The sequence below is a fragment of the Rousettus aegyptiacus genome, unplaced genomic scaffold, assembly GCF_014176215.1.
Source record: "Rousettus aegyptiacus isolate mRouAeg1 unplaced genomic scaffold, mRouAeg1.p scaffold_m13_p_9, whole genome shotgun sequence".
Classification (NCBI taxonomy): Eukaryota; Metazoa; Chordata; class Mammalia; order Chiroptera; family Pteropodidae; genus Rousettus; species Rousettus aegyptiacus.
The window spans coordinates 89,960,180-90,063,000 of record NW_023416312.1 but is presented as its reverse complement, the minus strand read 5'-3'; the positions used below and the strand labels follow the sequence as shown (position 1 = coordinate 90,063,000).

Below are 102,821 nucleotides of genomic sequence, written 5' to 3'. Positions count from 1 at the left end.
ACCTCAAACATTTACTAATCATTGCCAGCCTGTTCATATTTAAAAATAAGGCCCAGAACAGCTGATTGACGAGTTTGTAGGTGGAGCTGACAAAGGAAAAGCCTTTGCTTTAGTGTGAGAAAGACGAGGAGTAGAATTATATGATGGAGCCCCCTAAATAGCAGAATTTGGAATATTGTAAGGCCTTTCAAGTTCTCCAGAGAAGTCTCCGCTCTTGTGCAAGACTAAGGAGTGCTCTACGTGAATGGAGTAGAAGGTATAAGAGGCAGAGCTGGGGAGGCAGTAGAACGTTTTCCCACACAGAGTCTTTTAATGAATCTTTGTGTTTTTCACCCAAGTCCCTCTCTTGCCTTTTACAGTACATGGTATCTCCAAGACTCCAAACTCCAAGACTTTCCAGGGTTCTTCCAAGCAAATCAGCTCCCTGCGATCCATATTTTTCTGTGAGTCCCCCCCCACCCCACCTAAGCTACAGCTGTAACATTTAATCATGCCTTTATTCACTTTCAACTTTCCAAATTGTGTTGAAATCTCTTCTTTCAGAGGCCCCTTCCCATTCCCCTCATCTTTGTGGATTTATAAAATAAAAAACAAAAATCGTGTGGCCTTAGAACAGAAAAGCAATAAATAGTGCATTCCATCTGCAATGATAAACTACTCAGGCTAATTTTTGCATGGAATAGCTTTGGTTAAACATTGGGAATCAGGTGTGGAAAAGACTGTCCTTTTTTTCATCCTAAAATTCACAGTGGCCCAGAGGGGTCTGCAATAGAAACAGCTAGAAACAGAGACAGAACTGGTTGTTGAGATCCAGCTCAATGCTACAGACTGTCTAGATCTTAATTGCCATCCCAGGCCTCGGGCTCCATGGCTTGGTAGAGGTGGTGGAATTCTCCTCCATCTGCAAGGGTATTGCTAGTCAACCAAAATATCAGTATTTTATTAAAAATTGAAATCTGTTCTCCCCCACCCCCAACCAAGCCTTTTTATTTTGATACTCATACCCCATCCTAAGGTTATTTCACCAGAGACTCCTGGAAACAGACCAAGGTTACGAATAGACTTTGAGAGAACAGCTAAATGACTAGGAAACAGAAAAAGATGCTCAATCTCACAAGTAACCCAGAATCAGTCATTTCAACAACAGTAAGAGACCTAGGAAGGGTTTTAGACATAGGGAGGTCCTCAGAACACTTTGAAAATGTGTGTATCTCGGGTTTGAAATTTTAATGTAGGGTATACTTCTCACATCTCAAGATCTGACTTTTAAAATAACAGTGTTCTAAAGAGAACAAATTTTTTTTTGGTTCAAAAATATCAAGGTTTCAATATTTATGTATTAAAAAAGCATAGTTTCCCTCAACTGAGAGGTAGATAAAATTCGGCATATCCATACAATGAAATGTTATTTAGCCATAAAAAAGAAATGAAGTACTGACACATGCTACAACATGGATAAACCTTGAAAACATTATTCTAAGTGAAAGAAGTCAGACACAAAAGGCCACATATTGTATGATTCCACTTATATAATATTCAGAATAGGAAAATTCATAGAGACAGAAGGTCGATTAGTCATTGGCTAGGGCTGGTGGTGATGGGGTGCTTGGGAGGTGACAGTGATGAAATGTTCTAAAATTAGATTATTGCACAGTTTGCACATCTCTGACTATACTAAAAACCATTGAATTGTATACTTTAAGTGGGAGAACTGTATTATATGTGAGTTATATCTCAATAAAGCTGTTACCAAAAGAAAAAGCATGGTATAATAGAATACTAGAATACCTCAAAGCTGAAAAAAAAGAAAGGCTTTCAGAATAGAGCAAACTTTGTAACAGTCACTTCCTCTAATAAACAACAGAAATTAAAATATTTGCCTTTGAAACAATGTTTTCCTTGGAAAGAAGCGTTGTGCCCGTTAAGATGGCAACAAATGGAAATCTTAAAAAGTGGTAACAAATGAAATAAGTTTCCTGTGGAATGTCCTGAGAAGGGGTAAACTTTAAGTGAATGTCACGGTCTGGTGTCACATTAATTAATTCATTAATTTCTTTGTTCTTACTCAGTCCAGTGTGTCCCAGAGGCTCCCTAGTATTTAATATGCTTTTCTAGGTTTATATATTCATCTCGAAGTTTCCATAATGCCAATACACAGTTAAATGTTGCAGTAATCATAATGCATTAGTTGAGATTCTTTTGGCTGTAAATGATAGAACCTCAACAGCAAACTGGTTTAAGCATAGGAGGAAATTTATTGATCTATGTAACTGAAACATCCAGGGGATGGATATTTCTTCAGGTATGGCTGGATCCAGATGTTCAAATAATCATTTTCACTGCATTGATTTTATTCTCAGGCAGGCTCTATTTGCAGCTCCGGTTTACCTCCCTCATAAATAACGATCTCAGAGAAGGGAACCAGTTTCTTTTACTGGTTTCTGAAAGCCTTGGGATGGTGTATTCATTAGTTTAAACCTATCACAGTGGCCAAGGGAACAGAATACACTAATTTACTATACCTGGGTCATCTTCCCACCCTGGAGTGTGGGTGTGTGTTGGTTGAGGGGTGGGAGTTGGGTGGGGAGTGGATTACTGGTATCTTGTCTGCACCACATGGATTTAGAGTGGGGCAGGGAAGATTTTCCACAGGAATACTGAACTACAGTATTCTGGGCAGGCAAAAACAGATACCCCCTACATATATGGAAACAAGCTAGCATGGTGTGAAACTCAATACAGCCCTTTCTATAATCTAATCATATTTAATCTATACAAATTGTGAGGTTGCTATTATTCCTATTTTACAAATGAGTTTTTGTTTGGTAATCCTCTTGTATGTCAATAAACATCCCGAATCCTGCAGAACCTCTCAAAATCAAGTGTAATAAGTACTAAATAAAGATACCTTTATTTTTGTTGTCACCTTCCACTACTGGCATTTCAGAAATTGTAATTTCTCAAAACCTATACCTAATTTACTACAACAAAATAATATTCCATATTACTCAAATTCCCTCTGCTCTACCTAGGGGAGATAAGATTTATGGATACAGGCAAATGAGATGAAACCTTATATCACTGTTCTAGAGAGAGGAATTTGTTATAAGGCTAGTTCATCCTTAGACTTCATCAAAGAACATTAGTAAAATCCCAAAGGACCTTATTTCTGAAGATGTTAGTTTCCATGGTAAGGCCTGTGGCAAGGGCTCTGAAGACTGCACTATAGAGCAACTTGGTATAAATGAATTTCAATGTACTGTACAAATTGGGGAATATTGAGTCATAGCTCTGCATTTTCTTCAGCCCTGGGAAACCATGACTTCATTTAGTTTTCTTTCAAATAAGTGTCCACAGTAAAATTAAAAGACTGTTGTCGATCCATTATTACTTTATTCACCCATTTGGTTAACGTACATTTCGAGTGCCTACTATATGCCAGGCCCTGGAAGACAGCACTTATTAAGGCAATGCTCCTATCCTTAAGGACCTCAGAACCTATCTAAAACATTGACCTGCGAGCAATTAGAACACATGATGAGAATCAGTATGAAGGAGATAAGAGAAAGGGACATGAGAGAGGATACCTGGCTCAGAGAATGTGGCAAAGCTTCACAGACAGAAGAGGTAATAATTTTGAATGACTGTGTGATTAACCATCCTATGGATGACACAGAAGCAGCCCAGTCTCTCCTATCAATTTGTCTGTCGATCTATCTCTATCTATCATCTCTCTCTCTCTCTCATCATCTATATCTATCTATCTATCTATCTATCATCTATCTATCTATCTATCTATCTATCTATCTATCTATCATCTATCTAACCATCTATCCACTCAATATTTTTTCCAATATTTTTTTCAGAGCTCATAGATGGCAGGTAGTCGAGATTATACTGCATATTTATCTTGCATACAGATGATCCAATTAACAAAAGATCACAAATGCTTTCTTGTGTTCTTAAAGATTCTCCAAGAATCCAATTTTTAAAATTGGACTTTTTATTTTAAGATAATTATAGATTTATAAATAGTTGTAAGAAATGATACAGAGAGATCTCACACACCTTTATCCAGTTTCCCCCAATGGCAATATCTTGCATAACTATAGTACAATATCATAACCAGTATACTGACATTGATATAATCAAGATACAGAACAGTTCCATCATTACAATATCATTTTTAATAATTGCTTTATAATCCATTTCATAGATGTACTATATAATATTTATTAATCTTGTTTGAAAGGCAGGTTGCTTGCTATTTGGGACTATAATAAATAATGCTGTAGAGAACATCCTTGTATATAAAACTTTGCCCAAATCTCTGATTTTTTCTGTAGGGGAAATTCCTTGAAGGAGTTGTCTTGAGTCAAAAGAGATGTACAGTTTAAGCTTCTCATACTGATTACCAAATTGCTTTCCAGAATGGTTGTACCAACCTATACTCCTGCAGTACACAAATGTGCTTGGCTCACCACATTAACCAATGCTGAGTATTTTAAAAATCTTTGCCAATTTGATGAGTGAAAAATTATATCCTGGGATTCTTTGGTTTATTTTATAATGATTGAATTACATGTATACATATGTACGTATATGTATATATTAGATTATTTTTTTCTCCCGAAAGTTATCTGTTCCTATCTTTTGACCATTTTCATTGAATTTTCTTATTAATTATAAATATTATTTATATGTTAAGGATTTTTAAAACATTTTTTGCATTTTATTTTATTATTAGTTTCAAATATACAGTACATTGGTTAGACGTTTATATAGTTTATGAAATGATCCCCCTGATTAGTCTATCTCCCCTCTGGGTCTACATATAACTATTATCTTACTGCTGACTATGTTCCCTATTTCCCTATGCGGTGCTCCCCATCCCTGTGGCCATCTATTGACTACCCATTTGTACTTTTTTTACCCTTTACCACTTTCTCCCAGCCTCTCCACTTCCCTTCCCTCTGGCCATCGCCAGATTGTCCTCTATATTTGGAGTTTGTTTTTGATTAGTTTGTTCTTTTTGTTCCTTAGATTCCACATATAAGTGAAATCACATGGTATTTATCTTTCTCCGTCTGACTTATTTCACTCAGCACAATAACCTCTGGGTCCATCCATGTGGTTGCAAATGATAGGATTTCATTTTCTATGGCTGAATAATATTCCTTTGTATACATGAACCATAATTTCTTTATCCAATCCTCTGTTGATGGGCATTTGGGATGCTTCCATATCTTGGCCATTGCGAATGGTGCTGTCATGAACATAGGGATGCATAGGGCTTTACAAATTATTGTTTTGATTTTCTTTGGATGAATACCTAGACGTGCAATTGCTGGGTCAAAAGGTAGATCCATTTCTAATTTTTTGAGGAACTTCCAGACTGCTTTCTATAGTGGCTGTACATGTTAAGGATATTTTAAAGTTTTATTGAAATATCATGCATTTTACTCATTTAAACTGTACAATTCAATACCTTTTAGTATAATCACAGAATTGAGCATCCATCAGCATGTTCAATTTTAGAACATTTCAATACCCTAAAAAAAAGAACTCTAGTCCACTTAGCTGTTACCTCCGATCCCTTAATTTTTCCCATTCCCTGGCAACTACTATTCTATCTCTATATTGCCTATTCTGGACAGTTCATATAAATGGCATTATAACATGTATGGTCTTTTGTGACTGGTACCTTTCCCTAAAGTACATTATTTTCAAGTTTCATCCTGGTTGTAGCATGTATCAGAATTTCATTCCTTATTAAAGCCAAATAATAATTCATCTCCATTCATCTGTTGTTAGATATTTAAGTTGTTTCAACCTTTTGGCTATTATGAATAATGTTGCTATGAACATTTGTGTACCAGTCTCTGTGTGGACACATTTTCATTCCTCTTGGGTAGATACCTGGAGTGGAATTGCTATAATAACTCTATACTGAACTTTTCTTAAGGAACCGCCAAACTTTTTCCCATGGTCACTGCAATATCTTACACTCACATCAATGAATGAGGGTTCTATTTTTGTTACATTCTTGCCAACATTTGTTATTGTCTGTCTTTTTTTATTATAACTATTCTAGCGTGTGTGAAGTGGTATTGCATTGTGGTTTTGACTTGCAGTTACTCGATGGCTAACGATGTTGAGCCATTTATTTCTTGACCATTGTACATCTTCTTTGGAGACATGTCTGTTTAAGTTCTTTTCCCATTTTTAAAGTCCATTTATTTGTCTTTTTATCTTAGAGTTGTAAGAGTTCTTTATACATTCTGGAGTAGACTCTTGTCAGATATATGATTTCCAAACATTTTTATCCCATTCTGTGAGTTATCTTCTCATTTTTCTGATAGTGTATTTTGGTGCACATGAATTTTTTAACAAATGAAATCTAACTTATCTTTTGTTGCCTCTGCCTTTGGTGTGATATCTAAGAAACCATTGCCCAATGCAAGATCATGGAGATTTATGCCTTTGTGTTCTTCTGATAGTTTTGTAATTTTAGCTCTTGCATTTAGGTCATTGATCTATTTTGAATAATTTTTGTATATGATGTAAGGTACAGGTCCAATTTCATTCTTTCGTGCATAGATATCCAGTTGTCCTAGCACCGTTTGTTGAAAATAATATTCTTTCTCCATTGATTTATCTTAATTGCTAATTTCACTCTCCAGACACCAGCACTGTTAGCATTTTATATCCTTCCCTACCATTTTCTATACATATACATATGTATAGGATTTTAAAAAGTGGGATCAAACTATACATACTGTTTTTCATCTTCCTTTTTTTCACTTGACAATATAGCAGGGCGTCTTTCCACATATGGATCAACTGCATACTTTCTTATTATGCTAAGTAAATCCTTCTCCATCCCATGATTATAAAAATATCCTCTGATATAGTCATCTAGTACTTTTATAGACCGCTATTCTTATTTATTTTTAACTTAAATTGTTGTAAAAGAACAATGACCATAGCATCAGTGGAATTCTTAACGTCATCTTGTCCACAAGAGAGCGGACACTTGAAAGCGGTTGCTCCTCTCCCCTCTACACATATTCAAGCGAGGGGCTGGCAAATATTCTGCCTTTTGACTTGACACATTCAGACAGAGCTTAAACTGGTGAGAGGAAGAAAGGGAGGGAGGGAGGGGGAGGAGGAGAGAGAGGGAGAGAGAGAGAGAGACAGAGAGAGATTGAGTTCCTTCCCTACTCATTCTTGCCTTTTGTACTTTGTTCAGGCCCATTCTCCTCAGGTATAAATAAGTGATTCCCCATAGAGTGTTTTAAAATATCCACTTGGAATGATTGGCCTATATAACATCAGACCACTCTCCTGACAGAGCATTCTGAAAAGGATAGGATTAAAGAAAGAAGTGGCACTTGAAATTTCCATAAAGACTTCTAGCACTGGAGTAAAACTGGGCAAATCCTTGTGGTACTGACTCGGTTTCAAACTTGCACAGTTTTAATGTTGACACTCCCTGGCCTCTTCTCAGCCGCTGCAGCTTCCTGGGCAATGCTCCCGCAGGCCCTGCTCACTCCTTTCCTTCCAGACCTGCGGAGTCCCATCTTTCCCTTGCCCCATCCCTGAGGGCTTTGGGGAATGTGTAGAGCTCTAACTCCTTTGGTTTCCTACTTGGCTTCTTTAAGGAGTTACCTCCCCTTGCCTTCCAGTTTTCTTGTGCCCCTTTCTAAGACGTGTGAGTGATGGCAGCCCGGGTGTCCATATAGGAGGCTTCCTAGGACTCCGGAGATTGAGAATCAGGGATCTGGAGGGCACAAAATTTAGCATCCCCAAGAGACCAGAATGAGAGTATGAGAGTGAGAGTGAGACTGAAAGTGAGTGAGAGAGAGAGAGAGCACGAAAGAGAGAGAGAGAGAGAGAGAGAGAGAGAGAGAGAGAGAGAGCGCGCGTGTGTGTGTGTGTGTGTGTGTGTCTGTGTGTGTCTGTGTGTGTTCGCATTGGGGGTGGGGTGGTCGTATTCCAGCTTCGGCACAGAACATTTTAGACTGTCCAGGGCTGGTCTCCTCTTGTCGCCAGCAGGGATAGCAGCAGTCCTGGAAGGCCACCTGCCTGTGCCCGCACTGAATAACTCCCCCGCGCGGCGAATCTTTGCCTGGCCAGTGAGAGCTGGGATGCTAAGGAACCGCCAAGACTTGCAAGAGTTGCCATGGGAGTGCGAGGCCGGGCCGGCTCCTCCCACCACGTGTGCTCGCCTAGCCCAGCCTTCCCTCCCTGACAATGGGCGACGCCACAGGGGTTCTCCCTTTTGGCTACTTGAGCCCCTCCTCCACATCCCCCGCCTCCTCTCATCCTCCTAGAAGCTAAGCGGGGGCGTGTATCCGCACCCTAGAGGAGTTGCCTTCGCGGTGGCGGCGGCCAGAAGCACTCCACCGAGGCCCCAAACTCTGAGCAAGTTACCAGGCTCCGGGCGCTCCACGTTCTCCGGGCTCCAGCGTCCCTGACCCCACTAGCGGGCTCAGGCAAGCAGGCAAGCAGGCAAGCAGGCAAGCAGGCAAGCTGGCTGCAGCGGGGCTGAGCGGGGCGGGCTGCAGGACCCTTCTGGCGGTCCGTGGACGCGCAGGGGCGGACGCGGGGCGGAGTTCGCCGGCCGACGGCTGGGGTGGCGGTCGGGGTTCGGACTCCCGCATGCGGACGGCGGCGGAAGACTCCCGGCCCTACCTGGGTTCGCCCACGCTAGTGCCGCAGCACGTGCTTCAGGCCCCCGTGCCACGGATCTCTGTGGTGGGCAGCAGGACCCTGGGCCTGCCCCTGAACCAGGACCGTTGCACGTTTGTGTCAACTGCCCAAGCGATTCCTCTGCAGGTGGACATGGGCATGGCTCTGCAGCGCCTGAGGATTGCGGAGAGGTACGGCAAGAACTACCTCTGCCTCCTGCAAGCGGTCTTCGTCGCAGGTAGGTGCCCTCCTGCGCGCGCCGCCCGGCGGCCCCGGCTCCTGACTAGCTCACTCGCGCGCTCCACTCCTCACCAGCTCCCTCCCCAGCCCGCCCAGCCGGCGTGCACACTTTGTCTTCCCTGGCCCCCCGCACACGCACACCGGACCCCACTGCGGTGGCGCTCCCAGCTCCCGTTGTTCCTCTGCGCGCCGCCGCCGCGCTGCAGGGTGCACCTCTCTCCCAGCTCGGTCTCGCAGGCGCACCGTGAGAAAGTGCGGGTGGCAGGGTGAGGATGTCTCCGCTGTGGTTGGTTCAGGTCCCCTCTCCACTCCTCACCCGCTTCTGTGTGTCACCGGAGCGATGGGGATAGACGGTATCTTCCAACTGCGCCTCCCGCAGTCCAGAAGCCGGCCTCCGAGGGTGCACTTGCCTTGTAATATTCCCCGAATGTTGGAAAAGCAAGGGGCGGGGGTTGAAAAATACGTGCGGGGGAACGGAGTCCGTAAAAGCTCTGGGATTTTGAGACGGCTGCACTGCAGTTGGAGGGGGAGTTTGCAGAGAAGCGGTGCTGCCGCCGACTCGGGCTTTCACCCTACTAGTCTATCTTTTCAGCTTGGTCCATGAGCTTCCTGCCTCGTGGGGTCCTCGCTACAAAGGCAGAAGTTTTTGTTTGTCTGAAAACGCCAACTCACCAAACCTTTAGTGCCATTGTCGTGCTTCGGGTCAGGGGTGTGAGTGATGTAACGTGGGCTCGGTCACTTACCAGCCGGGATGCACTCCGTTTACCCAGCCGGAGGTGCTAAGCTTTGGGGTTGGGTCTCCAGGCTTTGCAGCACCGAGGACATCAGTTCTTTTGGGACCTTGCAGAATGGGGTGCGGGAGCAACCCTAGAACAGAGTGCAACTCTGGGACCTTAAGTTCAACCACAGCTTTTCAGACAAGGCTGCGAGGCACTGCAATTAATGTCTTCCTCTACTCCCATTGTCGTTTTGGTTTAGCAGGTGCTAAGCCTTGAAATAGAAGTTTTTGGCATCCGAAAAATGAATTGGTGACAATTTTCCTCAAATGAGGGAGCCACCACACGTGGTTCAGCTATTCTTCATTATTCAGGGCTATCCACCAATCCAAAAAAATTGGCAGGCCCTCGTTTTCTGGGCATTAGGACACATCACAGCACCTAAAGGACACTAGTTGCTGTGCCGTGTTATCACGCAGGCTTGCAGTGCTTTTCTGCCTTTCAGCGTTTTTAGCAGCGACTTCTACCTCCGTATGGACCAACAGAGTGTCCTGGTAGTGTTTTTCACCTATGCTGTTAGAACATACACAGTAACTTGAGAATAGAATTTCTCGTATTTAAAATATATATATGTATATATATATACACACATATATATATTCATATATTTAAAAATAGGTTTACAAAGCTTTTCATTATGGTACAGAACTTTCTGAAAGATCATTTCAATAATGACTAGAGACCGCTCACTCCCAGAAACACGCTACAGTGTGATAAGCTAATTACACGTGCTCATGCAGGATCTGTTGGGGAGCAGCAGGAAGAGGAAAGGATTGACTCCACTTAGGGAGTTAAGGGAAGGCTTCATGGAAGGGGTGATGCCTGAATTGAATCTTCAGGTATGCATGCCAATTCCCAGGAGGACTGAGATGGCGATAGACTGTGGTAAGGATAGGTAGAGAGATATTCTAGGCAAATAAAATAAGATGTGCAAAAACAAGGAGAAAGGCCACAGCATAGTAGGTTTGGTGAACTGTTTTTTTTTTTTTAATGGTTAGAGTGTAAATTTCGGAGAGTACAAGTGAGAGAAATTTGGAGAGGTAGGCAGGAGCTGGATTAGGCAGAGCCTTGTAAGTAGCATATTAAACGGCTTTCTTTGTAAGGCAATGGGGAGCCATCGGAGTGTTTTAAGTGGGAGAATAGAGCAAGGCTGCTGCATATGGTTGTGCAGGTTGTGCAGTGCAAACCCTTAGGGGCTCCATTCACACAAACTGGCCCCGTGAATGATGGCCTTGCTAGGGTTGTACGGTGCACAATGCTCATGGTGATCAGCAGTAGCAATGCATGATGGGGCTTCTAGCTTTTTACAAATATCGCTCTGGTAGTTGTGTAGAGGACAAACACAGTGTGTTGAGTATGCAGCAGAGAGGAAGAGGACCAGAAGTAGAGTGGCCAGTTAAAAAGCTTTTGTAGAAAGCAGGGCAAGAGTGGGTGAAGGCATGGATTAAAGTCAGTTTTCCAAATGAGGTAAAGGAGGGATATGTGAGAAATTGAGAGGGTAAAATTGATTTGATTTGGTGGCTAAGTGTGAGGCTTGGGAGACATGGAAGTAGACTAGGTTAATTCCAGTTTTTTGATTAGGGCTACTGGGCAGAGAGAGATATCATTAAGGCAGGAAATGGAAGAGGAAGAGAAAATTTTAGGTTCAATTTTGGGTATGTGGTTTCTGTGGAACATTCAGAGGGAGCTGACCAATAGGTCAGGAGCTGGGGGAAAACAATCTTATTTGTTACTCTCACCTGTGGCATCCATTAAACAACTGGTACTGAAGTTCTTTCCTTAAATCTACTTATATGGGTTATTTTGATAACTCAGAAAGTCTAGCATGGAAGTAGCCACATTTACTATAAAATTACACTTTGAATATGCCCTTAAATAATGTTTTTTTCCACACTGTCTTTACCTGATGATGGAAAAACAAGGAAAAAAAAGGAAGAAATGTTTTGCATTCCTTGCAGGACAAAAGAATGTAAACTATACTGATCTACCTAAGGTAACTGCAGATAACTCAGATAAGTAGTTGTGAAAACTACTGTTGACTGCAAATTTTATTTTATCAGAGCTTAGCTCAAGATGTATAAATCTCAGCAAAGTTAATTCTTCAGTATACATTGCAGTATGGCATAAAATGTACTTCAGTTATCATGGGTAATTTGCTGGGTAGCACTATGTGTAGAGTTGTTCCACATAACTGATTTTATGGATAACTGAGGTTGAGCACTTTTAATGCTTGATTCCCCCCCCCCAATTCTCTAGTCATTTTGGATTGAAAGCTATTAAAAAGATTATTGGCCTTCCTCACTCTCAAACCTGGGAATAATTGCATCTTTTCTTAATGACTCAAGATTATCCTTGTAATAGCATTAGTTATTTTAATGTGCTGTATATAGTGTTGCTTCAAGGTCTCCTAAACTGTGGAGAAATGTTTGTTGCTACATTATGTTGGACACAGATTGTTCTGCCTCTTGATTTGTAATGCCTGTTTTTCTAATCTCTATATATTCCTCTCTTTGTTAGCTGTCATTTCTTGCTGCTGCTATTTTAGTGGTTTCTACCAATCAGCATTTACTGTCTAATTCTATACGCTCCTTTTGATGTGCTGTTATAAAGTAGGAAATAATACAACCAAACTTGTTACAATTGTCTGCAAAATATGAGTAAAAAGACTATGAGTAGGTCTGTGGTAGTCTACTAGTTATGTTTATGAACTTTCGTATGGACTCTGTGATATCTATTTTGATGGCATGAAAGATTTTTATTTTCTTTATTTCTAGTTCTTAGTTGTGTTCTGGAGGATTGATAACTGTTAAATAAGTTATCAGTAAAACATGGATTCTCTTGTAAATGGAGGTCTTACAATATATGAAATCGTGATATTTTACTTTTGTGTAAAACAAACAAATATGTATTCAAAATCAATCAGAAAATCAAGATGCATTTATTCATTGCGTTTCTCAGGCATGCGTGTAAGTGCTTGGCACTAGGAAGCACTTCAGTCTTAGAAGTTGCCCCCAAGGGTTGAAAGCAAATGTCCCTGTACACTAACTTCTCAGGCAAGCATCCTCTGAAGGCATTATAAAAATCCTGTACCTCGCCTGCCCCAGGGCAAAAGCAGAGGTCAGTCCCCATAAGAGGAGATACCTCTTATCTGATTGCTACCAGGGTGAGTATCCCTTTCTATTGCTGCCAAGGTCTTGTCCCAGAGGCAGTTGGCTCCTGGCAAGAGACCAGTATCACTAACAGAATGTCCTCCCATTTATTTTTCACCCAAACCTTCCCCTCATTGTACATGTATGACAGATGTAAGTGTGTGACTGACTTCTAGTTACATTCAGCTCTGGAAAGGTGACATTGAGCAAAGACCTAAAGGAGGTGAGGAAGTCATCAGGGGTATATGAGTGGGGGATTGTTCCAGGCAGAGTGGGCAGTCGATGTCAAGGCCCTGAGATGAGAGAATACTGACAAGTTCAAGGAACAGGAAGGGAACCAATGTGATTGAAGCAGTGAATGCATTCAAGTATATGTGAGCACGTGTGCATGTGTGCTTGCATGTCTGTGTGCATGTTACATGTGTGTGCGCATGTCTGTAATGAAGCCAGAGAGGTGATGGGTCTGGATCATACAGAGCTTGGTAAGGACTTTGGCTTTTACCTTGAGTCAGATGGGGAGCTATAGAAAGGTTTTGAGAAGAGTGACTTACAACCTTCCCGATGTTGTATGGAGAATAGGCTAAATGTAGGACAAAGGCGAAAGGAGGAACACCAATTAAGAGGCTATTAGGATGAATGGTGGTGGCTTGAACGTGAGAAGTAATAATGGATGTGGCGAGCAGTGGTCAGATTTTGAAGGCAGAATCCAAAGGATTTGCTAATGGTTTGACCATGTGGTATGAGAGAAAAAGAGTGAAGGATGACCCTAAGAGTTTTGACTTAAGCAAGTGGATAATAGGAATTGTCATTAATGAAGATGGAGATGCCTGCAAGGGGAGTGGGTGTGTGGGGGAATTCAATGAAAATCTGAAGTTTGGTTTGGACCTGTTAACTTTTAGGTGTTTATTAGCTGTCCATGCAGAGATGTCGAGGAGGCATTTGGACATAGGAGTCTGGCATTAAAGAAGTTACTAGGCTGAAGACATAAATTTGGAAGTCTTCTGCCTTATAGTTGGTATTTAGGCCTTGATCAGTGAGTATAGAGATCAGTCAGAAGAGACAGTTGTTTGTGTCTCACCAATGAAGACTCGTGGATGACCTATGACTCTTCCCTAAAACAACATTTATTTGAGGAAGAAGGAAAGCACAAAGTGGAAGCAGTGCTCCCAATAGACAAATCATTTCTGTGGTTTGTTGTTCAAGTGTTTATGCTGTCAGATTTGCTTACAGGTCACTTTGACTCCTGTTCCTTTGCTCACAGTCTGGAACCAATGTAATCAGCCTGGGGATGAAGAAGATGTCTATGTTTAAAGCTGTCCAAAGAGAGAAGCTACAACTTCAGTGTTAAATGATCTTTCTTTATGTGTATAAGAAATCTGTAGTTTAGTCATTTATGGCTTAAATTCATGCTGCAGATGAATCACTTTCCATATTAGTCTTCTTCAGTAGAAATGCTAAGCAATCACTGTTATTTTCCAGTTAAACAGATCTTTATTCAGTTATTTCCTATAATTTTCAATATATATTATAGTTTCCTTTAAAAATTATATTTCAATGGAAAACTAAGGTCTGATTGCAAATTGGAAAGAAAGACTGTTTTACATTCACAGTAAAGTTTGGGGCTTATGAAATAGCTGAATTAGCAAATATAGTGACATTTTAATATATTGAAATTTAGTCTTAAAGGAAGGTTGTCTTCTTTCTGGCTTTCTTTGAAATATTTATTAATTATATTGTCACCTCTACCATGAAGAAATTAAGTCGACTGTTAGCCCTGCTAATGCTGGGAAAGTAGACTTTTTAGCAGCACTTATAATTTACATTTGTGTATTTGTCTCTGGAAATTTATGAGCCAGAAACTTTATGGAGATTATGTCTGCTCTGTTTTCAGATAATTTTTTTTGCATTAATATGGAAAGGAAGATGAGCCACTCCTAACAAGGGGGAGCAGAAAAGAGTTTTGTTAACAAGAGTGCAAATGGGAGAAACAAGATCTCATTTTCATTTTAAAAACAGCTTTATTGAGATATAATTCAAATATCATACAATCAGCCCGTTTAAAGTATACATTTCAGTGGTTTTTAGTGTAATCACAGAGTCGTGCAATCATTACAAGTTTAGAACATTCCCATCATCCCCACAAGAATCCCCTGCACCCCATTAGCCTTACCCATTAGCTTTCACTCCCCATTTCCTCCCAGCAGCCCTTCCCACTAGCCCCTAGTGGCAAATAATATACTTTCTATAGATGTGCCTATTCCGGATATTTCAGATAAATAGAGTCATGTAATATGTGATCTCTCGTGACTGGCTTCTTTCACTTAGTTGAACGTTTTCAACTTACATTCCTATTGTAGCACTTGTCAGTACTTCATTCTTTTATATGGCTGAATATTACTGCATTGTAGAGATGTAGACCACATTGTAATTACCCATTCTTCAGAAGATGAACATTTGAGTTGTTACCACCTTTTAGCTATTATGAGTAATGTTGTTATAAACATGCTTACATAAGTTTTTGTGTGGGTATATGTTTTCATTTCTCTTTATATACCTGAGAGTGGAAGTGCCAGGTTATAGAGAAACTGTATGTTTAATCTATTGGGGAACTCCAAGACTATTTTCCAAAGCAGCTGTACCATCTTATATTCCTACCATTATTGTATGAGGATTCCAATTTCTCCATATCCTTTCCAGGATCTGTAAATCTCTGTCTTTTTGATTCCAGACATCCAAGTAGGTATGAAGTGGTTGCTCATTGTGGTTTTGACTTGCATTTCCCAGAAGTACTAGTGATGTCTAAAATCTCTTCATGTGCTTATTGGTTATTTGTATACTTTTTTTGGATAAATGTCTATGCAGATTCTTTACACATTATTAAATAGGGTTATTCTTTTTACTGTTTAATTGTAAAAGTTTTTTTATATAGTCTGGATTCAAGGTCCTTGTCAGATATTTGATTTGCAAATATTTTATCCCATTTTGCGGGTTGTCTTTACTTATTTTTTATTTTGTTTAAGCCTTTGTTTTCAAATATTTTTTTAATTGAGGTACAATTGACAGTATAACATTTCAGGTGTACAATGTAATTATTTAATATTTGCATATATTGCAAAATGATTACAAGAAGTCTATTTAACATTCATCAGCATAGTTTAAAAAGTTCTTTTTTGTGTGATGAGAACTTTTAAAATCTGATCTTTTCTCTTAACTTTTAAATATGCGATGTGATATTGCTAACTATAGTAACCATGCTGTATGTTACATCCTTGTGACCTTTATTTTGTAACTGGAAGTTTGTACCATTTGACCCCCTTCATCCATTTCACCAACAGGCTCCAAACCAATAATCTGTTATCTTTTCTCTTTATCTATGAACTTGTTTTTGTTCATTTTAGATTCCGCGCATAAGTGAGATCATATGGTATTTGTCTTTATCTGATATTTCACTTAGCATAAAAACTTCAAGGTCCATCCGCGTTGTGACAAATGGCTACATTTCAATCTTTTCTTTGTGGCTGAATAATAGTCTGTGTGTGTGTGTGTGTGTGTGTGTGTGTGTGTGTATACATATCTTGCAACTTCTTTATCCATTCATCCATTGATGGACACTTAGGTTGTTTTCATATCTTGGCTATTTTAATTATGCTGAGATGGATATGGTGGAGAAGATATATCTTTTCTAGTTAGTGCTTTTGTTTTCTTCTGAGAAATACCCAGAAGAGAACTGCTGTTTCATATGGTAGTTCTATTTTAAAATTTTTGAAGAATCTCCTACTATTTCCATATTGGCTGCACCAATTTACTTTCCCATCAATAGTGCCAAGGGTTCTCTTTTCCCTATGTCCTCACCAACAACTTGTTATTTCTTGTCTTTTTGGTAAGAGTAGCCAGTCTAACAGGTTGTGAGGTGATACTGTGGTTTTGATTTGTATTTCCCTGATGATTAGCGATGTTGAGCATCTTTTCATGTACCTGTTGGTCTGTTTTTTTTTTTCCCTTGTCTCCTGTGCTTTTGGTGTTATATATAAAAAAATATTGCCTAATTCGAGATCACAAAAGAGTCAAACCTATATTTTTGTCTGAGTTTTGTAATTTTAGCTCTTACATTTAGGCTCTTGATCTACTTGCTGTCAATTTTTGTGTATGATGTGAGTTAGGGTCCAACTTCATTCTCTTGCATGAGAATATATCCAGGTGTTTCCAGAACCATTTGTTGAAAAGAATATTGTTTCCTCACTGAAATGTCTTGGTATCCTGGTTTAAAATCAATTGACCATAGATGTAAGTGTTTATTTTTAGACTCTCAATTCTCCCCACCCCTGACCTTTCTATAAATCTATTGTTATAGCTATATCACATTGTCTGGATTATTGTTGCTGTGTACTAAATTTCAAAATTGGGAAGTATGAATTTTCCAATTTTGTTCTTTCTCAAAATTATTTTTGGCTATTCTGGGACCCTTGCATTTCCATATTAATTTTAGGGTTAGCTTGTTGTCATTTTCTGCATAAAACACTAACTGGGATTTTGCTAGGGATTTCATTGACTCTGTAGTTCAATTTAGGGAATGTCCGAACCTCCTTTTTTATGGTTGTACAAATTGAGTTTCCCCACATGTGAGATATTTGCATTAAAGGTATTTGGGAATTATTTACTATAATGCAGTATGGCCCATCAGTGCTCATTTTAGATGGTTATTCATCTATAGTTTTTTCATGAGTTTTAAAGGATTATAGTATGTTAAATAATTCCTATCATGAGAATTTTCTAGAGACTCTCCTAAAAGCTTAAGAGGCAAAAAAGGAAATAGCCACAAGAGTTCTCCCAAGGAAAAACAAAAGCACAAATGAAGACAAAAACAACAAAATGTAATCACTAACTCATTTGCCTTAGTGGTTGTGATTCAACATTCGGCATACCAGTGTGTGTGGGGCTAAGGCAGGATAACAGGGAAAACGAGAGGCACGTGTTTTGATACCACATTGACCAGGAATCTGCAAAGACCTTTCCAGGCTGGACAAGACCGTTTGTCAATCAAGTGTGTAATCCCCTTTTCTATGGCAGGAGATGTCTTTTAGAAAAGGAGATTGCAGAGCTGAACAGATAAGCTTGGGCCAACTCTGCTGCGGATTTGCTGATGCTTTAAGCGGGAAAAAACATTTATTTATTCTTATTTTTACATTCAGTAAATTGCCACGTATGCATTTCTGTTTATGGAGTGATTCAGTTCCTCTCAAAATTTACTTACATGTGTTGGGTTTCTGAATAATGAATTCATTAGGCCACGATTGTTAGGGAGCTTCCTAAGACAATGGCGGCTCCCGCTGCTGTATAAGGAAAACCTGCTGTCTCCATTGAGTGGTTTTTAATCTGAAGGAGGGAGGAAGGAAAAACTTTCCATAGCTTTGCTCTCAATTAAGCACCTCCCAGAGAAAGAGAGGCCCAGCAACCTGGGACACCAGGCTCTTGGGTGGAGGTCACTTCCCTGTCATTTCCCACCTGCTGCACCTCAATTTTCTCATGTACTTTTTGGCCCTCCTTTCATCTCTCTCTCCTTGGTTTCTCCTCTTTATTTCTTTTTTGCCTAATGCGTTACATATTTGTTTTTTTCTGTGTGTGGCTTTTTTAATTGGTAAGGAAGTATCTTTTATTTCCTCATTTTCTTACGTTTTAAGATTAAATTATTTATATGTGATCTTTGCAAAACATGTAAACAATACACATGTCCATAAACTAATAGGTGAAAATCACCCTTGTGCCTAGCCTGTTCTTACTCTCTGCAGGAAAGCACTGCTAACAGCTTGAGTTAGTGCCATTGGAACTTTTCTGTGGATGTAGATATAGTTGTTCCACTCAAAAACATGGATTGATCACCTCCTATGTGCTAGACACTGTTGGAATATTTCAATGAGCAAAAGAGACAAAAATCTGTGCCTTCAGGGAGCTTATTTCTAACTCATGAGAGCAACAATAAAGAATCCATGTGTATCTAGGTATTTTACCAGACTGGGATCGTGCCCCATGTATTGACCTATGACTTGCATTTGAATACGTTTATTTTAAAAAATATTTTATTATGAAATTTTTGGTACAAGAATACAGGAAACAAAGTATATAATATAAAATCATTTTGTTATGTTGTTTAAAACTTTTTCTTTCATAGAGTACAAAGAGGTTACTGTATCTTTTCAGCACAAAGAAAGCATTTGCCCAGTTTTATCTTAGTGAGCTTATAGTTTAAATAAACTCATGGAGAAGCTGGTGTATTTAAGAATGGTGCATTCTTTACACAATTGTTCACACTGCTTATGCCTGAATAAGTAGAAAATTTTATTTAATCTTTCCTTACTGTACTTCCTTGATATAGAGACCACCTCAGCTACTTAGGAAATTAGTTAACATTAAAGTCAGATTCTAATTCATATATTATTTAAGAAATGAATCAGGATTTATCTGAAGTATATTTATGGGTGTAAAGAGATAATGTCTTTAAAATAAAAATACCAGTGTCACCATTATTAGTTTAATTTATTGATATTCAAGTAATCGCTTGCTCAATTAACAAGAAGTGGAAGTTTGAACTTAAAAAATCTAATTATCATTTCCCAATCCCCCCAAACAGTTTCATGAAAACATTTTCTTCACTGGAAATCAAGTTTTAAAATCAAGCTATATATATACTTTAAATGTGTATGTATATATACATATATATTATATACATATTTCATATATTACATGCAATTACATACTGACTTCATTTTTAATAAATTGCTGATGACTCTCTTTATAAAGCTTCTAGGCAAAATAGAAAGCTTGAAGATGCTACTGGAATATTACTTTTGAATAACCTTGTGGATAATCTTGTGCCTGAGTTGTCTGTTAGTGGTTGGGCTGGCCTTTCAAATGTACTTTGGCCAGGTTAGCATCAGCAGCTACTGTCAGCCAGGAGTATTCTTCACATTCAGGGGCACTGTGGGTTTGCAGCTCATCAAGCTTCCATTTGTATTCTCGTGTCACTGATAGTGAAGTCAAAGCATTAGCTGTTTAATATACAGACTGACGACAAGAAAAAACATAGGAAATTATTTTAAATATTTCCTCTGTTTAAACTGAAATGGTATCCTTAGACTCTTTGATGACACTTAAAAGTAATATGTGTATGTAAAGGGACGTCTTTGAGTTTGCAATTACAAGCCAGATCATGTGATTAGTCACAGAGCAAAAAGCAGGAACCTTGTTTTTATTTGCCATTTTTCACTTGTTGATTTACAACAAGAGGGTCAGTTTTGCTTCTTTAGTTGACACATTCCAAGGACCACTAACGGATACACGTTTTTCTGCATGCCTTATAAACTAAAGTACATAATTTTAATTGGATTTACCTTTGCAAATGCTGTGTATTTCAAAATTACATTTTCTGAATCCAAGAAGAGATAAATAGGCATAGAATAGGAGATCTGACATTTAGTCATATGTCTACACGAATATTGTGAGTTCTGACATTAGTGGGTCATCTTGTCTATTTTTATAGCTTGTGCTTTAGATAGCTGCTCTCCAAAGGCTTGATGTTATAATAAAAACTTAAAAAGAGGCTAATGTTAATATTTACCTGTTGCCAAGCTAGTATATTTAGAATTGTCTAGTGGTGGCTGTGGCTATAGTGGTTAGGAGCTGTCATTTTGTCTTTAAGCTCATGTTCAAACTTGTCCCCCACTATTTGCACTGTGGCTACTGCATGAGGGTGATTTGGATGAATAAAGTAATGCCCTTTGATTTATATGCGTTTTCCCCAAATTTCTTTTGGTAAGGAATAATCTGGAACATTCAAAATTGTGTGATGAAGGGCTTTTTTTTTTTTTTAAAAAAACTGTGCTTTCAGAAGGACCCCAAAAAAGCTAATTCTCAAAGACATTTATTTTCATAACAGATAATGTAGAGTTTTAAAGATGATGCCGATACATCTTAAAAGCCTGTTTACCATAGTTCTGGCATTGAGCAAAAATTTTGTGAATTATTATGGACTTCAAATTTTAAAAGACACATGATCAGATCACCAAAAAGAGCTTTAGCACTGGAAGAGTGGCTCCACATTGCAGTTTTTACCTTTTCTTGTCAGTGTGAGCTTCTTTATAATTGCTTATTGACTAGCATGAGATTGTAAAGGTGGAAGAGTGAACTTTCAAGACCAGCCATTTTAGGTACAATACTTCATATGTCTATATTTGTGCACTATGTGCATGCACATAAACATATAAACATCGACGTTTGCAAAAGTTACAGAAATGAATCATTCCACTTCGTTTGCAGCACACACGAATGTCTGCTCCAAGAAAAGATGAGGGAGCTCGCTTCTGTATTGCTCCCCTCCCTCCCTGGAAGCAGGTCAGAGCCCATCAACCTTAGTATAACACTGAGTTGTGATCTGTAACTTATATGCTGAAAGCGGGACCCAGGAGGTATTCGGCATAGGTTAAATCATAAAACATTTTTTGTCTTCATTTTTTATACATCATCTGTTTTATCAGTTTAGTGCTAGGTGTCATTCCTTTGTGTGCTCATGGCATTCTGGGCTCAACAATCTTATAACACTTAGTAGCCCTCTGAATTGTAACTGCCTCTTGTTCCTTAACAAAGAGCCCCGTGAGGTCCAGGCCAGTATTCCCAGCACCACGTAGGGCCTGGCATAAGATGAGAGTCTTAACAGAATTTTGTTCAAAGAAGAAATATGTGAGTAATGAGAGGGCTGATAAATGACAAAGATACTTAAAGTTCTGTTGATCTGTGGATTCCTGTTTAGTATTCCTATTCTTTCCTTCCATCCTCTCATTCCTCCCTTCCATTTCTCATCTTCTCCTAGGATTCCACTGTGCTTTACTGGGGGTAAAAATCATCCCACAGTTCCTTCAAAGCACAGCTTAAAAGTTGAGCACCTGAGGACAGTGGAATCTATGGATGTGATTCTCTGAGTTAGAACCTATTCATTGTTATATGCTGTGTAAGCCAGTGCAAAAATGACATTAAATTGGTAGTAGATACTCAGGCAACACTTCCAAATGTTGGATTTAACATTATACATGTCTTTAACGCAATGTCAGAGTTACTGTGATCTCTTTTGCAGCATCTAACTGATTTTTTTTTTCCGATTTAGACTGTAAAGTCACTGCATTTACTTTTCAGCTCAGTCAGGGTAAAACTCTACCTGGTATGTTTTCTTTTAGCACTAAAACACTTTAGGTGGTCTTTCAAAATGGTTGCTTTAAGGAAAAGGAAATGTGTGGTTAAGAGCCAAGGCCAAAACCAAAACAAATCTATAGTGATTCTATTGTTGTACATCTAGGTCTTTGCTAATGTTGATTCTTTAAATTGATGCTTAACTAGTGAGTATAAGAGATTATCTTACTGTCCTTGAAATGTACATTTCACACATTACAGATGCAGTGGAAGATCTCTTCAAATGCTTATTGGTCACTTCTGTTTCTTCTGTGAAATGCCCGTTAGTGTTATCCTTTTTTTTTTTCATTTTTCTATTCGGTGGTTTCGGTGGTTTGTCTTTTTTTTTAATTAACTTACAATCTTTTATATATCTTTAATAGTATTTGTCACGTATATGTGTTTCAAATGTCTGCACCTCCTTCGTGGCTTGTCTCATTTTTTATGATGTCTTTTGATGAAAGAAAAAATTAAATTTAAGGTTGCATAAATTATCAGTCTTTTCCTGTATGCTCTGTGCTCCTTATATCCTGTTTAAAAAAATTCTATCCTACCCACAGTTTATATGGATATTCTTCTATATTTTCTCTGATCTGATTCCCAGTGCTTTAGACTTTGAATCTTCACCAATGCATGACCACTAAAACCAAGTTTTAAGTCACCTGGGAATTGGCAGATGCCCGAGGGCAACTACTGTTCTCAGTTGGCTTCCCTCTCAGGACATTTGCCCTAGTAATGGTTTTGGCCTCTGAGGATTTCCTTGTCTTTCCTGCCTACTCAGCCATGCAGTGGAAAGGCTTTAATTTTATTTTTTCCCACCATGTTTTCGTGTTTTGTAGCAGGAATGTTTTTTAGGAATTTCAATCCCTTACGTAACCAATAACGAAGCTCCTTCATGTTTTTCAAACTTGAAAGTTAAATTTTCGTATTCAAATATGATATCATCTAAGAGTTTTCCTTGTATATAAGACCTGAGATATGGATAAGAAACCATGACCTATTCCCCTATTTGCAGATGAACTGAAAAATGGGAGTGGTATTCTGGCCCCAGAAGTAGTTGTGACTGGGGAAGGCGAGAACTAAAACCTTTGCAGAAACATAATGCTAACCAAGTCCTCTGCCACTGTCTGAATGCTTGCTTGTACACTAAACCTTTTAAATGACGATGTTATTTTTTTCTTTTTTTCTATAACAGTGGCCAAGATTTATTGAGAATTTTACCATATAGTAAGTAGGCACTGTTCCAAATCTTTGCATGTATTAACGACTTTAACATTACAGTAAGCCCATGAAATAGGTCCTGTAATTTTCCCCCATTTTACCAGTAAAGGAAACTGAGGCACAGAGTTTAAGCAACTTGTCCATTGTCATACAACTTGCAAGTGGAAAGGCTGGAATTGGAATCCAGGCAATCTGGCTATGGAACATGCACTCACAAATACTATGCTGTATTACTTCTATAAGAAATACATATGTGAAAAATAATCAAAAATTTATGTATGTACATCATCACTTAAGATAACATACAAATATAATCACCCTGTTACCTTACCGGTTCTGTGATTTCATTGTGATTAACTTTTATGTACAACTTTTGTCTTTTTTTCTTTAACATATGTTTCTAAAAGTTGAGCCCAAGTCTGTTTTTCATGATTAAATTCCTTTGGAAGGAGAAGTGGAAAAGTGCATCCTTTGCTCAAATGGACTTTTTTTGTTAACACCAGGTTTTTCTTTCTTTTCTTTTTTCTTTTTCTTTTTGGTACTAGCTTTATTGAGCTATAATTCACATACCATACAATTTATCAATTTAAAATATAAATTTCAGTGTTTTTATTAGCACATTTACAGAGTCGTGTAACCATCACTGCAATCAATTTTAGGACATTTCATCATTATTAAAAGAAACCCTTCAGCTATCATCTCCCCAATCCTCCCATTCCCTTAGCCCTAAGCAAACACTAACCTACTTTCTATCTCTTTATGTATGTCTATTTTGGATATTTCATATAAACAGAATCATATAATTTGTGACTTCTTACACTTAGCAATATCTTTTCAAGATTAATCCATGTTGTAGTATGTATCAATCCTTCATTATTTTTATTGCCAAATAATCTTCCATTATATGGATATACCCTACTTTGTTTATAATTCTTTAGTTGATGGACATTTGTCTTGTTTCTGCCTTTTGGTTATTATGAATAATGCTATTAATATTCCCGTGCATGTTTTTGTGTAGATGTATGTTTTCATTTCTTTTGGATATATAACTAGAAATAGAATTGCTGGGTCATATGGTAAATCCATTTAACTTTTTGAGGAATTGCACAGCTGTTTTGCACAGGGGCTGAACCGTTTTACATTCCTATGTACAGTATATAAGGGTTCTTATTTGTCCATATACTTGCTAACACTTGTTACTGTCCATCTCTTGGTTATAGCCAGCTCTATGAGTGTGAAGTACGTATCTCATTGTGTTCTTGATGTGCATTTCATAATGACTAGATGATGTTGAGCATCTTTGCATGTGCTTATTGGCCATTTTTATATCTTCTTTGGAGATGGATATTCAAATCCTTTGCCTATTTTTAATCATGTTATTTGCCCTTTTATTATTGATTAGTAAGTGTTCTCTATGTATTCTAGATACATATTTCTTAGCAGATAAATAATTAACAAATATATTCTCCCTTTCTGTGGATTATCTTCATTTTCTTGTTCATGTCCTTTGAAACACACAAGTTTAAATTTTGACAAAGTCGAATTGTCTATTTTTTTCTACTGTTTGTGCTTTTGATGTCATGTACATGAAGGTTTTGCTTATTAACACAAGGTCACAAAGATTTACTTATACATTTTATTTTAAGAGGTTATGTTTTAGCTCTTATATTTCAGTGTTTGATCCACTTTGAATTAACCTTTTAATTCTTTTGAATGTGCATGTCCTGTTGTCCATCCCATCATCATTTGTTGAAGTCTCTTTCCTCATCGAATTGTATTTGTCAAAAATTAATTGAATCTAGGTATATGGACGAATTTTTGGACTCTCAATTCTATTCCATTGATCTTTATTTCTATCATTATGCCAGTACTGTACTGCGTTATTTATTATTGAAGCTTTACATAGTAAGTTTTGAAATCAGGAAGTGCGAGCACTCAACTTTGTTCATTTTTTCAAGATCGTTTTAGGTTATTCCGCCTCCCATGTATTTCCATATGAATTTTAGGATTGACTTGTGATTTTCTGGGGAAAAAAAACAGCTAGGATTTTGATAGGGGTTGCTTCGAATATATATCAGTTAAGGGAGTATTGCTACTGTAATAATAATAAGCGCAGTCCATGAATTTGGGATGGCTTTCCATTTATTTAGATCATCTTGAATTTCCTTGAATAATGTTTTGTAGTTTTCAGAGTATAAGTTTTACACATATACATTGCACAATAGAAATACAATTGATTTTTGTATGTTGATCTGATACACTATACCCTTGCTGAACATCTTCATTAGTACTAACAGATTTTATTATATATGTGTCTCTGTGTGTGAATTCCTTAATATTTTCTATATCCAGGATCATGTCATTTGCAAGTACAGATAGTTTATTTCTTCTTTTGGAGAAGTGGCTGTATATTGGACGTCCTCAAGACTACCCCAGATTTGATGACTTACTAGGTGGAGTCAGAGAACTCAGCATATAGTCATACTCAAAACTGGTATTTATTACAACAAACATATACAACACAAAATCTTAGAATAGTATTCAAGCCAAGTTTTTTGGGAGTTTATAACACACGAAACAGGGACTTTCCCTTTCCCCTTTCCTTCCCACACAGTGTTGTATAGGTGATTATAAACAACCTGAGCCATAGGAAACCTTCAGTGAATTGCCTGAAGCTACACCAAAAGTTGGTAGCTAATTGATTGTAGAATCCACCAGTTTCTTCATCCTAGCCTTTCTTTTGCAGGAATTGCTTGCTTGGAAAATACCTTTGTGCTAAGTCAGTGATCCTGGATCAAAGGCATTCCAGAAGCCTGCTCTCCTCCTCTAGAGGCCTGCAAAGTTCTCCACTTTTAGCTTTGTCTTACTTTCCAGCTTTAGCTAGACTAGCTCATGCTCTAAACTCAAACCATATCAGTCCATATACGGTTCCCCATTCTTTTACCTACTTCTTTGTTTGTACCTTTTTTTTTTTACATCTAGAAAGTCCTCTATTCCCCTGTCCATGCATTTGAATCCTAATAAATTGTCAAGGCCTGACTCAGATGTCACATCATCTGTGAAACCTTTTTTTTCTCACTCTCTCAATTTAGATGTAATAATCTCTTCCCTCCCTATACCCTTTGTTGAGTAATTCTGTTATAGTACATACCATACACTATATTATAGCCAGTTGTCATATCTCATAGCTTCTGTTAATTTTTTAAGCTTTTTAAGGGGAAAAATTATTCATACTCTAATGGGCCACAGCACCTAGCAGAGAGGAGCAAATAGAAACCCAGTGGATGTTCGGTAAATTGAATTACAATGGATTAGAAGGAGGCTCTGGTAGGCAGTTAACAGAAGAAGGATTTAGCAAGAATCTTGGTTTTCTTTTGTTAATACAGACTTATGTGAGTCTTTCATGCTGTACCTTTATTGCAAGACAAAGTACTGCATAGTTTGTTCTACTGTAGGTTAATGAGAATTTGTTTGTGATGGTTTCACAATTACCCTTTTATTTGTTCCACCTTTTAAAGCACAACACTCATTTAGACAGCACTTCAATTTGTTGCATTGCTAAATCATTACTGTTTACAGATGGTATAGTATATCTGACACTCATTTTGAAAGGGAAAAATGAGAATCCCATCTGCCTCACAACAGGATTTAGGACTCAGAACAAAACCTAATTTTATCTGAGTCCTGCACATCAGCAATAGGGAACTTTCAAAGAGCTGATTGCTAAAAGTAAGCAGCATTGTTAAGAATTTTAGGTTGTAAAAATAATGGAGTTTCTTGTAAAAGATTGTTTATGTACATTCTTGATATGGTTTGGGATGAAACTCTTGCTGGAAAAAAAGGGAGATGTTATGGAGCCATATCTAGTTAATAATTTGCATTAGAGCTAATTGAGTGTATTCTTTTTAGTGCAGATTTTAGATTTCCTATCTGAGGTTAGGGAACCAGAGGAGGATTTAAAAATTTTTTTAAGCTGAATTTATTGGGGTGACATTGGTTAATAAAATTATATAGTTTTCAAGTGTACAGTTCCATAATACATTATCTTTAATATTACTTTGTATGTTCACCACCCAAAGTCTAGTCTCCCTTTTCTACATCCTTCCATCCCCTTTCCCTCTGGTAATCACTAAACTGTTGTCTGTGTCTTTGAGTTTTTAATGTCCACTTTGGAGAATTATTGTTAAGACCAGAGAAAATGCATACAAAGTGCTTTATGCAGTACCTGGCAAATACTAGTTGCTTGGCAAATGACATCTATTGTTAATCATTTACTATGCTTTCCCCTCTGTTCTCATATTGGTGGTGGCAGTGTGTTGATTGCCATGGAAAAGACTGTATCTTTCCAATTGATGTTTCCTTTATTTTCCTTTCTATTTTAATTTGTGCTCCATCTTTGCTTCTTATTTTTAGGAAAACGTGAGTATAGAGGTATTTGCTCTTTTAGGCAGTTTATTTGCCATGGCTCTTCAGTGCTGGGATAAAATGGCATGTGTGTGCAGCATGGTTCAGAACTTGTATTCTATTGTATATGAACAGAAACCCCAGAGAAGGGATACATGTGCATGGGAGACAGTGTCACTGTGAAATAAAACTTAAGGGTTGGAATTGTTGCTGCTATACATCAGAATCTAGAACAAAAATGCTTTCTGTAGGATGAGAATGCTTGTAGATACCAATTTCCTTCATTTTCTAACCTATCATTATCCCTATATTAGTCATTAATAAACTTGGTAGAATTGATTTTTTTTGAAATAGTAATACATACTCAAATCATGGAGGCATAGACTCTTAGAGAATTAAGATATGAAAGATCATTTATTCCACCTTAACTACATGCTTGATTGTCCTCTCTAGCTTCCTTGCCACAGAGCTGCTCAGCCTTTGTTTGAATGCTATTAATGATAGGGAAGGGTTTGTCTACCGACCATGGCTGACATTTTGTCTACATTTAGAACAAAGTACTTCACATGGAGTCTCTATAGCTTTCTCTGTTGCTTCCTCTCTCTCTCTTTCTCCCCCTCCCCCTCCCTCCTTTTCTCCTCCCTCCCCCAAAGCCAACCAACCAATGAAACAAACAAACAAACAAAAGAGTACCTGATCAAATAGTTGGGAAGCACTACATACATAGCTCATACCCAAGGAGTCACAATGCATGTATGTGTATTTGCTGGAGAATGTTGCAGTGTGTCCTAACCTCAATATTTCACAAACTTATTTGACTGTGAACCTTTACTTTTATGCAGAACATCTATCCACAACTTAGAACAGTACCTGGCATATAGTAGGTGCTCAATAAATGCTTGTTTAAAAAAGTTAATGAATACAAAATAAATCTTTAAAAGCTATAAAGGGCACCTTGTATCAAGGTGACAAGTGTTCTCCCTGTCGCAAGTGACACAACCAATATCGAATGGGTATACCTCGTTCCTCTGTGAACCATCCTAAATACGTTATTTATTTTCACACCTTTTAGGACTTTTAAAATTTTTCATATTTGAAATCTGAGCCATTACTCTTATTTACACAACTACTTTTTATATTCTAAAAGAACTGTTAATGAAAATTTTACAATTGATAGTCAAGGCAGTGAAAGCTTGTCTCTTTTGCTTTCTGATCAAATGTATGGTTGAATGAATTGGCAAGCACTTTTCTTGTCTTTTGTTTCCAGTTTGTGCCTGATTGTGTTTGATGGTACACGCACATGGTTTTCAGCAGAGCTCTTAAGTAAAAAGCCACTGCATTTGGGTGTTTTTAAGAGTACTTGTCACATTGCCTGTTGAGTTAGTGCCACTTTTTTTTTTTTGGCTTCCCAACAAGCCCTTTTAGAGAGAGTGTAGCAACTAGTCCGAAGTAAGGAGAATGCATGCTTTTCATTTGCAAGTAATTGAGCTTTCCACCTGGGGACAGCTTGACAAGCCTCCTATCAGATGTGAATCTGGCCAACAAGGAACATGCTGTAATGTGGCTCTAGCATTGGTGATCCAGCCTTTTTATTTCTCATGCTCTGGAGTAAAAGAGTTCAGGTGTATTTCTGTTCAGGATGGCGGAGTAGGAAAATGCTGTGCTTACCTCCTCCCACGACCACCTCAAAATTATGACTAAACTACAGAACAGCCTTCATTGAGAATCACCTTAAGTCTAACTGAACAAAAGTCCTGTAAGTAAGGACATATGGAAGAAGCCACTTGGAGACTGAAACATATACTATATTGCATGAGATAAATTAAGTTTGAATAATTATATTTCTGCTTTACTTAACTTTTGTTGTTGTCTTTAGGTGTGGAACCTGTTATACAACTCTAATTCATAGTGTAATTTATTGTAATTACAAATGGGAAAGCAAGTGAAAATGTTGCCCAAATAAGCATACTAAGGAATTTCTAAATAAATGTATGCTGAAGTTTAAAAAGAAAATAAAAATAAGTCAGCAAATGGAACATTATAAATTGTATTTGTTCTAGCTTTGGTATCTCAGTAGGAATTCTGTGCAGAAATTCAAGAGAGTCAAGTACAAAGCTGGGTAGAACTCAGCGTCAGCTTTCTCCAAAGTCAGTACTCATATCTCTTTGTTCTCAGCAACAATCTAACCTTGTCTTTTTTGTAGCTGCTCAGTGATAACCCTGTATCTTCCGTTTCCTCTCCTGTGTTATCTTCTCTCCCTTCAGTCTGTTTCCAACTCAGAATTTGATAATTTTTAAAATAGTAACATCTTCTCTTTTAATCATTATTTCCTCTATTTTCATTGGTGTGGAAATGTTACTTTGTTGGCACAATAGTGGGAGACATTTTACAGTAGAAGGATCAGTCTGTTTTTCTTATATCTATGGATTTTACCTGTCAGATCTCATAGAATGTAAGGGGCCTTAGAAAGCACTTTGTTGTATGGCCCTCATTTCTAAGATGAGGGTGATGAGGTGAGGGATGGGGAGTAACTTGCTCAGGATCACAGAGCAGCTCACTGGCTGGGCCAGCACCAGGCCCATTCCCAGCCATTGGCCTTTTATTTTATGATCTGATACCTCTCTTAATACATGGGTGGATTTAAAAAAGGAGAGTAAGGGGACATCGTTTCTGTAGCTAGGCAGGAGCCTGAATGGTATTGAAGAAATCAAGTTGCAGATATTAGTACTTCTAGATCTGCTATCTGATACAAAATTCATCAGTTTATTTTGATAGATATTTCTACTGGTCAACGCAGGGAAGAATTTGAGTTTTATTATGTAGGAATATTTTACTGTCTAATGTTCTCATTTAAAAGGCAGAATACATTTGGGGCATTGCCGCTTTTGTAGGCTTTGAAGGGCAGGGATAGTTCTAGTTCTCTGAATTATCCCCATTCTCATTCTTCCTTCATCTCCATGCCTACAAATGTCAGAGTATAACACATGTTTGTGGCTGTCATAAACACATTCTTTATCTGAGGAAACATGTTAGCATTGAAAAAAATACGTGTATTGGGCAGCCTGGATATGAAGACACAGAGATGTGAGTGTGCACGCCTTGGCCTGGGTCATACTAAGAGCCTCCTTTGTAAAAGATTCTAAGACATAAAAATTGATTTTTATGTTCTGACAAATTGTAGAGTTTTAATGGCATGGATCTTATGAAAATAAATTTTTGTCAATTTCTTTATGTTTCAAATTGGGAGGTGAGGGCTGGGTTATTTTATAACAGATGCCCTATTCCAGTGTCTGGTGTGGACCCATTGAGAACCTGTTTTTGTCATGCTCTTGAGCAGGGTTGGTCTGGATAAACCACATCCATATAGTATGATTTGAGGAGCACTAAGGGTAATGTGTCATCAGCCTGACCTCACCAGAGACTAGCTCTTTGAAGGCCTTTTGTGTCAGAGAGTAAGTGGAAAAATATGGCTTCTAGAAGAGATGTGGAACCACAGGCATTAAAACCGGTAACCCAAAATAGCCTAGTTCGATGACCTGTTTTCTTTTAAAAAGTTATCCTTGCTCATGGACCAGAGGCAGGTAGTGGACTTTGATTTCTGGCCCCTGTAGAGTTCACTAGAATTGAACATTACAAATCAGCACTTACGATCTGGGACAACTAAAACATATTGAACAATGCATGAACATTGCTCCACTTGTAATGATCGAAGGTGAGTTAATGTGCTACCATTTATTGCATAGCTATTGTTATTCCACGTATTTTACATTTAGTTGGTGCAGCACACTGTGAGGTAGATATTATTATGCCCAGTTTACAAGTAAGGAAAACAGGCTCATAGAAGCTAAGTAACTTGCGTTCATTTGTACAGTCAGTAAATGCAAGAAACTGGGATTGGAATCCAGATCTCTCTGACTGAAAAACCACATGCTTAACCACTACACCATACTCACTCTCCAGCTCTTTTCCTTCTTCATAAGATGGGATAATAATACCTTACTCAGGGTTATTTTAAAGATTCAATAAGATAAGAGATCTGAGAAGTGCTTTGTAATCGCTAATAAAGCTTTGCAGAATGAAAGGCATTATTGGAAGTAGAAGACAATCTGCTTAGTGTCTCCTCATGGCTCTCTATCGACCCTTTAAATAAATCCGGGTATCCTGGAGTTTAGACCTTTGCCCCTGGCTTTCTAGCAAGTCAGCGTAATTTATGTTCTGAGCATAGATTCTGAGAACTAGGACACTGGTCCTACTTCCCTGGTGATATTTTCATCAGTGAGATTTCCTTGCCGTATAGCTGAGAGGAGTAAAGAAGAGATCAGCAATGTGTCTGTGGACACAGATCTGTAGGACCCCCAGGGTGCTTTTTAGCACAGCACAAAATCATGTGTATCATTCTAGCTGTACTTTGCCATGTACGTCATTTCTCTCCCTTTCTCATTTGTCATAGAATCCAAGCTGCACCTCCGTGTAAAGGATATCAGTCATTTCTTAATGCAAGACATTGCCTTTTTGTCTGGTAAGTAGACTTTTACATATATTTAGACCAGGTAAATGCATAATCAATTAGTAAAGTTAATTTGGTCCTTATTATAAAAGTAAATATACAGATTTTGAGAAACAATATGTTAATAAACATTTATACATTGTACACATAGTTGCTAAAAAACAAACAAGCAGTAATTGGAGATTTTAAATAAGTTTAGATATGTGATTAAAACCAATCTTACTACCCCTATATATATGTCTTTCAAACAAGTCTTTAGAAATCCTAGGTGAGTGCTGGCTGGGTGGGAGGGTGACAGCTGAGGTGGCTTCTCTGAGAGTTTCTCCTCTACCATATTCTGATTACTTAAATATTCATTACAAATACTGTCAAGTCATTCACCTAATCAAGCAGTGCATACTAAGTTAGTTTTTAAGAGTTTCATTTACACATGACAAAGTTTACTTTTCTAAAATATGTATATGTATTTGTACATGTATATGCATTTGTATCTAATTTTTAAAAAGTGTGATAAAATACGCATAACAAAATTTACCCTGTTTACCATTTTAAATGTACACTTCAGTGGCACTAAATACATTCACATTGTTATGTAACCATCACGACCATCAATCTCTAGAACTTTTCATCTTGCAAAATTGAAGCTCACGTCATTAAAAAATAATTTTTCATTCCTTCCTCTCCCAGCCCCTGGAAACCTCCATTCTATTTTCTGTCTCTATGAATTTTACTACTAAAGGTACCTCATATATGTGGAATCATACAATATTTTTCCTTTTGTGACCGGCTTATTTCACTTACCATATGTCTTCAGGGTCCACCCATGTTGTGGCATGTGTCAGGACTTTCTTTCTAAGGCTGAATAATCAATCGTATGTATATACTACATTTTGTTTGTCCATTCATCCATTGATGGACACTTGGGTTGCTTTGCTTCTGCTTTTTGGCTACTGTGAATAATGCTGCTCAGCACCATTACATATTTTTAGAGATAAAACCATGGTAAACCACCCCTTTCCTTTTGACTTGGTCTGATATCTAGCGACTGTTGCTTAAAGGCAAGCTAATTACTTTCACATATTAGAGTAATTTGAACTGTACCATTAAACATTATATTCATTACATTAAACATAAAAATGTACAAGTAAATGCATTGTTTGTATGAAAATGGATGCTTCTTAGGTGTCAAGAATACAAGAAATGACCTTATTCCTTTTAAGTAGTTTAAATATTTCTAAAATGATACTTGCATGCTCAGTTTACTAAACAAGCATTTACTTATACATGATCCTAATTGGGCACTTCAATCTAGCCTCTGCTTTAATGATTATAATTAGTGATAATTGTGAATTAGCGGTCACTTAAGGTGGTTTTATGTTTGATTTTATAAATAGTGTAAATATGTGACATCCTGTCACTCAAGTTTTGGAGATTTTACCTGTGTTCTGAATAGAATTGCCCTTAGGCCTTTTCTCCCCACCCAGACCCCTCTCCACAGTTCCTTCCTTATCTGCCTTTTGTAGTTGTTTCAAAATGTTTCTGCATATGTTTTTTTTTTTTTTTGGAAGAAAGGGACCCCAATGGGAAAAATAATTAAAATCTCCCAATTTAGATTTTATCTCTTTTGTTCTTACAAGTTTCCTAGCTAATTCAGCACTTGTAGGTGCTCAGTGGTAATAACACGTTACCGATTAGTCAATGATAATTTACCCTTATAAGAACCATACTTTCTTTCCTTTGGTAGTTATAGTTTGCCTAAGTGTTAGATGGTTCTGTCCTTAACTAGAGTATTTACAAGCTTACTTGGCAAGTCTATATTATATTCTGTATACAGCAGTTCCCAACCTTTTTGGCACGAGGGACCAGTGCTCCTATGAGAATCTAATGCCTGAGGATCTGAGGCAGAGCTGAGGCGGTGATGCTAGCGCTGGGGAGTGGCTGCAAATACAGATGAAACTTCACCTGCTCGCCTGCCACCCACCTCATGCTTTGTGGGCTGGTACTGGTCCATGGCCCGGGGATTGGGGACCGCTGGTATATAAGATATATATTACATTATAATGTTATCTATTATTTTATATTGCTAGTTCTATACTGTCCTACCTGTAGAGGCTATTTGTTTAATGATGCACCAAATTTGTTGGTTTAGAGTTGTGCAGTTTTTCCTTTTAACTCCTTTAAGACTTTAATTTGGATGCCATCGTTCTCACTGATGATCTTCCTTAAAGATCCTGCTCTTTAAGCCTAGAATATTATATAGTGAAGATTTATCATCATTTGATTTAATACTTTGGAGTAGTTTGATTCAAAGATAATTTGGGAATGGGGACTCTCCTTCTAGCTTCTTTTGGTAAAGATTAAAGCAAATAATAAATCTGATTTTTTTTCCAATTGCACTGGAGAACACTGTGTATACTAACACAGTGTAATATAAGTGGTCACTTATATCAAGGTTTCCACTTGCTGTGAAACTGTCAATTACCCATTTTGAATTTAGGCTTCATAGCATTGGTATAGAAAGAGCTATTTCCCAATAGTTTTGGTTGTCCAATTAGAGGTATCAGCTATATTTTCAGCTACATTTATTATGCATATTCCATGAAATTTTCTTCTAACTGTGTTTACTCATTTTGCTCTCTCGCCCTCTTGCGTGCTATCTCTTCCCTCCCCTTACTCTCCCCCTCCCTCTCCCCTCCTCTTCCCTCTCCCCTCTCCTCCCCCTCCCTTCTGCCTCCCCTCCCTTTTCCTCCCTTCCCTTCCCTTCCCTTCCCTTCCCTTCCCTTCCCTTCCCTTCCCTTCCCTTCCCTTCCCTTCCCTTCCCTTCCCTTTCCTTCCCACCACTCTGTCACTTTTAAAACTTAGTTAGGAGTATGGTACCATTTGGTTTATGTGGAGATGTCCTTCTTATAAAAGTTACATTGGCCAAGAATTGTCTTCTGACTGCCCCTCAAATCAAAAATTCTCTCTCTTGCATTGTTGTCACACAAATTATTATTTCACTTGATTTTTATTATTTTAGGTGGCCGGGGAAAGGACAATGCTTGGATCATTACATTTCCGGAAAATTGTAATTTCAGATGTATACCAGAAGATGTGATAGTAAAAGTGCTGACTTATTTGACATCTGTTGCGAGGTATAGCATTTCATAACTTTTTTTTTTCATTTTATATCAGATACCAATTTGAATATAATAATAACAGGAGAATGGCTTTTTAGTGTGACAGTTATTATTATTATAAATGATCATAAGACTCACCTTCAGATAAGAAATAGAAGGGGAAGATGTCAGCTACCTAAATTGTTATAAAAATTATACTGAGGATCTATGAATACAAAATTGGAGATCTAAAAGTATTTGTCCCCATGAAGAAGAACATAGAATGAAAATAATGATCATACATAAAGCTTTCAATTTGCATAAGAGGAAATCTTACTAGCCAAGAGGACAGCTATTCTTTATTTCTCCCAAGGATAAAATAAGAAGACTGAATGTTAAATAGACTCAAAAGTGATATTAGAATATATCAGGAGAGACTTCTTGATATTGGAGGTCATTCGAGACTTGAATGCTTAAGAGAGAATGTTTCAAACATTTTCTTAAAGATTTTATTTAGGTCGAAGACAAATTATTTAAAGGAAACATTTTCCGTTTACTAACCCCGAAGACTGCTGGGACAAATATAGGACGGCAAAATTGTAAAGCCTTGTGAACAAAAATAAAATCCGAGAAAACTAAATTTACAGGACATCCACTGAAGCTTGAAAGTGGTCTTTTGAGGGCAAATAAAATTTATATTATCCACTACACTACCTTCCCCAAAGGGGTAGTCAAGCGATAAAAACATATTTAATAGTGTTTTTATGAATGAGTGAATGAATGAATAAATGAGCATAGGCGTTGGCTTATGATGGATTGCTATGGAAAGCTAAAACTGATATCACGAAAGACAGCTATCTAAGGTTTACCCATACCCAAGATTGCAGTATTCAAATCCATTTTAGTGACCTATGTATATTATGGTATCACTTACCTATTTAAGAGACTGATATTAATGCTGAAAAATAAATTTTAAATAATGAATAGTGGAGTGTGGAATAAGGTTGGTTTTCCAAAGTAGCACTTTGTAATAGATTTCCAGTTCTAAGTCTGTCTTCAGTCAAGATATAAAATGTAAATGAAATAATCATAAGTAATAATGTATTTAACAAATTTGGATTATTACTAAGAAATAACATAATCTTTTATTGTAGGCAAAATGGATCTGACTCCCGGTTTACCATTATTCTTGATCGAAGATTGGATACATGGTCTTCTCTCAAAATCTCTCTCCAAAAAATTTCAGTAAGTACCAATGCATTCTTTAGTAACTTCATTTTTTGTTTGTTTTACATTATACTTTATGTATGTGGGGGTATAGATTATTTTGATATTGATGGAGACAATAAAAGAGATGGGATGGTGAGGTGGGAAAGTAGGAAGATTTGTAAAATCTTGGGCTAAACAGTTCAACCCAAAATAAAACCTAATGGGAAAGAATGAATAGTTAATGGTTCAAGTTATGAGTAGGAAGAGACTCATGGTTCCCTGTGCTTTTCAGAGCAAGGCAAGTTTTTAATGGAAACTTTTTAAAAATGGAAACAGCTGTGTTGTATATGCATTGTATATGGAAAAGTATAAAGAAAGTTTAAAATAACAGTCCGTAATCCCACCATCCAGAAATCAGCTTTTTATTTTTTTATCTTTTACTTATTTATTTTTTTTCATTTTAGTGTGTATCTTACTAGACTTTTTTCCTCCCCAGGATAGAGTAGGGAAGTGAGTCACTTGCAAAATGACATCTTTCCTAGTGGGATCTAGTTTCTAGCTTTCCAAGACCCAGGTAGAGAAAACAGTTTCCCTAAAGGAAACATTATGAGAGATGCAGTCCTACCCACAGCCAAGATGATCTTTTACATTATTAGGCTCACCTGGATATAGTGGCATTGTCTGGTACTTCTCTTTCATAGAAGAAGAGAGAGATCAGAAACTCATAGACTCCTGAGCAGGCTAGAGTGAGGCTGTCTGTGGAAGCACCATGGTATCAACTTTGTCTATCATACCAGAGTAGCTAGGAATTAATATACTTTTTCTTTGCGCGTCCATCATCAACCATCTGAAATTCTTACTTTGTCTCCTGACTGACACAGGAGTCCACACTCACCAGAGAAAGTTAACTTAGTTGTAAAGACAAGACAAAAATCTAGGTTGTTGGACTTCTGAGCCAGTGTTCTTTTTGCTATATTAAATTGCTAACAAGTATAAAAAATACAGTTGATACTTGAACAACATGGCTTTGATCTGCATGAGTTCACTTATGCACAGATTTTTTTCAATAAATACTGTAAATATATTTTCTCTTCCTTATGATATTCTCACTAACATTTTCTCTTCTCTAGCTTAGTTTGTTGTAGGAATGTAGTAAATAATACACATAGCATACAAAAGATGTGTTTATTAACTGTTTATGTTATCGATAAGACGTCCAGTTAACAGTTAGGCTAGTAAAGTTAAGTTTTTGGGAGTCAAAAGTCATACATGGATTTTTGACTATGTGGGTAATTGGCTTTAACAATCCCTGTGTTATCCAAGGGTCAGCTTTACTTTGTATCTGAAAAGTATATCAAAAGTCATTTAATCTTGGGTAAAACATGGTAAATCTGTAAACTTCTTGACAACTTTCAGTTAGTCACTGTACTTTTTGAACACTAGCTACAGTATATAATTTGTTAAATTTCATAAGTAACCTATTGCATTTTGTTACATCAGCCAGAACTCCTCGTCTTCATTACATGTGATTGTGGTTGGTGTGCTGGTCCCCAGTTTACATAGATTTTCGACTGTGGCGGGGTCAGTACTCATAACCTGGCATTGTTTAGGGGACAACTATATCTTGGAACTCATATGGTGAAATGAATGAGATCATTATTCTTTTCATACTCAGTATGAATTACTCCTCATCTTAGGCAAACTAGCAAAGTGGTTTTTTTTGTTTATCTTTTTTTAACAGAGGTGTTTAATCATAAGCAATGGAGAGAAGAGTTAACACCAGATTTACACCATTACTAAAATAAAATAAAGCCTCAACTTTGTATAATATGTTTGCCTTTTCGAAAGAAGTCACATTTATTAAGTAATATTGATTATCTTTATCTCCTGATTAAGTACTCCAGGCAGGTATCAATATTATTGTCTTATAGATGAGGGAATTACATTGAGATACACACTTTGGAAAGGGTATGTGATGAATCCAAGTTCAAATATCTAGGTAACAAAAAGAGCCAGAGCAGAAATTGAATTTTCATTAATCTCAGTTAGTGCCCCTTCTACCTGCTGCTTTCTATTATTTTCCAGATGACTCGTGAGTAGATAAATAAATCCATTGTTTTTCAGAAAAAGGTAAAATTCCTTTGGAGAGAGTAAATCTGCCTCCCAATAAGCCCTATCAGCAGAGCTAAATAAAGTAAAAGCTGTTTACCTTTTGCCCTGGCCTTTAAGGATCAGGCCTTTGGTTCATTGAGCAGTCCTCGGTTTATGACAATAATCAATTCTTTTATACTAAATATAACACTCGTTACAATAAAACTTTTTTCTTATATCACCAGGCCTAGTTTCTTTTTTTGTCCAAAATTACCTGCTTAATTAAAGTAATTTTCATTGAGTGATCATTTGGCACATGGCATCAGTTTTTTGGTAAAGTTTTATTTTTTATTAATCAAATAGGTTGCTTGGAACAGGTCTTGCTTTTCCTGAAGAAGGAATGTAAGATTCAGTCTTGATCCTATTGATTTGGGATCAACAGAGGAATACTGACTTGTTTCTTGGGAGGTGATGCTCCCCTATCTATTTTCCTTGGAATGTTCTCTTACTGGGGAAGTGTGTGCCATGTTCAGCAAAGAGATGGGCACTCGGGGTCCCTTTATTCTCTTAACTGCCAAATTGATGGTGCTGGGTAGGAAGGAGATGGGGGCACAGGTGATGATGACATGTAACTGGCTGTATATTATTTTAAATGTTTCTTTCTAACATTTTAAATGTTTCTGCTTGTGATAGTTTCTATACCCATACTGAAGAGCACATTAATTGATCTCAACCATTAATAGCTATTCTGCGCTTTTTGCAATAAAGGTAAGTATTAAATATAAGCTAACTTCAAGAGCAAAAGTTGGCATCCAGAAAGGATTTCTGGTGAAAATTGCCATTGCATAGATAAGTGTTGGTATATTATTTTAAATGAGTGTCTATGAAATATACAATTCAATGTGAAGACCTTGATTTTTAGATTCTAATATAAACTATGTAGTTTGGTTATACTTCATAATTCATGATAAGAGACAAGATTTTTACTTTAAGTTACACATTTTGGGGAAATGTTTTAGGAGAGAATCCTATCCCCTCCCCCGATTAGAAAATCTGCATATTATGTTTTTTTCTAGATTATCATCAGGAATAAAATTTCACACACTTTTAATCTTTCACAGGCTTAAACCCAGAATAGAATTTAATTAAAAAAAAAAAGGATCAAATTTTAAGTTACAGACCAGGGTGGGACAAGAATAAAGGTATCAGTTAATACTACCTTCACAAAGATTCTTAGCATTCCACCTTAAAAATCAAACTGCGCAGAGAAGAAAGCCAGTCCTATCAAGCCCCTACTAGGAGGTCGAGCTTTTTTTTTTTTTTCTTCCTCCACTCTTAGGACTTGCCTGAACGTCTTGAGCGGTCCTGCACTAGCTAATCCATGAGGTTCAATCAGGCTAAGTAATTGGAGGAATGTGTCAACTCTGAATTACAATGAGCAGCGGGGAAGGATCTGTCAGCTGACTAATCAGGGATAGTGGTTTTCTTGCAGTGCTGCCATGGTGGTAATGGAAGCAGCTACAGCTACGGTAGCTTTGTTTGATAGAGATTTTTGGCTGCCGCTTTTCAATACTACCCAAGAAGCGGCTCATATTTTATCAATGTTGCATTGACAATTGGAAAAGAAGAGTGTTATTGTATATAGGCAAGATGGCAGAAGCAACTCCCCCGAGAGGCAAGATGAGGTTCAGAAGGAATGCGGTAAGGGTTCTGCCTGCAGTCCTGGAAAGCCTATTCCCAAGTTCAAGTGCAGGGATGCTGCAGCATGCTCTGTAGCACAAACTGCTGAATGGGGCTTTTAAGGACAGATGGAGAGAATGGAGACTTGTATTTGCATGGATTGTACTGATGTGTCTACTGTGATGTTGACATAGGGAATGTAAAGGAGTCAAGGAAGTAGAATGTAATTTCAAAATCTAAATGTGATCAAGTTTTTACGAGGAAGCACCGTTAGTCTTATTATTTGTTTAAGACCGTATGACAATTTTGAATCACTTGGCAGAGTAGCTTTAAATCACTCATTAAAATAATATCTAACAAAAGAGTTCATTTTTTTTCTTTCACCATGGTTAAGTAGAGTATGATATCATGGTTAGGTCTGGAGACGACTTCATCAGCATTTTAAAATGCAGCCCTTCCTGGGTGTACAAGTGAAAATATTTTAAAGTCTAATGATTTGAAATCTTTTTGATTTTTAATTCTTCTCCTATTTTTAACTTAAAGATACAGAATTCTAGCCTGTTGATAACTTCTTATTTTTTAAGGAAAAAAAATGACTCACTTTTTATTATAGGCTAGAATTTAGAAATCTCTTCTCTCAGATATGTTCCAAACATTTTTCTACCTAAATTTTCCCTTAATTAGCCCACTTATATACTAAATTCCCAGCAAATTTCTAAAGTGATTTTAGGTGTATTTGTGGGAAATGTAAAATTATGCTCATTTAACAACTAACTAGTCATCAACAGGGTTTTAAATGCCACTCTTTTTCTTTCAAAACTTAATGTTATTGATATTATGATTTAAAATAAAATGTTTGCTCATTAAAATATTGAGACAGCACACAAAAAATAAAGTAAAAATCATCCATAGGAAAAGATGTCATTTGGAATCAAAAGCGAAATAAACAAGTAAGAATTTTATTGTTGTTGAATGACAGTGGCCATCAATGGGTGAGTAAATAAGTTATCTTCTAATAAAGCTCTCAGCACAGAATGCTGTTTTGAAAATTATAATTTAGAATGTGAATCTTTTTATTTTGACAATTGTATCTCCAGTTCTACATGTGATTTTGTATTATGGGAATAATAACTTCAAACTTGTGTTTAATACACAATTTATGATGCACAAGAAATGCTTTTCTATGTGCTTTGTAGTATTGGGTGCAACTGACATTAGTACTTTTGTTATCAAAAGTAACTGACTCAAGCTTTCAGGAAGTTTCTAATTCCATATATATATATATATATATATATATATATATATATATATATCAGGAAGTTTCTAATTCCATATATATATATATATCCTCAATGCTGAACTTAGATTCGTGTATATGCATATACATTAATATACACAGATACATACAGCACATGAGTACTCACTGAAGAGACATATCTACTATTGTGTCACACACAATATAGGTTGCAAAGGTAAATATGGAATGGCTACTAAGGTGAAGGAGCTCTCAATCTAGTAGAGAAGATAGGATGTGTTCATAAATAACTAATATGTAAGAACTTGTAAATGGTGGAGAAGGCCTCATTTGTTTGAACTCTTTGCAAAAGCATATGTTTCTGTTATTTTTTGTTACTTTCCTCCGTTGTTCTCTTAAGTGAATTACTTTAAGTGGTCCCTAGGAATGAAATTGATTGGATTAAGTCCAAAGCCCAGAACTATAGTGGAAGACAAATTCGTTCTGCTTATATGGTTAAGGCTTGACAAGAGTGACAAATTGGAAACTCAGCTGGTGACACAATGGTTTCACCTTGAAGGATCTCTGGTGTTGGCCTGATTTTGGAGGCTATGATAGGTGGTACCCGAAAGGATGGTACAGTGGGTTTAAAGTCCAAAGAGAGGATTAAACTGGATATAAATTGCAATGACTGTGGCCAACTGAAAAGGAGGAGATGAGAATAGATATGTGACAAGAAGGGCACATATCTATCCCTGAGGTCACTTGGCAAATTGCTTGGTGATCTGTGGAGTAACTCATACATTCCGTACTCTTTAAGGGTGGGGTGAGTGGGGTATGGTAGAGTGTGGGAGTAGCTCGTGGCATTGGAAACGCTTCTCCATAGCATGAGGTCATGAGATTTTTCCCACTGTATTCTAAAGAGATAGTTCAGACCTTATCAAGGTCAATCACATGCCAAAAGCTCAATATCATATTCTGTTATGCTATTAGATTATAACAGTTTCTGTTTCATGGGCTCCCTGATGTCGAATTGTTTCCAATAATTTGTTTTGACTGTTAGTATTTGACCCATTTTGTTTATGTCAATGTCAAGTCATTCCTAAATACTAGGCATCAAGTCTGCGTGTGCGTTCAGTCTATGTATTGTTAAGTATGTGTCCTGGAAAGGGTTACTTGTCCTGGAAAGAGCTCGCCCTTAGGATTCGGGTACGCCTGGGTGCCACTGCTCTCTAGCTGTAACTTTGGGCAAATTATTGCACAGTCTGCTTCAGTTTGTTTACCTGTAAAAAGGCCATATTACTTCATTGCAATGTTATAAAGGCTAAATAGAATAGTATATGTAACAAGTTTGGCATGTATGTAATAAGCTTTCTGTCAAGAGTTCCAACTTATTGTTACAGCATTTTTGGATTAAATATGAAAAAAGAAAAACTATAAGAATATCCATTGTTTTTATTGTAAAGTAACTAAACTCTTATGTTGTATAAGCCACTTTAAACATTTTTAAAGAAATAACTAGTGCAACTGAAAAGTGTGCATAGGGTATATGAATTGCCTCTTTTAGATACTGCACAAAAGACATTAAAAAAGATTAATTTGTAGACTTTAGTAGTGAAATAATGTATCAGGCTTATGCCTTTTGTTGTTATTGCTGTCCTCACTGCTATAACTGGGCAAGCTGGGGAAAGATGTGAGAAGGGAGTAAATCTCTTCTTTAAGAGGGAAAAGTGAGAGAAAGCTGATTCTGTGCCCATTAACTTGAAGAACCAGTAAGAGCTGTTGCAGAGGACTGGGGTGGGGGCATGCACAGTGATTGGAGAAATGGCTCTGAGCTCTATGAAGATGTGCAGTATATTCATTTTTACCAAAGCACCTTTGAGCAGTCACATGTAGAATTCCAAAAAAAATGCCTGCAAGAAGCTAAAACCAACACTCTTTCCTTTCTCATGCAGTCATTTTTTTAAGTAAAAAAAAATGACGATAAAACAAGGTTGACCCTTGCCACATCCCTTTGCTTTTTTGACAAGCTCTCAAAAACGATTTATATTTTTAAAATCTAGGGTTTGATTTTAGAGAAAATAAAAATTATACCTCTTCATGATTATACAACCATAAAGATTAGAGATCCTTAAAGTACCATATCAAAGAATTTAGGAATATTGTGTCTCCAAATGAAATAGGAAAGCTCAGTGATTTTGAGGTATATTTGCTGTGAGATTAGTGCATTGGATAGTTTATGTTATGTGATATGCTATTCGATGTTTCATTTCAATACTAGGTTTAAAATGGATAATCTTGAAAGTTTTACTTATACAAATATGTGTATATAGAGAAAAAGCATTTTCTCCCTATATCTATGTGCAAACATATCTTAAACCCCTATGGCCTTTCAGGTTAAAATTTCTCAAGAGTTCTCTGCCCCCTCTAGCTTCTCAGAGCCAGTGATCACAGAGAGAAAAGTGTACATATTACTGATATTAGCCCATGTTCAGAGATATGAAGCTTTAGTTCAGAGATTACAAGCTGGTAGTCCATAGATGTGTTTTGCTTAGACCATACAGTGTTTTGTGTTCATTAAAGGGTTTCCACCTCATTCTGGCTGTTTTAATCAAATCTGCCTAACTTCATGTGCTTACATTTTTTTTAGTGCCTGCAGCACCTGGTCTTCCTAGGTGGTCTCCCATCCAAGTACTAACCAGGCCCAACCCTGCTTAGCTTCCCAGATCTTATGAGAATGGGGCACATTCAGGGTGGTATGGCTATAGATATGTGTTTACATTATTACCCTAATACATGGTAGGCATTCAAGTTTGTTCCCATTGCTTTAGGTTTCATGTTTACACCCTCAAACTTGAACCTGATCTTTGTACCATCTTCGTGATGTTTCCCCCAATTCCTCCTGTTGATCTTTTTGCTATTGATTAGGAGTTTCTCCTGAGTAAGGAAAGCTGAAATGAAAAAAAAAAACATATTATTTTTATCTTTCAGTTAACACCTTGTGTAAGAGTTTTGCTCTGCAGTCTGGTGAATCTGGGTTACAATTCTGCCACTTACAAGCTGGAAGTTCTTAAAAAATAACATCCTTACAAAACCTCAGCCTATTAGTTAGTAGCTCAAAACAACACGAATGTGTTCTGTAAATGTTTTGGAGGTCAGAACTCCGAAATGAGTCTCGCTGGGCTAAAACCAAGGTGTTAGCAGGGCTTTGTTCTTTCTGGAGGGTCTAGGGGATAATTTGTTTCCTTAACTTTCTGGCTTCTAGAGACCACCCACATTCCTTGGCTTATGGCCCTGCATCAGTCTGCCCTGCATCATTCTAACCTCTGCTGCTGTTATCTGTCACATCTCTGAATCTCTTGCCTCCCCCTTTGCCTGTCTGTGAGGATCCTTATGATTACATTTTTCCTGCCCTGTTAATCCTGAGCCATTTCCCCATCTCAAGATCTTTAACTTGATCACATTTCAAAGTCCTTTTTGACTTGTAATTTTACATAGTCATAGTTTCCAGGGATTAGGATATGGATATGGACATCTTTGGGGAGTCATTATTTTACCCACCACACTCAGTTTCTTCAGTTGTGGAATGAGGGAAAAAATACAACCTAATGCATGTAGAGTATTTGGCACAATGTCATAATAATACTCATGATTTTTGTAATAGGCATTTAATAAAAAGTGACATTCCCATTCATTGGCCAGCTATCCAATTTCCTTGCCCTACCTTTAAGACTTTGAAAGGTCCTAAATATATATAGATATATGGTGGAGTTTTGTTGTTGTTGTTGTTGTTAGGAAGAAACTATGAACAGTAGTGATTCTTGTGAGAGTTGCTATAATTAGACAGTATGGCCAGCACTTATTTAAGTTTGAGATAAGTGAATGGGACTAGGACTGAAAAATCAAGTATGTCTGATACATGGGATTTAATGAGCATGAGGTATAAAAACAATATACCTGTATGCTTTAGTTTTCTAAAAAATAAAATCTCTGATATAAATTATTTGCATGCCACCCAATTGTTTAGCAGTTGTATAGCTATCTCCTACAAGTTATTTATTCCTTCAAATGGCTATTAAATTTGAGAGTAGCTACTGGGTTAAAAGAATCCATGTGTTCTGTGAAGGTTTGCGTGATAGCTCTATACAATCCTAAAATTATCCTATAATGAAAAACATTATAAATGTTATTATATAGACAATAAATGAAGTTTGCATCATTGATAGTGCATTTTATCCCAAAATACAACTTTTTGTGGGCTTTTTATCATAAGCAAGTCACTAAATATTTTGAAGGAATTAAGGAAGGAGAATGTGTAATAAAATTATCAGAAAGTTTTACCTAAGAATGATTGGATTAGAATACCGAATCATCTTTAGAAGCATCGTATATAGCTGCCAATGTTTGGGATTCCTACTTTATCAAATAACTACAATAACTGATTTAGAAAACAGCTAACATAAAATCTCTGATTTAGGAGTAGCTGAATACTTCCGAACCCTGCTGAGACTTCCCTATGGAGTCTGTGGACAGTGAGTCTACTACTTTCTCCTTTGTGCTTTGTTCCTTGCTGTGTATAATCCACTGTCCTCAGACCTGGCTGCTGCAACAGCCTTGTTCTCCTAGAAATGGCAGGGTAGAGACCAGGTAGGACCTCACCTCAGGCAGAGAGTTCCCACATGACCTTCTCTGCTTCCATAGTACCCACCACCAGCACCACCATCCCCAATTTGGGAGGTGGGTGAATATTCTAGGCTTTAAGTTGGTCATCTCTAGGGTCTTGCATCTAGAAATTTCCTACTCAGTATTGGAGAATATGCATTAAAAAAAGTCAGAGAGAAAAAGACTATGAGACCACATCAACCTGGAATCCATGAAAGAATAAAAGTAATTTTGCTTTAAGTGTTGGCAAAAGTAGGGTGCTTTCAATTGCATTGAAAAGTGGGGGGAGGAAGTTGGATCAAAGCAGACAAGCATAATAACAGTACTAGTAATTTACCCATGTGCAGGAGAAAAGGCTTAACTCCAAAAATGAATGGGATAGAAATAGAATCAGTGCTCCCAATCTAAAAATAGGTCCAGAATTCTCACAAGTCCCTGTCAGAGTCTCCACTTTAGCAAGCTTTTATCCATACCATATTCTGGTAGTTTTCTAACTAAGCCTGCTTGTCCAAGAATCCAAGGTAAATTACCTTATTAATTATTTTTTTAGAGTTTACAAAGTGCTTTTATATTCATTAATTCTTATAATAACTGGAAAGTGTGTACCATGCAGTGCATAAAATATGCATTATGTACATAATAGAGGATACGATATAGATTATCATTGTGATTTTCTGTCTCTGCTTCTATTTCTCTCTAAAAGGTGGCTTTGAACTTTGAAATAAGCTTTCTCCAGCAGCAGGAGTCATGACTACCAGTAGCTCTGAAACTGCACCCTCAAAGTTTCCTTCCCTCAGTTATAGTTTGAGAAATCTTAGCGCAGGACTTTGGTCCTGCTTGTGTCAGATTTTCATCCCACTACTAATCACTGTGTGTTGGAAGGGCAAGGTCATGAAGAAAGATAACAGTTGGCATTAGGAATATTAAGAATAATAGGCTTTTTTTTAGCTTATTTGGGGTGCTATTTCAGAATATCACAGACTGGGTGGCTTATCGACAGAAATCTATTTCTCAGAGTTCTAGAGGCTAGAAGTACATATTCAGGATGCCAGCAGATTTGGCGTCTGGTGACAGCCCACTTTCTGGTTCATAGAAGGTTGTGTTTTTTTCCGTGTCCTCACATGGCAGAAGGGGTGAAGGATCTCTTTGGGGCCCCTTTTCCACGAGTACTAATCCTATTCATGAGGGTTCCACCCTCCTGTCCTAAGCACCTCCCGAAGGCCTCACCTCCAAATATATCATCACAGTGGGTTTTTTTCAAGATACGAATTTTGGGGGCACAGAAACATTCAGCATATAGCAGAGGGGAAGAAATAATGAAGGGAGAGGGTAGCACAGACATGGCTATCTGGGGCACTTGAGTTGGACAGTCATCCTAATTAGTGCCTATTCATAATCATTGATTTCAGTTCGTGCTCTTTTACCTGTTTATATCACACTCAGTTCCTTTTCTCTCACTCTAGTTCTCATCGTCACTTAATTGTTTATTTTATCACCCTTTCAAATTGAATTTTTTAAATCCCTAGTTTTAAATGTAATTTCCCTAAGAGCTTAGGTCTTATACCTAAATGAAAGTTACTCTTTTAAAAAATAGACTTTATTTTTTTTTAAAGCAGATTTAGGTTCACAGCAAATTGAGCCAAAAGTACAGTTCCTATTACCCCTGCCCCACAATATCTCATTAATTTTTGTTTTATTGTACAGTCTTGTTCGATTACTAATATTACAGTATGCCTGAAATTATATTTGAAATGTTTTTGATATATTTTGCTTTATTATGCTTTAATCTGCTGTTTTGAGGTGACTCCTGACTCTGCATTCGCAGACTAGATGTCTTTCCTTCCTTCCTGTACATATGTTTGCCAAGGGACATCATCTGGAGGTCCTGCTGACCCTTCCAACCCCACATGTCTAGGAATTGGAATCAGTATCATATGCCCCTCCTTAAAACCTGTTTCTCTTGTGTTCCCCACATCAGTGAGGGTTGTACCTACCATTCACCCCGTTACTCAAGTCAGAAATTTGGATATTGATTGTCTTAGATTTTCCTTTCTCATCAGACACAATCATCACCACATCTTGCAGATTGTACCTCCCAAATTGTGCCCTCATCCCTGCTATTGTGTTCCAGGTCAGAAACTCCTCATCCCTGACTTGGATTATTGTACCAGCCTTCTAGCTCAGCTGTCTGCTTTTGCTGTAGTCCAATTCCAGTCCCCAGACCAGAGTGATCCTTCTAAAGTGCACATCTGATTGTGCTGCTCTGCTATTTAAAACCTCTTAGAGTTTTCCCATGCCTACAGGGAAAAACCCAAGGTCTTTCCTGAACTGGCTGGCTCCTGCCCATCTTTCTAGTACCATCTCCCAAGTCTAAATCCCCAGCATCATTTTCCTCTAGCTTTCCTCTTGGAACCTCTTGAAGAACTGGGGTAGTATAGTGATGAAGAGCACTGACTCAGGTGCAAATTAAGGCTTCAGCAGCTGAGTCAAGTTATACTTAAACTCTCTGAACCTCACTTTCTTTATTTGTGAAAATGATAGCCTGACTACTTCACAGGATTATTATCAAGAAGAATTATGATAATGTTGGCAAAATACTTGGCACAGAGTAAGCATTTGATATGTGGTGATATATTATTAATTTTTGGCTATAACAGTCCATCCCTCACTGAATTTGTATGGTTCCCTCTTTGTCTTTTGCACTCTTTTGCGTAGCAATTATTTCTTGACCAGCTACTATGTGCTAGTATTCTAGATGCTGGGGAAACATTGCTGCACCAGAATAACATTCCAATCCAAATAATTCCTCCTTATGCTTTGAGATCTTTCTTGACATTCTTAGGTCTAGGATGCTCTGTGTTACCACTTCCTGTTGTACATTCTAATTCCTTTGTGTTTCACTTATCAATTTATTATGCTGTAGAGCTAATGATTATTAATGGTCTACACTATTAGACTGTCATTTTCTTGCTAGCTGGGTAGAGACTATTTTATTAATTTGTGTACACTGAATGCTAACAGTGCTAAATAATCATTCACTTAAATACATGGAATGGACACAAGATATTCAGTGAATATTGCTCGGATGAAATTTGAGTTCATAACATAGTTTTCTTACATCGTTTACTACAGCTACACAGTATTTTAGCTCCGTTTGGCTTTTAGGGCTATTCTGGGAACCTGCCTCCTAATACTGTTTTACAGGGAATAAATGCAGTTTGAGTGCAAATAACTACTTCAAAATGAAGCTTGAGTGTAAGTCTTTGTAACTTGGGAATTACTTTAGTATGAGAAAATTCTGTACTGTGAGCATTGCAACGATCTTGACCTGATGACCTTACATTATTTTTATTTTTATTTTCATGTTTTTAGATTTTATCAATATCCATTTTTAAAGTTTGTCCTTTTAGTAGCTTTTATGGCTTTAAAATTTGTTTCCTTTCCTTGCGTGTTTTCTGATATATGCTCAGTTGAGTGCCTGGTTTAACATTTTTTTCTTCCTTTCCTGTGTTCTTTCTTCCTACAGGCTTCCTTCCCTGGGAACTTACACTTGGTATTGGTTCTACGTCCAACCAGTTTTCTTCAACGAACTTTCACAGACATTGGATTTCGTTTTAGCCATGAAGATTTTATGCTCAAACTGCCGGTAAGAGTATTTTAAAACATTTTTTGTCCCTTTAATTCTCCTGAAGGCTTTGTAACATGCTGTTGATGTTTTATATGTGCTCACAAAGCATTTAAAAGAAAAAAAAATAGAATTTGTCTTCCAAAAATGTAAATTTGAAATACCTAAGTTTTCTGCTTCTACTGTTAAAGGAATAGATTTCTCGACTTGTAACAAAGCAATTCTTTTTGAAAAAGATATTTGTCACATATGTTATATATGTGTGTGTATATACGTATGTGTACATGTGTGCATAAAATCTGGATTTTTTTTTTTAGGAAATAATGAGTGTGTGTTTTATGTATTTGAACTCCCATGAACTTACATCCTGAGCTAGTTCAGAGTACCATGTTCTTTTAAAAGATATTTTTATATGGATTTAGGGCTAGGAATAGAGTGCTCATAAATTTTGATACTTTTGCAAAGATCAGTCTCTCCTGATAAATTATAAGTACACAAACCCCTTTTATGTTGTGGTAGGCATAACATTCTTTCAGAAGGTCGACTATTAACAGTACAAATTTTTAGATCAAGGAGAATTAGGTGTTTGGATTTCTATGGAGATTAATTTTGCTTTACAGAGAAATGTTTGATAAATGAAAACCGTTATTACCTGAAGAAGGTAGTGTGTGTGTGTTGGGGGGATGTACAGGAAAGAATTGTTAGAACCATTTATAAAAGATAAATTTCTGCTGAATGAATGCTAAAGTCATTTTACAGTTGAAAGGAGGGGGGATGCCACGAAGGGCAGTTAACAGTATCTTTCTTGCTTATTTATATAGGTTGTTATGCTGAGCTCAGTTAGTGATTTGCTGGCATACATTGATGACAAGCAATTAACCCCTGAGTTAGGCGGCACCTTGCAGTACTGCCACAGTGAATGGATCATCTTCAGAAATGTATGTTTCTTTTGCCCTTACCGTAGAAACTATAGTTCATATTAGCCTTTAAATCGAGTTCTAGAATTCTTTTCCTCTTTGGGAAAACTGATTCCTGGGGCTCCTAGGTTTTAAAATCCATATGTAATTCAACATCTTGATTTTCTTCCGTAGGAAATATCTAGAAATGGTGAAGAGTCACTGAGGATGGCAATTGAAGGAGAGACCTAGGGAATAAGGAGATCTTCCTATGTCCATTCCCTCCTGTGGCCATGTAGTAACTTGAAGAAATAAAGGGTTGGGATTCAAATCCTAGCACTGCTGATCTTTAGCTATAGAACCTTGCATAAGTTATATAACCTCTCTGAGTCTCAGTTTTCCCAACTGTAAAATAGGAATAATAATACTTTGTCTCATAGGGATATTGAGAAAATTAAATGAGATAACGAATGTAAGATGTTTGGTCTCTGGCGTATGGCAGACTCCCAAAAGATGCAAGTCGTATTGTTAATCTCATCATCCTAGTGCTGCTCCCGAGGCAGTTAGATTTGTAGCAAAGATTCCTTCTGTTCTAGAAATTTACAATTAGGCAAGCGTCCTGTCACTCACAGGGGTGAGTTTGTAGTGTAAAAATCTCTACCCCAAACCCCAGAGATATGGGAACCATTCTGAAGGAAGTAATTAAATGATATTGAATTAAGTCAGGGCTCTGTTTTCCTTCCTCATGCTTATTCTTCATTCAGCAGGTCTGTTCATTTATATGAAGGTGTGTTGTCAAAATTAGCAGTATCTAGCCCTAAATAACTGATAAAGCTATAAGTAAAAGAGCATATACCTTGAGCTATGTGGTAAACAGAGGGTTTATATGTTGTCCTTCTTTCTCTGAGTAATTGATTTGGGAAACAAACAACAAAACCTTACTTGACATTTTAGGGCAACAGAACCTGAAATGAATTGTTGTCACTAGATGTTCCTTCATCACTCCAGTCCATCACCTCGCTCGGAATGCTAGTATTTGTTCATAAATGATAAATATAAAGTGGCTTCGATGCTCTCATTTGTTTTCATAAGTAAAGTTATTATAACTCTGTGTTTTTCGAGATCATAAAAGAAACTACTTAGTACGTGACATCTTTAAGAATAGTTTTCATCAATATCCAAGAAATAAGTACAGAAATTTAGATAAAAGACATTCAAGAATACTCTTCACCTGATTATAGTTTCTCAGAGGCTTAGATGCAAAGTTAGCGTTGACTGCCAAGCTCAATGCCAAGTTTCCTTAGAAGAGGGGAGTTCATAGTATATGTATTTGCTGTCATACCTAAATAAAAGTAAATATGATTACTGATCCAGGTTTTGACACACTGGCAGAGTTTCTATAGCATTAAAAGAATCACTGACTCTTTGCAGGCTATAGAAAATTTTGCCCTCACAGTGAAAGAAATGGCTCAGATGTTACAGTCCTTTGGAACTGAAGTGGCTGAGACAGAACTACCAGATGATATTCCTTCGATAGAAGAAATTCTTGCAGTTCGTGCTGAAAGGTATCACCTGTTAAAGGTATGTCTGATAGAATGGACAAAAGATTTTCATGGTCTTTTTTTTCTAGAGAGGTGTTCAGTGTGTCCATTTCACACTGATTGGTGGGTAGAAAGATGAAAACTATATTTATACATTATAAAGTACACTATTAAAAATAAGAATACTTTATAAGAGGATATGTTGAAGCTAAGTATCCCGTTTGTAAATGGTGCATTCACTTAAGAAGTTGTTTATTTTTAAATAGAACAGTTGATATAAATGCTCCAGAATAAGAAATCCACAATCACTTTTGTTAGCATGTATTCTTTACTTCATGGAAAGGCCTTCTGATTTGGAAAGTTAGAGTGAATCAAGAGGCACACAGCCATTCTATTTTAACATCCACCACAGGTAAAATGTGAAATGGAGAAGGAGAACTTGAGGAGGAGTTAGGAGGCCTGGTTTCTTGTTCAGGCTCTGCCTTATACTAGCATCGTGACCAAGTCATACATTACTGAATTGACTACTAGCATTCTTTTCCACAAAGTACTGGTTCTTGATGTTTTCTACAATAGACTGACTGTAAGTAGCAAATTGATTTTGCTCTCCTACCCAGTTGCCTGGAGTGTTGGATTGTGAAGGATTCTGAGTCACGATTCAGATAATCACCAAGTAGTTTTAGACTCGCTTTTCCTGAAAAATTTAAGAATGATCTGAGCAAGTGCTTCCCTGTATGACTCAAGTCGTTCCTGTGATAATAGGTTTGCTGTGGGCATTGACAGACACAAGCTCTATGCAGAGGCGACATTTTTAATTAAAAAGAGGAGAGAAAGTGAGAATTTCAATCATAACCTAAAAGCAAAACTATTCAAGGAAAGAAAACTCTGTCTCTCACAAGCTGTGTGATTGGATAATTTGCTTGCCCTCTCTGATTTTTAGCCTTTTTATATGTGCAATGAGGTTGATGATGATAATGGTGATGATGATGATACATGCATACCTTGTAGGGTTGTTCTGAGGATAAGATGAGTAAAATATGTGATCAATGTACAACAGTGTTTGACACATAGTCGGCATTAGCTCTTTAATGTTTATGTTCTTATTCATATTGGTGGTAGTGTCATGGAACCTGTTCCCAGAAAAATGTTTGGATCTCCTGAAGGAAGTCACACATCACTCTTACATGCCTGAAGAATCCATTATCCAAGGTTAAGGCCTTCTGAATAGAAGCATATGCTTCATGATGAATTAATATAAATGTGAAGTATCATAATACTTATGGCAGGAAGAAATGGGTAACAGTTAAGGATTAGTAGGAAAGGCATCTAACTATTTCTGAGTATGCATTTAATAGTATTTGTATGCTTTCTAGTGTGATAGTCTTTATTACGCTACTTCTGCCCTATTGGAGTGCATTAAAAATGTTAGCAGAATAGAATAGAATGAATTAGAACTTTCTACCAGTAAGAGGAGGAGACTACAAGTGGAACATGGGGTACTTCTGCCTGTAAAGATCTTATGGAAATAGTGACTGCAACATCCATCTCAACAGGCAGAGGCTTCTCGGAGATTCTCACAACTTTTGGATTCTGTGGTACGTACTGAGGTATTCCTTGATTTTTCAGTAATGAAAACGAAGGATATTCTTGAACTATTGTTTCTGTTCTGCATACTATAGGTATATGCTTCCTTCTCTTTAGGTCATTCAGATTAGGTTATTAGTAGGTTGATACATCCTATTGTGCCTTTGTACAGAATGATATAACAGCTGTAACCAAAGAAGGAAAGGTTTTGCTAACAAATTTGGAAGTGCCTGACACCGAAGAAGCTATCAGTTCAAGACTTGAACATCATCAAATAAGTGGTGACTGGCAAACTATTAATAAGTGAGTACTTACTTTTTGGTTTAGAGTTTCTTATTTTAGACTGTGGAAAGGGGATTACACATTCGTTTGCTGCAATCTGTTACATGTGAAAGAATTCTTAGACCTCTGGAAATCTGAGAACTCCTTTCTGAGTTGTCTTACAGAAATTAGTTGACTTGTGAAAGAGGTTCCGTGGACACCAGTGGTCTCTATCTACCTGGACCAAGTGTCATGGACCATGACTTTGCCTTTAATTCTTAACGTCCAGACCAGGTTTATGTACATGCTTACAAAACTGTTGTTTTTAAGGACTCTATGACTTTTCTTTGTTCAGATTGTTGACCCAAGTACATGACATGGAAAGTGCTTTTGATGGATTTTGGGAAAAACATCAAATGAAAATGGAGCAGTATCTGCAACTATGGAAGTTTGAGCAGGATTTTCAAGAGGTCAGTTCAAACATTCCTTTATACATTTATTTTCATTATGCCAGAGGTTCTTACTCCTTGATCATCAGAAATAGTCTCACAAGATGTCCATTTACACCCATAGAGAGATGAAGAGGAGGCAAATGTAAGTGAGTCTTGACGTTGAATGAAGAATACTACTAAATGCCAAGACTTCTACTTCTGTGGCTTACTTCCTATGAAAGTGCACTTATGTGCTAACATATATGACAAGGACAAAGTTGCTATCTACCCTGGTGTTTGTTATTCAAATTAATTTTAGATATAAAATGCTTTCAGACTATGAGACAGCATTCCAAGGAAATAATAACTTCTTTCTTGATATTTTTAAAATGCCATATATCTATGTTGCCCATATTTAATATGATCTTAAAAAAACATTTTTTTTCTGATCCAGCAATTTATACCTATGAAAACCCTGATGGATGAAATTAAATCATGTTTGGTTATATATTATTTAAAAGGTTATAAGTATGTTCTAGTTGTATCCTTCTGGAAAATCCATCATATGTGGTCAAGAGACATAAACCTAGTTTCTTCTTTTCTTTGCAGTCCAAGCTCCTCACAGTCTCTTTCATATACATTACTAGGAAATCCAAGGAAAACCCACTTTTTTTTCCTGTTGTCTGTGTGGCCAGCTTGTTTTCTACTCATGAGTAGTTTACTTCCTTGGCGTTTTATTTGTTCTAGCAGAATTAGATTTGGGAGGGGCACTGCATTCTAGACACAGGTCTCAATTACTACTAGCCCTTTCCCTACTGTGATTTAAACAGATTTTAAAATGCCATATGCTCCTCAAAATCCTCTTTAAAGTAAGACTAGGTCAGATTGCTTCTGGTCCTGCCAGATATTTTTGTCTCTCCCTCTTCCCCAGTTGAACACATGTAAAAACACACTTTTCCTGAACATACCTATTATTCCTCTATTTATATGTTAATGTGCATCCATAGTAAATTCTTATCCTGTAGTTATGTTCTATTGGCTCAAGTCATCGCTGCCTCTAATCAGTATTATTATTGTTTGTTTGAACTGTAATCTCACTAATGCAATCTGTATCTCATAGTGACATGCAGACAGAGTCTGTATATAGTTAGGAAGTTAATGTAAAGAAAATTTGTCTAGAAATTTCAAACTTACAGAAATTTTTGAATATTGCCAAACTTGCGATATTCTTGAATATACAGAATAGAAATATTCTGTTGCATAATCACAGTGCAGTTATCAAATTCAGCGCAGTCAACAATAGTGTAATACTTTTGTATTATCTATCATCAGGACTCCAGTTTTATCAGTTGATTCAATACTATCCTTTGTCATTTTCTCTCACCTTGTCCAGTATAGGATCTAGTCTAGTGGGCCACATGTTGCATATCTCTTTAGTTGCCTTTAATCTAGAACATTTCAGTAGCCTTTCTTTTTTCTTTGTCTTTTATAACACAGACATTTTTGAAGAATACAGATTTTTTAAAAATAAAATGTTCATTTTGAGTTCATCTGACATTTTCTCATGATTCAATTAATCTATGACCACCTAGAATACTACATAAGTGATGTGTCCTTCTGAGGGTATCACATGTGGAGGTAAATGAAGTCCACCTGCCTTTCATTGTTGATATGGATTTTGATCACCCAGTCAGGGTGCTATTGAATTTCTCCACTGTGTAGTTACTACCCCCTCCATCCGTATCTAGTAGTAAACATGTGGGGAGAAAATTTAAGGCCATGCAAATACCTTCCTCCTCATCAAAAGATTACCATAGGTTTAGTATCAATTGATGATTCTTGCTTCAATCAGTCTTTATTATGATGATTGTGAAATGCAAATTTTCCATCTCTAATATTCTCTCCCCACTTTCCAGTCCACATAGGCATGCTACCAGATGCAAGGGCCTTCCCTTCTCCCCATTTATTTATGTATCTATTTATTGGGTTCATGGCTTCCTAGTTTTTCAATGATTTATAATTTATTACTGTTAAATATTTTGGTGTACCAAGATCTGGGTGCTAGGTGTACTCATTGTTACCAAAGGGTCTTTGTTTCTAGAACCATTCACCATAAAGCTAGGGAATATATATGCAAGTATATACACATATACATACTTCCATACATGTCCACATTTACATATTCTCACATGTACATTGTGATGTTTTATAAATCAACAGTACACACTGATATTTAGGAGGTTAAAATGTAATAGATGATATCAATTTCTGTGAATAAAATAAAATATTTTCCATATGTATAATATTTCCATATCAATGGTCTTATTTAATAGAATTTTCCATAGAACTTGATTATTAAGGGAAAATGCTTAATAATTTCCATGCTTTTAAGACTATTTTTTATTTCTATTTTTAGCTTGTGAGTGAAGTTGAATTTCTATTAAACCAACAAGCAGAGTTGGCAGATGTCACAGGGAATATATCTCAAATAAAACAAAAATTAAAGAAGTTGGAAAACTTAGATGAAAATTCTCAGGTAAGATTATATTTCATATGTTCATTATATTTATGAAGTATAATAGTTACATTTTGATGGTTTTCAGTAGCATAAACCCTTATGATTAATTTCTCAGCAACAATCTGTATAATTCGTTCAGTAATACTGGTCTATATTATTTTTGTTCTGTTCAACATCCGTCTGGGTGACACTGCGTAAATCACGTAGTTATAACAGGAGGCCTCTGAGATAATGTTGTGAACTGTTTTAGGCCCACCAATAGGAACAAGTTCCTAAATCATTTTGAAGAAGCTAGAAGAAATGTCAAAAATGCTATTTGGTTTCTCCATTGTATGTTTTTGGCTCTTTTGTTGAAAATTATTTTCCCATATATACTGGGGTTTATTTCTGGGCTCTCAATTCTATTCCATTGGTCTGTGTGTTTGTTTTTCTGTCAATACTATGCTGTTTTTATTATTGTCGCTTTGTAGTATAATTTGAAGTCAGGCAAATTGTTCCTCTAACCTCATTCTTTTTTCTCAGGATTGCTTTCACTATTCGGGGTCTTTTGTGAGTCCATACAAATCTGATGGGGTTTTTTTTTTTGTTCTATCTCTTTAAAAAAATTCCATTGGAATTTTGATGGAGATTGCATTAAATCTCTATATTTCTTTGGGTAATATGGCCATTTTTATTATGTTGATTCTTCTAATCCTTGAACACAGAATATCTTTCCATTTCTTTGTGTCTTCTTCAACTTCTTTTAATAATGTCATAGTTTTCAGTGTGTAGGTCCTTCACATACTTCGTTAAGTTTATTCCTAGGTATTTTGTTCTTTTTGTTGCAATTGCAAAAGGAATGCATTTTTCATTTCTTTTTTCTGAAAATTCATTGTTAGTGTATAAGAATGCTATGGATTTTTGCACATTAATTTTGTATCCTGAAACTTTATTGTATTTGCTTATTGTTTCTAGTAGTGTTCCTCATGGAGTCTTTAGGGTTTTCTATATAGAGAATCATGTCATCTGTAAAAGGTGACAATTTGACTTCTTCATTCCCAAATTGGATGCCTTTTATTTCTTTCTTTTGTCTGATTGCTCTAGCTAGGACTTTATGGTAACAGAAGGATATTTAACTTTGAGTGGTGAACACACAATACAATATACATGTGATGTAATATTGAATTGTACACTTGAAACCTATATAATTTTATTAACTAATGTCACCCCAATAAATTTAATTAAAAAAAAGATAAACAAAATATACCACAATTTTTGTTAAAAAATGCTATTTGGTACTTGGAAATGATGGAAACATACAGAAACATCATTCTTTAAAATATTCATCATTTGATATTTGTGTTTGAACCAAATTAATACAGATAAATCTACTTAGTCTTACTAGCTGTGTAACCTTTGATAAATTGATTACATTTTCTAAGCCTCAAAGTCTATATATATATATATATATATATATATATATATATATATATATATATATATTAGGGTTGAAATGACCTACTTTGTGGAGTGATTGTAAAGATTCATTTAGGTATTGTAGGTAAAACAGCACAATACCTGGGATATATGGATATATAGTAAGTAATCAAAAGGGCTAGCTGCCATTATTCTCCTGGTCTTAAAGCTTAGACTCATGGCTTTAATACTTACCAAACTCTAGCTTTGCTTTCCTATCTCGTATGTGAGAACAAGGCCATAGTATTTAAGGTGTATTCTCAGCAAATTTATGGATGAACCACAAGCACCTTAAAACAAAAAAATGAGAAGCAGTGTGGCTACCGGTTCTGGAGTTATTTTTGTAGATTTTGTGATTGTGGGACAATTTACAAATCTCTAAGGTAGAAAGAGAAGGCAAACTGGCTTGGAAACTGGGGGGCTTTGTTTTTTGTTTTTGTTTTTGTTTTGCTTTTATTTGTTTTCATTTGTTTTGTTTTGGAGACATTTTAGTTTTAATTGTGATAAAAATGCATAAGACTTACCACCTTAATCATTTTAAGTCTGCAGTTCAGTAGTGTTATGTATATTCACATTGTCGTGCCACCAATCTCTAGGACTTTTTCATCTTTCAAAATTGAAAACTCTCTTCCCATTAAACACCTCCCTATTTTAACCCTGGTTTTCCTACTAGCTAACTAGGTTAGTCACTTTTTCATTCTGGGCTTCAGTATTTTTATTTATTTTATCTTGACAAACATTTCCTGAGCTCCTACTATATTTCAGTCACTGTACTGAAGTGGGGTCAGCAGTTGATAGAGTGGAGCAAGGCTTCTAAGATCCTTTTTCACATGGAAACCTTGTGACGTTCACATCAGGCCTGTAAAATGGTCAGGTAGATGACAACTCTAACGAGATTTGCAAGGCTGAGATATGTGAAATCCATTAGCTTTCTTTGGCTGTTGTATACTTCATTTGATATATGCAGTTCTAAATCTGTACATATCAAGAGAAGCAAATCTCATCCCCATTCTGGGCAGCTGGTTATTTTCTGTTTCTGTTACAGAAATGGGTGAGCTTCTGATGACATCAACTGTTCTAGCTAATTACCATAACTGTAAGCCTTTTTTGCAGCCTGTAGAAGTATGACATCAAATCATATTTTTGACAGTATATCTCCCTTGCTCAACCAATTTGCTTCTTAGTTACTTTATTTTTACCCCTGTATTCGGACAGAGATCATGCAGTTATTGTTTTACTTCTTTCTCCAAATCAGGATCTGTTAGCGAAGGCCCGGTTTGTGATTTTACATGGACACAGACTTGCAGCAAATCATCATTATGCACTTGATTTGATCTGTCAGAAGTGCAACGAGCTACGTTACCTTTCTGATATTTTGGTTAATGAGATCAAAACCAAACGGATACAGCTCACCAGGATCTTCAAAATGCATAAACTCCTACAGCAGGTAATAGCATGGGAACTGATGCATTTCTGAAAAAAGATGATAAATATTTTTTTCTTGGGTCCTTCTCAGAAGTTATAGGGTCAGGGTCTGGTATAGCTTTGGATTTAAATTTGTAAGAAGTCTGAGTTTGATTATGCTTATTTAATCAGTATTTCTTCTGCAGAATTCATGGCAGGTCAGTATTGTAAGAATTTTGGCCTCTGTTCTGAATATTGAGATCATGGTTGTGATGGCTTCCTTTCTGTTTTGGGTAGATTTCTGAAGCCTCTACTCAGGTGATATTAGGCAGTCAGAACATTTTTTAAAGCCCTGGGGGCATTTAGCTAAAGCCTAAAATTCCTTCCACATTTCATAGTTACAGCAATACGAAATTAAACAGTGACTGGAAAATATTCCTCCACAGCTTGTGGATCTGACTCCTTTCATGATTAAGCAATGGAGAGAAGATCTGGTCTTGGCAGTGGAATGTAGAATAGGGGTACCACTTATAGGCGTTATACCTGAATGTGAACATTTTAACCCGCACATCTTCTCTGGCAAGGAAACTTTTATCTTTGTCCTCGTCAATCATTACGCAATTATAGTACACTTTATATTTTACTAGGAGTTTCATATTTCAGCTATTGATTTGGGGAAAATAGCATGCAACTCAAGTGTTAGTGTTGAGAGAATGGTCAGACTCCTGCTGCAGAATGAATTCCTTATTATGAAATAAATGTTGCGCTTCCCGGCCTTGGCTCTGCATCAGAAATACCTGTGGAGCTTACGGCCCTGAGCTACTGAGTCAGAATTTCCGGGTGTACAACCCAGATATCTTTCTTTTTTAATAGCAACAAAAACAACTCTGATTGACAGAAACCAGGGCTGATAAATACTGTCTTAAGAAACAGACGTGTTTCTTCTTCACTCACTCATGGGGTATTTTGTGTGTGTGCGTGATTTGTTCACCAGGCTCTTCAGTGCTGTGATGAAGGAGAATGTCTTCTAGCTAATCAGGAAATAGATAAGTTTCAGTCTAAAGAAGATGCTCAGAAAGCCCTCCGAGATATCGAACATTTTCTTGAAATGACTCTGCCTTTTATAAATTATGATCCTGAAACCCTACAGTATGAATTTGATATAATTTTATCTCCTGAACTCAAGGTAAGAGGTTTATATTTTTTTCAAGTAAACAAAATTTTTAAAACTATAATTACACTAGTGTTGATAAGAGTTTTACTACTTCACAGCTAACTATATATCAAATTGTAATTGCACAGTTCTCTTAAGGATTAGATGTGATATCAGTGCTACTATTGAGCATCAAAAAATCCAAAGGCTTATGCTTGCTGTATAATGAAGAGTAATTTCCTTTTGAGCTCTGACTCTGTTATTTTTAAGCTCTTTTCACATATTTGGAGCTCTCGCATATATTTTTTCATGAATCCTTGGAGAAAGGTCCAAAGCTGTCCTAGGAGAATATTGGGCAACAGAACCCTATGCCAAACGTATTTTCTTTACACTGCAGTGACCTCCAACAGATGGTCTGTGGGCACAGATCTGGCTTTTCTATTCAGTTTGAGAAGGGAGGTTTGAAGAAAGGATCTGAGTCTTCTTGGGGAAGGGGGAGCAGGTGGAAGCTGTTTTTCACAAGAGTGCAGAGCTATAGGTTAGTTCAATATCACCTCATTGGAAATGTCATGAAGCACTCTCTTCACATTGTAGATAAATACATTTATGATGCTATTTGCTGCTAAAATATCTAATAGTCTAATTGAAGTTCGGAGGAGTATCTAAATCCATGCTTAGCTGAAGATCGTAAGGGATGCCCCAGAAAGTCAGAAATATGACCATGGCAATAACCAAGTCTCATTCTCTGGAAACAACTAAGCTTAGCTAACCACCTCAAATCATCTCAGAGGAGCTGAACGGGATATTATTCATCAGTGACTCTTTTTAAAACATGGAGAACTCAAGAATGTTCTTCAGGCTAAAATATAACAAATTATGATGACAGCACTTAACTTGGTGGCTCTCTCACGCTAAATTTGCCTTCTTTTCCAGCCATTATCCCTTGCAGCCTTTAAAGGGTAAATCACTTTATGCAGTGACCTATTTTATGACCGCTTGTTAAATTTCTTCTTTAAATTGTTTTGTTTGATATCTCATGGTTTTATAACCATATGAAGTTAGTACATTAATCTGTTTTCAATTTATTTCCTAAGTTTCTTCTAGTTATATTTTAAACTCTAAATTATTTTTTGACTGAATCTAAGAAATATAATAGGATTTGTAATGACCCCGTTTCAGAAAATATTTCATAGAGTTCTTATGCAACCTGTAGATTCAAATGCAGACTGTACAATTCAAGCTTGAAAACATTCGAAGTATATTTGAGAACCAACAAGCTGGTTTCAAGAAACTAAAAGATAAGCATGTGAGGCCAATCCAGTTCGTGGTACCTGCTTCCAACAGTATGGTCAGATCTCAAACACCATTTTTTTCTCCTAACCCTGGTAAAGTATTTTACATTCACCTTTTCTATCTCTTATTTTCCTGTGCTTATTTACTTTATTACTCTTGATGTAAAAACTGAATTTGTTTTTCAATCCTGATAAATTGGAATTTTATTTAAGCAACTTTGGTCGTGTTTGTGTTGCACAAGGCAGGAATCATGGTTGACATTATCGTACAATAGCACCAGTGTGATATTGGACAGTGCAGGATGATACAGGTCTGTATCAAATAGTCCAGCCTTGTCATGACTGTGAAAAGCATCAAACTCATGCTTTTCTGCAGCTGATGGAAGAAGATGTGAAACTGGAACACACATGATAAAAATATGCCTGCGTGCACTTGTGCATATTTTCTTCTTATCTCTGTAAACTGTGACTTGATTCTTATAAGCTTCCAGTGAGTGAATAGCTTAGATAATAGAACAGATTGTATTTTCTAAATAGGTGCAAGTAAACAGCACAATTTTTCTGGTAATTAACTGTCGGAGTCCATTTGCTCATTTTAATCTTTGTAAACTTGTTTTAACCATGTAATATACATTTCTGTGGTCTATGGGATAAAATAATTATCCTCACTATGATGTTGAACTACTCTGGAAATAAGATGACTCCATTGCTCCAAAGTTTCCCTTGAGTTGCCTCTGGAGCCTCGTAGGGAAGAGTGATTTGACCTTTGGGGCCTTAAGTTAGTTGAATGGGTGAGCATGGAACTAAATTCAGTCTCTCTGATCTGAGAGAATCAGACAATCCATTAATATATGGGAACTACTTTGAAATTCAGAGAAGGGTTGAACCAGGCATGATGAATATAAAAATTCAGCTCAGGCTCAGCACGTGTCACATTAAAAACAGGTGAGGAAAGCAGGTAACTAGGCTAAGATGATCAAACTTATATAGTTAATAGTTATTAAATATAAAAATATACTCATAATTAAAACTATGAACAATTCCATAAATAGTGTTGACTAAGATGATACCAAGAAAAAGAGTAAAAACAAAAAAGAAACCAGTAACGGGCTAAAAACCAACAGCTAGGAGAATAAAAATAGAACGGGTTGATTTTCCTAAGACCTCAGGTTCCAGGTTTCTGGCTTCAGTTATTTACTGGCTGTGGGTAGTTTACTTAACCTCTTTTAGCCTCAGTTTCTTTGTCTGTAAAATAGGGACATTAACACCCACTGACTTCAAAGGGTTCTTGTGAAGATGAAATGAAAAAAAATTGTAGTTCTCAATTAACTAGACTATTCTTTCCTTCTAAGGCTTCTTGCTCTCTATAGTCCTTTAAAATCTGAGCTCCTTCAAAGGGGTTGAAGAACATAGTTCTGAAGAAACCATCCAAGAACCATGCACTGCCTTAGTCACTAAAAGTACATTTATTTTGTGTTATTTCATTTTTTTCTTTCCGATTTTCTTATTTAATGGTGTTACGATTTCTTTCTGCAGTGGGAGCTGGATACTCTTTCTTTCAAGCATGTAAACTTTTTTTCACAAGGTATCCATCTTTACTACTTTTCATCAGTACATTTCTCTGAGTTTGTGTACATGTGAAAAACCTGTTTGGCAGCTAAAACCAGCAGCATTAATTCTTGCATTCTGTCTACAGTTAACTTTCTCTCTTTTTCAAAATAACCATCCATTATTGTCTCGGTAGTAAACTGAGCCTTGGAAAATGACTATATAAAAATTAGATTATGCTCTTCATCAAATGACCTCTCATGAAAAGAAAATAAGAAAAACAATTGACGATTTTAAAATAAATCAAGCTTTCTTTCATTTTAGAGATGCTTGTGTCATCCACAATAAAACTGTTTGTTGGGAGTAGTGTGGATTTGCTGCAATTTAGGACTGCCTAATGTATTTATGAGGAAGAAGGAAGCTTACTGAATAAATGATATGGGTGGATAAATGATGTTATTCATTATTCATCATGCTTTATAAATTAAATCAAAGCATTACTTATGCCACAAACTTTGTTAATTTTTACTTAATTGCTCTGTGAGTAATTGGAATTATTACAAGCAGTTCTAAATAATTCTTCGAGATGTTTAATTGTTAAGCAGATATATAAGATTTGGTCACATCTAAGTGTGTTAATTTTTCATAAAATAAATCAAATTTTTTGTGTTCTGTGTTTTTGTTTATTTGCGTTAATTTACATCAAATAGAATCCTGTACCTAGCATAGTTTCTGCTGGCACCTAGCAGGATGTAATAAATATTTGTTGAATTAATATTTGCTATAGAGGTAAGTCATGGAAGAACGTTGTCAGTGAGGATTAAAATGTGGTTTGAACTCCTAAATCTGTAAATCTAGTCTAGATCACTCTCCTGATCTTCAAACCTGCGTTTGCACTCTGCTGCCTCAAATTTTCTATTGGTACCTCAGACTCAGCGTACCCCAAACTGATTGCATCTCTCCTGCAAACCTGCTCTTTCTATGTTCCTCGTCTCAGTGAATAGCTCTGTGCTTCCCGGGCGCTTAGCTCCCACCTCTTACTCATGTCCCACCTCTAATCAGTCAAAAAAATCCACTTCTTTCTATCCCCAGTGCTATCCCTCACTGCCACTTTCCTAATCCAAGCTAATATCATCTGTTGCCTTGACAACTGCAGCCTCTTTGTCTCCCCACTTTTCTTTCTCAAATGCCCCTAGTTGTCCTGCCTTTTGGACTTTACACATATTGTTCTCTCTCTGGAGCACTATTCCCTCCCCTCTCCCTTTTCCCTGTGCTAGCTTTTACTCTTCCATCAGATTTCCCATCCCTAGGCCACTTTTTGCCTCTCTACCCCTGCACTCAGTTTTGTTGGATGTTCAAGCTATGTGATAACAAGTGCCCCTTCGTTTCTTCTCAGTTCTAGTGTAATTCCCTGCTTTGTGTTTCTCTTACTAGACTTTGAGCCCTGTAAGGGTAGTGACTGTGTGCAATTCATGTTTGTATCTCTAGCAGTAAACACGGAGTTTAGCATATAGTATAGGTATTCAATAATTTTATATACATATTTATATTGTTAAAAGAATGAATTCATCTGCCTTGCTTTTCAGAAAAAGATGCATTCCTCACAAGTTGCGTATGTTCCATTTTCATCTCTTAATGTATTTGCAAAGAATTCATTAATACTGCTAATTAGTGAAGCTTCCTAAGTTACCTTTATAAATAAATTCAGAGCTCTGTGTATCAGGTGTCTTTAAAGCGGTGACATCACTGTTAATTGAGAAATCAATTTTATATGGTAATTGCCAATAGTCTAATTTATATTTATATGTATGATTATGTAAATATAAAATTTATATATAAAATGTTTTTAAATGAAAGTGAAGTATAAAATTTAGAGAACATAAAAGCGTAGCCTTCCCTGAATGTGCCTTGCAATGGCTCCTGCCAAGGAGGAAAAGACAAAAATTATGTTCCCTTCATGGAGCAGAGAGATCCACACAGCCTGTGTGGGTGGCAGCCTTTTCAGCAGCCCTGAGAATTAGGAACTTAAATGACCTAGTCTTTGACTGGACCATGCCCTGGGCTTTGTAGGAACATCTGGACTCTTTGCTTAACAATATAGGGGCTCAGCCTCTGTCAACAGAAGAAAAAGATTAAACAGAAAGAAAAAGAGAGATTAAACAGGAAGAACAGAAAGATTAAAGCTTGGAATTTTGATGAAGTTGTTTTTTGTTTTGTTTCGTTTTGTTTTAGCATTTTAACATGCTTTAGAAATGTTTTATATAGTGGTTAGAAACACGTATCTGACAGTAGATGATTCGGATTTGAATACCGCCTGTGCTTCTTGGACAAGATATTAACCTTACTTACTTATCTATAAAATGGGGTTAGAAGTAATACTTATCTCTTAGGGTTGATTTGAGGATTAAAAAAGAAAATGCATGTGTAGAGCTTAAAATTGTGCCCAGCATGTAGTAAGTGCCAAATCAATGCTATAATTGTTAAATTATTTTTTTAAAACTCTTTTTAACCTCGTTACTCAGTGAGCTACTATCTGACTAAATGCTTATGCAAATAAATTATGAGCACTAACACCTAGCTACATACTTGCTCGGCAATGAAGCAAATGTTTGGTGAGTGAGAGAATGGGTGAATACATAGCAAAATCATACTCAGAAAGTAAAAATCATATAGCTAAGCCTAACCATTCAACTGTTTCTGCATAACGTGATTTAAAAATACTAATATGAACACATTAGAATATTACTATCTATTTAATAAACGTGAATGTATTTTTATTTAAAGTGTTGATTTTAATTTGGTTTGAAATTCTTCTTTTATATTTCTCTTCCAGTGAAGAAGACCTGGAGACAAAGTCAGAGCAGCGTAAAAGTAAATATCATTAATTATTTCAAAGTTGGCTTTATTGCTGTAGTTGCAGAATCAGTATGGGGGCTTAAACCATATTTTAAATTCACTCAACCAGTATTATGTGTTTGAAAGCCTATTTAATCTAAAAGAAAAAGCTGCTGCTGCATTGTGTCTAATTGCAGCACTGGCATATACCCAGATGTATGAGCAGTTTCTCAAGTCTTGGCTCAAGTTCCGAATAATTTCTATAGAATATCTCATATAAGTTCCAGCTTCTCTTCCCTCCTCCCCACCTCAATAAAACTAAATAAATGTTGCATCTTTTTTAAAAAAGAAGATTTCTTTCATAAGTGATTCCAGTCCTACAAGTATAAAGCATGGACAAAGGACAGGTTCTAATGGATCATACTCTGGGCTCAAAAAAAGGCATCTGTTTGTTTCTTGATGGATACACAATTCCTTCTCGATTATCCATGATATTCTGGTATCTGCAGACAGTAGCCTCATCATAACCATAGTACCCTACATTTCCTTTGCGTATTTTTGATGTTAAATAGGGACGAGAACATATCTCCAAGAGATAGTTTGTCATAGTGATACTGATTGTAGAGCCAGACTTGCCTGGCTTTTAATTTCAGCTCCATCACTTGCTGGCTGTATAATGTTGGGTAAGTACTGTGGAACTCAGTTTCCTTATCTATAAAATGGGGACAATAATAGAACACCCTCATCATGGTGTTAGCGTAAAGGTAAAATAATCTGATATCTGTAAAGTCCTTTGAAAAATGTGTGGCATGTCATAGTTCTAAGTGTTTTATGCAATTGTTAGCAGGCCAGTGCTGACATGCCATGCCCAATTGTGTTGTACAGCCACAATTTCTGGTTTCAAGAGGGAAACAGCTGAATACTATATAGTCTTATGTCTTAAGGTTCTAGTTTCAATTCGTGAGTACCTTATCATTCTGCTATGTGTATTTATTTATTCATTTAAATATCACCAGGAAAAAAATAGGCGGCTGTGGCTCTGTACATTTTCTTGGTGAGATTTATAGCAGGTGAACCCAGTTTCAAAATGTTCACATTCTTCCAATTCAAGTCAAATTGCCCAATCTTTAGGTATTTAAAAGTATAAATATATGTTTCAAAAGTTTCCAAACTTGTATTTTAGAAACATGTTAGAAATAAGTGGTGCATACCTATCTGATAAGTAGAGTATGCAGTATTTCCATTCTTAATTATAGTCTTGAAATGATGATAACAGTTGGTACACTGAGCAGATATAAATCAAAGCATACTCTTAAAGAGGGAGCATGAAAAAGGCGGCAGACCATAAGCTTGACTCTGTCTCATCACTTACTAGATCAGTGACCTTGGCCCTGTTGCGAACTAAACCTCTCTTAGCTTCAGTTTTCCCATCTGTAAAATGGGGATAAGTACACCATAGCTTGCTAAATTGACATGAGGATTTGGTATAATGATGTATGTTAAGCATCTAGGACTGTGCCTACACAATATATAGAAAGTAGTCAATAAATTTTTGTTTCTTTCCTCACGTATAAGTGGGTCGTATTCTGTGGAAATGTATTTTAGCTGATAGATGCCGAACTTCATTTCGGCTTCTAGTTGTTACTAAGTAATGCTACATTTACTTGGAGTTCAAGCTTTTTACTCAGCTCAGCTGTCCCATACAGCCAGGATCCCTAGAATATGTTTCTGATGCTTCTGAAGAGCAAATAACCTCATTTTGTGATAAATCTCATTCAGTTGACTCAGTAAGGCAGATCAAGTTCTGTACAGTCTGCAAAATAAGGCAGCAGTTTAGGATCAGGGACGTTACTTATAGCAACAACTGACATGTGGCAGAGAGCAGAGACAGGTGAACAGGTTACAACCATTTCAAAAAAACAGTTCTGCACATCTCATTAGCCCTGGGGTATATGATTCGATTTGATCATAACACTCATGTTCATGATTGATGCCACCAAGTCATTAGCAAAAGAGTCAGTGATGTTCTGTAAACTTGGTTAAAGAATTCAGGGGTACACATAATATTTCCTAGAAAGATTTCTATCAGAAATTCCTAAGATTAAAAAAAAGTAATTAGATTTAAAAAGCCATTTTGGTTCTTCATGTAATGAACTTTATCTGGACAGTCAACTTTTTTGACTTTATCTCGTTTTCGCAAAGTGCCAAATAAATGAAACAGTGCTTAATACATAAAATAAATTCTAACTAGTATGTTAAATTTGTCCTCTTAGGCAAATCGTATCATTTTTTTTACTAGTACATACCAAAGTTATTTCTGACAAAATAATCATAGTGTTGTTTTAAAATTTACCTGCACAGTTAGGACCTAGAGAAAACTTAATTTAACCTAGATTTCCTTGAAAAAGAACTATACCTACATAGATGCTAATTTAACTTATATTTTCATATTTCAGATTGAAGCAGTACATGAATGTCGGGAGATGAGAAGTTCTGCTCAATCCTCCAGTCTGAACAATGACAATAGCTTGGATATTTTAAAGAAGTAACTTTTATTTATTAACAGACACTTATATACACACCTACCAGTAGGAGTCATTGGTTCAATGCTGAGGGCGAACATGCTTAGGATTTTGAGTTCATAGAATGGGGTTCCTACTGGGTGTGATGAAAAGAACACTAGATGAGGTGCCAGAAGTCTTGGATTTAGGTCTGCCCAACCTATGCTCTTTTTATGCAACTTGAAAATAACTAGATCTTTTCAGAATTTCAGTCTTCTCCTTTGTAAAAGAGGCCAGAGTGAATGGGACAGTGTTCCAAAAACTACATCGGATTGTATAAATATGCAATGTCATTTTATAGATGTTAGCAATTATCACTGTTCTGTTCAATTTTATATTATGTTAATATTCCAGACCTAAGAATATTCACTTTTTAAATTCTATATTGCAGAGTTGTAAGTAGCCAGTATTTTAGAGCAAGTTGTATGTAGACATATGTATATATCCATATCTATATATAGACATATATTTTTTTCAAAGATTGCTTAAAAAGGTAAAAATAAAAAAGAGGCCAAGGTGTAGAAATTAAATTAAAAGGGTTACTTATACTGGGTAGTGAGGAAATGCATTTTAAATACGATGTTAATTGGAAATCACATTGAGAGGAAAATATATCTTATTTTGAAGAGACAGTAAACAAAATTACCACAGAGACTTAAGAATAATGTACATTTGGGGAAACCAGTATAATAAATCTACTTTGCGTCTTGGAAAGTGTCAGAACATTACTGGGAAAAGGAAAAAATTGTGCCTAAAATGCTAATATTTCTTTTTGAGGGAGAGGGAGAAAAAGAGAGAACTATTGCTCAGAAACTGTGCTGCCCTCCAAAAAAAATATTTCCCAGATTTTTAAGAATAGAATTTGTAAGTTTTTAGTAAGTTGATTCTTAAGCTTCATGAGTTAGAAATATTTTTTTTTCATCTAAAAATAACTTCTGAGCCCCACTCTCCTTTCTTTTAAATATATTTTAGATTCTTAGGGGTGGCACTTATTCTGGAAATCATGGAATTAATTTTATATTTTGATGATAAAACCAAAACCATTGGTAGTTCTTGTGCATTAACAATTTTTACTTTAGACAATTTATGATAATAATTGAAACATTGCAATATAATTCTAAAGCAATAAAATAACTGATAAATATTGTCTTCTTTTAGCCATGTCCTAAATGAGCTGATACAGACGGAGAAGGTGTATGTTCGTGAACTGTTCACTGTTTTGTTGGTAAGGGACTCAAATTGTATCTTCTCATCTTTCCCTGAATGCTCCTTTGCTACATTTGTTAGGGAGTGTTTAGGGCAGTCTTCTCTTTCTGTCTCCTTCCTTGATTGTCACATGGCAGCAGTGATAGTTCTCCTGTGGTTTGAGGCTACATGTTTGTCCGATGTGTGTATCCAGGTTCTCCCTCCAGGGTGAGAATTGTGGATTCAGAATTTATTACAGAAGAGATAAGCTGTTCTCTTAGGGATACAGTAGGTTGTTCTAATTATTCCCAGGGTGCTATTTAGAGATCATGATATAAAGAACTAAAAAAAAATGGGAGAAAAGCATTCATTTTATATGAATGTCATAATATGAATCTGGTGTGAAGAAACCTAAACACTTATTGCTAGCTTAAGTAGAAGTTAATGACTTGGAATAGAATTTTTCATACTTAGTTTCTATTTTGTTTCCTACACTATATCATGAAGGCCAAAGAGCTGTCACTTTATTCTACCCATTGTGTGGAAAACTTTCGCTTCCTTGTCCTACTTTCTAAAAAAAAATAACAATAATGATAATGGATAATTTGGAGAACTGGAAGATTTGAATGTTAAAATTAAAGCTTTACCCACTAATCCCCTACAGATTTTGCTGTGCCTATGATTTGGATGGCCCAGTCAAATGTTTATGTGAATATTTTTTTCATAAAAAAATGTATTTATTTTGTGTAGGGTTATAAAGCGGAGATGGACAATCCTGATATGTTTGATCTGATGCCACCTCTCCTGAGAAATAAAAAAGATATTCTCTTTGGAAATATGGCGGAAATCTATGAATTTCATAGCAAGTATGTAATTGCTAACTTGAACTTTTCATGATATTATTTAATGGGTTATTGACTAATTTATCATATTTCACATACAAATATATAATCTTTTTCTCTGAAATTTTTATAGCCTTTTCATGAACAGTCTGGAAAATTGCATCGAGTATCCAGAAAGAGTGGGACTTTGTTTCCTGGAAAGGGTTAGTTCAATTATTATTTAAAAACATATAAATACGGACCACCAAAATAGCAGCTCATTTTATAAGAACAGATTTAGAGATAAGGTAGGTGTTTTTTATGTCTTTATGTTTTTGAAGGAGACACATCACTTCAAGTATTTAATGCTAAACCAGGATTTGTTACAGAAACTGGTGTAATGGGGTATCGAGAGCATGCAAATGGCCATTGTGTTCTGTGCTTCAATGGCTCAGCTTGTGACCACTGACCCCTGGGTGATCCCAGGAGTCCAAGGACCATCCTGGCTATGAAGATGTGAGAGTTTGGATCGTCTTAGCACAACCATTCTTGGGCTTGGTTAATTTTTAGCCTAAGAGATTCCTTGGCATCCCCCTCCAATACGTAAAGTCTTAGAATAAAATGTAGTATGGCTTTCAGACCCAAGGCATCTATCACAGGAACTTTGCAAAATGGAGAGCTGTCTGTTCTTTTTATTCTATGAGATCATTCAGGGAGCCTCATTTCTCCATGTCCTAAGAGTATACTTAGTACAATTGACTTCCCAGGCTTTGTAATCATACTCTCCTCCATTTAGAGTTTCCTCTCAGAATGTTCTCTGCTTATCTAGTTCCTCTTGTTCCTGAAATATCAGTTTTGTCTTGATTTGAGAGTCAGTTTGATAGAGGTGCTTATCAAAAGCTTTCTAAGGTTAAGAAAGAAGTGTATGTTATTACCTTTCTCAATATATCCTAACTTTAAACACATTTAAACTATGTCCAAATTCTTCCCTAAGCGACAATAGTCTTTCTTTCATTTGGACTCCTGTAAGACTTAATGACTTTGCTATTCATTGGGGATTTTATGTGCATCTTTACATATATTCATGAATTCTTTCTCTAACTCGATGGAAAACTCTTTGAGGCAGGGTCCATATCCTATATATCTTTGTATCTCTCATAAGGTTAGCCGAGCTATTGGCAACCAGTAATAGTTTTAATGTTCATTCACTCAGCAGCCTTCTGCTGAGAACCTACTTGCGCCAAGCACTGTGCTAGGCAATGTGGATACCAAGCCCAAGTGAATTCATGGAGAAAAACAGGGACTCCTTTGTGTACAGTGTGAGTTATGCTGTTAGAGATATACAAAGGGTCCTATAAGAGCCAAGAAGAGGTGCATCTTACATAGGCCAGAGGTATAGATGACGGCTTTATAGAAGAGATAACTAATGAGATGAATGTTAAAGGTGAGTAGGAGGCAGCCCATTAGAGAAGGGTGAAATATATATGATTCTAAGGAGAGAGAATAGCATGGGCAGATGTCTAGTGGGGTTATGATACAATGATAATGTCCCAGTGATGAACCAAAGACCTTGAATATTAGCTACAAGTTCACTCACCAGGAAAGCGAGTGACTAGCAGCATAGAAAGAGCATAATTCTTGGAACCCTATTAGCTCATAGTTATGAAAAAATGAGTCTACTTTTATATTACATTCAGGGAAGGCTTTTCTCCCTCTAACTCTCAAACTTGGTAAGTGGACATAATGAAATTACTTGGGAAATTGTGTGTCCCTCTACGCAGGCTGATGGTCTGTTCTTGGACTGCAAAGGGCTTCTGACCAGCTGCCAGTGTGGACCACATTCCCTATAAAGCTTGGCCACATTCATTCTTGTTCAGCCCTTCCTAATAAAAAAAGTACGTGTTCATGAATTGGTAATATGTTTGAATTTGCTTTTTATCACAGAAGGATGATTTTCAGATGTATGCAAAATATTGTCAGAACAAGCCCAGATCTGAGGCAATTTGGAGGAAGTATTCAGAATGCGCCTTTTTCCAGGTATAGTAATTATTCAGGTTTTGGATGTATTCTTTGTAGAAGATACTGGGATAGTTCTTATTTATAAATTCATTTTCTACTTCAAGTAAGTTATATGTATGTATCTATTAAAGAGCAATTTGACACTCCCCAAAACACAGCCAAGTGTATGCACACGTGCACACACACACACACACACACCACGCAGCCAAGTGTACACACACGCGCGTGCACACACCATGCACAGAAACACATATATGCTGCTCCGCAAAGGCAACACTTTTAGCTCTTTTAATTACTTCTTTTGATACTTAGCTCCATATCTTTAATATCATACTTATATTGCTAGTTCCCACCACAGAAGATGAAGATTTAGCTCTATTTCGCTGTTCTTTCCCCACCACCACATGCGTACACATACTTTTCCTCCAAATCATCCAATATAGTTGTATCGTAATTTTGGTTAGATTGATAGCGTTAAATTATTAAGACCATGTTAATTTCTGTGCTCAGATAAATTATGTGATATGAGATTGTTGTTTTTCCTTGCCTTTTGTTTTTCCTGAAATTGTCTTTTTCACTCATTTAATTTTCTAGGTATTTATCCTTATTTTACCCCCACACTCTCCCAGTGTGAGAGTTACATAAAAAATATCTTTTCAGTACATTTAAACACATTGTATATATTTTCTCCAAATTTCATCTTGAGTAAATCTCTCCCGGAGTCTTCTGACCTGCTCATCTAGACTCACTAGACCTATTATGCAGCTGTCGTCTTGGGATGTTGGTGAATATCATTTTGGGGATTTTGTTCACCTGTCTTTTGCATGGGCTCTCCTGTTTCCTAGGTGCCATATCTTTCTCTTCCTTCTTTTACTCACTTGATTGGTAGAACACATCTTCCAGTAGTTTTACTGAGAAAGTGTACGTGGAAGGTAAAAGTTTTTAATAGCATGCATATCTACAAATGTCTTTATTTTTCCCTAACACTTGATTATTAGGTTAGCTGGGTATAGAATTCTATATGGAAATTATTTTCCTCAGAATTTTGAAGACATTTGTCCTGTCTTCTTCTAGCATCTAGTGTTGCTGCTGTGAAAGTTGATGCCATTGTGGTTTATGTTCCTTTGCATATGACCTAATTTTTGTCCTCTAAAAGCTTGTGGGAACTTCTTATATTCTCAAATTTCACAATACTGTGTCATGATGTTGGCACTATTTTTATCCATTGTGCTAGCCTGTGGTGACCCCTTTGAATTTGGAACCTCTTATCCAAATTCACTTGAATTTTTTTGATTCTCTCCACACAAATTTCTCGGTTATCTTTTTCTGAAATCCTGTCATACATCTTTTGTCAGATATCCTGGAACAGCCCTCTAAACATCTTTTCCATTTTCTGGCTCTTTGTCTTCTTGGTCTATTTTCTGGAATTTATCTTCCAGTCTTTGCATAGACGGTTTTATTTCTGCCATTGTTTTTAATTTTGAAGAGCCTCTACCCTTTTTTATTCTCTTAATATTCCTTTCAGTAGAACTCGTACTTTGTTTCATATGTTTGTTTCACTTATCTATATGAGGATAATAATAATAATAGATTTTCTTTTTAAAAATAGTTTTCTCCTCCCTGTATCGTTTCTGTTGTCTTCAGGTTGCTTTTCTTTTTCTTCATTTTGTTTCTATTACTCATATTAGATACTTTCCTTGAAGTCTGGTGATACTTTTGTCTACTTACATTAGGAATAAGTACTAAAAAAGCTCATTTGGAAATTTTCTGTGCATATGTGGGTTTATTGACCATGCTCCTCACTGTTGGATAATTTTCTGAAGCTGTCCCTTGGGAGGGATCCCCAATACCTATATCTTTATGTCAGTTCTCTAAGGCTAGTCAGATTGCCCAGTCTCCTACCTGGTGAATAAGGATCTGGTTGCCAGTGTTGCCAAGTGAGGGGAAAAGGCTAGATAGAGTTTTTAATTTGGTACATAAATATTCAAGTAATCTCTTTGCTTTTAATATGGTACTCTGCCCTCAACTAGACTTGTTATTACCTAGTCCAAAGGCCTATGTTTTAGTTTGCAAATAAACATTCATTCTTCTGCTATGTGGAGGAAGAGGTAGCCCTTCAGTTGTGCCTAGTGGCATGGTTATCTGAGAGGCTTGCTGCTGCTGCTTTCTCCTCCTCCCCTTCCTCCTCCTGCTCTCTGCCCCCCTTTATGCTCATTTAATTTTCTTTGGTAATAGCTTTTTTGAGATATAATTAAAATACCATAAAACTGACTCATTTAAAATGTACAATTCTGTAGTTTTACTATATTCACAGTGTTGCTCATCCATCACTGCAATCAGTTTGAAAACATTTTCGTCAGTACCAAAAAAAAAAACCCTATACCTTTGAGTAGTTATCTCCCATTTCCCCTCAATCCTTATATCCCTTTGCAATGACTAATCTGCTTTCTATAGAGTTTCCTATTCTGAACATTTTGTGTACGCGAAATCATGAAATATATGCCCTTTGGTGTTTGGCTTCGTTCACTCAACATAATGTTTTTGAGGTCTATCCACATTGTAGCATGTATCAGTACTTCATTCCATTTTATGGACAAATAATATTTCATTGTATGGCTATTCCCCTTTTTACTTACTCATTCATCAGTTGATAAATATTTGGGTTGTTTCTGCCTCTTGGATTAAAGTTTTCATGTGAAAATATATTTTCATATCTCTTGGTTATACACCCACGTGTGAAATTTCTGGGTCATATGGTAAATCTAACTTTTTAAAAGAGTGTTGAATTGTTTTCTAATGTTGCTGCACCATTTTACATTCCTCTCAGCAGTGTATGAGCACTGATTGCTCCTCACCCTCACCAACACGTGTTAGTATTTGATTACTTCTTAGACAGCCTTTCAACAACCATCTTTTGTTTCACACACCACCTTCATCTCTTACTTTCAGAGAAGACTTGGTTTCTGTAATTCATTGTAGAGGGGGAAAGGTGTTCTATGACATTTAATTGAGTTGTTTCCTGGCTTTTCCCTTTGCCAACTTGAGATTCACTTTTCTCTAGTGTGCTTGTTTACCAACCACTTCTCAGTTTGGTTTCCACTTGCAAATTTTGTCAATGACTTTTCTTCTCCCATCTTTGTAATGTTGGGTTTTGCCCTGTAAAAATAACTTTTCCATCATTTTAGTTGTGTTTCATGAGTGAAGAGAGCTAAATGCATATATCTGTCCACCATTTTTAAATGTAAGTTGATAATTGCTTGAATTAGATTATATATTGGATTTAATCCACATCCAGAATCTTATATAAGTATATTCTCTCCCACTCCGTTTGTGTTCTGTGCTTTCTATACACACATTTCATCCTATCCAGCCCCCATCTTGCCCTAATTATGGACCCTACAATGTTCCCAGGCCCCAAAGTCATGAGCTTTATATTTATAGTGGCAGTGAGCCAATAATCAAATGAAAATATAGCACCAGTTGATGAGGACTCTATTTTTCTTGTGATATTAGAAAAAAAATTATTCTCTTGCCCAAGTCTGATTTATATTCAGTACAACCTATTTATTTTCTGGGCCTTGGCTTGTGGAGCTGAGTCTTTTGTTAACTTTCTTGGATATATGAAGAACTTTTTAATCATGTTCGTCATTGTTTTCTCACCTTTAAGCATTCTATAACAACACGGATTTATGTGTAAAAACTTAGTTTTTGACATTTTGGAATTTTTCTCTCTCAAATCCTTGAAATAGTATTTATTGTAATTTTTCAGATATACTGCCTCTGATGGCCATACCATATATAACAGCCATTTTTATGGTAAATATTCCTTGAGATATTAAGGGTCTAATCAATGAACACTTTGCATTCTCACAGCTATATGTCTAATTTAAATTTATTGATGATTATATTTTAATGACAGGAATGTCAAAGAAAATTAAAACACAGACTTGGTCTGGATTCCTATTTGCTCAAACCGGTGCAACGAATCACGAAATATCAGTTACTGTTAAAGGCAAGTACATTAAGCATTTGTTTGTTTCTTTCTTTACTTCTTTGCATCAGGTGTGCCAAAGCCATTAAAGTTATTTCTAAGAAACACTAGAAATAGGTAGACTCAATGACTGGGAAGCCTGAATTTAGCAGTAGAATCAACATAGTATGCTCCTTTGGTTCCCTGTGGCTGTGCAAGTGCTGGAGGCATAGGTATATAAAACTGAGATTATCCCGTGTCTTTTTAGCTACTTAATTATCCATACAAGTAACATTGACATATGTATAACATTTACTGCAGAACTTTTACTATTGTTAAGAAGAACTAAACAAATATCTCTTACAGAGTGGAGACTGTATTTCATATGGGCCTTCTCAATCAAAAGTGAATATGGTATACCCTTCATGTAATGTAGAACTGTCGCATTAAGTATGAATACAACATGGCTCACTTTAAAATGTATTTTCACAATGTTCTATGGTATATGCATAATTAATAAAACAAACTGTTGAAAGTAAAGGACCGAAAAAACTGTAATTGCTTTAAAAACTAATCTCTAGTGTGTCCTAATAGCTATTATTCGTCAGCTCCAAAATCATTGAATGCCTTTTGTTTTATACTATTTAGTCAGTATTCCATTTATTCTCCAATTTTGACATTGTTATTAAATATAGTATTAATGTGACAAATAGCATATGAAAGAAGCTACTCAAAAAAGTGACATCTTTGGCTTCTTCCTTGCAAGCTTGTTGGCCAAAATTTTATTCAGTTTTTTCCAGCTATTAATATATGCCTAATATTGAGTTTAATTCTTGACTTCTAATAGGAGCTAATAAAATATAGCAAAGGCTGCGAAGGATCTGAAAAATTAAAGGAGGCACTTGACGCAGTGCTGGATTTACTGAAGTCAGTTAATGACTCTATGCACCAGGCTGCAATAAATGGCTATATTGTAAGTACATTTTAACAATTGTTGCAGTTTCAGGGGGAAAGCATGTTCATATTCCTTCTTTTCCTGGAATCAATTGAGAAATAAGAAGTAAGAGGCAAACAAACGGAGATCCAAATGTTAACATTATTACTGATAATTTCAGGTGGAGAATTGGCTTCAGATCACTAGATTTGTGACATTCCCCTTGTCCTCAACAGCCTACTCCTAAGTCCAGACCTCAGGAGATCCTGCTCGAAAGAATTCTTGGGTCTTCTAAGTAGACATACTGTCTGTCGCAGAATTGCCTCTTGCCCTAGTCTAGGATAGATATGGAAGAAAAATATCAAATCTTTAGAGTTAGCTCCACCAAGTGGGGAAACTTGAACTGGTGGATGTCATTCACCAATCAGGATTAAGGAAGAGATTGGGAGTTACCCTATCTAAACCACCTACCTCTACATGGAGACATGAAGCCAGGAAAAAGGAGATTTCTTAGATATCCCACTCCCTCAGTAATTTCATAACAATGTGACACATGGCATGTTTCAATGTAAAAAGCTCTGATGAAATTTTAAAGACTATACAAATTATGCTTCAGGATTTTAGTAGTTCAACGCTATAATGTTGATACCAGGAATGCGAATGTCGCTCTGCCTTGTGCTAATGAGTTTTGATTTTCCATTCTAGGGAAACTTAAATGAGCTGGGCAAGATGATTACACAGGGTGCATTCAGTGTTTGGATTGGACACAAAAAAGGTGCTACAAAAATGAAGGATTTTGCTAGATTCAAACCAATGCAGCGGCACCTTTTCTTGTATGAAAAAGCCATTGTTTTTTGTAAAAGACGTGTTGAAAGTGGAGAAGGCGCCAGTAGATACCCATCATACAGTTTTAAACACTGTTTAAAAGTAAGACAATTTCAGTTGTATAATGTAATATTCTTTCATATATATGTTCAATTTTGTGTACCTTTTCGCTTCAAATGAGTGGATTTTATACTTTAGTGGCACGTCCGTTTGTTTAAACGCAATCTTTTTTTAACTGAAGTGTAATGTACATCTAACATGAGTTGCAGCTATACAACATAATGATCTGATATTTGTGTATATCATGAAATGATCACCACAGTAAGTCTAGTTTAGTTAACATCCATCACTACACAGTTAAACTTTTTTATTTGTGATGAGAACTTTCAAGACCTAGTGTCTTAGTAACTTTCAATAATACAACACAGTATTATTAATACTAGGCATCATGCCATCATTACACCCCCAGGACTTACTGGTTTTGTACCATTTCACCTGTTTTGCCCATTCCCACCTATGAAATCTTAAGTAGAAATCTATAAAAGTCAGATACAACAGCACTTCTCTGCCTGAAACAAGTGAGGAAGAGCAGAGCTTTGCCTCCTCCCTAGTGCCCTGCAGAGCCTAGTTTTAAATAAGTGACCTAAGCTCCCCCATGAGCATTCTTACCAGTGGTACTGGGAGAGTTCTTGGTCTTGGTTACCTTTTATCGTACAGGAGAGACAGGAAGGAATTTCTTCCTTTTCCTCGGTGTAATGTAAGAATAGAGATATGATTAATAGCACACCCCCATCTTCCTTTTTGTATCGCTCCTCAAGTTCCCAACTTCTCCCTTCCTGGGTGTTCAAAGACACCTACAGCTGAATCCCATTCATACCTGTCCTGTCCTATTCTTCGAGATTATTTTATTCTCTCCCATAACCCAAACTACAATTCTGTTCTGATATTAGTTTGGTATCTAAATGAGAGCAGTATTGTTTGAGGAAGTCACTGGCAACCCAGTGATACTACCAGCTGGTTTTGACATTTGACAAGTGGAACTTCCAATTTGCTTGTCTATAATTGACGATTTTGATTCTTTTCACAACTAATGAATTTTATCTTTCAAGTTTTAAGTTGTAAAGGCAATGTAGCATTTGTTGTAGAAAAAAATTGGAAAACTGAGAAAATTGTTAACCTTGATTCTCCAACCACTATCACTTTAGTCATTTTTCATGAGCATGTTCTTTCATAGTTGTCATCACCAGTATATTTGAGAATTGATGAAATTTTCAACAGCAGCAGTAAAGAAGACAGGCAGTGTGTCCTCAGATAGGCCAGAGGTATTTCTGTGAGAGGCTACTAGCAGGCTTTGCTTTTGTTTCTTCCCAGAGAGTCAACAGCTCCACGCTGTTCCTAACAAGGTTTCAGACCAGGGTTAGGTCTCCGACTTCTTCCTACTCTCCACTTTCTCTGCTTCACTTCTGAACCCATAGCAGTGTCACGACTTCTTTAAAACTCTTACTATTTCCATAACAAATGCCTAGTTGCTCCTTTAATATTAGCAACCTGCCTCCAAGCCCCCCCAAATCTCCAAGGGTCTTTTATGTCTCTTATAAACATTGGTTGAGAACCAAAAATTTGTAACCGATCTCAGACAAGTTTTAGATCTGTTTGACCCAAGTCCATTTATTTGGTTCACTTTTTATTTGTACAGTGACTGAGTTAACACCTAAAGTATTATTTCTGGCCTATATCGATTTTTCATTTTACTTTTAATTTGCCAAAATGATGGACACAACAACAGAATATTTCTCGATAACATTAGAATAAGGAGGTACTGGTATGAAGTAACGAAGTCATGAGAATTCAAACTTTAGTGGTCACTGTGGACACAGAGATGGGATAGATACAAGAAACATTTCAATGGAAGGTAGACAGATGGCCTTGTTACCAGAAATAAATAATACCTGACATATGAAGGAAACCATCAGTCTGATTTTTCTTTAGTTCCCCAATAATTCCTACTATTTTTAATAAAAGAGATTAACCATATCTTCAAGGATTTAAATCAGGATTATAGAAAATTGGTGATACCACTGACAGAGAAAGATGGAAGATGGGCTATTTCTGAAGCCTTACTATGCTTCTTCCTTACCTAGCATAGGATTCTAGAATTTAACTGCTAGCGTTACTAGTTGGTGTTTAGGTAATAATTTGGTTTACTGGTTTCAAAGTCTTCCCCTTGGTAGAGACGATCAATGCAGATGCTCTCTTTAGCTGAACAATTTCTCTCCCACTATCAATGGACTGTTGCCTTGACTTCATATCAAGCTGCAATTCCATGGCCTGATGATGTTCTTTTTAATGATTGTGTGCCAGGTTTTAATTCAGCCCCTTCTATGCAAAGGAAAGTCCCTAAGGTTAGTCCCTAAAGGTCCCTATGGATAGTCAGATGGACAGATTTGAGTTCTTCAGAGTCTTTAGTTCATGTCATCTATTATTGTCATCTATTTTTATTTAACAAATGTACACTTAGTGCTTACTATGTGCTAAGAACTTTTCTGACTGTCTACCAATATTGTTAACTCATTTAATCCACATAGCATTTCATATGAAGTAACCCATTATTCCCATTTTGAGGATAGGAAAGCTAGAGAGATGAATAATTTGCCCAAGAGCAAATAGCTAGTAGGCGATGCAGCGCAGCTTCAGACCTAGGCAGATGGCTCCAGAGTCTATGCTCTCAATCACTGCACCATGCTGGGAGGCCTTGTTCTTGTTTGTTCTTTCTTTCATTTCTTTATTTATTCCTTTTTTCCCCATTCTCTGCACTTATCGTCTCTCTACCTCTGTAGCAACCATTCTTTAGTTTGTGTGTTCTTAAATGTATAGTAATATTTTTGCACATGTGGTTTTAATTTATATAAATTATATTTTGTTATGATTCTCATTTTCTTTCTTTTTTTTGATCTCAATACTATTTTCAAGATTCAGCCATGTTGCTGTTTATACCCAGTATCTTGCTTCTAATGCTTCATAACATTTAAGCCTAGCTACATTTTTTGTTAATGTGATTCAAGATCAATTTGTTAATAATACTAACTCAAGAAATAACTAAACTCTATCCCAGAGACATAATTAAAAGTCTTGAGATTAGTATTATTGGTTATAATCCCAGAGTTCTTGACCCACTGGGCGCTGTTTAACAAGGTAGTTAACATCTTCACACTTCCCTCGTGACAGAAAATTAGGTTAAAATTTGGGGCCATGAACACTTGACACAGCGAGATAAAATGCTTTATAATAAAATAAATATATATTCATAGCTATCAGGAATCATCAATGAAAATATGAAGGATAAGGGTATAACTGTTGAATCAGCTTCATTTTTTATGTGTATTATTTATTGTATATTATTTAATTATATAGTTACACCTTTAACTCTCCTTCCAGGATCTAAAATTGAGTAAATGTTCATGATATAGTGAACATTTAATAAGTAGTGTAACAATGTTTTAAACCTTTATATTTTGTTTTTTTGCGAAAATATATACAATTTACAGATGATCACAAATGGATTGTATGCCAGTGTAATGAAATGTTTGGAACTGAAACAATATTGTCTTTCAAGGGTAGTTTGAAAGAGCTCATTTAATCTATTATGATGTGCTAGCTTTATGCAATGAAAAATACAAAAACTATTGCAGTTCAAATAAGGGAAAATTTAGAAAGAAAGAAAGCAGACTCACACTTTAAAAAACTCATTGTATGACCCAGGCACTTAATGCCTGTTATTTAAATCTGTATCAACTTTATGAAATAAGTAGTGTTCCTATTTTATAGTTGAAGAAACCGAAGTTCAGAAAGACTAAGCAATCTGCACTAAGACACACAGCCAGTAAGTGGTAGGAATGGGGTTCCAACCCCGGCCTATTGTATTCCAAAGCCCTTGTGCATTCCATCTTACCATGCTATTAAGACAAAATCATATATCAATTTATATAGAGATCAAATATTAGATTATTATTTATCATAAATCCTGATGTTTGAGCAAAAGGAGGTTAGAGTGGTTGAGTAGGAATATAAAGATATTTTGGGGCATTCTGAAAGTATCTTCTGATTACATTCAGGGTAGATGTCACAGGCTTTTTCATTTATATGTCACATTTCATTTCTATGCATAATCCCTTTTCTTTGATATGGGGCTCTCCCTACCACTTCTTTTAATGCTTATCAGCTGTAATTAAAGTCTTTCAGGGGCTCATAAATGGAACAGAGAGTGAGATATTTCTTTGGCTAATTAGCCAGGAATTGAAAGAAAAGAGAAGGCAGAAGGGGACTAAACAAGAATATGTGTACAAGGAAGCAAAATTGCTCAAAATGGAATTAACCGTGCTATTGGCACAGGATAAAAAAAATGGAAGAGGTTGTGCTTTGCCCAATCACAAGAGAAGAAAAATTATGATAAAGAAGGGATAGTACATATGAAAGTTCCACTGGCTACAAGGAATCATGTCTCCCATGACAGATTATTTGTTTTCTAGAGAGGCCTAAGGTTTGATGGAAATAAAGGGTGTACTTGTGTACCTGGCCAGTTTTCCCTGCCCCATAAATTGAATGTTTATAACATGTAGGCCTTCTATGGAGATAAATAACAATTTGTAAAATCAACTTATCTGAGAAATGATTATTAAAAATAACAAAATTAATTTCAGATGACCTTTTTCACTGATGTTTGGTTGCTTCTGTGTTTGACACAATAATTTGTTTAAAGAGTGTACAGTTGTCTATGGCCATGCCACCCTGAACAAGCCCAATCCTGTCTGATCTCGGAAGCTAAGCAGGGTTGGGCCTGGATAGTACTTGGATGGGAGACCACCTAGGAAGACCAGGTGATGTAGGCATAAAAAATAAAAAATAAGGGATTGTAAGCTGACAAGGTCCTTGCAATCTATGAGGTCAACCAAGGTTGCCTCGCCTAAAAAAAAGAAGTGAGCAGTTAATTGATAACAGAATTCAGTCTTAGATGGAACACTTGGATGTTCAGATTTATAGCCTTTGTTTAGATCACGAGAATGGAACATACGATCTGTACCACAAAGTTCAGTGAAAAGATTTAATTGCTCAGGTCTATGATAGAAACATCATTTCATGTTCTTTGAATATGTGTATTTTCCACAAGTGAGACATTCTCTTTCATTTAGAATATGATGGGGGTATTCTAAATGTAATATAATTTCACATTCAAAATAAAATACTCATTAAAAATTTAACTTATATTTTGTAGATGGATGAAGTTGGAATCACTGAATATGTAAAAGGAGATAACCGCAAGTTTGAAATCTGGTATGCTAGGAAGGAAGTTTATATTATCCAGGTTGGTCATTTAAAAGTTATTCTAGAAAGCATAACATGCATTAAGATACAAAAGTCTGAATTTTCAAACAAATAATTTTGGTCGCATTACAAAAATTCTCATTCTTTTCATGTGGTTCCCTTAAATGTTATTTAGTTATTATTTATTGTGTGTAGTTAAACATTTTTTTTTCAGTGGCACATGTTTAACTTGAGATACGTCTATAGTGCTTTCTAGGGCTTTTAAGTTTTCACAGCTACATTAGGAGATTTATTAACCTTCGCCAGTGCTTCTCTGTCCCCAGCAAGTTTCTATAGTTCCATATTTATATCAGTTTTGAGTTCCTCTTGTGCTTTGCATTCAGAGAATGCCTGCTTATGAGGCATGACGATGTGACAATTCAGATTTGAGCATTGTTTCTAAAAACTGGTTAAAGCCCTGGCCAGATGTACTATAAAGTCCAACCTGTTTAAAGGGAGGGGAGAGGAATGAGAACATTTCAAGAGGATGTTGTCATTTCAATAAGTATTGGTGTCACAACTTGCGACAGTAGAATGTGCTGTTATCTGTTGAAAGTGCTCAGTGTTTTTTCATGATTTTAATTCTGTGCTAGGTGATTGCAATTCACACACAAAAAATGTTTTCTTGCTTTGATTGAGATAGAAGGCTTCTTTGCTATTTTTTAACAAACTTATAAGTAATTGGAGGATATTTAAGAAAGTTTGCATGCTTTCATCAGTTATCAAGATTACTCTGCAATAGATCATAAAACGTAAAACATTTATATTTTAAAAAGAACTCTCCTACAAAGAAAACACAAGTGAGATTATATTTCACATTTTCCGTCAGTGCAATTCAAAATGGTTTTGACTATTATTTCATCTAATTTGAGCACTACTTATTTGCTTCTTAGAAGTTTTAAGAATCAAAATTTTAGAGTTTGAATATGGTGATTTAGGATTCGCGTTCAGGTTCATGTTTGATGTACTTAATTACATTGGTTTTATTATAAAGTGTACTTTTAAAAAGGAAACGTGTCTCCTTCTCCCCCCTTTTTAAAATCTGTAGGCTCCAACTATAGATGTGAAGATGGCATGGTTAAAAGAAATAAGAAGTATTTTGCTGAAGCAACAAGAACTGATGACAAGTAAATTTTAAGCATGTATTCTTCAGAACAAGAAGTATAGTGCTAGCTCACTGACTCAAGATTTTCTGATAATTTTTACAGGGAATGGGGCTGATATTTACTTTATACAATTCATAACACCAGTGTTTGTTAAACTAATTAGTAGGAGATCAAGATTCATGGGATTGTTTAAACGATTTTGGAGAATGAACTTTACACTAGGAAATGAACTCTAGAGCTTAAGAAGCAGTTGTGAAGTAATATAGCAAACTGACTGTTAATTCTGAGTCCCATGAGGCAACTGCTTAGGACCTCAAGTAGTCAATGCTTGGTAATGTTGGGGTAGGGGTAGTTTTAGTTATAAAATATTAAATCGTTCAGTCCTTTTCTATATTCCAAATTCAGACTGGCTTTCCCTATGATTGTTTCAAGTCTGTGAAGATTAGCTCTGGAGAGAGTGGGATGTGTCTCCAATGTGAAAATCATTGGTCTTCAAGGAAGGAAGAAGTGTGGTTTCTAAATAATACTTATACAAGCTTTCTTTTATTCCACAGTTAAAGAACAAGAACGATATAATCAGTTAGCTCAACAGGATCAGAATTCTTCTCGGCGGAATGACGAGTAAGTGATTATTCTGTAAGAACTGTTACTCCTGTGATCTTCTGTTTTCCCGATGTAACACAAAACAGAGTAATTAAAGCATTTCAGACAAAAACTATCCACTCTTTTAACAATAACTCATCAAATTCCATAAATACATCATTTTCTCAGTTCTATCCTATTTGGAGACTGATAGTCTTTAAAAGTTATACAGTTGTTTATGTTGATGTTAAAATGGAATGTAATAGTTTGTGCTAAACATGATTACAAATGCGTTATTCTCAGTATATCCTAGGGGGAGTTGTCATGTAGGCTAACCATAAAAGTGGTTGTACTCATGGCTTTCTCTTCAATATATTTTTGGTCATCTTCGGTCTGATTGGAGAAAGAGTTTTAAGAATGATAAAGGACTGGCAACCTCTACTGGGCCACGGCTTTGTGGTCCCTTGATGGAGACCACTTGCTGGTGATGTGGTATGGACCCTGGGAGGGAACTGTGCCTTGACACAAACATAAAGTCTTCGAGGATGGTAGCGTTCCTAAAAAAGAGCACTGATGATAGCGCTGGTTTAGAGATGAGCTCCTTGTATCTAGCCTCCAGGAATCCTAAAAAGTATTGTTCCCATAGAACATTTGCAGATATGAAGAAAGAATCCTCATACTGATTCCAAAGCCTTAGCACCAAAGTTCACCATGCAGCATCTGCATGGGGTCAGGATCATTGAATGACTTCTTAAAAATACCCCTTTCTCTTTGTCGTACATCATCTCTCAGAGGTAACTAAAATCAGGTTTGAAGTGTGTTGGTTCATCTGGGGCTTTAGGAGAACCATTTAAAAGTCACAGTGGAAGTCTTTTTATCTTCCCAGGTTCACAATGCTCAATTCTTTGTCATATATTATGGAAATAAAATCTTTAGATTTCATGCAGTAATTGACTTTATAGTAACGGATACAACTCAACAGTATTAATCAGATTAAGGTTTCATCGTCATTTATATATACCTTACTTAATTCATTAAGGTTAAAAGTTCATAGAGCAGCAGGGATATTATTTGTTGCTTATATTATATTATATTAATTTTATATAAAATTTATTGGTTAATAAAATTATAGGCTGCAAGTGTACAATTCAATAATACATCATATATATATTGTATTGTGTGTTTACTATCAAAAGTCAAATTTCCTTCTGTCACCATATATTCGACCCCCTTTATTCTTATCTACCCCCTCTTTCTCTCTGGTAGCCACTAAACTGTTGTCTGAGTCTATGAGTTTTTGTTTGTCTTGTTTATTTGTTGCTTTCAGTTTTATATGTTTATATTTTTCCAACATTAAGTTGTATATATTTAAAGAGCACAACTTGATTTATTATATATACACATACATCGTGCAGTATTCACCACAGTCAAGCTAATTAACATATCCATAACCTGACATTGTTATCCTTTTGTGTTTATGTAGTAAGAACTCTTAAGATCTACCTCTTAGAAAATCTCAAATATACAATATAAAATACTATGAGGATTTTAAACAGTATACCTGCCTTGGGTAAAGAGAGAGTAATTTTTTCCCTTACATGTTAAAGAGAGATCCTGCTGGCTCAAATCCTAGTATTTAAGCTTTTGTATTTTATGAACTGTTGTCACACAGACTTAAATAATGTGGAAGTCAGCTCTGTTTGAATGGATTCTCAGAGTATGTTCTTAACATATGGCATCAGTGGAAGAAATATCATTTTAATTTCTCATTACTCTTAGACTATACAAAAGCTCACTTATTTGTATGTATCTACATATTTACTATTTCAGAATACAGCAGGGAGCTTTCATAGTCACTGAGGAAACTGAATCAGTGCACACCAGCAGTGTGGCGGAGGTCGGTGAGGCAATCGCGTCAGCTCAGGCAGCAGGAACAACTGCAGGTATGTGTCATGGTCATCCAAAGTTAAGATTCACGGCTATGTAAATTATTTTCTCCCATTGTTAATTTGGAAAAGCTACCCATCTATTATCCTTGTATAAAGAAAACAAAATTAAACCATTTTTATAAGGCTCATGTATCTTGCACGTATAAGACACTGGTGGGCACTGCAGAGCAGTGGTTGTCAAAGTGCACTCCCTGGACCAGTAGCCTCAGCATCACCTGGGAACTTGTAAGGAAGGCAAAATCTCTGGCTCCACCCTGGACCTTATGAATCAGAACTCTGGGAATGAGACCCAGCCAGTTGTGATTTAATAAGTTCTCTATATGAGTCTTTCTGATACATTTTCAAGTTTGGGAACCCCTGCTACACAGGATACGGAGATGAATAAAACACAGATACTTGGCTTTGAGGAATACACACTTCACTCACTATAGGTTTAATTAATAGAAAAGAATCATTTACAGCTAGATTAGTTTTTTAGTATAAATTGTATCATTCAAGTTGATGTCAAACAATTTGTTTCATTCAACGAATATAAATTCCTGGCTTGTGTGCCAGGAATTGTGTAAAGCTCTGGGCATACAGTCTAATTAAGATACAATCAGCTGCCATTCTCGCAAAGCTACAAGGATAGAAGAATAATTCAGGAAGCAATTTTACTATGGCCCCTAGAGTGGTCAGGAGGGAGCATAGTATCAATGACTTTATCCAACAGATGAGGAAACCAAATCAAAGAAAGTTAACATGACTTTTCCAAGGTCACATGAATAGTTTAGTGTTTACTATGGCCAAATTGAGATTCTGTTCATTCTCTGCCTTAAAGTAGATTGCTTAATTTGTATCAGTTCAATATATTTTATTAATTAAGCACCTCTTACTTGAAAGGCTCTTATGAGACATATAGTATGTAACACATGGCCTCTGCCTAGCAACGGGGATAAGACAAGTCGAAAATAATAATATTACTAGATAGAATGTTATAAGTGCTAGCCGAATGGACCAATAAAATGCCATAGAAAAAGTTTTTAGAAGAGATCGTTTTCTGTAAGAAGGGGTAAATATTACCTGGAATGTTATTTAACTTATTATTATTTTTGGTAACTCTCCCACCAACCCCAACTTGAAACTGTTAAAAAGTTAAAGAAATATATGACATTCCAGCCCCTTTCTAAAATATCAACAGTTCTAAAATAGTACCATCTAATTGGAGGTTTTATTATAGGAAGTTACTATTCTTGGACCATTGAAGGTTACAGCCTAGATTACTCCAGTTCATTTTACTTCTCTCCTTGTGGTGGACTAGCCATTAAGTAACTGCTACCCTCAATGTTTTTCTTATAGTTTGGACTGAAGGGGCTGTGGAATGGTCAAACAACTATTTCTACTCTTCCTGTGTTAACAATGAAGAAGAAGAAAGACCCCCAATGGTTAGTAATAGTATATTAAAATAGATGAATAGGAACTCTTGAGGCAATTTTACTGATAAAATAGGTGAAGTATGGAGGGACAATCTTTTGTCAGTATCCTTGAAGTCATTAGGTGTATTCCATGGCCAAAACATTTGAAACTCATATTATTATGAACAATCGGTAAACATTTCTTTCTGTAAGTAAAACTTATTTGAGCTATACATGGAGTTTTTCCTGAAGTAGATGAGATGAATAGCTAGTCATTCCAAGTCTCTATACATTGACCAGTTTTATCTTTAATTCAGCTCCACCACTGCGTTTTCAATTGAGGCATGTTGAGATAAAATCAAAGACTAAGAAGGGTCAAATACACTTTAAACAAGTTTAGGTTCCAGATTGGAAACTATAGGCAATGAACATTATACATTAAAAACTCTTTAATACCATCTGGGAAATGTATTTTAGTGGGCTATCAAAAATATAATAATGATACCAAATCTCAACATATTAGAGCAAGGGGTCCCCCCATAAAACTAAAAGAAATTGCTTTATAAGTGTTTTATAGAAGAAATAGTTTGCAATGTCGTTAGGATCCTAGGGGATTATTAGAGGGGGGTTAGGACTGTTGAAGGTGTATGTATCTCCAATTTTCTGAAGTCATCAAATCAGCTTGGATGGTGGGAATGATGCTTTGTAGTGGACTGCTTCTTTGTGCCTTTCAGAGGAACAAAATCAATTTAGCAGTTCCAATATTGGGGTGAGGAAATCATGGGATGGATAGCCACAAAGCTGCAGAGTATCGACTCGAATGCTTTCTTTAAGAAAGTAACAGAATGTTCTTTCTATTACTAATACATAAACGTAGTTATATAGAAGTTTATAGTTTACAATATGATTTTACATTTAACATTCATAGTGTTAGCGAGAAGAAAGGTCTGCTTTATTACCTCCAATTGACAGAGGAGGAAACTGAGGCTCAGAACATGTATAAGGTTTATCCAGAGGTAGTTGTCTAGACTGGCAGTGCTCAAACATTTAAAGCAGGAACCCTCAATGTTATTAAAAATTCATGAGAGTTACAAAGAGCTCTCGTTTGCGTCTATGGATATTTACCATATTCTAAATTAAAACTAGGAATGTAAAAGCTATTCATGCTTTTAACTTATTAATCAACCATTATATTCATATAAATAACATTTTAATTAAAATTTACATTTTCAAAACAAACCATTTAGTGGGAAGAGTGGCATTTTAAATATTTTTGCAAGTCTCTTTAACCTGCTTTTGCATTCAATCTTTTGTGCTATAACTCATCTGGTGGCCTTTAGAAAATACCACTGCATACTTGTGAGAGGATGAGAGTGAAAAGGTCTATGTCTTCATGCAGGTTTGACCTTGAAGACCTTTGGAAGGGTGTCAGAAACCTCCAAATGTCTGCTTCCCAAACTATGAGAACCGCCAACTTAGAGCAATAATAAAAAGAACTTCCAAGTACTTAGTTAATATAGTCTGAGGGTGATAGTTGTTCAGGTGTGCGTGAAAAGTCAGGGGAAGACAGTTTGGATTCAAACATTTGCTATAGATGCTCTATGAGGGGATTATCAAGAACTGACAAAAACTTCAGTAAGCATTTTAAGCATTTTCCCAACTATGGTGTCAGAAAATAAAGCAAATATGCAAAACCAATCAATGCGTTAATCATAGGGGATGGGAATATAGAAAAACCTATTAGTTTTCTTCTCTTCCAATAATTCACTGAGGTGTACTGCTAAGGAAAAAATACAAAAGAACAAATCAGAGCATACCAAAAAAAAGAAAGAACCCTGTCCCCCCAAAAAGCAAAACAAGTTGCAATGAATTGCTCATTTAGCCTCACTTTACCAATCAAAAAGTCAGAAATAATGGGTGCTGCTTCCCTTGTAGAAGCCCATGTCGGAGATGGCTCTTCTATTTTCATGAAGCTACTGTGTCAAATGGCGAGTAGCTCTCTCCTGCTTGCTCCTCAGCCCATTCGATAAAAGTACTGCTCAAAGACGCTCAGCCAAAGTGATGCGGATATCGTTTTTAGCTTAATTCCTTTGGATGTGCAAAGAATTGACATCACATATTATTTCTTTTCTTTCATTATTTTTTTTAATTATGGTACTCTTTGAAATTATGTATTCGATGTATAAGATATTGTACTGGAAAAATCCTCATCTCTGAATACTTTTGGAAATGAAATTTATGATTTTTTTCCATCTACTTTGTAACCAAATGCAATCAGTGTGCCTTGGATTATTTAGCTTATTAATGAATCAAATTAAAATTTTAGCTGCGAAAAGATTAAGGCCAAGTAAAGCACAACATTATGATTTATCTGCTTTTATTGGACTCAAAGTTTTTGTGCCCATTATTTTTACTGGTGCAAAACAGTAGAAAGCTTAGAAATCCTTTTGGGGGTATTAGTAAATCTTTGTTCAGGGCCATTGGTTTTGTATGCACCAAGATAAATTTTTCATGAGAGTAGTTTACAAATAATGGTATTTAAAATTATTTCCATGTTTGTTTGTTTGTTTCTGGATTTATGCTTATAATTCATGTAACTTAGTTGTGCTCTGTTATTTTCTGTGTATTTCATGCTGTAATTCTCTTTTTACAAATAAAAATGAGTTCTTCAGGTTAAATAAATACACGTTCTGCTTTTTTTCCCATCACAAACTGCTTCATGTTTATTTTGTTCCCTCAAAGCTGCTTTATCTACCACATTTACCATTGAAGTAACATGTGACTTCTTTATATCTCACAGCATGCAATTGTGCAAGTATTTTTGCAATCAAGTCTATAACGTAATTTTCCAAAACAACCTTATAATGTCCAGGCAAATATAAAGCCCTATCAGATTGCAGGAAGAGAGGCTCAGAAGACCTTCTGATCAGAAATGGAGATGTCATTCAGCTTCTCCATGAGGATGCTGAGGGTCAATGGTAGGTGCGTTCTCCATGCCTGTGATGACCACCTCGGGCACATGGATATCTAATCAAATGTTCTGCTTTACTTGCATCTTTGTTATACAGTCTCCAGAAGCAGAAATATCACATTTCTTATCAGTGTTTCATTTTCGTTGCTTCAGCCATGCCTGTATAGCTCACTGAAAGGAATGTTAACCTTTGGTGAGTGAAAAATGCTCTTTTGTGGCTTACCTTTGATGTCCCAGCTGATACATCTGGCTTTATAATGGCTACAGATCATATAACATGTGGTAATTTAAGTCATTCATTAAATCATCACATCTTTAATGAATGCCTACTATGTGCCGGAGACCATGCTTTGCTCCTTGACAACACAACCACATTCCTCTTTATCATTTCAATTATCGACTTTTTAGTCTCATTCAATCCATATATGTTTGACTTCACATAGCACCAATTGCAAAGATGGTTTTGCCAAATATACCGTTTAATCCTAGAGAACCCAGAGCAGGAAAGGAATATTGTTTGGAAGAAGAATGAATGAAGCTTTCATAAATCTTGGAAATTTTATATGAAATAATTCTGTTTTCATTATGTCAATAACTTTAACGTAAATGCTACATTGACTGTGAATCTTGACCGTAAAGATGGAAGAGAATACACATTAGGGTGAAAATCAATGACACAGCATTAAAAGAATAACCATTTTTGATAGTATCAAGTCCTTTGTAAGTTTTTCAGAGGACTCAAGAACAGTTTCATGAAGGTCTTTGAATATATGCAATAATAGCTTTGTTTTTAATTAGCTTATATTACCATTGTTGGCTACTAATTCATTTATTATTTAGGTTGATGAAAAATCTGAACAGAAGAAAAGAAGGCCTCATTCCAGGGAACAGTTTACAGATTTTAATCAGTGACTGTAGGTTTCGGAATGCCAAAATTACAGGTATAATATGAACAGACTGTATACTAGTTGTTTAAAAGCTAAAATTTTTAAAACTCGCAGTTGGCATAGAATAAATACTCTTCGCACTTAGAAATGAAGCTGCAAGCCTATTATGTTAGTTAGGATTTAATTTTTTCCTTTAATGGTTTTAAATTAAGGAATAAAGATTTTTTAACATGTTAAACTTTCTTCTACGAGATTAATAGGTTTGAAAGGGAGTTTCAGATACTGTCGTATCTTATAAGAAGAATCCTTCAGAACTAAATACTGATGATAGGCTTTTAAGGTACCTTACTATCCAAGAATGCTCTACCAGTATGTTTTTACTCAGTTCACGGAATATGTTATTTTCTTATGATGGTTCCTGCTACACACACACACACACACACACACACACACACACACACACACACTTCCTTCTTTGTGTCTATGCCCAAGACTTAATGTGGGAAGGTAGTATGAAGCCATGAGAATTGCCCTTATATTCCTTTCTATTAACACAACCCTTTGTATATAAAATTTCTGTATATAAACCAGTATTGTAGATTTTCACCCTAAGCAGTACTGAGCTTTCTATAAAAAGGCAGCACAAAAAAAGAAACCAGAATTGTTTGTGAATAGGATTATTATTATATATACATATTTCCTTTAAATTTCTAGTTTTAGACTTGTATTTAAATTCCAGGGAATGGTATACTACATTTAGCTGAATCTCATAGACTGGGAGTAACTTATTTGGTTTTAATTTCATTTATGACATAAAACAAAAATCTAAAGGTGATAAGGCTCAATATGAATACCAGGTCACTTGACAATGCCACAAATAGAGACACTTCTTGTTTGTTTGGTTTTTTGGTACCCTAAATCTGAGTCACCTTTCAAAGATTTTCTGTACTAATTGTTGAATTATTTAGATAATTATTGGAATTACTTAATTATTTAGATAATTTTAGATAATTAGTAACCAGAAGACTAAGATATACTGATAACCTAAATTAATTGACATTTATTTAAAATCTACAACCAACAACTACAAAATACACCATTATTTTTTTAAGTATACATAGAACATTCACTAAGGTTGATCATATGCTATGTCATGAAATAAGTCAATAAATTTCAGATTTTGGAATCATATAAAGCCTCATAAAGTATTATATTAGAAATCAATAATCCCTAAATATTTGGATGGTAAATGATGTATTTCTAAACAGCACATGAGACAAAGAAGAAAGCGCAAGAGACATTAGAATTATTTTAAGTTGGATGAAAATGAAAATGGAACACTTCAAAATTTGGGGATGTAGCTGAAGAGGGAGGGAAATGTATAGCTTTAAATACTTGTATTACACACTTAAAAGTCAGTGTAATTCACCATATTAACATAATGAAGAGGAAAATTATGTAATCATTTCAATAGATGCAGAAAAGTACTTGACAAAATCCAAACTCATTTATGATAGAAACTCTCTAAAAACTTATATTCACTCAAAAATATGTATAAAAATTTTTATTCTTAATAGCCAAAATCTGGAAACAATCTAAATGTTCTTTAATGAGTGGACTGTTTAAAAAACTAGGATGTCCATACCATGGAATGTTACTCAGCACTAAAAAGGAACAAATTATTGGTATTATACAGCAACCTGGATGAAGCTGCAGATAATTTTGCTGAGCAAAAAAAAAATGCAATCTCATAAGATTATATATTTTATTAATCTATAATATAATACTCTTAAAATAACAAAATTAGGAAAATAGAGAACAGATTAGTAGTTTCTAGGATTTAAGAAGGGGTGGAACAGAGGGAAGTGTGTGTGTGCTATACAAAAGCAACATGAGGGATCTCTTAGGTGATAAAAATATTCACCTAATATCAATGCCAATATCCTGGTCATAATATTTTACTACAGTTTTGTTATATTTGTCATTGGAGGAAACTAAGTAAAGTGTAGATGGTATCACTCTGGTACCATTTCTTAAAAATCTATTGAATCTATATTTCAAACTGAAAGTTTTAACTTAAAAAATGTTTGTTGAATATCCAAGACATTGAAGCAACTTATAATTCCTTCCATGGATGATTGGATGAAGAAGATGTGGTCCATACATATGATGGACTACTACTCAACCATAAAAAAGATAAAATACCGCATTTGTCATATCATGGATGGATCGAGAGAGTGTTATGCTAAGTGAAATAAGTCAGATGGAAAATAAAACAGTACTGTATAATTTTATTCTTTTGTGGAATATAAAACAAAAAACAAATGAACAAACAAACAAGCTTATAGTTAGAGACAACAGAATGGTGGTTACAATAGAGGAAGAGAATTGTGGGGAGGACGAAGAAGGTAAAATACATGGAAATAGATGGAGACTAAACTTCGGGTTGTAAGCACACAATAGAGTATACAGATGTCATATTATAGAGATGTATGTCTGAAACATACCATGTTATTATCAACTAATGTTACTCCACTAAATTTAATTTTTAAAGTTAAAAATAATTAAAAAAGGAGAAACTCTCACCAAACTGAGAATAAAGGGAATTCGTTCAACCTGATAATGTATACTTATGAAAAAACACAGCTAACATACTTAATGGTGAAATATTGACAGTTTTTCCCTTAAGATTGGGAACAAGCCAAGGATATTCACTCTCACCACACTCTATTCAACATTTATACCGGAGATCTTAGCCAATGCCATAATTCAAAGAGATGAAAAACAAAAAGATTAGAAAAGAAGAGACAACACTGTTGTGCTTAGCAGGTCACTTGTATGTACAAAACTATTAAGAATCTATACAAAAATACTCCATTAGAAGAAATAAGTAAATTTTACAAGACCATAGTATACAAAGTCATTATATAAAATAAGTTGTAATTCTATATCCTAGCAACAAAGAATTTAAAAAATAAAAATTCAGAAAATACCATTCACATTGGTAGTTAATACAGAATGTAAAATAAATAGAAATAAATCTAGCAACAGATATCGAAGCCTTCTATACTGACAACCATGAGTCATTGCTGAGATATGTTTAAGATGACCTAATAAAGGGGAATATATACCACATTTAAGGATTAAATATCAAAGTTGTTAGGAAAGTCCATTGTCCCCAAATTGACCTGTAGAGTTAATGCAATCAAAATCTCGGCAGGCCCTTTTGGAAAAAGAAATAAAGACATTTTAAAATGTATATGAGAAGGCAAAGGATCTAGAACTGAAGAAAATCAAAAGGACAACTTGAATACCTGATTTCAAGACCTTATAAGGCTATAGCAGTAATAGAGTCTGGTGTAGAAAAATAGAGAATTCAGAAATTAGACCCACATATACATAATTAACATTCAATCAAGGTGCCAAGCCGACTGGGGAAAGGAAAGTTGTTTTAACAAGTCCTGGAACAACCGGGTATCCATATGAAAGAAGAAATGAATCTCCATCCTTCCACCTCACTTTATACACAAAAAAAAGTAATTTGACTTGGATCATAGACCTAAACTTAAAAGCTAGAGTCATAAAGCTTCTAAAAGCAAATGTAGGACAATATCTTTATGACTTTGAGTGGTTAACAATTGCTTTTGTATACAGGGCAGAAAAGGCACTAACTGGAAGAGTATCAGACAAATGCAAAGAAACATTGCACATGCTGACTTGAGCACTTTGTAACATCAAAACTTTATACCCATTAGAATAAGATAAAATCTAAGATATTGACATTTTAAATACTTTTAAAAGCCAATTATATAGTTGTAATGAATCACATTTTCCCCAAAATGAACTGATTGCATCTGTACATTATTATTAGTGTTAGAAATCATAGCACAGACAACGTTTTTGGCCTTAAAAGTCACTTGACTATTAACATCATTCTTCATTATTTTGTAGATGCTGCTCTGAGTAACACAAGGAAACTTTAAGTTCCCCTTGAATTAAAGGAGAATGAATAGACTTTTTAAAAATAAGATTTTCTTTGGAGGTGTGAACTAGATTATATTTCTTAAAAATGTTACCAAAAAACAGCACAAGAGTCAGGATGATCCTATGCTGTCCATAATATTCACAGAATTTCCTCATGACTGAGGTGGACTTTGACATTCACAGTTTGTCTCATTCTTGCAAGAAGCCATCTTCACACCTTCCATTCCCCTCTGGTGAAAATTGCAGTGTTATTTTGTTTTCAAGTAAGATTTTTCATGGCGTGCATCAGATTTCATCCGAAAAAAAAAATGGAAATCAGTTCTTTTGAATATTTATAGGTAAAAAAGCTTTACCTATAATTCTGTTGGTAACTTTTCAGTAACAAAACGAAGACCCAAAGAGAGATGAAAGCTAATCTGAGATTTTAAACCCACAGCCTTTTGTTAGCTGATAGTTTGTTTTATTATGTAATTCTGTTATTTATGTGACTATAGTGTACCAAAGGGATATATTCTGAAGGACTCTCTTTCGCACTTTGGCATTTACGGCTCTTTTAGTTTTAGAATGATCCAAAGCTAAAAATCCCATAATTAGAATGTGTTAAAGTTTACATTTTATGCATTGAAATTTAGCTATACTCATCATAGCTTTAAATGTTCACATTTGCACAAGAGGTGTTCTTGTAACAAAGCTGTACTTTCCAATGTCTTTACTCGCTTTTGAATTTTCTGGAAGAAAATCTGTTCTAGTAAAGGTTTACTTAAGTTACAGTATGTTTCTTCCTAGGTTTTTTCTTTGATAATACATACATAGATGTCTTTTTTTTAAGTACATAAACAGTGTGATCACTTGTTTTAAAGCACAGGGGCCAGTTGTTGCATGCAGTGTTGAGTTTATGCTGGGAATATTTTATATCATGGATCACTGAAGACAGTGCTTTGAAATCACTGTCTTTTGAATCATGGATTATGAGTTTTATTATCAAGTTGACATATTAGGTGCATGTTTTTGTGATGAATGGTTTTACAATTAGCTATATAATACATAAATATTTTATCTTTTAAATAGATTTGCGTATCAATTAAAATCATAGTTTATGCCATTAGTATCATTCGATATAATGATTTGTATGACAAACCAGTTGTATTTTATTCTAAGGTACCTGCAAATTATAAATCTAATGTACAATTGCTAGAATTTATGATGGTTTATTTATAACTCACTCACGAAACTGACCATATATTTGATAGTTCACTTAATGCTTCTGCAAAAATAACAACAAAATGAAATTAAAATTTGTTCTTCTTTGTGTGCTGATCCTGTAGTTAAAAGAATTAGGAGATAACATTTTTGAATAATGATGCCCTGATGCACAAAATGTTAATTTCATGGTATTAAACTAGGGATTTTAATAATTTAAGACAGTACTGAATTTGATAGATTCAAACATATAGTCTTTTAATGGTTTAATTACTGTACAATGAATGCTATATTTGTATATGTAACTGCACTGTATTCATTTTATTGGGCTATAAATGTGTATTACTATAAAACATAGCAGCAATTTCCATTTAAGTCTTTAAATTTTAATTACATTGTAAATGTACTTACAATGTAAAATGTACTTGTGTTAATTCCATATTAAAAATATCCAACCTTAAATTCATTAGTATATTTTTTCAGCTTAGTATAGTAATTTCAATTATAGATGGAAAACTCCTTTCCTCTTGTTTATTGGTGATACCCTAAAGCACTATGAGTATTTTGAATTAAATGTTTAGACTCAGCCTTAGTTCATGATTTCTCTGCAAAGACACAAGAGACAGAAATAGCTCTAACTAGAACAAGGGTAAAATGCTCTGCTCAAAAAGTTTCTTCACCCAAATCTGTGGGATAGCAATAAATGAAGTTTCTGGGGTTAGATAGCCATGTTTAAAAGTGAATATTTTCACACACTGAAAAAAATCTGCTTCCATACAATGGAGCCCAAGGAAACTTGGAAAGCATCTAGATATCTACAGTTGTTTTCTGAACCGTTGCTTGCAAAAGGCTCTTAGTTGGGTTTTCCAGATTTAATGATTTCTTCCACAGCTCATTAGGGTTCTAGAATTGTATCTTAATATAGATGGGAGACAAAACCCAACAAATTGATTTGATTGAATCTTCCATTTAAAAGAAAACAGATTGTTTCAGCTGTCTTAATGAGCATCCCATCACAGGATCAACTATTTCTGGTCTTCAAATTATATTGAGTTCTTTTGAGGATGCACCATCAGTGAACTAGTTAATAAGTTAATCCATCTCCAAAGAACTCTTTGAAAATTAAAATGTGTATTCAAGTTTTTGTTCCTATATTGGCTGTGGAGTAAATGTTATTGTCAACATTTCCAAAATTGTGTGTGCATCTCACAATGTGGAATATATAGCTGCCATCAAAGTCACCCGACATCTGTCAAGAAGAGACAAAATTTCAGAGTATATTTTTAAAAGTGTAAAGGAGTATAAAAAATGCTCCACTTGAAGAAAAATTAGGTCAGTGATTTTGTTTTGGGTTTAGTCAGAAATCAATCCAGTTTCACAGTTTCTCTGAGAAAAATGCTTATTATTAGTATGCAATAGACCACAGGAATCTTCTTCCTATAGAGGCAATAGACTAGAGTGCTTAATGAATCAAGTATCAAGCAGTTAATTGTCAAAACAAGTCATTTTTATTACATTTCAGTATACTTCTCTACTTGATTTGGAATGGTCAATTTGAAGTTGATCTTACAGGGTCTGCCCGCCCAAAGATAGTGAAATGCTTAAGAATAAAGCAATGTTAAAGACAAAACCTAAACTCTTTGTATTCAAAAGGAAATTAATAAAATTGATAACAGAAACTTTTTAAAAATGTAATTTTTTTAATCCAAAATTTATTGTCTGTATTAAAGATTATGATATATTTAAGTCTTAAGTTTTTTTCTTACAATTGGTGAGGGCCTACCTAATATTTGTTGATCACTTCATTTTCACATGTACTAATTAGCACTTTAAATTCTGAAGAGATGGTTTCAGTGCATATCCACCAAATAGGACTAATAATGTGTATTGACAACAGCCAGAAAAGTTGGACTTTGTGAGGATGTGTTCCTTAAGCTACATGAAATTTTCCTTAAACCCAAACCAAAAGAACGTGTAAACTGTTTCAAAGATACACTTTGTCTATTCGTGGGATAGACTCACTGACTCAATTACTACGAAGATGACCAACCAAATACAACAAGGCTGGAGAAGAAATTAAAATATCATAATGGAACAGGAGAGGAAGTCAAAGACTTGAAGCATAAGAAGAACTGGACGTGCCGAGGATTTTCTTAGTTAATAGTTTTAATCTCATTGTGATAGTGAATGCCCTCTTTTCCATGGCGAGCTATGGGAAATCAAATGAAGACAAATTTTAACTAAGTGGACTCTAACCTTTCAGCCATAATAAAAATATCTAAAAGGGAAAAATTAGAGTGGAAATTTTGGAATTTAATATTAGAAGCTAATATGACCTCTTTACTGACATTAGGGAGGACATGAGGCTATACCTGTACATTTGCAACTTGTTTTAAAACCCTTGAATTCAATGCAAAGCAGGCATTTTACATATGAGTATTAGTAGCTTAAAAATCTGCCTGTATTTCTAAAAACACCGGGTGTTAAGAAGGACGTGAAGCTACTGGGAGCATGAATTTGCACAACCCTTTCGTGAGCAATTCAAGTGAAGTTGGAGTCAATACTGTGTGGCTTAACAATTCCACTCCTAAGTATCTACCCCAGAGAAACACGTGCTCAAGGAGACAGATGGGCCAGAATGTTAATAACAGAATTGTTTGGAAGGATAAAACATTTGGAAACGATGAGAATGATCATGAACAGAAGAATAGGTAACTAGATTATGGAATATCATACAATCAAATACTATATAGAAGTTAAAATGAATGATCTAGACTACACATGTCAATATCAATGAATCTCAAAAAACATTGCAGGATAGATACAATATCCTCGCATTTGTAATAAATTTTACAGTATGCAAAATAATAAGTATACTTTTTAATGGCTAATTTAAAGTAAAAGTATATAGATATGCTGGATAGTGGTAAACCTCTGAAGATGGGCGGAGGAAAAGAAGGAATGGATGAATGTTGATAATTGGAAGTTTATGATATTATTCTCTGTGCATTTTTATATATCTGAAACATTTCACACTAAAAAATTCTGCTCACTTTAATTCAGTATTGAAAAAGTGAGATATAATGTCTTTCCCTATAATAATTGAAATGTAATGAAACCCTGTGCCAAACTTACCTTCCATACATCACTGTGGGAATTTTCTTTTTTATCTTACATGCTGGCTGAAAATAACTGTTAAGAACTCTTTCCACAGTTTATAAATATCTTACAAATTACTGTGAACTAACAGATCACTAGAAAACTAACAGAGCATAAACCTTCATTAACTTGACAATGTATAAATGTGTTCTGTAGGGGAAATATTTGCACTTCAGAAATGCCATGTTTTATTTTACAGCATAAAATAACTACCTGTTGCCAACTGAGAACAACTTTAAAGGTCTGATTTTCAGTATTTCTAACTCATGAACGTTTAGCTTCCTTAACTTTACATTTTAATTTAGTGTATTTAGTGCTCACTCATAGCAATAATTGAGTAGTGGGACTGTAAAAATTATGACTTTTTAGTTAAGTAATAAGGTTATGCCCATTGGTATGTTGGTAAATGTTAAACAACTGGGTCTCTTAAAAACATATTTGTAGCATGTGTCATTATCTATGTTGTAAATATCCCTACCGTGATGGATTCCAAGCTACCAACTGAAGTCTCTGGACTGGGAGTTGGAAAGAGATATGCAAATTTACATTTTCTAAACTAGAGAAGCAAAGATTCTGATCTTAAGCATGATCATCTAGGACTGGAAAAAGCATATGGAAGAGAATACGGACAGTAAAAAATATGGGACATATATTAGTAGAAATACTGTGGCCAAGAATGACAGTTTGATTCAGATATAAAACTTCAAAATCCAAGCGAAGGCCAAGAGCTGACTCCAAAAAACAAGGTAGGACAACAAAATATCTACCAAAATGAGGATATGAAGCAAAGACAGGAGAAGTTAATACAACTTTGGAGAATAGAAACACAAAACAGGCCAGGGCCAGAACCATGGTCTTCTAGGCTAATCTTTTTTACATTTCCTGGAAATTAATGACAATGCCTTTTTATGTCCTCGGAAATAAATGAATATAGGATGTCTCTATTTGTCTGTCTCCCTTCCTATTACATATTCCCTTATGTGTTCAAGATGACTATCTCATTCCTACCTTAGATAACTGAGTTTTGCACTAATGTGGTCAACGATAGCTTTTTTTTCTCCCATTTCATTCATACATGTGTTCATTACCAAGCGGGCACTGAGGTTCTTAGACACTCGTTACATTCTTAATTTGGCTTTTTACTTTTAGAGCTGAGTTTTAATATCACGAAAATGCGTGCTTGTTTTTGTAATAC

The 102,821-nt window shown here is 35.9% G+C and overlaps 1 protein-coding gene and 2 pseudogenes across 4 annotated transcripts; 2 read left to right on the top strand and 1 right to left on the bottom strand.

Annotated features, from left to right (window-relative positions):
* The first annotated feature begins 8,843 nt into the window (after positions 1 to 8,843).
* Positions 8,844 to 92,430, top strand: MCF2 (MCF.2 cell line derived transforming sequence). 4 transcript variants are annotated; one of them, XM_016131164.2, is made up of 29 exons: positions 8,844 to 8,932; positions 32,148 to 32,216; positions 35,224 to 35,338; positions 36,457 to 36,547; positions 49,705 to 49,824; positions 50,625 to 50,741; positions 52,131 to 52,280; positions 53,794 to 53,835; positions 53,997 to 54,127; positions 54,441 to 54,555; positions 56,933 to 57,052; positions 59,745 to 59,936; positions 60,888 to 61,079; positions 62,260 to 62,431; positions 66,720 to 66,757; positions 69,178 to 69,266; positions 70,441 to 70,507; positions 71,218 to 71,333; positions 71,443 to 71,512; positions 73,233 to 73,325; positions 77,227 to 77,319; positions 78,125 to 78,250; positions 78,917 to 79,138; positions 84,306 to 84,395; positions 85,443 to 85,521; positions 86,055 to 86,121; positions 87,913 to 88,025; positions 89,370 to 89,455; positions 91,361 to 92,430. In XM_016131164.2, exons 1-29 carry the CDS (start codon positions 8,848 to 8,850, stop codon positions 91,394 to 91,396), a joined length of 3,096 nt encoding a protein of 1,031 aa, XP_015986650.2. In that variant the 5' UTR covers positions 8,844 to 8,847; the 3' UTR covers positions 91,397 to 92,430. The 4 variants fall into 4 exon arrangements, with proteins under 4 accessions (XP_015986650.2, XP_015986651.2, XP_015986652.2 ...); XM_016131165.2 differs by lacking the exons at positions 8,844 to 8,932; positions 32,148 to 32,216; positions 35,224 to 35,338; positions 36,457 to 36,547 and adding an exon at positions 39,913 to 40,303; XM_016131166.2 differs by lacking the exons at positions 8,844 to 8,932; positions 32,148 to 32,216; positions 35,224 to 35,338; positions 36,457 to 36,547; positions 53,794 to 53,835 and adding an exon at positions 39,913 to 40,303.
* On the bottom strand, positions 44,167 to 44,286 carry LOC118607979 (annotated as a pseudogene).
* LOC118608080 lies at positions 83,804 to 83,922 on the top strand (annotated as a pseudogene).
* Positions 92,431 to 102,821: the final 10,391 nt, after the last annotated feature.

What these genes read in the sequence shown, in the direction of transcription:
- MCF2 (XM_016131164.2), top strand. Translation starts at nt 8,848, where the DNA reads ATGGGCATGGCTCTGCAGCGCCTGAGGATTGCGGAGAGGTACGGCAAG. An exon ending in GTTTTAAACACTGTTTAAAA is followed by an intron (nt 79,139 to 84,305) that starts GTAAGACAATTT and finishes TATATTTTGTAG; the next exon opens with ATGGATGAAGTTGGAATCAC. An exon ending in AAGAAGAAAGACCCCCAATG is followed by an intron (nt 89,456 to 91,360) that starts GTTAGTAATAGT and finishes CTTCCCTTGTAG; the next exon opens with AAGCCCATGTCGGAGATGGC.